The sequence below is a fragment of the Ovis aries genome, chromosome 3, assembly GCF_016772045.2.
Source record: "Ovis aries strain OAR_USU_Benz2616 breed Rambouillet chromosome 3, ARS-UI_Ramb_v3.0, whole genome shotgun sequence".
In the NCBI taxonomy this organism is placed as follows: domain Eukaryota; kingdom Metazoa; phylum Chordata; class Mammalia; order Artiodactyla; family Bovidae; genus Ovis; species Ovis aries.
In genome coordinates, this window is record NC_056056.1 from 212,151,594 (window position 1) to 212,294,229 (window position 142,636).

The 142,636-nt window shown below is 51.7% G+C and overlaps 1 protein-coding gene across 2 annotated transcripts; it reads right to left on the reverse strand.

Moving 5' to 3' along the window:
• Positions 1–2,752: 2,752 nt before the first annotated feature.
• PRMT8 (protein arginine methyltransferase 8) lies at positions 2,753–73,053 on the reverse strand. Of its 2 annotated transcripts, XM_027967994.3 has the most exons (11): positions 72,804–73,053; positions 72,578–72,708; positions 43,070–43,255; positions 34,821–34,976; positions 32,216–32,279; positions 25,874–26,016; positions 25,215–25,302; positions 16,552–16,667; positions 10,458–10,608; positions 4,052–4,173; positions 2,753–3,601 (listed from the first exon to the last, which is right to left on the reverse strand). In XM_027967994.3, exons 2-11 carry the CDS (start codon positions 72,650–72,652, stop codon positions 3,518–3,520), a joined length of 1,185 nt encoding a protein of 394 aa, XP_027823795.1. In that variant the 5' UTR covers positions 72,653–72,708; positions 72,804–73,053; the 3' UTR covers positions 2,753–3,517. The 2 variants fall into 2 exon arrangements, with proteins under 2 accessions (XP_027823795.1, XP_027823796.1); XM_027967995.3 differs by having other exon boundaries at positions 10,458–10,545; positions 72,578–73,053.
• Positions 73,054–142,636: the final 69,583 nt, after the last annotated feature.

The window sequence follows — 142,636 nt, forward strand, 5'->3', positions numbered from 1 at the left end:
CAGGACCACAGGCGACTGTCTGGGCCCAACACACCAAGGGTCTAAGGTGAGGTAGGAGGCTTCACAGGTGGGGCTGCACTCAGAAACCAAAGCATGTGGGCAGGTGCCATTCAAGATGCCAGGTGGGGAGCAGGGATTCAGAAAAAAACAGTCTTTAGGAAGGAAATTCAAGAAACCAGGCTGGGGACCCTCCATGTCGTAGAGAAGGTGGAGAGAAAAAGATAGAGCCCCAACCCTGTGTGGGACCTGAGACTTAAAGATAGGAGATAGGGCTTCCCTGGTGGTGCAGTGGTTAAGAATCTGCCTGCCAATGCAAGGGACACAGGTTCCATCCTTGGTCCAGGAAGATCCCACATGCTGAGGGGCAATTAAGCCCGTGAGCCACTACTACTGAGCCTGTGTGACTGCAGCAAGAGGAACCACTGCAATGAGAAGCCCGTGCACCTGACTAGAGTAGTCCTGGCTCCCCAGCTAGAGGAAGCCCGTGAGGGGCCATGAAGACCCAGCGCAGTCAACAGGAAATAAATGATATATATTTTTTAAAAAGATAGGAGATAAAGCAGAACAGAAACCCAAGGATCTGAGTTGGTCAGAAGGCCAGGGACAGACTCCTGACCGGGGGACCGCCCAGAGGCACGGCGATGGGCTGGAGCCAGCTATCGGTTGGTTGGGTGCTAAGTGTGGTGCCCAGAGGAGAGAAAGGCTGCAGAGACAGGATGAAGGGGAAATGGGCATCTCCTGAGGGGCACAGATAGAAGGGACAGGAGCCTGGAGCCCTTGAGTCGCGCTCAGAGTCAAGCCGATTTGCAGTCACCGTGTGGACTCCATGTGCAACCCCACTCTGTCCAGGGGAAATATGGGCAGAAAGAGAAAAGTCTCTGCCCTTGGAGCTTGTGGTCCAGCGGGGAACCTGGACCTCAGTGGACCTCAGAGCAAGCAGCGAGGGGCCCATGTACAAGCAAGCCCAAACCAGACCAGAAAAGGGGCATCGCAGCTGCAGGCCTGGGGAGAAGTGGGGTGGGGATGGAATGGGGAAGTTCCCCAGAGAGGGAGGAGAGAGACACGGAGAAAGTCACTACTGGGTTTTGTAGTCTCAAAAGAATGGAAGGAAAAAGGAAGGTAGGAATGAAGGAAGGGAAGGCGGGAGAGAGAAAGGAAGGAAGGAAAACAAGGAAGAAGGAAAGAGAGAGGAAGGCAGAGTTGGGGAAAACAGGTTTGACAAGTGAAGCGGTCTCCACACAATCCCCAAAGTCAAGCTGAGACTTCATCCCCTACAGAATGCACTCAGAACGGACACTGCTTGTTTCCCACTGAGTCAGGGGAGATGGCAGTCCCACTGCAGGGCTCCCACGGGCAGGAGGGAGGGGGCTGCTCTGGACGTGCTCCTCCATGTCCCCCAGGCTTCCCTCTTGGAGCCCCAGGAGCTGAGGCAGCAGGCGCTGAAGACCCAGGGCCCAGGGAGGCCTCTGGGGTGCCCACTTCTCGGCTGGTACCTGGAGAGGCCGGAAAGACTGCCGGTTCTTTGCCCAGTGTGGGCCTCCTTTCCAGGACCCCAGGGATGTCAGGGATGCCTGCAGCCCCCAGAGGCCTGGAGCTCCTGGAAGCGCATCCTCCTTGCTGGCTCTCGGCAGCCATGGAGCATTTGACCCCATGGACCATGGATGGAATTCTCCAAAGCTGGATGGACAGGATTGTCTACTCCCATACTCCCACTACAGTGGGTTCCTCTCGAGTGCCCTCTGGGGGACCCCACCCCTGGTCCCTCCTCGACCCCCTTCCTTCTAACACTCTTACTGTTGCCCTTGAGTTAAGTTTCTCTAATTTTCTTGTCCAAAACAGATGATGGAAACATCCCATGACTTGCATGCATGGTATCTGCCTCTAGTTATAATGAGAGGCCTCCCCAGCTGGAAGGGCAGAGGATTGAGCACAGGGTGGGTGTGGGGGGGCCGGGGGGTGCAGAGGGCACCTGAGCAGATCTGGAGATGGGGTGGCTCCTCCATGACCCCTCTCTTCCCCCCTCCCCTGCCCTGGAGCCCAGAGGCTCAGCTACCAAAGTGGAGGGGTGAGGGGGGCTTTGTGCCCTGTGCCCCAGGGCTTTGGGGAAGCCAACATGTACGCAGAAGCCCTAGTGGTAAAGAACCTGCCTGTCAATGCAGGAGACATAAGAGACCAGGTTCGGTCCCTGGGTCGGGAAGATCCCGGAAATAGGAAATGGCAACTCACTCCAGTATTCTTGTCTGGAGAATCCCATGGACAGAGGAGCCTGGCAGGCTACAGTCCATGGAGTCACAAAAGAGTCAGACATGACTGAAAGACTTAGCACACACACAGTGAAAGGGCAGGCCCACTGCCTCTGGAATCAGTGGTCATTTCCCCCGGCACAGCCATCCAGAAACCCCAGCCCAGAATCAAGAGCTCAGCCAGCACCTCCTGACTCCTCTGGACCCTCCCAACCTATCTTGCCCCTGACCTTGGTCCCTCTCCAGGCTACATCTGGCCTCCCATTCGAGAGCACCCGATGTTAGCCCATGTCCACTGACCCCCACTCCAGAACTCTCCTCCCATCCCCGAGGGTCACAGGGGAGATGCCTTCAGACAGGTCCTAGCTTCATGGCTCCCTCCCCAAGCAGCCGCCTTCCTTTTGAGAGCAGCACCATCGGATCTTCTGTCCCACTGTGGCCTCTGACCTCCTCCCACACCACCTCCCCCCACGCCCCCAAGAGCCGGAGGAATGCAGCCGCCCCATCCCTTCACTCTCATGTGCATTTATTGAGCGCCCACGGAGTGCGTGGTCCTATGCCCAGGGTTCGGAGCCACAGTCTAGTCAAAAGGAGACCGGAGCTAATACAGAGAACGTTTCATAGCTGGGAAGGGCTGGGGACGGGAAAGAACTAATCACAAAACAAATTTCTATTGGAAAGCAACAGAATCTCCTCTGAGAGTAATATATGTTCTACGCACGCACACACACACACACACACACACACACACACACACTCCTGTGATGAACACGGACGTCACCCGCTTGACTGTATCTGCACACACATACAGGTGCGCGGGGTTAAGTAACTAACCGGGATGCTGTCCGCGCACGCGCACCGCCGCACGCACGTAGAGTCTGGCTTATGCTATCAAAGACACTAGTCTCCAGGTTCTAGAGAAGCAATCTGACCTAGATGCCTGCAGCATGCAAAACTTGAGGATCCGAGAGTCACGGTTAAGGAGGACGATGGGGACACGTGTGGACTCCTCCATTGGGGCCCGGCTGCCGCGCTGGCCGTGGCTCAAGGTCGGGAAAACAGAGCCTCTGAGAAGGGCCCCCGGAGCAGAGCCGAGGGGCTGGGGGCCCTTGGTCCAGGGGCAGGGCCCTCGGGAGGCCGGCGGAGTTCACCAGTCTCGAGGGCACTCCAGGATGGATCGTGTCGTCCTGCAAACAGGGTCCCTGGTGGCCGAGCTGCAGATGGAGGCGAGTTTCCGGGCTGGCTCGCTCGCTCTCTGCAGCCTCCCACGTGTGCTAACGCATTTTGTAGTAATTAGATACAGATGTTTCGCACAGCTGTCCCTTAAAATCCAAGTCTACTGTGAAATCGAGGTCTCGCTGCAAAGGAGGAGGAGTCAGGGCGTCAGCACCAAGGAGCCCTGGGACCACGCCCCTCCCCGCCGGCGGAAGGCCGCGCGCATCTGAGCTGCTAACGGTTTCCAGCTCAGGACACCCCACAGACAGCCCTTACGAGCCTTTTCCGGAGCCTCATTATCATCTTGGGAAAGTCGTTGGTTTCTAACCTAAATCCTTCCTGTGAGAATATAGAGATGTCCCCTCCAGTTTCAACTCGGGAGGAGTGGAGCGGTTGCTTCTCAGAGGAAGAGGCCCCAGACGCCCCCACCCCACCCCCAACCTGGCCAGCTGGAGGAATGCGAACTTGTCTTCCAGGCCACCAGACACGGTGGTTTCCTGGCTCAGCTCATCCCAAACGAGATGAAACCCATGGCCACAGTCTGCCACCTCCCCCTCCAAACCCCCAACTCCCCCGTCTCCCCTAGCACTCACCACGTTTTTGGCATTTGGCTTCATGGATATAGTCCCGTAGATCTCCTCCCCTCTCCGGACAGTGAGGTAATCTTCCAGGTAGAAGACTGTCTGCTTCCAGTGGGTGTAGGGGGCATCAGGGGCTGAGGGAGAGAAGGGAGAGTCAGGAGATGCCTCCAGGGACTTTCCTGGTGGTCCACTGGCTAAGACCTCTGCGCTCCCAGTGCAGGGGAAAGTGAAAGTCACTCAGCTCGGTCCGACTCTTGACGACCCCATGGACTATACAGTCCATGGAATTCTCCAGGCTAGAATACTGGAGTCGGTAGCCTATCCCTTCTCCAGCAGATCTTCCCGACCCAGAAATCAAAACGGGGTTTCCTGTATTGCAGGTGGACTCTTTACTAGCTGGGCTCCCAGGAAAGCCCCCAGTGCAGGGGGCCAGGGTTCAATTCCTAGTCAGGGAACTAGATCCTCCATGCTGCAACTAAAGATCCCACGTGCTGAACTAAGACCTGGTACAGTCAAATAAATAAGTATTTTTTAAAAAGTGAGAGAGAGATGTCTCCAGAAGGGCTGGGACCCCACCCGGAAGCTGCTGGGTTTCTTCTGGGACATGCTGAACACCCTGCCCAGCCCTCTCACTGGGTCAAGGCGCCCAAGTTGCGGCAGGCCTCCCCACTCAGTCCAGGGGTTCAACTTGTCATCGACTTCCCACACCCTCCAGACTGAGGATCTTAGTGGAGAACCAGAGGAGAAACAAACTGACATTACAAGGTCATACCAAGGGTGATATTAACACAAATGAATCTCAGAATGCTGCTGTTTCATTGGTTCAACAGAGTGAAGACTTGCAGGCAAGTGTAGGGGAGAGATACGGAGGGCAGTCCACCCATTCTCCTGTTTAATGACACCAATCACGCCAACTCCACGGCTAACCCAGTTTCCCCAATTTCACGGATATCCCAGCCCTACAAACAGTTTCCTCTGCCTGCCTCTCTGCCCTAGATCAGTGGTTCCTAACCTTTTTGGCATCAGGGACCGGTTTTGTAAAGGTAATTTGTCCACAAACCGGGGGTGGGGGGTGGCTTCAGGGATGACTCCAGTGTACCGCATTCATTAGACACTTTATTTCTATTATTATTACATCGGCTCACCTCAGATCATCAGGCATTACATCCCGGAGGCTGGGCACCCCCACCATAACCCATCCTGCTACCCTTGGCTCAGGCCTGCCGTGAGGTTTTGGCTGAGCCTTCCTACCTAGATAGAGTATAAATTCAGAATGATTCTCCTTCTATGGACCCAACGCTGGTCCACAGCTCACACCTCATGCATGAGCCAAAGTCACACTGACTCTCGCACTTCCCATGAAATCCCATCCATCCTCTGGGCTCATGACAAACTCTACGACTAGATGAGGGGTCCTGTCCCAGCAGCTGCTGTCCCTCGGACACTCTTCCCTCCTTAACCACCAGCCTCTCCCTTCCTCATCCTCCAAGGTCAATTCTCGGGAGAGCCTCACCTGACCACCCAGCTGGATTAAGGGCGTCCTGAGCCTGTGTGGTTACTGCAGCGGTCACACCACTGCATAACCATCTCTGTCTCTTTTTACTTTCTGTAGTCTCCACAAGACTGCAGCCTCCATCAGGACAGGGGTCTGATGGACTATTACTATTACACCCTTGGAGCCCATCACCACCCTTGCTAGGTCTGTGAGCACCGAATACACGGCTGAAAGTAAAAAGCCAGAGGGGGTCTGGTGTGAGGCTTCAAGGTACCCAGGTATGTTCAGCAACATTGAGACTTTGGAACCAAAGGATTGTAGAAGAATACATCTTACAGCCAGTTCCTCTTGCCCTGCAGGCTCTTACCTTCCTCCACCAGGAGGCGTGACTCATGAACACTGATTCACTCTCTTTGCTTACAACCAGAGCTGAAGGTGGGCAGCCTTGGGGAGGACTTTCAAATACTTCAAAGGCTGTTGCATGAAGAGTCTGTGGCCTTATGGGTGGCTTCTGATGGCCTGGACACCATCAGAAGGCAGAGTTTTAATTCGCAGGAAGAACTGGGGCTGCCCCTCAGTCATACTGGCCACTGGTGGTCCAGCCTGAAGGAATTCACACACAGCCTGCCTGGAGATTTATTGCACCCCCAGTGGGACCAAGATCATTCAACCCTCAGGATCTATTTTAATGGTGGTGAAGAGTCTGTCTGTGTCCTTCGTAATAGACTAGCTTGATCAAATGTCAGTGCTTTGAATACAGATTTGAGTAGCCTTCAATGTGTGTGTTTGGGAAATCGATGCAAAGTCAAGGTCATGGGGAGGGGAAGCAGCCTGAGCATTTGGAAGGGCTGGAAGGAGGATCATGAACATGGAGTTTGTGCTGCTCAGATTGTGAATCTCCAAACATGTCCAGCCTTCCTGGCCTCCAAGGCATACTGCAGTCCATGGGCAAAGTCCAACTGTTCCCAGTAACTTCTCTGTCAAGGGCACCTAAACGAATTGTCAAAAGATAGTTTCTGGGGTGTGCAGAGAATGGCAGTGAGTGACCGATAGCACCCTCGCCCCCACCGCCACCCACATCAGCCCAGACAGGTGCCTCTCCTGTTCTTAAAGACCTTCAGGCAAGGAGATTCCAGCAGCTTCCTTCAGTCTCCTAATCAGATGCCCTGGAAGATTCCCAGAGACTTCACTGACTCAGATCTGCCAGCCAGTGAGCCCAGACCACCCGCCTCTGATGCTGGCCCCCCAAAACGTGCCAGCCTTGAGTTGGAGGAAAGGGATTTTTTTTTTCCCCTCAACATCAACATCAAAAAGTTAACAACTTCCCCAAACATCTCATTTCTGTGATGGGTCCACAGACTCATTGTCTAAAGCAGTTTTTTCAATCTGGAGTCTCCATCAGGGTCTCCAGGAGAAGCTGATTGCAATATAGATGTTTTGACTCTGGTCCTAGGCATTTGAAATCAGTAATTCTAGGGTGTGAGAAGGGAGCAGATCTGCTGAGACATAAAAATCTTGTGTAGATACACAACCAAGGCCACAAAGGCTGTGCAGACCCAGTCCTTCACACGCTATACATCTCTTGGGTGGCTATCAGTGGAAAGGACATTTAATGAGGCAACAAGAGGCCCAGTGTCCAGCCTCCTCCTCCACTGTGACTCTGGAACTCATGTTCTACATCTGCAGAAGGTTTATCTCCTGAGGGACTGTGAGGATTAGATGATGGGAAGGTGGGGAGGACACACCGAGCGTGACCATCTCCTGTTGCGCCCATGTCCATGTTCCCAGCGTAATTATCAAGAGCTCTCCTCTTTACTCTCAAACTGTCCTCAGTTGAAAGATGAATTGCACGGTCACCTTATATTTATATAACATATCAGGCCCAGATCAGGGTATTGTTAAGCCATCGCATTAGGTGGTTATTGACTCTTTGTGGAAAGCGGTATGTCATGTCATTTATCCATCAACTACGGCTCTGGTTGGTAAAGCAGGGCTGCCACACTGTCTTGGCCTGGAATGTTCTAGGATTAACTCCCCAGAGAGTTGCTGTGCACAAAGGTGAGCCCTCAGCATCACTGTGGACCAGGACATCTGGAGATGTGGTCAGTGAACGGGCCTTTCCCTCCCTCCCAGCCCCAGCTACAACTGTCAAGGTCATATGAGCGGCTTTTAAATTCCCATTATGATGATACTGTCATTCGCTCCCTCATGCATGCATTCGCTCATTCATTCAGCAGACATCCACTCAGGATGCCCGTCACACACTTGACATGGTCCTGAAAGTGGGGAATAGCAGCCAGCACAGCCTTGCCCCGTGAGATCCGACAGCCTACGTGAGAAGACACTCGGGTAGCTGGCCATAGCATCCAGTGGGAGTTGTGACTGGCTGTGACAGAGGCTGGGAGTGGGGCACACAGGGGCCGGTGGGTACGAACAGAGGGCCCTCTCACAGGAAGATTTTTCCTGGTGCTTTTGGAGACAGAGTGGAATCCTGCCTTCTGGTCTCTTCCCAGTGATTAAGGGGATGGTAGTTCTTTCTGGAATTTAATACTTCTTCAGCTGTAAATTTGTAATTCTATTCCCTAGGGTTTTCAGAAGCTTTTCAGAGAATTCAAGACTGTGCATGAAGAAGCTTCTCTGACCTGAGAAGCTGACTCAGTGTCACAGGGTAGCCAAGCTGGGAAAGGGGCTGCTAGGCCACTGAAGTCCATCCGTGCCATTTCACTCATAATGAGCCCAAGGCCCAGAAAGGGACCCACTCAGATTTATCTCCACTGCCCACCGCCCTCCCTTGCTGATTCCTGGAAAAACTAGTACTTAACCCCAGGCCTGCTTCTACTCAGCACCGCCCGTCCACCCACACAGTCTCCCCAAAGGGCCCAGTTCACATTTCCTACCCCACCCAAAGAGGATATGTCCAAGGGGCGGGGCCGCTGGGCCCTCCGGCTGGTTGGCACAGCCCAGAGCCCTGCGTGGCTGTGCCCATTTGCAACAGCTTCTGCCCAGAGCTTCGGGGGGAAGACACAGGCAGAGCCATCAGCAGGGATGATTTCCAAGCTGCACAACCTGAGGTGCTTTCCAGCGTGTCTCCTGGAGCAGCTCCAGCCCCTGGGGGCCCATGGGGAGGAACCACTTAGAACAACCTGCATTTCAACTCAAATTCAAAGCTAGCTGAGACCAAACAATACCTTATTTAGGCCTATGCATACACGTGAAACAGCTTTTTAAAAATAGCAGGGGATAATTAACCCAAAATTCAGGATAATGTTCATCTGGAGGCGATGTGGGGAATGGGATAAGGGGACCATCCAGGTATATGCAAAGATGTTGGTAGCACTGACATCCTTGAGTTAGGTAGTAAGCTGCAGGGATTTATTTTGTGACTCTGAATTAATTTAATCTCCTGTGTTATCAGTCATGTCTGACTCTGTGACCTCGTGGACTGTAGCCCACCAGGTTCCTCTGTCCATGAAATTTTCCAGGCAAGAATACTGGAGCAGGTCACTTCCTACTCCAGGGGCTCTTCTCGACCCAGGGAGCGAATCCATGTCTCCTGCTTGGCAGGCAGATTCTTTACCACTGAGCCACCTGGGAAGCCCCCTGAATTAATTGACTTACATTTATTCATTATAAACCTTATTGTATTATGCTTGTTAATAATGTATTTCAGTTTAATATTTATATTCTAATTAACAATAGTTATCTCTTGATATTAACTAATACATTTACATTCTACTACTAATAAACTTATTTCTAGTCACTATTTCATTCGAATTAATAATACTTTATTTACAATCTAGTTACTGAGCTAGGTGGCAAGTTCACGAGTGTTTGTTGTATTAATTAAAATATAAGCAAAAAGTGAACGGCGCGTGGCAGTATATCATGAGCCACGAGTTAGGATTAATCTATTTCTGCGCATCTGGGGTCCTTAAACACAAAGAAGAAATACTCTTTCCTTGGTGGTCAGAGTGCAGAGGGTCTGAGTAAACCTGACCGCCAAACCCATGCCAGCTGGTAAAGATGGTAAGAAACATCTGTTACACGCTGGACCAAAGCCCTATGCTGACATCCACCAGAAACAGACCATCTCAGGGAGAGAAAGACCCCAGCTGGGAGCTAGCTACAAGGCTGGAGTCCAGGCGTTAGAGATACAGAACTCTTTCCAGAGAACCCTTGCCTCCTGACTTTCTCATTTCCGGCAGCAGAGTGGGTGGGCCCTGCGGGAGGCACATCCCAGGGATGGAAGAGGGAGAAACAGCCATATGGCTCCACCCTTGGCCTCTAGTCACAGCCGTGAGCCTCCAGCGGGCTCCTCCTCAGCCCCACTGTCCCACCCCTCACCACTGAAAGGCTGAGTCTCACCCATCTTTCAAGGTCCAGGTGAAATAGCCCACTCCCTGCAGGCTGAAGGAAGGGGAGCGGCTGATAATGACCAGGACCAGGGTCCTCTGGTTTTCACCAGGGCTGGTCTGGCTGATGGAGACCAGAGGACCCTGGTCTTGGTGGTCAGGAGACATCACCTCTGGAAGAAGCCCTCCTGTGAGGAATTAAGGTAAGTCTCTTGTCTGCTCTTTGCCACAAGAAAGCCTCACACCCCTCCGTACCCTCTCCCGCACACAGGAGGTGCTCAGGAAACACTAAATGAATACGCATGCATTCAGAAAGGCAGCCCCAACACCTGCCCCTGCCCACCCGATGCTGGCTCTCAGCGCTGGCCATGGCTGCTACAGTTTTTTACCTTCTCCTCTAGCAGCCAGAACTGTGGCATTCCTCCAGGACTGGAGAGGCTTGCAAGGTGCCAAGTGAGGATCCCTGGCTGATGCCCCCTGGCCCTTGCCCCACGTCCAGGCTGGGGAGGTCACATCCTACAGAGCCTGGGCACCAGGCCGGGTGGGTCTGGAAGGCCAGCAGGAGGCTCACCTGTGGAAAACCCCATTTTCTTGTGGCACTTGGTAAACTCGATATTGAAATAGGTGACCAGGGCGTGGACGTAGTCGTTGCGCTGTACCTGCAGGCAGAAGGCAGACGTGAAGGACAGCTCCTCCGTCTTCACCGTGTAAATGTCCACCTCCTGCAGTCCAGAGGAGAGAGAGTGTGGGTCAGCACCTCTGCCGGGTCTGGGTCCCGCCTGAGGCTTCATCCTTCAGGGAGACTACAGACCGCAGACTCCCCTGAATGTCACATTTCTTGGGACCACGTCCCAGGCGCACCTGCCACCCTCCCATAAGCTCCCCCACCCTTTCTAGGGTGGAGTCTGCTCAGTGCGTGCGTGTGTGCATGCTCAGTCGCTCGGTCCTCTCCGACTCTTTGCAATCGCATGGACTGTCGCCCGCCAGGCTCCTCTGTCTATGGGATTCTCCAGGCAAGAATACTGGAGTGAGCTGCCATTCCCTTCTCCAGGGCGATCTTCCCGACCCAAGGATCCGACTCATGTCTCGTGTCTTCTGCACTGCCAGGAGGGTTCTTAACCACTGGCGCCACCTGGGAAGCCTCGTACCGGGGGGCAAATTCCAAGGGGTGGGGTAGGGAGGTTGGGCGCCCCAGACCCACTGCATTAAAGCAGCCACCTGCTCCATCAAGCCCTCCTGGATTCCAGCAGAGCTGACTGCTCACCTCCCTTCGACAGGAGGCACTGAGAACCGAGCCCACACCATCACAGGCTGAGCCAAGGGAAGTCCGCTGACCATTTATCACCAGCCGGACACTTAAATACATAAAAAGGGGAAATAAGAGGCAAGAATTTTCCAGTTCTAGCTGGGAATGGAGAACACAAGGAACTGACAGCTCTAACAGTTTCAGCCGGGAAGTGACTGGAAATCAATCTTGGGCGGCAGCGGGAGTCATGAATGATGGTTTGCAGTGTGGTGTTCTCTCTGTGCAGAGGATGCTGACTGGCGTGGGCCAGCTCCAGTGAGACAGGGCAAAGCTCCCCAGGCACCCAGACCACTTTCAGCGAGGTCTAACTGCCGGGTTGCACAGTAGGGACCTCTGTCCCGAAAGCTCTGTGTGAACCAGACAGACACCTGTGTGCCTGGAAATGGTTCCCAAGAGTGTGCCTGAGACCCGGATGATGGAAGACGCTGGGAAAGTAGGAGAGAGGGGTCTCAGGGGATGGGGGAGGAAAGACAAAGAGGCTTTTATCTCTACAGGTTTGTAGGATGAAGAAAGGAGTCCCAGGACCTTCAAAACCAAGTCTTGCCTCCACAGGGTGGACAGAGGCAGGAGCGAGGCCAAGTCAGTGGCCAACCCAGAGCCTTATTACGGTGCAGGGTGGCAGCTACAATACCCGACGACCTGTTGGTTGGGAAGGAGGAGTGACTGCAGGTGTCGGGGACTGTGGGAGCCCCTGATGTCGGTGACATCACTTCAGATAAGCCACGCTATGCTTCTAGAGCCCAAGGATGGGGAACAAGGACTAAAGGTCCTTGTGAGGCCAGGTCAGGCATCCAGAATCCAGCGGAGTCAGAAAGCTGGTCCCCTGTTACCCTGGGAATGCATGAGCCTTAAGAGCATCCCCAGGAAGTTAGTGGCCCTGGACACCTGACCACCCCCAGGCAGGATTCGCTCACTGCCTACCAGGCGGCCCGTCCTCCCCGACGACTCTAGTCAGTAGGTCCTAAACCAGCCTCTGTAACTTCCACCCGCAGAACAAGCCAATGCCCGCTCCTGCTCACGTGGATCCCCCAACTTTCTCTGCTCCGGTGGAAATGGCCTCTCCTAAGTCATGATTTCATCTCCTTCTCCCTCCTCGCTGGGGCTTCCCAGGTGGAGCTGGTGGTAAAGAACCCGCCTGCCAATGCAGGAGATGTAAGAGACATGGGTGCGACCCCTGGGTCGGGAAGATCTCCTGGAGGAGGAAGTGGCAACCCGCTCCAGTATTCTTGCCTGGGAAAGTCCCTGGACAGAGGAGCCTGGTGGGCTACAGTCCACAGGGCTGGAAAGAGTTGGACACAACCAGGGACCCATTTCTAGCAGCTATGTGCTGTGTGTGCGCTCATTTGCCTCCTGACCCAGGGATCGAGCGGGCATCTCCTACACTGGCAGGCGGACTTTTTCACCATTGTGATGCCTGGGAAGCCCCACTTCTAGCAGCCTCTGACCTCCAGGACACCCTGCTGGCTCCTACTGCCTTTAGGCAGGCAAACCCTTCCCCCACTGAGTCCCTCTCAGAATCTTTGTCCTTTCCACCTGGGACCAGAGTGCAGGCGCCGGGGGCGTGGTGGCGGGGGGTGTCCTTCATTCTATGTCACCCTGTTAGCTTGGGCCATTGCCCCATCGGGGGGCCTGTCTAGCTCCAGCACCTGTCAGCTCATTGGTTATCCCTCCTGTGCACGTGTCTGGAGGTCCCTCCAACCCAACAACTCTCAGAGCACCGGAGCTTAACTGGGTCTTTGCTGGGGGCTTCAGCTCAGTCTCCAGGGCTGGGCTCATGGTGTCTACACTCACTAGCTTCTCCATCTCTTTCTCCACTGGGGCCAGCCCACCTGTCTCCAGGCTCCTCCCAAGGTCCCTGACCCTGTTCCTGTGCCCTTGGCCACCAGCCCAGCCTGGTCTTTGTACACTGCTTCTGGCTCAGCTCAGCGGTCGCAGCACCTCTGCCCCCATCCCCACCATTAGTCCAGAGCTCGTTAGACACGGGGACTGGCCGTGATGGTCTGTGCACCTCGGTGTGTGACCTGCCCCTAAACTCATCATTTTCCTCCTAACACTGTCTTCCCGCCTGACGACTCTCCCTCCCATCCACCCCAGGCCTCCCCTTCAGTGTGCATTTGTGTGAGCTCAGTTATGTCCGACTCTGTGTGACCCCACGGACTGTAGCCTGCTGCCCCTCTGTCCACGAGATGCTCCAAGCAAGAATACTGAAGTGGGTTCAGACCAACCCACCAACCTCTCTAAGATGGATTCAGACTATGCCGCTCCCTGGATCTAAAGCCTTCCAGAACTTCCTAGGACTCACCTATAAATATCCCAGGCTCTGGGCCTGGACACAGAGAGCAACCTGGGAAGGACGCTGTTTGACTCACCTGGGCTTGGTTCCTTCCTCCTCTGGCCTCCCCTCACTTCCTCACCACTCTCAGCGTGCATAACAGCACACACACACACACACACACACACCACCCCATCTATCAGGGATTTTGTCTCTATGGGGGTCTCAGATGTCCATCAACAAAATGTCAGCCACCAGTGCTCTGACAGCACTCTCTAGGTCCTCTGGATATTTGCCTCTAAACAGGGGCCTCTGCAGGAACAAAAGCTGTCCAGACTGAAAGTCTGATATACATTAAAATGGGCGAGACAGAGGGGCAGCTGCTCTTTTGGATTGCCCGCCCCTGCCCTGCCATCTGTGCCTCAGAGACACAAGGCCCTCTGGGTCAGATGCCCCCTCCTCTTAGGCTCAAAGTCTCCAGAGTCAGAGCCATCACCTGCCCCTCAGAGCCCTGATCCCTCTGCCGGAAAGCTTCCTCTTTCTGCAGCAGCAACAGCAGTAGCTCTGAGATCCCCGGGGGGACCCGTGACCAGGCCTCAGGCCACCCCACCAGGCGCAGGGCTCCGCAGGCATCGGTGACTCTGAGGAGCTGGGCCGCTGCTGTCCCCACTAAGTCATGTTACAAATGGACGTCTCCGAGCAGAAGGCTGGTCAAAACAGAGTCTTAATTATCATCAAGTGTCACAAGCCGCAACGTTAATAGCGATGAAAATAGCAATTAAGTGTGTGAAGAAGGGCAAGTGTTTTCCCAACAGACCCGGGAAGACAGTGCTGAGCGCATTAGCAAGAGCTGATGGACGGCTCCCCTGGTGGCGGAAGCAAACACAGCCGACCTTGCCCTTCTCAGAGAGCGCAGGAAGGAAGGTGACTGGCCGAGGAGGGCCCAGAGCTCCAGTTTCTGCCATGCCCCCAGCCCCAGGCTGCACTCAGGAGAGACCCTGGCCTGTTCCTGGCTGGGAGGGGGAGAGGAAGGAGGGGAGACAGAGCAGGCCGGTCTAGGACCAGCAGTGGGTGTGCACAAGGGCTGTGGCCACCCTGCCAGGTAGGGGCAGAGAGTGACCTGGGAAGGAATTTCATCCCCTATGGGAAAATGCTTAATGGCTCCATGCAGCTGCCCTATGCCACTTGGGCAAATTCAACAGCACCAGGCGATTTCCACTCATACTACAATATTAGCATGAATGTTTAGCACCATGGGTGAATCATTCGGGGGTGCATTTTGCTGGACCTGGGCTTCCCTGGTGGCGCAGATGGTAAAGAATCCACCTGCAGTGCAGGAGACCCAGGTCCAGTCCCTAGGTCGGGAAGGTCCTCTGGAGAAGGGAATGCCTACCCATTCCAGTATTCTTGCCTGGAGAATCCCATGGACAGAGGAGCCTGTCCTGTAAACCCCCATGGCTACACAGTTCATGGGGTCGCAAAAAGTCCGACAGGACAGAGCAACTAAGCACATGATAGTTTGCTGGACCTTGTTTGGAGCACCAGAAGGAAGAAGCTTCATGGACAGAGGGGCTGGTGGGAAGAAATAAAAGGATGTTTGCTCATCATTAGTCCTGCCTGGACTCGGAACCGGCCGAGGTAATAGGTGGCAAAACCCTCCAGCATGAGGCCAAGGCTCTCAGGCAGGATAAGAGGGAAGCATCCTTCGTCTGATGGGACTTGTATGAGGTTCGCCTAGTTTCATTTGTCCTCAGGGACCCCTCTAAATCCAAGAAGACAAGGGTTCCTTATCAAGAACACAGTGACCAGGGACCGAGGACGGACTGCTCTCGCCTGGACAAAGCAGCGGTGTGCATTTATCCTGCAGGAACCTCCCCTTCCCCCAGCGGCCCTGGGCTCTTCCCTGTCCCATCCACCAGAGCTCCTGGAACTGCAGTGATGCTCACTGGACTGGAGCAGGCAGGTGTGTTTCAGCACAATGAAGGCTGAGGGGAGGGCTGAAGACAACTGACACAATGAACCCAGATCCTTTGATTAAAAAGTGAACTTGAACCCTGTGAAATGGATGGCTTTCTGGACTTTAAGAAAGCAGTCAAGTACCAGGAGTTTTCCTTGGGTCAGGAGGATAGGTCAGCATATGTAAATACAGATACTTAGACAAAGGGCTGGAAAGGTTAACCCATTGTGTGGACAGTGGTTACCTCCAGGGGGAATGTGGGGCTGGAAGGGTGAGGAGGTCAAGAGGGGCCTTTATCTGTACTCCAGCAAAAGGGGCTTCCCAGGTAGCACTAGCGGTAAAGAATCCACCTGCCAATGTAGGAGACACAAGAGATGCCGGTTCGATCCCTGGGTCCGGAAGATCCCCTGGAGGAGGCAATGGCAACCCACTCCAGTGTTCTTGCCTGGAGAATCCCGTGAACCGGGGAGCCTGGCGGGCTACAGTCTATGGGGTCACAGAGTCGGACAGGACTGAGCGCACAGGCACACAGCAAAGCTGGCGTGTTTGGAAAGTTAGTAATCGGAGTGCCCTGGGGGAGGACCCTGGTGAGCAGTTCTTCATCTGCACTGAAGACAGAAAGCCGTGGAGGACAAGATATGAAGCCGTGTACAAACCAGGGAGCCCAGGACGCGGTGAGCCCTGCCCGGCCACTCACAGGTACGCTTGGAAGCAGGGGAGTGTGACTCTGACTGCATACCTGATTGAGGTTAGGGATTTCTTCTCTAAAGCTGCTGTCTTGCTCCGAATGGAGGGGCTTCCCCCGACCTGAGCCGCCAGGACTTCTCTCTCTGATGCTCCCATTCCCCCAACACACACCCCCGCTCACATCACCAGCAGACATGCACCGACCACCCCCCAGCTGTGCCACCGTGGAGTCCACTGGCCCTCTTTCGACAGCTCTGCTAAGGGCCAGCGCCCATTCTGACTGGTCACCCTGGGCTGCCAGAGGCTCCGGCCGGCCGAGGTGGCCTTGCCTCACAGCCGGGGGCCCTGCAGGAGCCTGGGTGGCCTTGGGCACAGGCCCAAGCATCCAGGTGGCACAGTCGGCTTCCCGCACCCCCAGGCCCATGCAGGATGCACCCACAGACCTTTATTAAACAGGCGTTGGTCACCACTTGCTTTGGATCCACGATGTCCACCAGGGGCTCCTTCATGGCAACATCCCGAATACAAGTCATGTCAAAGCCATAGACGTTCTCCCACCCTGTGGGGACAAAGCAAAACGTGAGGGCCAGCAGCGGGACCCCCAGAAGTCCCTGGGCCCCCCTGAGTCCAAGAGGGTGGGCGGCAGCTCGTGTTCCCTGGTCTGACGACAGGAGAGGTGCTTGCCTGGTGGAGAGTTTCACCAGGTGCCAAATGTCCTTCACATCATCTAATGTGCACAGGTCCCAATTTAGGGATAGGAGAAGTAAAGCTCAGAGAGGGTAAGAAACTTCTCCGAAGTCACACAGCTAGACTCCTGTCAGGCCAGGACTAGAACCCAGATTCCTGACTCTTCTGTATCTGCTCTCCTCCCTTCTCTCTGAGCCTCAGTATCTCCTAAGAACACTCTCCTCCACCGTCCCCATTTCTACCCCACTGCCCCAGCTCCATCCCGCCCCACCGCTATAAAGCTCTCTCTCTCCCTCCTCCCTTTCCCACCTACTGAAGCTCTCATGAAGCAGAAAGAAACATGGGATTTCCTGGTTCATGAAACAGGCTGCCGTCAGAATCCCTGGTTCATGAAAAGGTGCCGTCAGTGCCGCCTTTTACTAGCCAGCTGCCGCTGCTGCTGCTAAATCGCTTCAGTCGTATCTGACTCTGTGCGACCCCATAGACGGCAGCCCACCAGGCTCCCTTGTCCCTGGGATTCTCCAGGCAAGAACACTGGAGTGGGTTGCCATTTCCTTCTGCATGCCCTCATGCAAATGTCCTAGCCTCTCTGATCCTCCGTTTTCTCAACTGCAAAATGTGAGGTGGGGAGCCGGGGTGTCCAGCAGAGGTCTTGCTTTTCTCACACACCACAATGTCCTCATTAGGACCCACCCCATGAGACATATCCCCCAGGTGGGGCACAGAGCACCCCAGCAGTGCCTCTTTGCCCCTCAGGGGCTGTTCATAAGATGCATTAATCAGGGAATGGATTCAGGGTGCAGGGTTGGAAGTCAATGAATGCAAGTCTGATGGTCCAAGTGTTGGTCACTCAGTCATGTCAGACTCTTTGCAATCCCATGGACTATAGCCCACCAGGCTCCTCTGTCCATGGGAGTCTCTAGGCAAGAATACTGGAGTGGGTAGCTATGCCCTTCTCCAGGGGTTCTTCCCAACCCAGGGACTGAACCTGGGTCTTATGCATTGCAGGCAGGCTCTCTACCATCTGAGCCACGAGGAAGTCCATGATGGTGCCAGATCACCGATAAATGATGGTCATCACTGCTACCACTGATTGATCACCCAGTCCTGGCCAGACCCATCACTGACTCTCACCAGCAACCCCACGAGGATGCCTCGATACAGCAGATGAGAAAATGGGGCCGGCAGCAGCTGGCGCTTGGCTTACGTGCATGTGAGATACTGGGCTGGTATCCCACAGCAGGGAAACCGTGGCGCTGGGGCACAAACCCTGTGTCCTTACCCTTGAGCTGCACCGACACAGTCGTGACAGCAATGCCAGTTGCTCTCCACACAGTGCAGAGCCATCCCCAATCTTTTTGGCACCAGGGACCAGTTTAGTAGCTCAGCTGGTAAAGAATACGCCTGCGGTGCAGGAGACCTGGGTTTGATCCCTGGGTTGGGAAGATTCCCTGGAGAAGGGAACAGCTACCCACTCCAATATTCTGGCCTGGAGAATTCCACAGACTGTATAGTCCATGAGGTTGCAAAGAATCAGACATGACTGAGTGACTTTCACTGGTTTCATATAAGACAATCTTTCCCCAGACAAGGTTGGAGAGGAGGTTTCAGGATGATTCAAGTGCATTACACGTGTTGGGTGCTTCATTTTTGGTATTTTATGTGAGCCCCACCTCAGATCATCAGCATTAGATCTGGAGGTTGAGGACCCCTGCTTTAGCGGAGTCTCGTTACTGGGTGGCTGAATCTCACTTGTTCGTTTACTCAGAGGAGTTTAGAAATACATTGAAATAGACTTGCTTTTCTCTTAAATCTTACAGGATTAAATTATTTTTAAATGTTCACCAAACAAATGGAACCATAGGAAACTTATGTCCCTCTGTGTGTTTCGGAGATGGGGGTGAAATGGGGGAGGCGCGAACAGTCAGGGAATGCTGTGTTCCTTTCACTCAGGATCTTTTCAAGGGCACACAAAGGCTTTCCTAGAAGAGAAGAGGCTGAGAAAATAATCATCTCCTAGAGGGCAAGCACTTGTGCAATTCTGGCTTGAGGATTAAATGCCAGTCATATCCCATTTTATACCCGAGGCTGGAGCCAAACTCCCAGCTGAGCCTACCTATGTTTGCGGCTTCCCTGTTGGCTCAGATAGTAAAGAATCTGCCTGAAATGTGAGAGATCTGGGTTCGATTCTGGGTCAGGAAGATCCCCCAGAGAAGGGAATGGCAACCCACTCCAGTATTCTTGCCTGGAGAATCCCATGGACAGAGAACCCTGGTGGGCTAGAGTCGATGGGTTGCAAAGAGTCAGACACAGTTGAGCAACTAACACTTAATGTTTGGGGAAGCGTGGCGACAGCTCCAGAGAAGATCCCCTGCTAGAGTCTGGAAAGAGCTGTCCATGCTTACCCAGTCAGAACATGCACACCCACACGCACTGTCTGCTTTTAAAACCCTTTCTCAAGACACCTACCGCTACACTTTGGTTCTTGCCCTCCGCCCTCCTTTAAGTTTAGGCTCTGTGAAAGTGTATCTGAGAGTCTATGTTAAATGGTTAAAATCCTGGGTTTGGGCTTCAAACCTTGGCTCTGTTTATTTGCTGTGCGACTTCAGGCGAGAATTTAACCTCTCAAAGAGCTGATTTCTTCTTTAAAACAGAGACAATGAACTTATAGTTACCAGGGGATGGGGTCGGGGGCAGGATTGGGAGAAGGGATAATTAAGGGATTTGGGGATGGACATACATGCATTGCTATATTTAGAATGGATCACCAATACAGCATTCAGTGACATGCGGCGGGCTGGATGGGACCGGGTGTGGGGAGAATGGATACATGTCTGTGTGCGGCTGAGTGCCCCTACTGCGCACCTGGAGCTATCACCACATTGTTACGCTCCAATATAAAATAACAAGTTTTTAAAAATGGAGATGATGATGATGACGATGATAGTTGCTCTATAGGGTTGTTATGAGGATCAAATGCGATGATATGTATAAAGTTCACAGCAGGGTCTGGCACATAGAAAGCCCTTGAGATGTGATAGTTACTGTGGTTACGTGGTTGAGCTCTGGCTTTGCCATCATCCAAGCTTGCGACCCTGGCAGCTTGGCCCCCTTCTTTCCGAATTGTTTGTAAAGTGAGGAGTTTGGTCCACTGGTTCTGTGTTCCAGAATCATCTGGGACACTTCTTAAAATACAGATTCCTGGACCATAACCAGACCTACTGAATCAGAACCTCCAGATTTGGGCCCCAGGGAGATGGGATTTCCAAGTCAACATAAGCAGTTCCAACCAGTTGGTAATCCTTGGGCTCCATGATCTTTGAGGTCCCTTCCAGTCCAATTTTCAGATGGACTTAAAGTCTCAAATGGCCACTGTGACATCTCCAACCACTCCCACCTGTGGAACTCCTCTCCTTCTGTATCCTCAGCACCCTCAACAGAGCATCTGACACAGTACAGGTCCACCAATAATGCTGGGGATTTTTAGTGAATTTATTAAGTTTAATTCATTCATTAAATTTAATGAATTTATTCCCAAATATTTAATGCCTGCACTGCTTCACAACACCTGGTTAATTCATGTCTGATCTTCCCGGCCAGAGGGCCCTACCTCCAGTTATTCAGTGGCAGGTGGTCTAGGACATTAGGGCTTTTCCTCTCCTTTCCACTGACCATGCATTTCCCACTAGCTTCTCCACCACACGTGCAGCAGGGATGGGCGAGGATACACACCAAGCATGTTAATGTTTCACTGCAATCGTCTTATCTATTAAATGAGTGAATATGGAGTGAGGGTCATCAGCCACCAGGAAAGTGTTAGCTAACTTTCTAGGGATTCAAAAATAATAACAAAAGACCTGCGAAATTTAGTTTATGGATTGAAACAAACTCTTGAAAAGGACCACACCACGGTGCACTGAATGTAACTAAAACAACAGTGAAGTCCAGACCTGCCAGCTAGTCTAGACTAGGTGGGCTAAATTCCCATTTGAATGGACTGGTAGCGGAAGAGGCATGCTCTTCTCTGGGCATACATTATTCATCTGTCTCTACTGTCCAGCACTACTCACAATGTCCAGCATTAATCAAAAATTACAAGACACATGGAAAAGAAAGAAAAATATGACCCATTACCAAAAGGAAAAATAGTCAATAGAACCAGACTCAGAGCTCAGGTAGTGGGAATATGGAACAAGGATGTTCAAGTACTTTAATAAATATTTTAAAGAATCTAATGCAGAAAAAAACATGCATGAACAGATGCAGAATTTCATCAGTGACGTAGAAATGCTGGAAATGAAAAAAGTCACAATATCAAAGATGTAGAATTCTTCCAATGAGCTTATGGGCAGAATGGATATATATTAGAGGAAATAATAACCTGAAAACAAAGACAGGAATATGAAGAACTGGAAAACAAGCTTCACTTTTCAGTGGAGAGATCTGTAGGTACATTCCCCCTCCCTGTCCTGGCCCCAATAATTTGGGCTTCTCTGCTAGAAATAGCGGGAGAGCCTCAGGGAAAAATAGAGCAGGTGGCACCAGGCGCCACTGACAACTCCTCCTCTAGATAGAAAGGAAGGTATGTATAATAGTTTAATACATTTTAGGCTCTCAGATCAAAGTCAACTCCTTGTGTAAAATAGGCTAGAGCCAGGCAATAGAGCTCTGGATGTCAGGGTGGTGGAGAAACTCATGGAGAGCACCTGAACCCTCCAAGAGGTCCTGCCCACCAAGCCTCCAGCTACAGGCACCACCATCTCCACGCGAGAGGTCCCTTGTCATCTTCTCATCAGCCAGGAAGCCGGTGCCCATCCTCCGACCCTCAGCAGGTTCTAGAGTCAACTACTGGGTGAGAAAATCACATGGAATATCTACCCAAATTCCTTCCAGTTTTGAGATTCTAGAAATCTTCAGAGTAAACAAAAAAAATTAGTGATTGCACCTCTGTCTGGGAATCCTCACTGGATCACTGGTAAAGAATCTTCCTGCAATGCAGGAGACCCTGGTTCAATCCCTGGGTGGGGAAGATCCCCTGGAGGAGGAAATGGCAACCCACTCCAGTATTCTTGCTGGGAAATCCCACGGACAGAGGAACCTGGTGGGCTACAGTCCATGGGGTCACAAGAGTCGAACATGACTTAGCTCACTAAATCACTGTCAACCACACATTGGCACTCTCCGTGGGTGCTTGCCTTCTACCTCCACAAGGATTAAATCACGCACTGCTGCAGCGGGTGCCCTCCAACACCCCCTGAAGAAGTCCAGGGTGGAGAGCAGAAACGAGGCACTCTGTGCTCCAGAAAGCTGGCAGGACAGGTCTTCAGATACATGTTCTCAGGAGTTGATTTTAAGAGCCCAATTCTAGTACCTCTTCTATCTAGAAAAACACTTAAGTCCTTCATTGCGACGACTGTTTCTCGTGACTAGCAGAAGCTTCACAAGACCAGCAGAAACTTTCTAAAAAAATAAACGTGCCTGACCACATGTACTTCCCCTTTACCAAAATCACATATATACTGTTTTCCCCCGACGTCTTTGGAGCAGTTTCTCAGAGCCGTCTGAGGTGCTGTCTCCCAGGCTGCAGTCCTCATATTGCCCCAGATAAAACTTAACTCGTAGCTCTCACATTATGCTTATTTTCCTAAGTCGACAACACCGCCGCCGCCCTCACCACCATCACTTTGTACTTTCCTTTGCTGGTTTACTTCTATTCCTTCATTAATATTAATTTTCTCATTCATTCACTCAACAAACTGTGCGTTGTGAGCCTGGTACATGCCAATGATCTGTGTGTGTGTGTGTGTGTGTGTGTGTGTGTGTGTGTGTGTGTGTTCTCTAGCAGTTGGTGAGCAAACTGAGGGCAATTTCTGAGTTTCACTCCTGCTTGTGTTCCCATGTTGCGTGTGGTTGAGAAAAGAGGGGAGGAGAAGGGCAAGAAGGGGGCGGGGAGGGGACAAACTGTTTTCCTAACAATTTTCTTTCTGAAAGGGATTGGGCACAACTCCTTCTCCTGCCCTATTTAAGATTTTTCTTTTCTAGCCGGTTCTTGAGCCATCAGAAATTTGCTTACAATTGTTCCCTTAGCAACCAGCAACCTTTATGCTTTCACTTTAGATTTAGAACTCTGAGTAACCAAAATCTCTGTTTATTTAAAACAGATTTCTAAATGCGCTTGCTTCCTTTCCTAAAAACAGAAACAGGTCATTTTTTAAAAGAAATGTTTAAATAGAAAACTTGGAAACTATGTTAAATAAAATGTAAAGGTGCATTTGATTCTGAGTTTGCGGGGAATGCTGTTGACAGACTCCAGAGATTCCACAAGAGAAAAACGGGGCTACCTTTCAGTCTTTTTTTTTTTTCCCTTTTTCAGATGATGTGAAAACTGCAGTAAGCAGGAGGAGACTCAACCCCATGGCCTCCAGTCCTGGGCTGGCACCTGAGTAGCAGCCAGTGCCCCAGGGCCTGTCAGGGCTGATCCAGTCCTCATGGCAAGGTGCGTGAGGTCAAGGTCCCGAACAGAGTCCAGGCAAGGAGGAGGGTGAGATCTGTTTGCCTTTAAACCACGAGGAAGCTCCTTAAAGCGCCAAGCTGAGGGTCAGAGTTCAATCAGTTTAGAGCACGTGAGAACAAAGAATGTGCCTGTAGGTTCTCCTCCAAACACAATTTATACAGTTACAGCAAGAACTCCAAAGGCAGCATAACCATACAGCTCCAGGGCAAAATATGTCCTATTTATTCATGCATTTGATCAACATTCGCCGTTGAGCTGTTTCTGAAACCTATCACGAGAGCGCATCTGGCCTAGATTCTGAGCCTCTGGAGGCCAGGAGCTCGGCAGTCAGGCTCAGGGCCAGGCCCACAGGCAGGAAGGGGCTTAATGACACAACTGGGGACCAGGTCCAGGCTGCCACGTGCGGCATCAACTGTCACGCCCCTTATATACATCATCTCACTTCATCCTCCCGACACGTCTATAGGTTGGGGGAGTTTTATTTCAGACCAAGGCTCAGAGATGTTAGGTGACTCGTTCACGGTCACCCAGAGGATATGAAGCCAGAGCTGGCCACCTTCAAAGCACCATCATCTAACCTCCTACTTCTCATTGCTCACTGAACGTTAGAAATGATGCCAGATGGGCGGGAGGGCTCAGACAAATGTCCCATTTCCGTCTTGTCCTGACCTGGCTCTGAACATGCTCTGAGTTTATATTTCCAGAAAGGTGCAGAGGCAGGTGGATGCACACACTCCGTGGCACAGCCCAGCAGCACAGACAACGACTAGACGTTGTTGGACTCTGGAGTCCTAGCCTCTGGGGGCCAGGAGCTAGTCTGTTCTATCTGGGAACCCCTCCGTCACAGGGAGTCTAGACGAGAGGTGTTTAGCGCTGTGCTGGCAGGAACCCAGATCTGCGGAGACTGCTGGACTGTTTGGAGTTTCTGCTCATGCTTGGGGTTGGATCATGTGTGTGCTCACTTGTATGTGTGTGGGGGTGGGGGGGGGGGGGGGGGCTGGATCGTGTGCATACTCACTTGTAAGTGTGTGTGGAGGAGGGGAGGTGGTCTTTGCACTTTGTCGCTTTAGTTAGTTCCGGCTAAGGATCCAAGTCTGTCTTTAAACCTTGTGTGTGTGTTCAGATGCTAAGTCATGTCTGACTCTTTGTGACCACTTGGACTGCAGCACGCTAGGCTTCCCTGTCCTTCTAAACCTTGTGGAAGCATAATCCGTTTAATCACATGAAGGACCAGTCTTGTATCCCTTGAGAACGGTCACTCTTTAAATGAAACAGAATCAAACGACTCTTTGGGGACCAGATCAAATGTTGGAGAGTTGTGCGGGGGTGGGGGATGTTTTTTCTAAGAGAGCACCTTTTCAACTGATTAAGCACAAAGAGCACAGATTGGGATAAGCCCCCACCCCCACCCCATTGCTCCCCCACCCACATGCTCAGCCTCCATCTCCCTCTGTATCTTACTTATATGAAGGAGAATCAATGTTATGCTGACAAATTTCAGGCATGCAAAGGCAGAGTTCAAACGACTGGCCTGGCTGGAGACCCTCCCTGCCCTTATGTGGATGTTAGGGAGAAATGACCTTTAGTAGCTTGCAGCCACCTGCCAGCTCTGCAAAAATACCTCAGCTTCTGCTGCTTCATTCATTTTCCATCCACACTGCGCTCATTCTCTCCTCGCTTTACCTCCCACCAGCCACATTCTTATTTCCTCTCTGTAGAACCCCCACCCTTGGAACCAGCAGAAAACATCCAGAGAGCAGAATCCGGAAAAGGTCACAGGCATAAACTCCTCAGAGGCACAGTAGCTGTGTCCACGAGACTGACCACTCATGCCCAGCCCTCTGAAGTGCTTCCTGCCCCCCAACCCCCCCTAAAAGCCCAGCAGAGAATGCGAAGGTGACTTACAGTGGATTTTGAAGTCCTTGTACTGTCTGTCCTCAATTGCTACCACGTACAAAGCTGCCCGGTCTGGAAACATAAGCCCTCCAGGTTTCTGTTGATGAATTGTGGGGAAATGGGTCTCGTAATCTATTCACCTGACAAAGACATACATTTTTGAACTGCACATAGAGTCACCAGACAAGCACCCCCTCGCCAGCATTCCTCATGCAGCAGACTGTCACCTCGGCCGGGGAGAGGGCTGGGTGGGGAGGCACCAGGAAACACCCAAGGGGCCGAGGTGGGGCCCATAGGACAAATGTGGACGGGCAGAGATGTGTCCAGTGAGGGCGGTGGAAGATGTTTTGACTTCTCAGTCTGGAGAAGCTAAGGTCAAAAGCACATTGGCTTACTGGCAGCCATGCAAACCCTTAGTACTTCTTGACCAGCATAGACTTTGGACAGCAAACAATGGGTCTATTATAGCAAAAAAGGCCAAGGTTAGACCTACGAATGCTCATTCTGTCCCCCAGAGGCAGGTCTAGTCTAAAGAGAGGGGTCTGGGAGCGGTAACCCGGTAGCCCAGGTCCTCTCTGAAGTCCTCGTAGTCTCCCTCGGCTACAGGCGGGGGCTGAACAGCCAGGCAGCCGGCGGGGCAACCAGGGGACAGCATGCAGCAGGCTCACCAGCCACTTGTCCCTGGCGAAGATGACGGTGGCGAGCATCGACTCATAGAACAGGCAGTAGCCCATCCACTCGCTGATGATGATGTCCACCTTCTCCACAGGCAGCTCCACCTCCTCCACCTTCCCCTTGAATATGGTGATGACTGCAAAATAAGAACCCCACGCCCGCACTTTGCAGGGACCCAGGCCGGGAAGCACCCCGCATCAGGACGAGATCAATCTGCAGGGGTCAGCGCGGTTCTGATTCTTCTCTCCCTTCACCATGCCAGTTTATACTAGGGACTGCAGACTCCTTGTGTGATTCCTCCTGAAGTGTATTGGGCAGTTAAGATCAAACCAGTCCATCCTAAAGGAAATCAATCCTGAAAAGTCACTGGAAGGACTGATGCTGAAGCTGAAGCTCCAGTACTTTGGCTACCTGATATGAAGAGCCAGCTCATTGGAAAAGACCCCAATGCTGGGAAAAATTGAAGGCAGGAGGAGAAGAGGGCAACAGAGGTGGAGATGGTTGGATGGCATCACTGACTCAATGGACATGGGTTTCATCAAGCTCCTGGAGATGGTGAAAGATAGGGAAGTGTGGCATGCAGCAGTCCACAGGGTCGCAAAGACACGACTGAGCAACTGAACAACTAAGGGCCCGTGCTGTGCTAAGCCCAGGATGGACACTATGTCCCAACAAGTCCTTGAAGCAGACACAGCATTCTCATTCTCATTTTTAAGGAAAGTGAGGCTTAGAGGGGTTCAATGATCACCATGGAAACAGAGCCCAGGTCTGATAACCAATGACCCATACCCTTGCCAGGGCCCCCACCCCACGTCAGGCTACCGTGACAACTCAAACCCACAGGAGGCTGAGAGACTGCCGCCACTGCATCTGTTCACAGCCCGGGCTCAGCCCCAAGGATGCCTGGCTAGTGTTGGAGAAGAGGGGACTTGGTGTTTTGACAAGAGTATGGGCTTTGCACTCAAGAAAACTGGCTTTAAGTGCTGGGTCTTCTCATGATTAGCTGTACGACTTTCCACAAGTTACTTGACTGAACTCCAGTTATCCAGAGAACAGTCAGGAGAAGTGACATCTACTTGGCAAGAGGCTGTACTGATGAAATGAAATGACACAGGTGAAGGGCAAGCTCGCAACAAACACTGACATTGTTTCTTGGTGACCGGATGACTGAGACGTAAGGTGCATAGGATTTAGGCAAAGCCCCTGCTCTAAACATCTTCTGCCCCTGAGTCCCTTCCCAGACCTGTCCCTCCCTCTACAGCAGACTGAGAAACTTCTCAGTTGAGTTTTTGATCATTCAAGACAGACGTACGCTTCATCTGGGGGCTCATTCTGCATTCATTGCTGTGAAGATCCCAGCAAAAGCTATCCTGGATGCTGCTGTGCAATTGACAGGGTGATGGATGAGTTGGCTGGTTCCATCAGAACCTTTCCTCTAGAAGGAAACTCATCCTTCACCATCCTCTGAAAGACCACCCGGTGCCTGAGCTTTTCTGGGGAAACTAAACGATGACCTGCGTGTGTTCAGTTTTGTTCAGACTCTGCAACCCCTGGACCGTAGCCCACCAGGCTAATCTGTCCCTGGGATTCTCCAGGCAAGAGCACTAGAGCAGGTTGCCATTTCCTTCTCTAGGGCATCTTCTTGGCTCAGGGATCGAACCTGCATCTTCTGCACTGGCAGGCAGATTCTTTACCACTCTGCCACCAGGAATTCCCCCAGGATGTCAAAAGAGGATGCCAGAATCTAGGCCTGAGCCTGGATGGGAGGGGAGTTCGGGGGAGAACGTATATGTACAGCTGAGTCACTCTGCTGAAACTATCACAACATTGTCAATTTGATTCCCTGGTGGCTCAGTTGGTCAAAAATGTGCCTGAAATGTGGGAGACCCAGGTTCGATGCCTGGGTTGGGAAAATCCCCTGGAGAAGGAAATGGCAACCCACTCCAGTTTTCTTGCCTGGAGAGTCCCATGGATAGAGGAGCCTGGTGGACTATAGTCCATGGGGTTGCAGAGTCAGACACGACTGAGCGACAAACACTTTCACTCTCAATATAAAATAAGGCTTCCCAGATGGCAGAGTCATAAAGAATCTGCCTGCCAATGCAGAAGTGGCAGGTTCAATCCCTGAGATGGGAAGATCCCCTGGAGAAGGAAATGGCAACCCACTCCAGTATTCTTGCCTGGAGAATTCGTGGACGGAGGAGCCTGGTGGGCCACAGTCCACGGGGTCACAAAGAGACAAACACGACTGAGCACACGCACACTAATATAAAACAAAAAGTTGAAGAAAAATCCAGGCCTGCTGTTCAACCTGGTAAAAGCCACTTGAGACCCCCGTCTTGCATCTGCACACAGACAGGATCACGACCTGATCACACACTGCTGTTTGGGGTGTAGACACTCCCACCCTTGCCCTGTTCTGGCTCAGCCATGATGTCACGGGCAGCAGGGCTGGGAGTGAGGCCCTCACCCATGATATGAGCAGAGTCAGACACGCCTGGGCGGCCACCCCATCCAAAGCGGACCCCAGCTTTCTCAACTGCTCCATCCTGTCCTCCAGAGCGCTGCACCATTTGTGATTCTATTGGGATGCTGTGTGTCCACTTCTGTTGTGTCTGTGCCCTCCCTGAGACTGTAAGCATCATCTGTGCTCTTCTCCCCAGCTCCCCTGCATCTGGCCTGGGGCCCAGACTGTGGGTGACATCCCTCCCCCAGGGGTGGGTGCATGAACCCAGTCCTGGGATTATGCATGGGCTGCCTCTGAGGGAAGCAGCCATTGCCAAGAGCCACTACAGGTTCATTAACAGCCATTATGTCTGATTAACCTCATCCCGTCTTTGGACCAGCCTATTAGTCAAGTTAATGAATGAAATAATCATGACAATAGCTAACATGTATTGGGGGCTAACGGCACATGTACACTGTCGTGCTTTACACAGAGCTGTGCTGGGAGACACTTAACAGGGGGTTCTCCAGGAAGGAAGGATACCCTGACTTGCAGCATCTGCCTGTTTCTCCACATAAATACTCCCACTGAGGCCAATTTCAAGCCACCAAATGCCCTGCATCCATTCTGCAAATTCACTGAAAATATAGTAGCGCTGTGAAACCCTCTGTGGTCTGTCTCACTGTCGTTCCCATTTCCCAGAGCAGGAATGGAGGCACAGAAGGTCAGGTGCCCAAGATCACAAGCTGATCTTTTGGAACTGAGTGTGAACCTGCCAGAGTTCTCAACTACCATGCCAGGCCCCACGTGCGGATCTGGCAAGGCACCTTCTCCACGGCCTCTCTGGAGTGGAAGCTGACCGATTATTGTGCAGATTCACAGCTGTTCCCTGACTGTGTTCAAAGGTGCTGGCTCAGAGCTGAACTGGATTAGACCAGCCTACGGGGGCCGCCCCACTGCCTCCACCCCAGCTCCTCCCTATGAAGATGGCGCCTCACAGAGAACAGTGATCCCCAAAGAGCAAGGCTCTGGGGACTCCTGTATACGTGCTCAGTCCTATTGGACTCCTTGCAACCCCAGGGGCTGTAGCTTGTCAGGTTCCTCTGTCCATGGGATTTCCCAGGCAAGAATGCTGGAGTGGGTTGCCATTTCCTCCTCCAAGGGATCTTCCCTACCCAGGGATTGAACCCGCATCTCTTGCATCTCCTGCATTGGCAAGCAGGTTCTTAGCCACTGAGCCCCCAGGGAAGCCCCCGTCTCTGCCTAGGGACTCCGAGTAGATTATAGTGAAAGTGCCAAAGTGAAACTCACTCAGTTGTGCCTGATTCTTTGTGACCTCATGGCCTATAGAGTCCATGGAATTCTCTAGGCCAGAATACTACAGTGGGTAGCCTTTCCCTTCTCCAAAGGATTTTCCCAACCCAGGGATCGAACCCAGGTCACCTGCATTGCAGGCAGATTCTTTCCCAGCTGAGGCACAAGGGAAGTCCAGCAGATTGTAAGGAAAAACCAAACATGAGGCTTGATATGTAGATAAGGTGTGATTCTCAGTTTGGATTCAAAGTATCCACAGACTGGACAGAGGTGAGGAATTGCAGCTAGGCAGTCACATGTGGGTAGACGGCAGATCATGGCTGATGCCAGCTGACCGCCAGTGTGGCCTGAGGTCCCCACAGCTGCTAAGGGAGCCAGAGCATCCTCTGCCAGGGTGAGAGGGATGCTGGCGCATGGCCCGAGGAGAAGGGGGCTGAAACCAAAGCCACAGGTGAAGGAACGGGGGCTGTGTCCCTGCATCTGTGAGAGTAGGGCTGCCAGGTGAAGGGGAGCCCCCTTATTCTGTGTGGTCCCAAAGTGATGACCCAGAGCATTGTGGTCAGGCTGCAGAGAGGCAGACTCCAGCGGAAGGAAGTTCTTCAAACCATCACAGCCCCAGGTGGCTGCTGGTGGGACCCTCATCAGGGGAATCGTCCCAGGACTGGATGGCCACAAGCATGGAGGGATGCTACAGGGCAGAGAATTCAAGTATCGTCTACAAAAGGCTTAGGATGCGTGACCAGGAATGAGCAAAGTGCAGAACATAAAGCCGGAAAGATCTACAGTTAAGGCTTGCTGTACAGGCCCCTCGCGTGTATTCTCTCTAATCCCCCAGTAATCCTGTGAGTTGAGTGTGGCGGCGTCTCCTGCACCAGGAGCTGGGACTCAGAAGGGGAGCCACCTGATGAAGCCCTTCCTGCGGCCTCTCTGTGCCTCACACTCTCCTCGGGCTTCTGCGTCCGTGACCTTCATGCTCCAGGGCAGAAGAAGAGAAAGGAGGGCCCGACTATTCCCTTTAGTGTTCTGAAAAGTCAACGGATTAGCATTTGTCTTCTAGAACTATGGGTCTCCTGGGCGGGCAAAGAGAGGAAGTGGCGGCTGTCAGCCCTGGTGTCCGAGACGACACTCTGATCTGAGCACGTGTGTGGGCCACGTGGGTGGCAGGAGCCACGTGAAGGCCACACGCACGCCTGCAGGTGGCCGTGTGGAGGTGCGCGTCTGCCTGGGAACAAACCCATCCTGGGAGCCGTACGGAGGTGGAGAGGGAGGGAGATTGATTGATTCTGGGTAGCAGGTATTTTATGTCCTGGGTTGTTATTTATGTCTCTACACCTACGCTCCCGAGACCCACACAATTGGCTGTTGCCACGTTTCAGAAGCATTTCCATGGAAGCCAAGCTGTCCTCTTTCTAGTATACATGCCAAGGCAGAACACGCTTTGCCTTGAAAAGACCCCCCGCCCCCGGACCTGTGTGAAGAGGCTAAGCATGGGCCATGGGGGTGGCCATCCACCTGGGGACAACTGTTTGTCCCTCCCAGGTCTTTGCCTCCATAGCACAGAATCAAATGTGAGCCATTGAAACACAGAGCAGGGAATGATTCTCTCCTGGAGCCACGAGGTGGGCTGAGAAGATGCCACCAGCAAAAGACAAGCCAGATGAGGTCTGAGGCCATGTGATGAGCAGGGGCTCACCCTTGGAGGGGTGTGGTCAGCAGGGGCAGCCAGGCTCCGCCCACCTGAGCCTGAGCCCAGAGATCGGGCATCCACGCAGGGGCCTGCCCAGCCAGGGGTGGGAGCCCAGCACTGCATGGCAGGTGGGAGAGCAGGAGGTGGTGACCACACACAGGAAACTGATCCAATGTGTGCACGCACACTAAGTCGCTCCAGTCGTGTCCGACTCTTTGCGACTTCAAGGACTGTAGCCCACCAGGCTCCTCTGTTCACGGAGATTCTCCGGGCAAGAATACTGGGGGATGGGAGATACAGGAGTTATTCTGATTAGGGGTCCTCATGAGGGTGAGCATATTCAAGATGAGTCCCAGGGGGAGGGGCCGAGGAGATCACAAACACCTGGGAAAGGAATGAGGAGAAGAAGGGAAGGAAACACAGCTCCTTGTGCTCAGACTAGCTGTAAGAGGGTCTCATTTCCAGGGGCAAGCTACTTGCCAAGACAGTCCGTCAGCAGCGGGGCCTGTGGGCATGAGAAGATGACCTTTCTCCAGATACAGAGCCTGGGATCTGCTGGGATGTTGCTCAGTGGACATAGGGCTGGAGGCATTGAGAGGGAACGGGAGGAGGAGGGACAGCTGGGGCCAAGCAGAGGGCTTGGAAATGAAGGTTTTAGCCTCAGGCTGGGCTCAGCGCAGGCTGAGCTGGGACAGACGTGCCCTTGGCTGACCTGGCAGGGACTGGGAAACTCTGAGCCCTGTGGACACAGTCCTGCTAATAAGGCAGCGGCTGGCCTCCACCTTTCCAAGGCCAAGTGGTCTTACATCAGTCTCTGCCACCCAAACAAGGAAGTACAAACCCCTCGCCCCCTCCCTCCACAGGAAAGCAGGCAGAGGTGAGTCTTACTGTTGTCCAAGTGGTTGGCCTTAATGATCTTCTCTGAGTAGTCAGAAATACTGGAGCATTCAATCTGGAGGGGATACAGAGCAAAGGAGCCAGGCATTAAAAGAATCACAGCACGCAATTTAGGGCCAGTAGAACAGACGGAGGTGCTGAGGCCTGGGGGTGCGATGACCTACCCAAGGCCACGTGGCTACTTCGTGGCAGATGGAAACCTAACCCGCAACCCTTCCGAAGCACAGGCCAGTGGCTCTCCCACTAAACTGGCTGCTTTTGCCCCTCAGTGGAGAGCTTGGCCTCTGACTTGGGAGATCTGGTAGGAACAACCAGGCCTGGCAACTCCCCTGGCACGGCCACTGTCTTGGGGGTGGTGGGGTGAAGGAGGTGGGAAGGCAGAGCCCCCAGAGCCACTATGAGCCTTCCTGGTGTCATTCTCCTTCCCCTGGCCCTCCCTGGCTAAACGGGTACCGTCCACAAGAAAGGCCATCGGAAAAGGGCAGGTCAGGGACTCAGGACGTCTTGAGACCCTTCCCCGCCCCAGGGGCAGACTTGTGTTAACCCTAACTCCTCCTGCCATCTCCACCTTTGAAAGAATTGATTCTTCTTAATCTAGAAGTCTTGCCAGGCTCTCCACATCCCCTAAGTAAAGTGCGAGAGTGTTAGTTGCTCAGTCAAGTCCAGCTCTTTGTGACCCCGCGGACTGTAGCCTGCCAGGCCTCTCTGTCCATGGAACTTCCTAGGCAAGAATACTGGAGTGGGTTGCCATTTCCTCCTCCAGGGGATCTTCCCAACCTGGGGATCGAACCCCAGTTCCCTGCATTGCAGGCAGATTCTTTACCATCTGAGTCACCAGGGAAGCCCCTCCTAAGCAAAGGGCTAAGATGCTCAAGAAATTCATTGACTTTCAGCTGAGAGTAAGACCTTGTGGGAACAGCAGGAGAACAAGCCCCACTCTGACGGTAGAAAACCTGTTTCCTGGGTGCTGGAAACAGAGGGGCAGCCATCAAAACCTGCAGCTGAAGCCCCCTGACTTGGAAGCGAATGATGGCTGCCCTGCCTTGTTTGGCTCTGCCCTGGGCTCCTGTGAGACTCTGGAGCTGAGCTGGGACCTCAGAGAGCCCCTGAAGGGAGGACGGAGGGAGTCACAGGGGGTGTACACCAAGCCCTGAGGCTCTGTGAGCACCTTGGAAGGGAATCAGTCCCTCGACCAGACGCCCCATCCTGAGGAAGAGGCCCCATGAAGGTACGAAGGTTAGAGGGTGGGGAGAGGCAGTGCCGTGGAGACAGCAGGACTTGGCCGTGTGCAGCCGGGCTGGCTCTGCACCCTCTACATGGACCTTGGCAAGTATATCACGGCTCTGCTGGTCAAGGCTACACCAGAGGGGCCTTGAGACCGCCCTGAGACCCCTTCCAACCAGGACCTGGGTATCTTTCAAGTCAGGCATGTAAAGTGAAAGTGTCAGTTGCTCAGTTGTGTCTGATTCTTTGCAACCCCATGGACTGTAGCTTGCCAGGCTCCTCTGTCCATTGAATTCTCCAGGCAAGAATACTGGAATGGGTTGCCATTTCCTTCTCCAGGGTATCTTCCCAACCCAGGGATTGAACTCCAGTCTCCTGAATTGCCGGCAGTTTCTTTACCATCTGAGCCATTAAGGAAGGCATGGAGGGGGATGTTGTTCAGGCAGGGGGCTGTGGGGTGCAGGGGAGTTTGAGGGGCTCTAGTCAACCAGGAGCCTGGCAGGGGGCGGGGTCTTGAGACAAGCTGCAGGATGGTTCAGCTAATGAAGCCCCACCAAAAGCTTCCCGCCGGCCTCTGAATTGGGCCGTCCTGTGCACACGCTGTGTGTTTAACTGCAGCGTGCCTTGTATTTTGATCAAGATGAATTCCCGTTTCCCAGCCCTAGACCCACTATGTCAGCCAGCAGCTCAGAGCTCTGCTTTCTCAGTTTCTCCCCAGTTCTGGACCCTCCCAGCCCCACGTCCTGGGGCTGCGCCCAGCTGCATTGCGGGAGCTCTCCCAGTGCGTCCCCCATCACCACCTCTAGCTGGAGAGGCTGCAGGAGTCAGAAGAGCAGGATCAAAGCTATCAGCTTGCCTTTAAAGAACAGAGGAAGGAGACGGTCTCATTAGCGCTGAGGCCCCCTCCCAACTCTGCTAATAAAGACTGGGCATTTGACTTGCACCAAGCACTGTGCTACGCACTTGATTTGTGTATTAAACTCATCCCCTCCTTGTAGTCACCCTGAGGTACAGAAGAGAAGTGAATAGTCTGGGTCATACCTATTGGGAGTGGAAGAGCGGAGATTCCCACCAGAGCTCACAGGTGTAGCCACCCTGCCCTGCCTCTCAAGCCCACATAGGACTAAGGACTCGGAGGCAATGATGAGCCCAAAATGGTTTCAGAAAAGTCAAAATCCTGTATACACATCAGCAGCTCCAGGGCAAGGCCAGGAGCAATGCCCAGGTGACAGGGAGCTAAGGAGCTTGCTTGCCTCCTGAGAGCCATGCCTGACTGCCTCCTGCAGGGTGTGTGTGACCCCAGCAAGGACGGGAACTGGGAAGGGCCAGAAGGACCAGGAAGGGCCAGTGTCCCCGCAGAGGCCATGCTCACCCCGAACACCTTCTTGGCCCCTGCCTTGGCAGCAAACATGGAGAGGATCCCAGTGCCGCTCCCCACGTCCAGCACCACCTTGTCCTTGAACACATGTTTGTTGTGGTACATGGAGTTCCGGTAAGTGAGCGTCCTCACCTCATCCTTCAGCATCTCCTGTGTGGAAGGAAAGGCAGAGTCAATGTGTTTAGGGCACCTGGCCACACACCTACAGGGTCACACGGCCCCGGGGCTGTCCCGCCAAATTCTTCAGGGACCTCAGCTCTGTCATGAGGACGAGCCACGGAAAAGCATGGCTAGGCCAGGGCACCCGCATAGGACACACAGGGCCCTAAAAGTCTGCCCCGGGAAGGTCGCTTTGTACCCTCAAAGGAGGTTAAACTCCCGTCCAGACCTGGGAAGGCTCCGATTTCTCAAAAACCAAAATAAGGGGGAAGTATGAGCACAGCATGAGGGATTTAAGTTAGACCCAAAGCAGAACTTTCTGTTGTGGTGAGAGAACTGTCATTCTTGCTCCTTTCCTGATTACGTGCCCTGGACTTCAGCTCCACCATGAGACATGGAGACAATGACCTTACACAATTGCCTGAGGTACCAAGAACAGCTCCTAAGGAACAGAGTTTAAGGATGGGTTCTCTGAATAAGTTCTGAGTTTTCTGGGATTGGTTCTCTGATCTGATTAGATTTAAAGGCATTAATGAATCTGTTGCCATTGGTGAAGAGGGCTCTGGTGAAATGGCAAAAGAGTTACCCAGATTTTAGCCTTAGATATCTGCGATAAAGTTCCTACAAAAGACAGGACTCTGAGTGACCAAGTATTTGCAAACTTAGAGCATTTTAATGGGGTGGATTGATTGGTTGGTTGGTCGTTGCTAATTGTACTAGAAAACTTAAAGGAAGAAAATGATGAGCTCAGGGACTTAAATTCCCAGCTCATTTAGCACCTGAAAACTTCTATGACTTCTAGGAGGAAAAAAAAAAAAGGAAGAAAAGAATAAAAGCGGGGCGTGAAACTCTTATTTTCTTGCAAGGTCAAGATTTCTGAAAAGCAAAGCCAAAGTCTAATCTCGTCTGAATGACAACATGGATTGAATCCCCTATCCTTGCAGGGTCTCTTTGTTAAAGTTGAGTCATCGACTGGGAAAGAACGAGGTCCTGAGAACTGGAATGGGAACATACAGGCAGATTCGGGTGAAGCTGGGACCTCACGTTCCTAAATGGCACAGTCTTGTCTGCCAGCAAAAGCACCTTCTACCCTTGCCCAAGAAAGCTTGTTTCCCTTTTCCTGAAGAGTCTTACCCGTATGCACTGTGCTGTGCTAAGTCGCCTTATTCGTGTCGGACTCTTTGCAATCCCGTGGACTGTGGCCCATTCTCCAGGCAAGAATACTGGAGTGGGTTGCAATTTCCTCCTCCAGGGGATCTTCCTGACCTGGGGATAGAACTCGTGTTTCTTACGTCTCCTGCGTTGGCAGGTGGGTTGTTTTCACCCCTAGTGCCACCTGGGATAGGGTTGGTGAGGGTGGTCCTGAGGAGTATTTGTGTTACTTTGCAAGCAACTGGACCAGCATGGGGCTTCCCAGGTGGCGCTAGAGACAAAGAACCATCCCCACCCCCGCCGATATAGGAGACGCAAGAGACATGGGTTTGAGCCCTGGGTCAGAAAAATCCCCTGGAGGAGAGCATGGCAACCCAGTCCAGTATTCTTGCCTGGAGAATCCCACGGACAAAAGAGTGTGGCAAGCTACAGTCCATGAGGTCGTGAAGAGTCAGACACAGCTTAGTGACTAAACAACAACAAAATAGCAAGGCACAAAGAGTGACGCAGGAGGAGGGGTGAGGCACACCAAAATAACTACACGGTGCTTCTAACTTATGCAGATGGGAATCTGGGGAATAGTGGGGGGGGTGCTGTATAGGAAGGGTGAGAGAACAGTTGGAAGGGAACATAAAGTTGGGTTAAGCCCAGTCCACTGACATGGGTCCACGAGCAAAGATTGTGGCTTCACTGTTTTACCTCCAGGGGCTTGGAGTGCCTCTAATGGTTGTGGTTGGTCAAAGGAAACATGGTCAAAGTCAGTTGACGCTGAATGAATTGGAAGTGCCAGCACATCCCTGATAAGCAGAAAAGGAAGGTATCCAAAAAGAGTCAGGGAGATTGGAAAGTTGAAATGCACCTGTCATGCGAGACCCACACACCGATGCCAGAGAACAGACCCACCGCTGCGAGGCAGAAGTTTATGGGGGAAGTCCAGCATCCTTGACCAGCTCTGTGTGCCCTTCTCTCTAGGTCAGAAATTACGCTGGGAACTGAGATCCAAGTTACCATGGGATCAACATCCAGCTGGGATCCTGGGGTAGCAGGGGCCAATTTGTAGCATGTAATCGCCAAAGATGAGGAGAGTGTGAAGGACAGGAGAGCCAGAGCAGTATTTGTAAGAGCTTGGCTCACCAAACCCTAGGGGGCGACCGGTTAATTAAAATACTTCTAGAAAATAAGTCGTGAGAAGCATACTAAATTCTTACTTGTTCTGTTTCAGCAGAAAAGCTATAGGTCTAGTGAATGGAAGTCTGGCTTGAATCACCAAAACAGGGTCATCGCTCCTCAATGGATTCCCAGACCTAAGCCAGTTTACAGACTCAGAATTCCTCGAATGAAAGGGAGGCTGCATTATAGGAGAAGAAGCCTTGTCACGCTGCCTAAAGTGTCTACTGTCCATCTTTCTCCACGTCTTCCTCCTAGAAAACCTGTAGGCATTTAGTAGTGTGTCTTCCTTGGAAAAGGAAAATAAACAGGTTTTTGAGGATTACTGGGCACTGGCTCTGAACTATTGGATCACTAGTTTCATGAGATCCATGAGACCACGAGACCATTTCCAGGAAACCCACATCTGCATTCAGTTTGTCCATTTGGCCTGTGCAGAAGAGAGGCGGAACTTCGAGAGTAACCAGGGATCCTCATGGTCAGGTGAGGACTGCAACTGCAGGGCTGTCTCTGATGTGGTTTCATTGTTTGAGCAAATCAATCCAGAAGGTTACTGGCCTTTTTAAAAATCAATTTTAGATATTTATCCATCCATATTTTTTTCAAACGTTTTTTTTTTCCTGTCCCATTCTTTCTCTTCTCCTCTTGAATTCCAATTACTCACGTGCTTTACCCCTTAATTCTGTCTTACAGTTCATCGAGACTCTGTTTCACTTGTCAATTTTTTTCTCTGTTCTTCAGTTTCAATGATTTCTTTCTTTCCTGTCCTCATATTCATACATATTTTCCTCTGTGTATCCTTTTTGTTATTAATTCCACCCAGCAAATATTTGGTTTAGATACTGTATTTTTCAGTTGGAAGATTTCAGTTTCGCCTATTACATCCATTGCCTCTCCCTAGGAATTTTTAAGAATCATTTTCATTATACTGATAGCTCTTTACAAATCTCTATCTGATCAGCCCAACACCTGGCCTGCTTGTAGATCTGTTTCTATTGGCTGGTTTTTCTCTTGACTATGAACAAAATTCTCTTGTTTCTTCCCCAGTCTTGCCACTCATTCTTTATGCCACGGATGGTGTCTAAGGAACAATAGTAGCTGAAGTCAGTTGTTTCTCTGAGTGGGAATGGCCTTTCTTTCTAGACTGCTAGAATGGTGAGTTGGTCAGTTCAGTCCAATCAGGGGTCGAGCAGGTTAGGAGTCGAGTAGGATTCATTCAGATGGGGGAATTTAATTCATCTATCAGGGCCTTGGCATTCAACTACAGGAGCTAAAAGTCTTTGCACTTGCATTTCAGTCCAGCCACTGCTTCCTGCGCCGCCCCAAGGCTCATATCTTTGGTTATCTTAGAAGCTGCATAAGGGGATGGTTTGGTTAGACTGAACTCATGTCTCAGTCTAAATACTTTGAAAGTGAGTTTGTGCCTTTCCTTCCAGAAGCTCTCTGAGACCAAACACTGCAAGATCGCTTGACATCAGAAAAAAACAAGGCCGCAAAACTGAGAGCCTACAAGACTGCAAGATGGCATCCCCAGAACCAGGCACGGGGCATACTGTGTAATCCGTGCTCTGTAAGGAAGGGGCCAGGGCACCTGCATGCAAATCGTAGCTCCAGTGAGCTCTCCGGCAGGCCCAGAGCATCATTCATCCTTCTGCGTCTTAGTCTCATTTGAAAAATGGGATAATGAGAGCAGCTACTTCATGGAGTTGCTGTCACGACCAAATGAGTGAAGGAAGTGTCACAGAAGTGCTTAGCTCTGGGTCTTTGTGAGAATGAGGACCCTTTCGACCTCTGGGAGGAGACTGTTGAGGGTGAGTAGGGAATGGAGGCAAAAATATGACAAAGATTCAGAATTCTCCCAGACATACTCATAATTCAAACTCCTCACTGCCTTTCCCAATGGAATTAGATCAGCCCAGCATCTCTGCAGATCCTGCTATTGCTAAAAGGGATCTCCCCAGGGTCCCCTTCAATCCGTCATCTTTTGTCATTTCTTTGGCCCCCTTTGCCCTTCTTTAAGGCTCCAGGCCACAGGAGTTCGGTCCAAAGGCACTAGTTCTGGGGGAAGAGAAGTTCTGACATAGCAAGGGCTATCTCCCTGCCTCCCCACCTCTCCCCACACGCCCTTGCTTTAATCCCTCCTGAAAGAGAACAGCCCAGAGACATCTCCAGACACTCAGACAGGGGCATGCCTCTCTTCGGTGGCAGCAGTTCCCACCCCCAGCTGTGGGTGACTTTGTCTCCTGCCCACTGAACACATGGCAGGACATTGACAAATGGCTGGGAAATGCAGCCCTGAGGAATCTATTTCAAAAAGAACCTGCAGCAAGACTGTCAAAAGAAGAGAGCTGGCTGGGAGCGGGTGGGGGACCCAGGGCTGGGGGGGAGCTGGGAACACGGCCCTGCTGGGCTTGGTTCTTCTGGCAGCTGAGGCGGGATCTCAGAGGTCGTGGGGCCAGATCGTGGGGCCGGGGCCCTCTCCTCTGCACACAAGGACATCTGTCGCTTCTGCTTCTTCCTTCTCGCAGAGGCCGTGGGACAGGATTCACGGTCCTCCTCTCCCTGTCTCTTGCCTTCCCAAGGCCAAGCATGGAGTCAGCTCTGGGGGGACCATAGGACGCAAGGCCAGAAGTGTTCCGAATCACCTCCCACTGTGCCCTCCAACCTCCGACGGTGTCCCCCACCCACCCCACCCCCAGCCAACACACAGCACACTGGGCACTTGTCGTTTGTATTTCCAGACTAATCAACCCCAACCCTGTCCGCACCGTATTTCCTAAACACGTGCTGGTCACTATGAATCAGCGAGCTGGCGGTACCGCTGCCGGCCCACGTGAGAGGCTTGTTGATGATGGGAGAAGCCTGCTGAGTGGCCAGCTCGGTTCCAGGTGGGCTGTGAGATGTGGGTCTTGTACAGACTGGGGAAGTAAAGGCATCCCCATGAGCCATCTGGCATAGAGAGGGGATCTCTGGTGTTTGATAACAGAGAAATGAACAGGTGCTCTCTGCAAAGGATCACGGGAGGAGGGCATCCACATGACCCAACCTCCTTTCACAGCGGACAATCACAGAAATGAAAGGGCTGGAGGGGAGTTTAGGGGTGAAGGGAAGCTAGTTAGCCCCCACCACTATTAAAGACTCCTACGTTTCCCCAGGGGCCAGGATCTAGGGATGGCCCCCCGTGATGACCTGAAGGATTTTAGCTGGGTCATCAGAAGTACTTCCTGATGCAAAGGTCTGGTAAACTATTCTAGGACAGGTTACTAAGGAGAGATGTGAACTGCATGACCTGAATGTAGATCCTCTGTCTACTCCAGGTTCACAAGCTCATTCAGTCCGCACTCCACTCACATGTGTTCACGAGCAGGTGTGAGTTTTCCAGGGACACATGAAATGGAGGGAACCTGGTCATACTGTCTGTAGGAGGTGAGCCTGGGTGGCTCCCCCCAGGGGACATCAGACGCTCCAGATGCCTGGCCATGGAGGGACCAGCAGTGCCCAAGTGAGGAGACGACCCTCTAGTTCAACAAATCTGTACGAATCAGACAGTGTGCTAAGAGCCTGAGTCAGAGGCGGGAACCCTGACCTGAAGGAATCGTAGAGGTGTAACAGCTCAGAGAAAACATCCTGCCCACATGTGTTGTGGTGGGTGGAGGGGTCAAAGGGAGTGGGGCAGCCGGGAGGGGCACACCACAGTCAGCTGGTCCCTAACAGGGGGCCCAGGGGGGCATTTGGGGACCCCCAGAACTATTGGCCCAGTGGTTCAGGCAGTAAAGAATCTGCCTTCAATGCAGAAGGAAATGGCAACCCACTCCAGTATTCTTGCCTGGAGAATCCCATGGACAGAGGAGCTTGGTGGGCTACAGTTCACGGGGTCACTAAGAGTCTGACATGACTGAAGCCTGACTCAGAACTGTTGCCTCTTCCTAAGATCCTGCTCTGAGACAGGTACCCAGAGTCCCAGGCCTGTCCTTTAATTAGAGGCAGGGTCCTGAGGAGGGAAGCTCTTGAGAGCACCCTTCCTGCCTCCCTAGGACAGGGCTCCATCCACCATCCCCACCCAGATAGAAAAGAAAGAAGAAAATGTTAGTCGCTCAGTTGTGTTCAACTCTTTGCAACCCCATGGACTGTAGCCTGCCAGGCTCCTCTGTCCATAGGATTCTCCAGGCAAGAATACTGGAGCAGGTTGCCATTCCCTTCTCCAGGGGATCTTCCTGACCCAGGGATCAAACCCAGGTCTCCTCATTGCAGGCAGGTTCTTTACCGTCTGAGCCACCAAAGAAGGTGAGCTTCCCAGCCCCAGTGGGAACTGCCAAATGTTGCAGGCTCAGCTGCCCAGGGCTCCCTTGCCAGGAACCCTGGAACTAAACACAAGGCCCAGCCCCTTCCCTGCAGGCCCCATGCTCTGATGTGGAGAGCCATCTTCAGAGGGGGTCAAACCCCTTCACCCTCTACCTCCATGGGAAACTGCAAAGGGACCAGCAGGAACACAGCCAAAGTTTCCAGAAAGAAAGAAAGAAAGACCCATTTAAAACGTTATATAGCCTAGAAGTTAGGAGTGAAGCCTCTGGGGCCACAAACGTGAAGGTTTCATTTCTAGCTCTGCCAAGTATCAGCTTGAGCACCAAGGAACTAGCAAAGATGAATGGAAGTTGATAAGATTCTTAAGGTCATATAACCTCATCTGTGAAATGGGGACAAATAATAATACCAACCTCGTAGTGTTGGCCTGAGGAATAAATGAGTCAGTAACATAAAACTCCCCCTGAGCAACACCCAGCATGAATGGAGTAGGCACTCAGAAAAAGAAAAAGCTGCCTATGACTTATTAAACACGCTTTTGGCAATGCAGCGTCACTGTTTGGATACAGGAAGGGTTTACAGAAGCATCTAATTGAAAGGGGAGCTCGGAGACTTCTTTTGAAAAAGCATTTGCATAGCAAGCGAGCCTTTGTTCCTTTTTCAAAACGTTTTCGTACTGTAGGGGGATCACAGAAACACTTCCCTCATAGAGTGCTTGGGGCTTCGACACGGATAGCTTGCTGAGAAGAGCGGCCAGCCCTGAGTACGCGCTTGGCTCATCTCATGTCCATTGTTTGTTTGGAGTGAGGAGGTGCTGGAGATGGTGGGGGAGGGAGGTAAGAAATACTGCCTGTGCCCCCCCACTGCAGCCAGGAAGCGCTCATTAGGAGGCTCTGTTCTGTTCCGCAGCTATCATCAATCTCCCCTGCTATGGAAGAAGACAGCCTTTAGACATAAGAACTTCCTGAGAATCAATCAGGGTGTCAGACAGACCCAGGTTCCCAAGGAAGCCTGCTGACCCTCCCTGGAGATGCTCGCTGGTCCAGGGAGAACTTGCGGACCCGTCAATGCCTGAAGCCAGCACATCAGGATGCCAGAAGGACCCCAGCTGCAAAGCATCTGGTAGCAAGGACCAAGGATGTCTGGTCTTCTTGGACCTTCAGGCTCAGGCTCAGAAAGAGGCGAGGATGCTGGACCATAAAACAAGGACCCCAGAAGCGTCTCTTCCTCTCCGACTGAGAAACACCCAGACACATGCTTTCCCTTGCTCACCGGCTCCAGGCCTGGCCCTGATCTCTTACCTGGGGAGCCCCCAGGATGGAGACAGGCCCTTGGCCTTGAGCCTCGGGGAGACCTCTCTTAACGACAGCAGAGAACTGCATGCAGGATGCTGCCCTAGGAAAACGTGCGGTCGCCGCAGGACCCAGCTCGCCTCGCTTGGCCACCAGCTCAGGACGCCGTACCTCGTGGATCCCAAAGTGGGCGTAGGAGTCAAAGTAGTAATCCCTCGAGGTCATCTCCTCCGGGTTCAGCAGCTTGGACATCTTACCCCGTCCTGGGCAGCTGGGCTGAGTGGACACGTGGTGGACACACTGCACAGGCTTGGCTGGGACGACCGGCTGTGGGGGCTGAGAGGGGGGGCTGCTCACCTGCGGGAAAGAGGAGGGGCAGGCATGAACAGTGGCCACCTCCTGCCCTCTGAGACTCTGCCCTCCCTCTTCCTCTCCCTCCCCTCCCCTAGTCCAGCTTCCATCAGCCCCACCAGCCAAGGTGACAAAGGGATGGTGTCCCCAAGCTGATGGTCGTGCTGTGTGGGTGGCAGGGTGCTTACCTGGGAGCCAAACCTACCTGTTGTTTAGTCGCTAAGTCGTATCTGACTCTTTGCAACCCCACGGGCTAACAGCTCCCAGGCTCCTCTATCCATGGGATTCTCCAGGCAAGAATACTGGAGTGGGTTGCCATTTCCTTCTCTAGAAGATCTTCCCAACCCAGGGATCAAACCTGTGTCTCCTGTACTGGCCACTGAGCCATCAGGGAAGCCCCCTGAATTTAACCCAGTTCTGTCTCCTACTAGTTGGTGACCTGGGCCCATGTATGCCTCAGTTTGCATATCTGTCAAATGGGGACAATAACCTTTCCTTAGAGGAGAATGAAGGGAAAGAGGTAATAGCGTCACATAGCGCTCCATAGCAGAATGGCTGGAGTATGGATCCCAAGGGCCAGCCCCCTTAAACATGAATCCCTGCCACTCACCAGCTGCACAACCTTGGCCAGAGGTAGTCACCTCTTGGCGCCTCAGTTTCCCCAGCTCTAAAATGGGAATATAAAGGTCCCCACTTCGTAGAGCCGTCCTGAAGACTAGGGACGGTGGTATCTGGAAAGGGCTCAGAGAAGGGCCCAGGGCACCATGAATGTGTTTGAAGAAAACAACCCCCACCTGTGTTCTTAGGCAGTTCAAGCCCCTGGACTTCTCTCCAGCACACAGGCAGCCCCCAGCCCCCGAAATGAAGGTCTCTTGGGTTCTGGTTTCTCATGCCTGTTGTCTGCCCTCCCTCAGCTTCTGGTTCACTGTTTGACTCTGAACTTCAGCAGAAGTTGCTCTGAGTTGCGAGTGCCCTCACTGATAGACAACCTCCTGTGAGTGCATGGCCCATCCCTGGTTCCCTGACCCGACAGCCAGCTCAGTTCCACCCCCCTCAGCTGCTGCCCAGCACTGACCAGTCCCTCCTCCTCCACCAGCTAAGGGGAGGGCAGAGGAGGAGATGGGAGCCCAGAAGTTCAGGTTTCGCTACAGAAGCATGGTTCTGCCTGGAGAAGATTGCCTTTCCCAAAGTGTAGGAAATCCAGGTGTCCCGAATTTATAAAAGTCTACTTTAAGTGATGAGTTAATATGTATAAAGAGTTTAGAACACTTTCTGCATATAGTAAGCGCTTTATTATATGAACTACCATTGGTTAGTTAATGCTGAAGCTGAAGCTCCAATATTTTGGCCACCTGATGCGAAGGGCCAACTCATTGGAAAAGACCCTGATGCTGGGAAAGATTGCAGACAGGAGGAGAAGGGGATGACAGAGGACGAGATGGTGGGATGGCATCACCGACTCAATGGACATGAGTTTGAGCAAACGCCAGGAGATGATGAAGGACAGGGAAGCCTGCCGTGATGCAGTCCATGGGGTCACTAAAAGTCGGACATGACTTAGCCACTGAACAACAACAACAATCAGTAGTAGTAGTAACAATATTCCGAGTACACTAACATCTCCTTATTTATGCCTCAGTTTTCTCATCTGTGTGCCAGGTCAACACAGACTTACTCCTCTCCAGCAAGGGAAACAGGGAGGTCCTAGGACAGAGCAAGATCAAGAAATCCGAGTGCATCCCCTCCGCTGTCCTGCAGACATAGCCCCAAGACTTCCCATAGCCCTGGGCTGGAGGGGAGCGAGCTCGGTGGGTGGTGATGGTCCCATTTTCCTGGTGTATCTAGGCTACAGCCTCTGGGAAATAAGCAGACTTCCCAGTTTAGCAACATCAGATTCCAGGCCGGTGCTATCCCGGGCTGTCTGGCAGGGGAGGCAATGGGCTGCCTCATTAGAATGCAGCAGGTGCACCCACCCTCCGCTTGGGATGTTGGTCACGGTCTCTGGGAGGCTAAAAATAGACTGTGTCAATTGCACACTCCCGTGCTGGCTGCAGAGTCACCTCTAACGCTGGAGAGGGCTCTGTGCATGAAGCTGACCCCAATCTTGACTCCGTTTAAATATATTAAGGAGATAGAAAGTCCCAGCTGGACTGGGCTCTCCCACGGTCAAGGTCACAGGGGCCTCCTGCACCCCTGAGCTCCAGGCAGCTCTGAGTCCAAGGTCCTTGCCACAGGCTCCATGAGATTCTTTCCCTGGTGCCAACTTACAAAGTGCCACATGTGCCTCCCATTGCATCGCGAGGCAAATGATGGATGGATTCAGAGCCGTTCATCTCAATAATCACAGGTCCAGAGGATAAGGAGTTGACTGTGACCCAAGCCTTGGTGCCAAGGCTGTCAGCCTAGCTCAGCCTCCTCCAGAGAGAGGGGACTTGCAATCTGCCTATTGGTGGCCAGGGTGCCCTGTCCCAGGGCGCTGGGGTGGGGAACAGCAGCGGTATGATACCTCTAGGCATCACTGCCTGTTTCATTTCACAAACACCCGCTGAACTTTGGCAGCCGTGAGCACTGTGCGTCCCGTGGAAGAAACAGACCTGCAAGTACTGTGCCCTCAAAGGACTCGATCTAGTGGGAGCCGGAGACCCTTGAGGCTCCACTGGATGGTGGAGGAAGATTTGTTTTACAGGAAAAACTCAAGCAAACTGCTCTGGGCCGGGGCAGGGGGGTGGCGGAAGGTGGGAATGGGGGAGGGTGTAGGTTCAAAGTACAGAGAAGTCACTTCAACTTGAATATTCAGAGAGACCTGAGATGGTGGGGCTTTCTCCATGGATTTTGGTGGCTGAGGATGACGGGAGGGAGTTTTAGAAGGACATGAGAGTTCAGATGACTGCAGAACTTGGAAAAGCTGTTGCTGCTATTGATGCATAACATACTGCTATTGGTCTTTTTATATAAATAAATAAATATATATACATATATATATAATTTGAATTTTTGGAAACTTTAGCTGTGCTGTCAACTTTGGAAAAAGTATCCCAGTTGTACCGTGTTGGGTTGGCATTGTACAGAAATTAACAGCCATATTGGTCTAGAAACGTTAAACATAATTTTTTCCATTTGTACAGGGGTAACACACTGTATTAAATATGTAAGGTCTTATCTACATGGGTTTGATTACAGAAACTAATAAAGTATTCTCTAAATAAAATAAAAAAAAGAAGGACATGAGAGTTCCAGGAAGACGTGGCTTCAGCAAATAGGCAAAGGGTGGAGAAGCAGTGGAGCTTCTTTGGGGAACAAGGCCGGGATACTGGGAGATCGGACTGGAAGAAATTACAGCCAGACTAAGAGGCTGTAAATAAATATGAGATTGAGAGGGAGCTGTTGGTGGTTTGCAACAGGGGACCTCTAGGTTTGAGCTCTACTTGAGGAAGAGTGATGTGCTGGCAGCCTGCGGGGGGCGGGCGGGGGCGCGGAGAACGGGCAAGGAGGAAGGATGTGGGGGAAAGTGGGGCTGGGAGGCAAAGTACGAGCCTCCGAGCCCAGTTCCAAAGTCCAGATAATGAGCCACTGAGCCACTGTGGTGTCAGAGGGGCTGCCTGCCAGAGAAATCGCAGAAATAGAATCCACAGGAGCTGGCAACTGTCAGAAGGCAGGGGAGAAGAGAGATGCTGCAATCAAAGATGACTCCAACATTTCAAGCCTGGCTGACTAGGAAAGAGAAATAAGCAAGTCAGCACAGTTGGACACGTCACTGCACCGTATGAGGAAAGATGTCCGGCAGGCAGGCGGTGACATCGTCCCAGCTGGGAAATGCCATAAACACAGCCGAAAGGTCAATGGGGAAGTGAGAAGCACGCCTCTGACACACGTGGCAGCGAAGGTTAATATCCTTCACACGGCGGAAGTGTCAGCTGCTCAGCCGTGCCTGGTGCTTGGCGATCGCATGGACTGCAGCCCACCAGGCTCCTCTGTCCGTGTTATTCTCCAGGCAAGAACCCTGGAATGGGTAGCCTCTCCCTTCTCCAGGGGAATCTTCTCGACCAATTTAGGGATCGAACTTGTGTCTCCTGCATTGCAGACAGGTTCTTTACCCCTTCAAATGGAGGGAGCCGTTACAAGCCAGCCAGAACAAGAAGAACCTCTCCAACGTAACACTGAACAGAGGATCTTACGGTCAACTCCCATGAGGATCACCACAAATGGCAAATTAACATGCTGCCAGGACTTCAGTCTCTCTGGAAACCAGATAACTTCCAGTGAACACGAAAAAGTTATAACTTTTAAATTCCAAATAAGCACAACTCTCTCCCAACCCACTCCAAAAAAAGAAAAAAAACCCTAAAACTGCATTTGTAATGATTGCAGAAAAATAAGTGCTTTTGGATACTTCCAGTGCTAGTGAGACTTTCTGGGAAAAATAGTTTGACAAAATGCATTAAAAGTGGTAAAAAGCACAAATCCTTTAGCACAGCCATTCCATTTTTTTGGAATATATCCTAAGGAAAGAATCGTGGATAATCATAAGCACGTCGCTGTAAGAATTTGGTGATGACTCTATTCATCACGGCAGAAAATGATTCAGGGGCTTCCCTGGTGGTCCAGCGGTTAAGACTTTGCCTTCCAGTACAAGGGGTACAGGTTTGATCCCTGGTCAGAGAGCTAAGATTCCACATGCCTTTTGGCCAAAAACACAAAACATAACACAGAAGCAATATTGCAACAAAATTCAATAAAGACAAAAAAGGAAGAAAGAATATGAGCCAACCTGGGGTTTTCACAAAACAGAACTGATTGTACAAACCACGGAGCATCTACACAGCCGTTTCAAATGTGGCGGAAGAGTGTTTAATAACAGAAATGTGATCGTGACGAACTGTGGGTTGAAGAGCGCCAGTGGGAGAAGAGAGAGCATTTTTAGAACTGAAGCCTCTTCATGCCTGTGAGTGCGGAGGGGAGGCCTGGGGAAGGGTCTAGAGTCGGCGGCAACTGTCGCAGCGTGTTGGGTTGTGGACAGTTCATTCTTTCCATCCTTGTGCTGGTTCACGTATATTTAAATGTACGCCACGAACCAGTACAAGTTTTGTGAAGAGCCGAAAGTAGAAACACTGGAACCGTGATCCCAGACCTCAGATGGAAGCTTAGGCTGGCTCTCTGGATTTGGAGGCCGTCTGCAGAGAAGGGGGCCTGAGAGGTTCACTTGGGAGAGACCTCAGGGAAGAGGGTAGAGGGGGTGAGGATGGGGCAGCGAGAGAAGCAGCCTCCTCTGGGGACCATGGAGGCACCAGGGGGCACGGAGGAGAGGCTCAGGAGGACGTGTCCTCACGCCTTTGGTTCTGTGACGGCCCCTGCTCTGAGGACATGTAACCCAAGCGCCGCACTCCAGCAACCAGACAAGGGCACCGGAACAAAGCCATCCTCGCTCCACCTCTCGTGTCCAGAGGATGCTGTGCTCAGGAAGCTGCGTCGTCAACTCTAATGCAGGAGCGGGCTCCATGCATGAAGCTGCCCCAATCTTGACTCCACTTAAATACATTAAGAGAAAAAAGTTCCAGCTGAACCAGGCTGCTGCGTGGTCAAGGTCACAGGGGCCTCCTGCACTCCTGAGCTCCATTCTACTCTGAGTCCAAGGTCCCTTCCACGGGGCCCCCTGAGGCTCTGTCTGGTTCTGGTAACCATTTCCATGTGGCTGTCTCCAGTCATGCCCTGCCCTGCCCTGCCCTCCCCGCTCCTCCGCAGGGCCTGGGCTCAGGGCACTGCTCTTGTGGAAAATCTCCCACTGCTGCCTGCTCCCCAGTCTGCTCAGGGTCACCTTCCACTGAGAGGATTTGCGACTTTGTCTTCTATTCTTAGTGCCCACTGCGGATCAGGACTCCTCGGATGCTGTGACCTGCCCCCAGGTCTGGCCTCTCCCAGGGCGTCTTCAGCACAGCTTCTCACCAGTACCCGTCGTCTCCCTGGCCCACCGCATTCCACTGCAGTCAACAGGCCCAGGCTCCTAAATGCTGAGATATTAGATAAAGGGCTGTGGAAACACCGAAGCTGGAGACTGGAGAAGGGCTCCCTGCAAAAGTGGTGTCCAGCTGGTCCTCAAAGGGTGGGTGGGAATTCCACGGGCAGGGCTGGGGATTCAGAGACAGAATTTTTTACCTAGCCCCACTTCCACCTGAAAATGAGGGTAGATGATAATGGTGTTGCTGGCGGTGATGGTGGTGATGGTGGTGATGATGATGGTAATGACGGTGGTGATGGTGCTGGTGGTGATGGTGGTGATCCTTAACAGTGACTGAGAGCCCACTGTGTGCCAGGCACTATGCTAAGCACTTCACAGATATCCCATAAACGCCTCGTAATAACTCAATGAGGTAATGAAATTTACAGGTGAGGAAGCTGAAGCTCAAAAAATTCAATCACTTCCTAAGCCCAGAGTTAGTGTGTAACAGCGCCAACACATGAACCAGTTATTGTCTGTCTGACAGCAAAGCCGTGCTCTTGACCCCAATACTGTGGTTGCATCACTTCTGTCCCACCAAGCTTGACAGCTTCTGCTGGGAGCCAGACTCTGCACTCAGAAGTAGGTAGCAAAGCCAGCCCAGGCAGGAAGCCCAACCTGGGGTTTGGTGGGGAGGGTCAAAGGCCGTGTGGAAGCAGAGGACAAGCCCTCGGTGGAGGCTGGCACAGGTAGGCACCTCGCCAAGGTGACTAAGTTCCAAAATGAGTGGACAGCGAACTCCAGGAGAAGTTGGGGTCTACGTGAGGAAGGGGATGTGTTTAAGGTCACGTGGGCAAATCTAGAACTGGGACCTCTAGGAAACAGGGGAGGGGTGGAGAGAGGAGGGAGAAGATAAGGAGGGTGAAGAGCAGGGAGGCCGAGAGCCTGCAGGCGGTGGGGGGGCAGGGGGCAGCCAGCCTTTCTGCACCAGGCAGCTGAAGCCACCTAAGCCCGCTGGACTATAAATGGCTGTCACTGGCGCTGGCCCAAGCCGAACGAACGATTTTCCTGAGAACAAAAGGCGCCACTGGAGGTGCCAAATCCTGCTCTGTCTCTAAATGTCAGGAGAGCTTTTTCTAACCTGAGCCTGTCCTCCGCAGCCGCCTGCCCAGCCTGAGGCCCCGCGGAGGGACAGAAAAGGACCTGCAGGGGTGGGGCACCGGAGGGGGAGCAGAGGAGGGCGTGGGAGGAGGAGGGTTCCTGGCCCAGGTCTCACAGCCTCTTCCTTCCCAGCTGTCTTCATCTTCTCCCTAACCAGCCTTGGGTCACCCTTTTCTCCCCCTCATCCGTACTGACTCCCAAGACTGTGATCTTGACTGTGGTCCATGCAGCTGGTTAGTGACCCAGAGCAAGATCTTCTAGCACCATCTGTCTGCCTCTAGGAAGGGGATTAGAGCTCCGCTGCAGGGGGACCATCCTAAGGGTGTGTGTCGGGCAGCACCCAGGCAGGCGTGGCTGTGTCGGGAACCGGGGCCTCCCCTGTCCCCCACCACTGCCATGACCACACCACAGACACACAGCTTTCTTGCCTGCCTTGGGTCAAAGACAGGCCTGGTTCCACTGCTGCACCCATGGTTCCTATCACCTGGGCTGGAAGAGGAGGTATCAGCAGAGGAATATTGACGTCAGCCCCCATCACTCTGGAAGGAAACACGGTGCAGTGGAAGCCAGGACCCAGCTCCCTGCTCCTCACCCTGCGATGAGAAGCCTGACAACCCAGGGATGGGTGGGGAGAGGGGTCCAGAAGCTGCTGGTCCCACAAGGCAGAGTTGTCTCCCCAGGCATGGCCCCTGTGCTTGTTCATTTGTCAACAGTCACTTTCACGCACCTCCCTTGAGTTGGCTTTTTGAAGGCACAGAGACCCCTGGGGCAAGGCCAGACGCTGATCCTGTCACAGACTGGTATCTCTCCAGTGCATGGTGTGAAAGCGCTAGTCACTAAGTCGTGTCTGACTCTTTGCTATCCCGTGGACTGTAGCTCACCAGGCTCCTCTGTCCATGGAATTTTCCAGGCACGAATACTGGAGTGGGTTGTCATTTCCTTCTCCAGGGGATCTTTCAGACCCAGGGATTAAACCCAGGTCTCCTGCATTGCAGGCAGATTCTTTACCATCTGAGCCACCAGGGAAGCCCATTGCATGCTGTCCCTGACTGCAACTCTGGCATCTCAGCAAAGCCCACCCCTACATGCTTTTTTCTAACTTCAGACTCACGCCCCTTGCAAGGCTATGCTCCCAAGAATGCCCTACCCCCGGGTCTTGCTGCCCACCCTTCTCAGTTCCCACCCTCCCTCTCTCCCAGTGGCTCACAGAGGGGCCTCAGGGTGGCTCTCGCTGGATGGTCCCCAGACCACTAGCAGCAGCAGCCACCACTTGGCGGGTTGTAAGAAACACAAGTACCCGGACCTCACAGGAAACACTGAGTCTCTGGGGTGGGTGGGGCCCCGCAGTCTATCCCAACAAACTTCCTACCTCCACCCCAGACTCTACTGCGTCCAGAGACTGAGAACCGCTTGTCTGCAGCTGAATTATTTTCACTTTGTTTTCCACAGAAGATATACTCCTGGAATCAAGGGTTCTGTGGTTGAGTGTGGGCAAAAAAAAAAAAAAAGAAAGCCAAAGAAATTTCTTTTCTTTCCTCGCTTTCTTGAAATCAAATTGATATATATCATTGTGGAAGTTGAAGGCATATACAATGTAACAATTTGCTGTATGTATAGACTACAAAGTATAAAGAGATTTCTTAATTGCAATCCTCTTAAGCCTTTAATTAGCTAAAAACGAATCCTGAATCTCTAAGAGGCAACAAGGGTGTCTGCATGCGTGTGTGTGTGTATGCTCAGCCATGTCCAACTCTTTGAGACCCCATAGACTTGTAGCTCGCCAGGAGAAGGAAATGGCAACTCATTCCAGTACTCATGCCTGGGAAATCCCATGGACAGAGAAGGGTGTCTAGTACTACCAGTTTAATAGCTGGGGCATCCCTTTTTCCTGAGAGAGCTATAGTTGTCTCTAGAAAGCAGCGTTCTGAGGGGAATCACCTGGGGACTGACTGACTGAGGACCATCTACATCAGTCACCTTAGGGTGGGGCTCAGGCCCCTCCCCAGACTGACAGAATCTGATCCTCCAAGGGTCAGGACAGCCAGCCTGCACTTTAACCAGCTCCTCCAGGGCTACCCACAAAGCCTGGTCCAGGCAGGACTGGGGGCAGCTGCCCACCTTCTTCATCCCTCGGTGACCCCCTGCTGCAGCCCTCGGAGGCCAGCCCGGCCCTGTCTCAGGGCCACTGCGATCCCCAGACAATGCCAGAGCCAGCCAAGGTCATCTGAAGGAGAGGCAGCCACGGCTTACAGAAAGCACGTTGGCTCTCACAGCCAAAGGCCTGGGGTTCGGTGAGGGTTCAGCCACCTGCAGGCTGGGTGGCCTGGGCCAGCCCCTAACTTATGGCCACGGCCAGGGTCACAGTGCAGCTCAACTCCAAGGGCGTGCATGGCATCCCGTCGCTTCCTGGCGGCACCAGGCCATCTTTTTGCGGCACAATAGCCACACCTGCCCCATGTCAGGGCGGGCATTGCCCCCATGCGTTCCCGCCTCCATCTCCCAGATCTGGAACTGCTGGGAAGGAGTCTTTTGGAGCTGTTGGGTCTGACCTATTTTTTTTTTTAAATAAACTGGGGCTGTTTTCCAGCTATTAGTCACTTTTCTCCCAAGCCTCCACATATTAAATTTTCTTCTTATATCCTCAGATATTTTGGCTGCAAGAGATGTCAGGTTAATTGGCTGGTTCTTCCTCCTTAATGGGCTCAAACAGCAGACCTGCCATGTGCCCCAACCCCTCCCTCCCTTTCCCCACTCCCCTTCCCCTCCCCAAGCCGACAGGGGCCTGTCTCTCCTTTGACTGGAAGGACACCACCAAGCTCCTCTCTGCTTCCTTTACGGACAGATGTGCAGAAAGACCATCTCCTCCCCTGACCCTCATCTTGCCCAGAGTTGGATTAAGCCCTTATCCCGGATTTGGATCGCAGCATCCACGTGGGATCTGAGCCAGGCAGGTGACTCTACGCTCAGCCGGGGTCGCCATGGAGACAGAGGGTAGCAGGCACAAGTCACACACACACACAGGGCACCTGTGGGTTCTGGTCTTCATCCTCTCTTTCCCTATTCAGGTTATGATGCAAGCTCCATTTAACCTTTCTGACCTCCAGCTTCCTTCCCTGTCAAACGGCAATAATTATGTGTCCAGACTTTTACAGGGTTTCAGTGATGACTGAAGACATCTTGTGTATAAACATTCAGAGGAAATTCTGAAGCGCGGTGCAGGAGGACACGGCGTCCATCTCCGGCCATCTGACTCTCTACCCTGGTGCTATTTTGGGATGCTCCCTGGGCTCTTCTCTGGCACCGGGCATGGTGGCTTTGGCTGCTCTTAGAGCTCTGTTCCTCTGCCTACTGGACTCCGGTCCTCACCCTCCACGCTGTCTGTTCCCTGGCCACCGTTCTGCCCCTCCTCCCCAGAGCTTTCTGAGAACTATGCAGTTGCTGTCTTCAGGAACATGCCCATCACAGAAAGTCCGTCATTTTCTCCAGCCTCGACACCTGGTCTCTCCTGCTGCTTCTCAGTTCCCATGGCATCTGCTGGTCTGAAGCTACTGGTTACGTACTGTTCCGTCTTGTTGGCAAAGGGTCTCATGCAAACTGTCTCACAGCTGTGGGCACTGGGAGTTTCCCTGGCGGCTTAGTGGTGAGGAATTTGCCTGCAATATAGGGGATGCGGGGCATGCGGTTCAATCGCTGGGTTGGAAGATCCCCCTGGAGGAAGGCATGGCAACCCACTCCAGTATTCTTGTCAGGAAAATCCTGTGGACAGAGGAGCCTGGGGGGCTTTAGTCTGTGGGGTCGCAAAGAGTCAGGCATGACTGAGCACGCACGCATGTAGGTATTGAGTCTACAACCAAGAAGCAGATTCCTTCAGACCAGTAAGCCGACCTTCCGTGTCGCTGTTTCTCTCTTCATACTTGGCACAGTGCTGGGGCTCAGTAAAGACATGTTGATTACAGCATCCTTGCATTCATCTGGGTCAATGCTGCCCTTCATAAATATATTATGCAAGGTTCCTTCGTGCAATCAGAGACCTTTCTTTCCCTTTGACAGGGCAGAGAGGTGGCAGGAAGAAAGACAAAACCAAGACAAATAACCACCAGACTCTGAACAATATTCCACATTCTTTGGAGGGTTCGGTAGTGCTCCAAATATCTTTACTGAGAAGTGTCCTATCTCCCAGGATTTCTAGAAGGAAATATCTTGCAAGTACAGAATGCATTTCCTAAGCCCCATCGTTTCATCTGTAGAGTCTACAAGTGGCTTCAAGTACAGATTCAAGTGTGTTCATAGACGCTTTTCCAATAATCTCTTCACACCCAAGTGGTGCAGAGAGAGAGCTGCAGATAACAGTGCCAAGATTCAGAGAAGCTGACTCTGCCCCCATGGCAGGACAGGCCAGGATCCCAGAGCCGGTCCCTCACAGAGACTCTGGCCGCATGATCTGTCTGATACACCAATGGCTGGAGAAAAACAAGCTACAGAGTCTTAAGTCACAGAGAAAATCACAGGTTGCTGTTGTTGCTGTTCAGTTGCTAAGCCACGTTCGACTCTTTGAGACCCCAGGGACTGCAGCACGCCAGGCTCCCCTGTCCTTCACCATCTCCCGGAGTTTGCTCACACTCATGTCCGTGGAGTTGGTAATGCCATCCAACCATCTTATCCTCATCCGCGAGTTGTTGGCCAAAACCAAAGCCACATCTGCTTAATCCAGATTTTTGTCTGGTTTCCATGGACTCCTCCAGACACTTTCCACTCAGTTCCCGGAAACTCATTTGCTTTTAATATTAGTAAATATCTCTCCACTCGGATTCTTAGCAGAAGTGACTGACTCCTTTAATCAGAGGCTCCCAATGTGAGCACTGACTGAAAACACAGATGCTCCAGCTAGAAAGGGAACACTGTTAGCCACCCAGTAATACCCAGATCTACTCCAGAGTGGCCTCGAATTAGCCAACGGCAGATCCCAGGAATCTGGGTGTTTCAAAGCACTCCCAGGCAATTCCGAAGATCAGTTTAAAAGCTGGAGAAAACATGCGAAATAACAGTTTTTGAGACACTGAACACCAGGCAGTGAAAAACTGGATCTCTGAAAGATGACAAACAAGGCGGGCCTACGATGACCCAGCCTGCTGCCCGGTGTGTCTGAGCTGCGCTGTGGGGAACGGGAAAACTCAGAGGCAGAGTGGCACATCTCTCCTTGGTGGAAGAGACAAAGATGCGAGTCAGGACAGCGAGGCAGCTAGAGGCTGCAAGGCAGAGCGCTGGAGGGCAGACGGCTCTCCTCTCACAGTCCAGTGGGTGAGAGTCTGCCTTTCAATGCAAGGGTCGCAGGTTCGATCCCCGGTCAGGGAACTAAGACCACGTGTGCTTTGGGGCAACTGAGCCAGGGCGCTTCAACTAGGACGCAACATAGCCATAATTAATTAATTATTTTAAAACTTCTAAAAAAAGAAAAAGATAAAGGGACTACTTTATGGTACTCACATAGAGCCAGGAAGAATTCTTGTCCTTCTGGACCAGAGTGGAAAACCTCATAAATCCTGAATAGTCTGAAGAGTTGTTGGTTGTTTTTTTTTTTTCCCTTCAGTGATAAAAAGTTAGCCCTGGATTAAAGACTGCTTGCGAGTCCCTTGGACAACAAGGAGATAAAATCAGTCAATCTTGAAGAAAATCAACCCTGAATACTCATTGTAAGGACTGATGATGAAGCTGAAACTTCAATACTTTGGCCGCCTGGTGAGAAGAGCTGACTCATTAGAAAAGACCCCAACACTGGGAGAGATTGCGGGCAGGAGGAGAAGGGGTAACAGAGGATGAGATGGTTGGATGGCATCACCAGCTCGATGAACGTGAGTCTGAGCAAGCTCCAGGAGATGGTGAAGGACAGGGAAGCCTCGAGTGCTGCAGTCCATGGGATCTCAAGGAGTCGGACATGACTTCAGTTCAGCTCAGTCTCTCAGTCATGTCCGACTGTTTGCGACCCCACGAACTGTAGCACACCAGGCTTCCCTGTCCATCATTAACTCCTGGAGCTTGCTCAAGCTCATGTCCATCAAGTCAGTGATGGCATCCAACCATTTCATCCTCTGTTGTCCCCTTCTTCCCTGGTGTCATCCATCAGGGAATCCCAAGAAAGCTGGAGTGGGTAGCCTATCCCTTCTCCAGTGGATCTTCCCAACCCAAGAACTGAGCTGTGGTCTCCTGCATTGCAGGCGGATTCTTTACCAGTCGAGCCACCGGGGAAGCCCAGACACAACTTAGAGGCTAAACAACAACAACAGTCTCCACCGAGGCCAGACGAGAATGGTGAGCCCCGACGTTAACTCACAACGCCCAGCAGCTGCCGGATGGGCACCCTCGTTGCTCCTCTGAGCCAGCATCTCCACCCGGAACTCATGCATTCGTCCCCCCAGCATCCACTGTGGCCTTCTGGAGCACAGGCATCCGGCTGCCCTGATGAGGGTGGCCTGGCCAGGGCAGGGGCAGAAGCGGGGCAGCGGGCCCAGACAGAGGACAGCGAGGGTCTGACCAGAGGCAGCGAGAGAAGGAGGAGGAGATGCAAGCCAACCATGTGAACAGGGCAGGCTCGGCAGGACTCTGTGACAGATTCTCTTGGGTTGGGGCCGGGGAGGTGAGTGTAGGGAGGCTGCTAGTGTGACTCCTGACTTCTGGCCTGAGTGGAGGGGAGATGCACTTGGGGTGGGAACAGATGTGCAAGCTCAGAGGTAACCGTAGGGAGCATAGTTTGGGTTGTGTAGGACTTGAAGGGCCTGCCGAACACTGAGGAAGAGCAACATAGCCAGGAGTGCAGGTCTGGATGTTTCAAGACATGGAGGAGGAAAAGGTCACCCAGGGATGGGGAGCAGGGGTCAGCGTCACTCATGGGGGAAGCAAGAAGGATCCAGGAAGTCAGAGCTGTAGGAGTGGTGGGAGGAAGGACACGGGAGCCCGAAGAGCAGAGAGCATCAGGGAAAACAAAACACCAGCAGCATCTGATGAAGCTGCCATCGATCGGTCAGGTGAGACAGAGGCCATTGCAGTTGGTAACAAGGGGGTCTCCAAGGCCCGTGGTAAGATGTCAGAAGAGGATGATGGCAGGGCTGGCTGTGGCATTCTCCCTCCTCCAGGCCCCCGGCCTGGCACTCGGCCGCTGGCATCAGCCAGGGTACCAAAGAAACACAACATCCTGGCTCAGCCTGGATCCTGGGAGATAAGCCAGGTCCCAGCACTTCAGAAATAATGGTCCAGCAGTGCACACTGGGGAAGACAAAGAAGCACGGCACTAACAGACTTGAGACTCAAACCTTCTCTTTCTTCTCCTCCATCCCATACTCGTTCACAACAGGCTAGACCTATGGCGTATCAAGTGGCTGGGGGTTAAGGCGCAGCTGCTCGAGACTGGAATCGCTCCAAGACCCAGGCCTGCAGAGTCCAGAACCAAGAAGCTGAGGCTGCCTCCCCCAGAGCCACCTGAACTGTGAGCCCTTCATCTCTCTAGGACTTTATTTTCTTGGGCTCCAAAATCACTGTGGATGGTGACTGCAGCCATGAAATTAAATGACAGTTGCTCCTTGGAAGAAAAGCTATGACAAACCTAGACAGTGTATTCAAAAGCAGAGACATCACTTTGCTGACAAAGGTCTGTATAGTCAAAGCTATGATTTTTCTAGCAGTCATGTATGGATGTGAGAGTTGGACCATAAAGAAGGCTGAGCTCCTAAGAACTGATGCTTTTGAACTGTGGTGCTGGAGAAGATTCTTGAGAGTCCCTTGGATTGCAAGGAGATCAAACTAGTCAATCCTAAAGAAAATTAACCCCGAAAATTCACTGGAAGGACTGATGCTGAAGCTCCAATACTTTGGCCACCTGATGCAAAGAGCTGACTCATTGGTAAAGACCCCAGTGTTGGGAAAGATTGAGGGCAAGAGGAGAAGGAGGCAAGAGAGGAGGAGATGGTTGGATGGCATCCCTGACTCAATGGATATGAGTTTGAGAAAACTCTGTGCTGCAGTCTATTGGGTCACAAAAAATCGGACATGACTGAGCTACTGAACAACAACGACATGTCTCTCCTGCCTGAAAAAGAAAGAGCCCTGGCTCTCAGCAGTGCAGAAGCCCCAGCCTGGGGAAGGGAGGCGGCTAAGCCAGCAGGCGGGGAGCAGAAGAGGAGGCGGAGGTTTCCAGAAGGTTTGCTCCCCAGCCTGGATAAACACCTCCCTATCACCCTTTGTTCAAGTCAGGACCCTAGGAGAGGTCAGCTCCCCACCAAGCCCAGACGGGCGGCTCCTTTTCCCTTCCTCCCAAACTTCCACTTTCTGCGCCACCTGCCACCGAGAGGGGAAAACATCTCTCGTGTTCAGCAGCATGAGTCCAGCACACGTGGGCATGTCTGGAAGGGGAGCCACGTGGAGCATGGCGATGAGCTGTCTCCATCTCCGCTGACAACCTAGTCAAGGCGAAATGAACACAAAGTTGCCCGGGGTGGCGCCTGGGGCAGCTGGGGAGCCACAGCAAGGTTTACAGCTTGCATAAAACACCCCCTTTCCAAAGGTGCTCAAGATCTGGTCTCCATCTAGTTCAGGGGTTCCCCGAAACTCACGGACAGAGGAGCCTGGTGGGCTACAGTCCACAGGGTAGCAGAGAGTCAGACACGACTGAAGAGACCTAGCACGCACACATCAGGTGGGATAGACGAGGACCAACTCAGGCATTTTTCACACGGGTGACTGAGAGGCAGAGGGCAGATGGCACCAGAGTCAGGGCCTCGGGCTTCTGAGCTCTTTCCATGCTACCTGGTAACCACCTAGGGCCCGGGGAAACAGAGCAAAACATACAGGAAGGCCAGGGCCGAGACTCCTTGGGGCTTAGGATGGAGCCCGACTGCCTGGACTAGGGCACACGTAGCACCTTCCAAAGGCGGGGGCAGGGCCAGAGCTCTGGGTTCTGATGCTGAAGCAGAGCCACAAGAAGCAAGGGGGGATGAGCACAGGTTTGGCCGAGCATCAGGGAAGCCTCCAGTAAAACCACCAGAGCTGCCCTTGTGGACAGAACCTGAGGGCCTGGCTGTATCGGCAGCCCAGTCCGCTGGTTTGACTTTCTTTCCCCCCTGGAATAGGGAGCATCTTATTGTGAACTTTATAAATAGAAGAGGGAATGAGAGTGCCGCCTAAGACAACTGTGAATAAAGGAGGCTCAGGAGAAGCTGGGCGAGAAGTCACATCCCCCTGCAGAGCGCTGGCCCCTGAGCCAGAGCCTGGGGCTCCCGAGAGCCTGGGGCTGCGAGCCAGAGCCTCAGGGTGGTTCAGATCGCTGGTCTGGGCACAACCACACACCCCCTGCCCAGCTCCTGCTCACATCAGCCAATGATGAGCATCAGGCCCAGTGGGAAAAAAATATACTAGCTGATGCAAACCAACATCTGATGCAAACTGTGGTGTTGGAGAAGACTCTTGAGAGTCCCTTGGACTGCAAGGAGATCCATCCAGTCCATCAAAAGAAATCAGTTCTGAATTTTCACTGGAAGGACTGAAGCTGAAACTCCAATAGTTTGACTACCTGATGCTAAAGCTGAAACTCCAATATTTTGGCCACCTGATGCGAAGAACTGACTCATTTGAAAAGACCCTGGTGCTGGGAAAGATTGAAGGCAGGAGAAGGGGATGACAGAGGATGAGATGGCTCAATGGCATCACCGACTCAATGGACATGAGTTTGAGTAAACTCTGGGAGTTGGCGATGGATAGGGAAGTTCGTGGGGTTGCAAAGAGTCGGACATGACTGAGCAACTGAACTAAACCAAATTGAACTGATGCAAACCTCCAACTCTTGTGCTTCAAGTGAGGTTTTTCAGGGGAGACTTCACGGTTTCTCTGCCTCCTCCTCCCACCACAGAGGTGCACAGAATTCCCACAGCCCAGGCACAGCCCTGACCTCCCCCAGCCCTTTCTGAAACTTAAGGCTTGCCTGTTCAGAAGGGTATTAAACGTATGCCCTCCCAGGTGGCTCAATGGTAAAGAATCCACCTGCAATGCAGGATAGGCATAAGATGCAGGTTCGATCCCTAGGTCAGGAACATGCCCTGGCGGAGGGGCCTGGCAACAAACTCCAGTTCTCTTGCGTAGAGAATTCCACAGACAGAGGAGTCTGCTGGGTTACAGTCCATGGGGTTGCAAAGAATCAGACAAGACAAGCGACTGAGTATGCACACACTTGTTTATCTGAAAATCGCTTCCCCAGTTTGCACAACTGTCCTTGTCTCTCTGCAGTCCTGCCTTTGCTGCTTGGCGGTGAATATCTTTCTAGGGCAGCTTACCTGCAACCTTTCTTTGGGTTGGGGGATGGTGACTATAGCCTCGGAGACTTCCTTTTTAGGGGATCCTGTGTGACTGACAGTCCCAACCAGTGTAAAAGGAAGGGCGCCATAATGATTTAACACCAGCATCCATAGAACCAGCTTCCCTGGTGACTTAGTCAGTAAAGAATCTGCCTGCAATGCAGGAGATCTGAGTTTGATCCCTGCGTCTGGAAGATCTCCTGGAGAAGAAAATGGCAACCCACTCCAGTATTCTTGCCTGGAGAATTCCATGGACAGAAAAGCCTGGAAGCCTGCAGTCCATGGTGTTGCAAGAGTCAGATGCAACTTATCAATTGAACCACTGCCACCATCCATATAACACTGTCCATGCAGGAAAAGTACGTGTCACAGTGATCATTCATAGGACAAAGGGTTTCTAACCTCTAACAGGTATCAGCTCCTATGCTAGGTGCTGGGATCCAATGGTGAACAGCACAGACGGAGCCCCTGCCTTCACAAAGTTTATGGTGGACTTGCCAACGAGGAAGTCAGCCAGTGAGTACAGAGTGCTACACACTGCGACTGGTGTAGGATCTGCGACATGGATAGGATCATATGGTGGAGAGTGGGGAGAGCTAAGTCTGACTTAAGTGAGGGAGTGCAGTCAGGGAAGGCTTCCTGGAAGAGGTGGCATCTAAGGTGAGATCTGAAGGAACAGTGATGAAGGAAGGTGATGAGGGGAGGGAGGCAGGTGAGCGTAGCTAGAGTGGAGGGGAAGGACATCAGAGAACAGCGCTCTGGGGTGTGAGCTTGCAGAGCCATCTAAGTCCTGGCAAGGAGGTGGGACCTTCCGCAGTGATAATGGGAAAGCCACTGAAGGCGTTTGGGGAGGGGAATAGCACAGTCAGGCCGCCACTTCAGAATGCGGGTTCGTGCTGCTGTGAGGACAGACCAAAGCCGGGGCGGCTGGTGGGGGGAGGAGGGGTGGGGTGCGGAGCAGATGCAGAGTCAGGCAAGAGATGGGCAATGTGCCCAGGATGGCCAAAGGGGGACCCGAAAGAGGAGGACAAAGTCAGGGCAGAGGACAAGCCAAGAAGAGGCAGAATCACCAGAGTCGCCAAGGAGACGGGACTGGGGCTTGTTCCTTGGGTGACCTCACACCCCAAGATGAGGACCAGGAAGAGAGGGCCGACGTAGGAGGAGGTGATGCTCCCGAGGGGCCCTGTGAATCTGAGGTCCCTGAGAGGCACCGGAGGGGGTTGTGACCGGGGGGCAGCCAGACAGAACGGTCCAAGCTTGGGGCCCAGCTTGGGGTGCAGCTGAGAAGCACCAGCATGTTGGAGAGAGGGCGTGAGAGGGTCTGGAGATGGCGTGTAGAGCAAGATGGGAAGGCCACCCACCCCCCACCTGAGGAAAGCAGCATCCGGGCTCCGTAACAAAGGTTGTGCATCGGCTGCGAAGCTGGGGCTCCGGACCTCCCTGACCCTGACATCCAGATCCATCTCTACAATGTCTCCTCCCTGGAATCTTGTGCCCCACGTACTACACTCCCCACCACACTGAGTCACCATTCCCTGACTCCATCTCGGAGCTCCAGGCCAGTGGTGAAGTGTGTACCTCGTGTGTGCTACCTGCAATGAACTACGGGCTGCAAGTGGTAAGTTCATGAGCACGGGAACACGTGCTTCTACAGATGCCGTCCACACCCCCTCGCATGAACACGCCCGCCGCCCTGCTACCTGGATGAGGTGGTTCACACCCATTCTGCACTGGAATCTGAAAGGACACTTCATGCTTTGAACTGTAAACCGTCCCCTAAAAGCCAAACAAAAGCTGAGCAAGTAAACTCAGAGCTACAACAGGGGGGAAGAAGGAGAAAACGTGTGTTGAGTTTCTTTTTCTCTGTCTTCTCTCGCGATCGTATTTAATCCTTGTTTGTGGACCGTGAAGTGGGTTTTAATCCCACAGGGATGAAGATGAGATGATCAAAGTCAAGGCTGCCTCCAAAACCTTCCCCATCTGCATCCTGGGACCGTAGCTTTCATTCTGGAAAGCAGGAGCAGAGAGACTTTCCAAGAGAAGGAAGTTGGCTGGTGTACATGCTATGCGCAGGTTTATCTCCTTTATTCACTCAATAAATATTCATCAGTTCCCCACTCGGTACCTGAAGGCGAAAGTTGAACTAATGTGTATTAATAGAGAACATCCCTTAATTAGGAGCCAATTTACGCTGGCGATGGGCTGCAATCATTTTCTGGGGATCCTCCAATTGCACCTCCTCAGAGAGCGGCTGTCATAACTGCCTGTCAGGGAGTGATGAAACCCCTGGATGTCACATGCCTGTGAGAACTGCAGCCTTTCATTTCCTGGCAGCCCCAGCCGTGAAGGGCCACCCCTTTCCCTCCCTCCAGCTAACAAAAGAGGATCCTTCACAACAGAGCGGCAGGTCAGGCCCTGATGGAGGCGTTTGCTAATCGCTGCTTCCTTTAGAGTGGTCTGCTCTCTACAGTACCACCCTCCAGTCAAGCCTCACCCCCGGTGAATACGCTCTCCTGGGTCCACTCCCCAAGAGCGCAGTGTGTTTAACTTGGTATTTAACACCTGACATGCGGAGGGAGACTGGGCCACATCTCTGTCCTCCCTCCCCTTCTGCCATGCCAGGCCTCAGTTTCCCTCTCAGGAATGTGGGGAGGGGAGCTCGATCCAGCCACTGACCAGTAGGAGTCACTCTCATCCCAGGAGCAGGGCTTGAGGGGGGCCCAGAGGAGGCTGAGAGGTCTGCAGTGGGTGCTCATCGCTCCCCGCTTCTCTCCGCCTCTAGGGGCTCCATGAGATTTTGTTTTCATGCTCTGGGTCTTGCAGATACCAGAACCCTGGACCCCAGCGTTGAGTGTGCATGTGGAAAGGGGTAGGTAGGGCAGCCCGCGGGGCTTGGAGGACCCCGTCCGTCCTGAGAATGTTTGAATCGGTGAGTCCATCACAGAAGCAGGGGACACCTTTTATTCATCTGTGTGCCACCCTGCTCCTTTGAGACATTTCCAGAGAAGCCCAGATGATAAATCAGAGCTTGTCTTCAGCATCTCCCTGTGTGCCAACGTGAGCTTTATGTGAAGTCACTTGTTTAATCCTCGTAACAGCTTCATGGGAAAAAAGTGCTACCACCACATTATAGATGATTAAACTGGGACAGGTGATAGTGTAACATGTGCACGCCTGAGGCCCAACCGGGCTGAGGTCTGCACCCGGGCATGAGCCCCAGGACCTGTGCCCCGAACCTCTGCACAAAACTGCCTTGGGCCCAGAAGCCAGTGACCCATGTGGCCTAATTGTTTGGAAGGTGCCTACAAAGTCTTCACCCCTCCTGTCCTCCAGAACAGCCCTTCATGGAAGCTGGCAGTGGGCTCACGATGCTGCCACCACAGTAAGTCTCTGGCTACAGGAGAAGAGGATGACAGAGAATGAGATGCTTGGATGGCATCACCAACTCTATGGACATGAGTTTGAGCAGGCTCCAGAAATTGGTGATGGACAGGGAAGGCTGGCGTGCTGCAGTCCATGGGGTTGCAAAGAGTCAGGCATGACTGAGCGACTGAACTACTGCCAAGCCAGTCTCCTCGGAGGACCAGTGGATTGAACACACGGAGCCAGGTACAGGCTGGCAGGCTCCACCCTCTTTCACCCATGGATGTCTATGAGTTCCTTCCAGCCCTCCGGCGGTGAGAGCTAGTGTGGAGCAAAAGTGAGGACAAGCTTCCTGCTGGGAAGGGGATAAAAGAGCGGAGAGAGGCCCCCATCAGTAGCAGAGCCCCCAGCTCCGGAGCACCTCCACTCTGCTACTTGGGGGCCTACGAGGTTTGTCAAGATACCCAACCACTGCATTTCCATTTCTTCAATTATAACACAGGAATGAGAAGAGTTGCTTTGCAATTTGTGTCAACTGAGCAAGGCAATACATACGGAGCACTGAACAGCGTGTCCAGCACAAAATAAAGACGTGCCCACGGCAGCTCTTGCTATAATTCTGCTGCTACTCAAGGAAAGGGGACTCAGCCAAGGTGCTGGGGAGGTGCTGGGGAGGTGGACAGTGGGTGGGCAGGAGAAGAGAGACTACCTCCACTGATTTTGCAAGTATTTTGAGCCCTGCTCACGGTCATCTGCAAGTCACTCTCTTCTCAGGCCTGTGACGTGTTGGCTGAGGTCATGGGTTGAGTCGTCCCCAAAAGATGTACTGAAGCCCTAGCCGCTGTCACGGCTTCCCAGGTGGCTCCGCGGTAAAGAGGCGAGCAGGAGACTCGGGTTTGATCCCTGGGTCAGGAAGATGGACAATCCGCAGGAGAAGGAAATGACAGCCCACTCCAGTGGGAAATCCCATGGACAGAGGAGCCTGGTGGGGCTACAGTCCACAGGGTCACAGAGACTGAGCGATGAAACAGCAACCCCTGTGACCTGAGAATCTGACCTCGTTTGTAAACAAGATCTCGCCAATGCACACGGGGGGCGGGGGGCAGGTGGAGATGGACGCAGAGAGGTAGTGCTGTACCTACGAACCACAGCATGGCTGACAGCCACCAGAAGTGAAGAACAAGTCAGCAAACACAATCCCCTAAGAATCTCCGGCAGGCAGCCCACCCTGCCGACGCCTGGATTTCAGAACATCTGGCCTCTGGAGCCGGGAGACAACAAATTCCTGTTGCTGAAGCCACCAGTTTGTGGTGTTTTGTTGCAACAGCCCGAACAATGAAATAAAACTACAAAGATAAAGTAAAACACAAAGTTCCTGTCCTGAAGTCTCTGCTATTCACTTCATCCCAAGAAAGAAGCTGGATGAACGATCAGATTTAACGATGATCAGACAATGGCCTTGGGTCCAACTTTCAAAAACGTATACTTTGTTACTCAAGAGTTTTTCCTGGCCCACTGATGAGGATTTGGGGCTCGGGGGCATCGTGGAACAAGGACTGTCCTGGCCATAGGTCCCCGCCACCCTGGGGCATAGCAGTGATGAAAGCAGGAGAGGAAAGCCAGGGCTGGTGTCTTTTCTTCGACTTCTTCCCAATCCACCATTTGTGGTTTCTCCAGTTAATTTCTGCTTTCTTTCTCTTCGTATTTATTTTGAGTATCTGCTCTGGCCCTCCTGCTGCCGTCACAGCCCCATAGAGTGGAGAAGCCACAGGTCTCAGTGGCTAGAAAACCAGAGCGTGGGTTCCATCACTCACTCTCTGTGGCATCTTGGGCAAGCCACACCAACTTTCTGTGCTTTGGTTTCTTCATCTGTCCCATGAGAATAGGAGGTAACTCGTCGTGTTGTGTATGATGTATAGGACGGAGCCTATGTATGCAATATAGGACAGCATCTCTTACATGAGACGATAGATGCCAAAGCATTTAAAGTGTCGTATGAAAGGGAGAGATATCTTGTTATGCACAATTCCTAGATCTTATATAGGGTAACAACTAGTTTTTAGTATTCTGTATCAGCATACACCAGAAAATTAGTGCCAAATATCAAAAGCAATCAATTAGAGTCTAAAGAAGGTAGAAATGGCATTGACTTAGGAGGAAACGTGGTATTAACACCAACACTGAGGAACTCTGGTGTTGGAAAAATTTTCCTGCCTCTTAAATAACTTAAAGTTCCCATCCGGCTCTAAGAGTCTACAACTTTATGAAAATGTATACATTGAGCTATTTGCTTACATAAAATTACATTTTAAAAAGAGATCCTTACAGACTTCTCTGGCAGTCCAGTGGTTAAGAATCCACCTGCCAACATAGCGGACATGGGTTCAATCCCTGGTCCGAGAAAATGCCATATGCTGCGGGGCCACTAAGCCCCTGCTCTACAACTACTGAGCCTGCTCTCCAGAGCCCAGGAGCCACAGCTACTGAAGCCTGCACGCTCTGGAGCCCGCGCCCACATCTGCCACTGCAATGAGAAGCCCACACACTGCAAAGAGTAGCCCTCTCCCCCTGCAACCAGAGAAAGCCCTCATGGAGCAACAAAGACCCAGTGCAGTCAAGAATAAAAATGAGTTTAAAAAAAAATCGTTACTTATGGGTCATCCGTTACAGAGCTGGGGAAAGTTGGGATGCTTGAGCGACTTCTAATAACAAAATAGAAAAGCCTTTCGGTGTGTGAAACATCCAACCGTCTGGGTACCCCTGGAGGGGTATATCTTCTCAACCCCACCTCTCCTGGCTAGTCCAGAATTTCAGAGGAAGGGGTTGGTCTCACTCAGAACAGAGTTTAGTAGAGAGGGTGACACCCCTCGTGCAGTCCCAAATGCAAAAGCAACCAGGCAGTCTTTAATCTCTTTTTAGAACAGAACAAACCAAAGTGACTCCCATGGCAATGAAGAGGTGGAGCTCAGACCTGCGAACTTCCTGACTGAAAATGCACGAGGAATTTGGTGAAGCTGCCTTCTCTGAAGCTCTGTAACTAACAACCAGGGGACCAACTGCATCGTGGGTACAGGAAGTGGGCTCGGGATGGTCCCTGCTGCCCGAGCTTCCTCTCCTCTGGCCAAGCCCGTGCACGACTGACAGCAATGCCTGCCCATCACACACCACCACCATCCGCGTTCAGTTACCTTGGCAGCTCACATGTCGCCACGCTGCCCGTCCTTCCCCTGCTGGCACAGGAGAAGCCAAGGTGTAAATGCTGTTTTTACAGATTTTTCGCATGTTCCACGCTGGAATGTGATAATCACTTCACATCGCAGTTAGCACAGAGGAAATGAAAACCACTCCGAATCAGAGACAGGAGTGCGGTTTCACCCTCTCTGACAGCCAAAAGCCAATGGAGGACTCTCCCAGGAGCCAAATTTTCCAGGAGGAAAAAAACAAAACAAAACAAAACAAACGTGGGTAGCTTCTTAATTCTCCTGAGCTCAGTTCAGGACGGAAATCCGTGTTTGCTGAGGGAGAAGAAATGTGTGCAGACCATGGTTTTGGGGACCATTTCAGCTGGAGAAACAAGGGCAGGGTGAGTCCATCCTGTTGGCACTTCCCCGGTGAGGCTCCTAAAAGCTGATGGCTTGATGGTGATTGAGAAGGCCTCTGGAGCTCACAAGGCTCTAAAGCCTTTGCACGAATTAATTCATTTAATCATCGCAACAGCTTTACGAGGCCCAGAGAGGTTAGGGGTGCCATGTCCATCATAACAACACATCTACTGAGTTCAGAGTAAAAGCCAGGCGGTCTGGCTCCAGAGCCCCACGCTTGTTAGAAAGAGACACGATGCGGACCCCAGAGAAGGGGGCCTGGGTCTTGCCAACTCTTGTCCCCTTCCTCCTCCTCGTCCTCTCTCACTTTTGTGCTATAGGACCACACACTTAAGTGAGAAACCCTGAGAAGAGGGATCCATCAGCCAAAACCACCAACAGGCACCACATCAGAATTCAGCCCCAGTCTCCCTGTAACTCACAGCAGCAGCGCCCGCTGGCGCCCCAACCCCAATATCCTATTGTAGTTTTCCCAACCCATAAATATTCTCTCTCTCCTTGGGCCAGTAAGTCAAGATGACATTCAAAAGCCAGTCTCCAAAATGACTCCTTTGCTAAAACTGTGTTCACACCCATGGAGGCTTCCCTTTGAGGTGCTGAAACCCCAGTCAGGGAAGTCGGCACCATAAATAAAGCATCAGGCTCTCACTGAGCGCCCGTAAAGCAAGCGGCAGCTCCGAAGCCCTCCATCACCCACAGCTCCTAATTGGGCATTGTGATTAATCTGTTTATTTGCTATTCAGACAAACACCCCATAGGAAGAATGTCATTACCAACTATTAAGTAGGAACATGGGTAACCAAAATGTACCCGGGTTTGGAGCTTTGCAGCACTGAATTCCCAGAATCTCCTCTCATTTTGTGTTTTCCAGGTCCACAAGAACCTAAGCACAAAAGTGAGAGATAGGAGGCCCAGTTTGCAGGAAGTGATTAAGACCCAGAAGGCTCGAGAATTTGTTCATAATCCTATGAATCAGGCAATATTTGTCAATGATTTTAATTTACTCTGCATCAGGCCCAGTGTCAGAACAGGGTAGACCTGCTCCCCCCTACCTCGTAAGTTCTTTTTCCAACCGGAGAAACAGATATATAAAAATGCAATTATCTTGTAACAGGGAAAGTGAGAGATAGGTGTCAGGAGCACAGAAGAAGGAGAGGAACACTCCATCTCCATAGGGATGGAGGATACATGGAAGAGCTATTTAAATGGAAGGCTGCTCAGAGGAAGTGACCTTTGTATTGAGTCCTGCAGGTTGAGGAAGATTCCCCTCCCCGCCCCCCAGAGAGAAAGAGGGGGAAAGAGCAGCCCAGGTAGAGGAATCAGGATGTGCAAAGGCATTCAGGCATGAAGTCAGTGTTTGCAGAGAACTGCATGGGGCAGATATGGAAGGGTTAAGGACATCAAGTTTTATTCTGTGTCCTAAAGGGAACGGGGCAACGTGGTAAGTTTTGACAGCGACGTCTGCTCTTGAGCAGGTCTGTGCTTCTGAAAGCCCAGTGAGCAGTGATGACGAAGCTAGGCTAGAGAAGAGGGCAACGGGAAAGCGCCTGCTCCCTGAGTGAGGGTGGCAGCCTCACAAGCGTGGCGGGCTGAAAAAGAGACTCTGATGGACCCACTAGGAGGTTCTGAAGGCACGTGTGGAGCAGAGGAGAGGGAGAAGAGGGTGCCAGGAGGGGAGGCGTGGGGGTTGATGCCCTCAGCTGAGGAGGAGAAGCGCACCTGAGGGAGGGAGCTGGAGAAAGTGGCAACAACATTGGTGATCCCCCCCCCGCCCCCCGCCCAGCAAGCTGCACCCAGGATGCCCTCGGCCCCAGCTCCAAACCTGTCCGGTCAAGGGAGGCTTTGCTCACAGATAGTTTTATTCCCTGCTGTCCTTCCTGCATAGCGATTAGAGTATCTCTCCCTACCTTTACTTTGTGAGTGATCACTTGCTCCCTGTTCTCCTTGCCTGTCCCAACACAGCATCTCTTCCTTCCTAAACATCCTGTCTCCCCATCCTCTTGCCTGCTCCCATCCACACATGGCATCGTTTTAGAAGTAGCCATGTAGGGACTTCCCTGGTGGTCCAGTGGTTAAGACTCTGCACTTCCACTGCGGGGGTGGGGGGGAGGCCGCGGGGCGGGTGCAGGTTCAATCCCTGGTTGGGGAACTAAGATCCATATGCTGCATGGTGCAGGAGAAGAAAGAATCAAGGAAGCAGTATAGGGCAAAGGGCAGTGAGTCAGAAGTGGGGGCAGTCTGTGCTCCGAGGCTGTCCTAGCCGGTCAGGTAACATTTAGAACTTGCTGGACCTCTCTGCCTCAACATCCTCATCTGTAAAATGGGGCTATGCAATGAATTCTAACCTTCTCTTATCTCACAGGATTATGGTGAGGATGAAGCGAGATAAAGTGCTTGCAAACCACACCAACAAAAGTCGGGAAAAGGTGCTACCGAATGATCTGGATCAGCCGGCACTCCTGTCCACCAAACTGTGAATTCCTTGAGGGAGCAGCCTAGTGTCTTTATCTTTGGATCTCTAGAACCTAATTATTCCTGGCACAGAATCAGTATTTGATAAAGATATGCTGAATTGAGAACAAGGAGAGCTACCACCATAGATACACACACATACACCCCGAGGCATCCTTGCTTCTCTCTCACCATAAATGCAGACAAACCCACAGCACCCCACTTTTGGAAGCACTGCTCTAGTCCTGGCTCATTCCAAAAACAGGCAGTTACTGGAAGAAAACCAAGCGATTGTCACGCTGCCTGGATGCCTCCACCGGGGCACGTTGGCCCAAGTCTGATTTCCTCCCTTTCTCGGGGAAGCTGCGAGGAACTGAACCCCAGACTCACTCCCCTCCCCGGGAGCCCCAGCTGGATCCGCCCCTCCCCCTGTGTGCCAGGCGTGCGATGTGGGTTGTTTTTTTTTTTTCCCCCTCGCAGGAGCTCGGCCGCCTCTACTGCTGTTTTCATTGATGCCTTGAGCAGAGCTGGCATGTGCAACCGCCGAGAAGGGGGAGCGTTGGAGCTGCGGGGGAAGCAAGTAAAAATAGCCTGGCGCGAGCACACGCGGCGCTCTGCCTGCTCCGGACGCCTTGAACCTTGGCGGAGGTGTGGAGCTCACCACAACGAGCTCACTGCGGACGCTGGCCAGGGGTCTGCGCCCGCACCCCGCGGGCAACAAGGAGAGTGCAGTGTGGGGGCCAGAGACCCGTGAAAACTTTTTTTTTTTTTGGCGGTGGGCCGGGGGAAGCTGTTCTTTGCTGTCCGCGCTCCAGCCACATGGCTGCAGGGACTGCTACGTGCCGCTGGGCCAACGGATTACAGAAGTGTGGCCTTGACTCGGAGCTATTTTTAGAAACCACTTCTGCGGGTGGGCGATCGCAGCGAGGAGGGCGAGGGGTTCCGTACAGACGTGCTCTCTGCCTCGCGCTACACAGCTTCCTAAATGCCCTCTCGCCGGTGGGGGACCGGGAGGGGCCCCGCACGCGCTGGCTTTGCCCTAACTCAAGGAGACACAGTAGCTCCTGGACGCCCCGCTGCTCTCCCCCAGAGCATTTTTTGTTTCGAAATCGACAGGATGTGTGCTGCTTCTAGTTCCTCGGAGAACGGGGATTTTAAAAAGCTTTGCTGCCTCCGCGGTGGGGCAGAGGGTTAGCTGCAGTTCAGACCCGGAGGGAAGACGGTTGGGAAGGGTCTCTGCCGCTTTGGGCATCCCACGGACGGAGGGACAATCCCCGCGCGCCACACCTCCGTCCCCGCCCCACGCTGCATATGGGCAACCATCTGTGAAAGGCACGGCAGCCCCACCAGACACCAGGCTATTAATAGAGTCCGGGAGTTTGTTCTCTGTCTTTTTCCTGCCACCGAGTAAGGGATGATCTTCACACACACACACACACACACACACACACACACACACACACACCACTCCGCCCCCGCCCCGGCGCACCGTTCCTCCAGGAAGGTAAGGGGGCTGCCCACGCGGATCCCCTGCGTGACTACAGGTGCCCGGAGCCTACGGGCTGAGCCGGGGTCATGTCAGCAGAGTCAGAGCGAGGACAGGAAACCCAGCCTCTGGTCGGTCTCGGGACGCTGGGCTCTTGGCAGCTCCGAGCCAACTCGAGAGTCGAGAAAGGGCAGCTGCCGGGCTGCCGGAGGCGGGGGGCCGGAGCGCAATTTGCGGAGCTCCCACTACCTCCTCCTCCAAGCTGCTGCGGCGCGGCGCGCAGCCCCCACAGCGCGCGCGGGCTCGGTTGCGGCAGGCGCGGGCGCTGTCCCCGGTCCTGAAGGTGGCCGCGGCCCGAGCTCCCTCCCCGGGTTAGCACCCTCGAGGCGGCTCGTAGGTCCCGGGTTGCGGACCTCTCCCCTGCCCTGGTCTGGGCGCCAGGGTCTGTCGGCGGTGCCCCTGCCCCACCCCGGCGCGGCTCGGCATCCCCGAGGCCCGAAGCTCTCCGCGGTGCGGCGGGGACCAAGAGCGCGAGCTTGAAGGGTGACGGCCCGGAGGAACGGTCCAGGCCCTGCAGGGAAACGACCTGGCCCCTGGGTCGCCCATCCAGGCTCGGCACAGTCCGCCACTCTGGAGCCCTAACGGAGCCCAGAGGAGAGGGCAGGGGAGCGCGGCAGCCCAGGGCTTGGGACTCGGGGTTGGGGGGGGGGGCGCAGCGGGCGCGAGCGAACAGCGGGTGGAAGGAGAGGAAGCTGGGGTAAGAGCGACTCTTTTGCATTTTTCAAGAGGGAGGGGTCCTGAGACAGGCACCGTCTTTCCCCCACCCAGCACACACACACACCACGCACACACAGAGACGCGCAAGCGGCCGGCAGGAGCAAACGGGATGGAGCTGAGAAAGTTTGGCACCGGGAGCGGCGCGGCGCGCGCTGGGGTCCGAGCGGCCGCGGGGTAGCCCGGCGGCTGCCGGGTGGCCGGGCCGGCCTCTGGCCTCCTTACCTCGGTGCTCTCGGACGCGTTCTCCGCCATCTTCCTCCTTAGGAGCAAGCAGCGGGAGGAATGTTTCATGCCCATAAGAGCCAGCGAGGGTTTGGTGGCACCGTGATGGGAGAAAGAGAGAGCGGGTGTCGCTTTAAAAGAGAGAGAGAAAGAGAGAGAATGGGAGGGAAAAAAAAAAAAAAAAAAAAGCCCAACCCAGCCCCTCTGCCGGAGCGTCGGCCGGTACCATCAACGGCGGTAGGGTCTTCCCTGCCGAGTCCACTTTGTTTTATTCTCCTCGGAGTCCAGTCCTTCGCACAGATCCGAGCGGCTCAGGCGCCCGCGACCCTCTCCCCGCCCCTCTCCGGCCGCGCTGCGGGCCCGGCAGGCGGGAGGCAGCCCCCGAAGGCTCCGCGGCGGCGGCGGCGCCGCCTCGCCGGCTGCTCTGCTCGCAAAGTCCGGCCGGCCGAGGCAGCCGGCAACTCCTCTCAACTTCTGCCGATCGGCGGGCGAAGCCACACGCTCCCTGCGCTTCCCTCCGGGGGCTGAGCCGGTGAGTGGGGGCGGGGAGGAGGCTGGGCCGGGCGGGCGGTGGCTGGGCGCAGACCGAGGGCTCCCGCGCCCCGGGGCCGCCCCCTCGGCCGGGCTCCGGGGGTCTCTGGGCCGCCTCCGCTGCCCGTAGCCGTAGACAACTTGCAGCGGGGTGGGGTGGAGGGGAGCGAGGGCTGCGCGGACGCGGCTGGGCCGCGCTCGAGGCTCGGAGAAGGCAGGCGCGCCAGAGCTGGGCGCTGGCAGGTCCTCAGCCCCGGTGTGCATCCTCCCCGCCCCCCAGGACCGGCGCTGGGCAAGGCTGGGCCACGGTCACCTCCCCCGACCCCACCCCATCCCACCCCCTCTCCTGCTTCGCTGCCAATTCCTGGATGCTTCCTTGGCGTTTGGGGTTTGGGGAGCAAAAGGGTGGCCGTCTGGATGAGGGAGGGTCCTTAACTCCTTCAACTCTAGGGCCAAGTGTGGCATCACCATCCTTTTTTTCTCCCACTCTGCCTCTCCTAGGGCTTGGGGCTCCCAGCATCGCTGGGAAGGTGGGGCGAAGGTTCAGCCAGAAGTGGCTTGGAAAAGAGGGTGGGAGGAAGTCAAGTGGGTGACCTGCAGCCGACCTCCTCCTCCCCCAACCCCAGTCTTCCCTGGCAGTCCCCTGCCCACACATCTCTCTTCTCCCTCCTCACCCCTCCCCCAGCATCACCAGATTTTGAAGTCCCTTTTATGGGAGAGAAGGAGGATGTCACGTACCCATTAGGATTCTCTTGGTCCTTTTTTAAGGGAGTTTGGGCGGTAGCAGGGGGTGTGAATTTTTATACAATGCATTCCTGTCTTCACTTTGAGAGCTTCTTTTTCTCTTAGTGGCCATCTGTCAGGCTGGTGGGAAACAAAGCCAGGCTGGGGGAGGGGGGGCATTCTGTGTCTCCCATTACAACAGGACAACTTGGGTCTGACTCCTTCAAAGACAGCTGCACTTTTAAAGCTTTCACTTCACGAGTCAAAGGCAGGGACCCAAAAGGGGCTCCTTGGTCCTCCTGGTGCTCTGCACTTCACCCCCATGCTGACCCAGGGAGAGCAGTCCTGCATGCATGCCCTGGTTGTTTTTTAACATCACCTTTGACAGCCGGGAGACATGAGCCTGATTGTCCTTAACTAACCCCAGCATCCATTGAAGAAATGGGCCAGAAACCGAAGAGGTTTCCATCACCTGGTCCTGCGGGGAAAGAGGATGCCTGGCAGCAAGTGCAGGAGGGAGAGGATGGAGAGTAAGCAAGACGCTTGAGTTCCCAGTGATTGTGTGTGTGTGTTTAGTTGAGGAAGGAGTAAATTTAAACGAATGACCTTAACCTCCTTAACCCTGTCCTTTCTCAGCCCACAGACCTGGGTGAGTGACCAGAATCTTTGGTATTCTCCTCCCTTTTCACATCCTGCCAATGTGCTGAAGGTTGTGGGTGGGGGGTGGGGTAAAAGCTGAATTTAAAGAATGACCTTTACCCTCTGGAACCCTGTTTTCTCTAAGCATCTTTCTCAGAGACAAAAGATCTCAAGACATATGATCTGCTGGGAGAGGCTCAGCACTTGTAAGATCAACGGAAACCAGAAAGGATCTTCCCACTTCTTCAGTCCTATCCTGTCATTTTTTTCAGGCAAGGACCCTGTGATCCTTCAGTTGGCTGACGGAGCATCTGAGATGAGCTCCCCAGCCCTTGGCTTCCAGTCCGGCATTCTCCCCTCACCCCACCCCATGCCACCCCACACTGCTGCAGCCTGTGCAGGGCATCCATTCTGTGACTAACCGGGGCGGGCGGGGAGGGAGGTTCAGACAAGCTCCCACCAAAATAGGCTGCTGCCTGTGCGTGATTATGTTGCTATGAGAACCTCAGTGGGTGTGTTTCCTCCGTTCTCTGTTGAAATCTCTCGCTTGGCTTCTCCCCAGGCACGGCTCCCCTCAGAATGGGGAGCAGAGAGGCTGAGATGGGAGAGCTGTATTCTCATGGCAAAGAGTGTCCTAGTCCAACACATCCAACCCTGAGCCAGCCTGGGGTGGTACCTCAGTTGCCAAGGCCCCAAGGTGGCTCCAGAGTGGTTGGGGACCACACTGGGCTGTCTGAAAGTGGATGCTCCTATCCCCTGCTGAGCCACTTTGGAGCAGAGAGCAGTGGCCCCTTCTACTCTCCCACCTCATTAATCACTGCTTTAGAAGACTAAATTTGGGGGTAAATTGCTACACAGCAAAAGATGACCTGAAGACTCATCTCCTGGAGTTGTGGAAAGTCATAATGTATTTAAAGTGCCCAGCACACAGTAGGCATTTTGTGGTACCATTTTGCTCACCATCCCCACTGTTCACAAGGATTTCGGTCTTTCTCCGTATCTTTTGCACAAGTATGTCGGCATACTCGTTTGCAGGATTAATGTAGTCATTCCATCAAGAGCTTACTGGGCACCACTTTTATACCTAGCTCAGGAGTGGGCACTGGGCTTTAGCAATAGGCAAAGACACTGGAATGACCACAGAGGAGGTCTAATCACCTTGGATGCGTGTACATGTGTTCAGTGGCTAAGTTGTATCTGACTCTTTGCAACTCCAACGACTGTAGCCCTAAAGGATCCTCTGTCCTTGGGGTTTCCCAGGCAAGAATGCTGAATGGGTTGCCATTTCCTCTTCCAGAGGATCTTCTCAACCCAGGGATCAAACCCGCATCTCCTGCGGATTCTTTACCACTGAGCCAACTGAGAAGCCCTTGATCACCTTGGATGTTTGGAAATATACAGAACTTTTGTAGAAGAGCTTTCTTTGGAAAGGACCCTGGTGGGAGGCAAGAGGGCCTATGTCCAGGGATCCAGGGGAGCTCTCCAGGGTGTGAGTTAAATGTGTGGTCTGTACACTAAGTCCTACCTGGTAAAGAAATCCTGAAGACTAATTTTGCTGTTGTCATTTTTCTTACACCAGGTCTTCAGTGCAACAAAATGGATTGAATAGTATAAGTAAAATGCTTAGAACATGCCTGGCTCATGGTAGTACATGGACACTGCACTCACATTTTCAAGGCCCTGAGCTGGGGTGCTCTGAGTTTGACTCAATCAAGCCCTTCTCACGTGCTGGAGACTCTCCCAGATGTAATGTGTCCTCATGAAGCTCTTTCAACAACTCTCTGTGAAGCTGATATCCTGTCACTGTCTCCACATCCTAACAGATGACACAAAAACACAGAGAACTGCCCACACGGTGGAGTGGGCCAGCATGATCTTCCAGAGGTCACTTGGGGTTCCAGGGACAGGGGAGTGGGTCCCAACCTTGCTGACAATCATCCAGAGTTTTAGAAACACCATGCTCTGGTTCTACCCCCAGAAACTAAGACTTAGTGAGAAAGAAACTAGTACCTGGATCTTTTTTTTAAGCCACTGGATGAGTCTAACAGGTAGTCATGGTTGAGGACAGTTGGCTATTTAGAGACGAAAAGACCCATTTGAGGAAAAATCCCTAAGTCACAGAGAAGACCCATCCAAAACTGTAAGAAGCCTCACATTATCCAAAGGTCCATCCCTAACAGAGGTCCTTGAGAGAGTACAGCTATGCTGTGGGTTGGCTGAGTATGCAGAGGTTTTTGCGAGACCCTTGGGAAGGACTATGCTGTAATTGGACAAGTTATCCTGCCTAACCCCTTCATGGATCACTGCCTTGTCATGGCAAAGGGGCTTGCATATCTCAATGAAGCTATGAGCTAGGCCAAGCCGGGCCACCCCAGATAGACGGGTTGGGGTGGTTATATCTCCAGGAGATAGTGGGGGACAGGAACCCCTGGCATGCTGCAGTCCGTAGGGTCATAAAGAGACAGACATGATTTAGCAACTGCACAACCACAATCCTTTCTGAGATGCCACAGAAAAACCAAGTCGCTTGTCACTAGAAGGGTTCAGTTGGACTCATTATTTGGCAAAGATGTAGTAGCAGAGCTGCAAACTCTGGATGGCTGAGCAATGCCTCTGATGTTCCATCCACCCCATCATCATCTCCTCCAAGCCCCACCCCCGGAAGATGAAGACTGCGTGTAGTAGATATTCTTCAGAAGCCAGCCAACCCTTTCTCTGCTGCCTCCCAAAATCCAGCAGCTGGGCTCAGGGTGCAGTTTCTCTGGCCTGCACACATACTGTTTAGGGAAACCCAGATGCCAGCTTGTTCAAATGTGGTTGCTGCAATAAGAGGGGATGTATAAGACATGTCACGTGGCTCCCCACCCCCCCCCCCAACTCCACCTCCTCATGGGAGCTCACACGTGGCCAGGGCTCACATATGGCTGAGACACGCTGCAGTGAATCCATGGCGCCTCAAGAATCAGGCCACAATCGCTATCCATCACCACCTCCCAGCAGCAAACCCAGCAGTGTTCTTAGTGTCTTCTGGGAGGTGGGAGCCAAGCCAAGGCTGCAGCAGCCAGCTACCTGGCTGTGCCTTCAGACAGCCCCTCACCTGGGGAATTCTCCTGCACGAAGCCTCCACAGTCCTAATTCTCCCCAATCCAAGCCAAATTATTTCTTAAACTATGTTCCCCAAAACAACTTGAAGAGTGCCACCAATGCCTGCAAAGTAATTTGAGTTTCTTCCCTTTCTTTTCCCTTGCCATAAAAAGCGGAATGTTATTTCTTCTTTGCTCTGATAATGTCTGATTAAATTGATTCATTGTAGTCTTCTGCTGGATATGATCCTGTTTGACTTGACTATTCTAACTTTATTTGGGAGGTGTTTTCTTGGTAGTTCTTCAGAGCTTACTCCTTGGTGTTTTAAGCCCCTAAGAAGCTAAACTCTAGGCTATTGTTACCTACCTTTCTCCCAAGGTGAAAAGTGAAAGTGAAAGTCACTCAGCCATGTCTGACTCTATACAGTCCATGGAATTCTGCAGGCCAGAATACCAGTGTGGATAGCCTTTCCCTTCTCCAGGGGATCTTCCCATCCTAGGGATTGAACCCAGGTCTCCCAAACTGCAGGCGGATTCTTTACCAGCTGAGCCACAAGGGAAGCCCAAGAATACTGGAGGGGATAGCCTATCTCTTCTCCAGTGGATCTTCCTGACCCAGGAACTGAACCAGGGTCTCCTGCATTGCAGGCAGATTCTTTACCAACTGAGCTCTCAGGGGAGCCCTCCCAAGGTGAGAGGGACTCAAAAGACATCCATACATTTTCTCAGTGGCCTGCAATGGAACCCAAACTTCTCTGGAGGAGGCAGAAGAGGAATACGGTAGTGGAGCCCTTAGAGATACTATTTTAGTCTTTCTAAAACACTGTCACAACAAAAATCAGCTTCTTCTCCTTGGTGGAAGCTGAACACTCCATTCCTTTCCTCTTAAGTCATTAAGGTTCACCTTCTTCTGGAAAATCTCTTCTGGGTCCCCCAAGCCAGCTAGAAGTCAATTCCATTTATCTGGTGCCAGAACTCAGCACACGTTTTCTTCCATTAGCCCTTCTATAGCAGATACGTTAAGCCAAGCACTGTGCTGGGTGTTCTGGACCAGAAGATGAAAAGACACAGCCCTACCCTGATGACCTCTCAGGAGGAGATGGTTATGGATTCAGAGGTAGTATCAGAGGTCATATGGATTGGGTCTTATAGGTTCAATACAGCTATAACCAATGGCTTATTATCAGGAGGCCCTGCAAGAACTAACCACTGATATAGACAGGAGACCCTGGAGGCTTTAGGACCTGGACTAGAAGCATAGTAGCCTCCATTCAGGTAAGGCTGGGGACACATTCTTTATCAAAATACTAAAGTTCCTGTGTGCTTCCAAAACTTTTATGGATGGGAAGTTTTGCAGCCTTGCCTCCCTCCCCAAAACATCAAATACTGATATCTCCTTGGGACATAACACACCGTGACCTGCCCCAGTGAAGAGCTCATCTTGAGTTTTAGGGATGGTCCTGTTTGGGGGTGTACAGTAAGCTGAGGTGGCAAAGAAAGCTGTGCTTGGTTCCACCTCTTTTCTTTCTGGGCCAGTTAACTGCCCTGATCTATCTCTTCCCTTCCTAAAGCATTTTTTTCTTTAATATAAACACTGCTAGATTTTTAAAACCTTAAAATGTTACCCCTCTCTGGTGATACTAGCATGTTTCTGTATATCCTGCCTTTGTTTCTCATGCAAATGTATGAACAGATCCTCCTTGACTTACAGTAGCGTTCGTCTCCTGATGAACCCATCCCAGATGGAAAATATCATGAGTCAAAAATGCACTTACCCTCCTGAACATCACAGGCAGGTTAGCCCTGCCTGCCTTAAACATGCTCAGAACACTTACATCAGCCTACAGCTGAGCAAGATCATCTCACACAAAGTCCATTTGGTAACACCCCACCTCCCCACATGTAATATACTGAAAGCAGAGAAACAGAGGACAGAATGGTTCTAAGTGCATCGGTTGTTTTACCACAATTGCAGGGCCGACCAGGAGATGTGGTCACTGCCACTGCCCAGCATCACAAGACTGTATTGGACTGCATGTCACTAGGCCAGGAGAAGATCGAAATTCAACCTTTAGCGTATGGTTCCTGCTGAACACGCATCACTTTCATACCATGGTTAAGTTGTGAAATCATAAATCAAAACTCTACTAAGTCAGGGACCATCCGTGTGTTGTACAGAAGTGGAATAACATACACCACTCAGCAACTTGATCTCTTTAAATAGTATATTATTACCTTAGAGACTCCTTTCCAGGTTATTACATGTAAATCCAAGTTATTATTTTTAAAACATGCAAAGTGTCTCGCTCTGTGGGTAAACCATGCTTTTGTCAACCAGCAAGCACCCTACTGATGGATTTTCAAGTCATTCTGATTTTTCTTGTCACTCTAAGCGATTTTGCAATAAATGGTCTTTTACACACACTCCTATGAACAGGAATTTCATTTATACAGGATAGTTTCTCAAAAGTGGCAGCATTTTAATTGTGTGTTGCCAGATCCTTTCAAAAATTTGATTCCTTGGGGTGTAGCCTGAACCCTTGGAAGGTAAAAGTCCAGCCTTCCTTTCCCACCACTATTCCAATGTTAAGTACAAAAATATTTACTTACTGCATTAAAAGCCCTGGATTGGGTACTTGAGGGGGAGGATCCATGAAATAAAAGACACAGTCCTTGTTTTAAAAGCATTCCTACACCAAGAGCTCGACAGCCTGGCAGAGTGTTCAAGAGACCAGCTGAGACATGGGGCACTTTTCCTGAGAGGAAACCAGGTTGATTCCAGGTCTAGGCAGCCAAGCATGGATTGGATGCTACCAAGAGGTTCTATGGTCTGAAAAATAATAAAAACCAAAAAGTGGCATCAATTACTTGTCACTTAGGTGCGATGTGCACAGGGGACACTCAGGCCTGTGAGGCACATCTCATTTCCCGCTCCTTCTGGAAACTTGTGCCAGGAGAACCTGGCTTGGAGGCCAGATGCCCTTGCTTCTTGTTCAGGGGACCTGATAGAAAACCACCACCTGCAAAACCATACCCTTACTTCCCAGTAAGTCTTGCTTAGTTCCTTTGAAACATCTGCTGTGTCCAGACTTGCTGATAAGATGCAGTCCACCCATGACTCACCTGTAACCCAAGGAAACCTTATACCGCTTAAAACCTCCCATGTTGGGCCATTAGAGCCTGCTTCAGAGTGTGTGAAAGGCTGAGGGAGGAAAAAGCGAAAGGAAGGAGAGACCTTTGGCCAGAGCCTGGGGGAAAGGGTCTGGGCTTTGTGGTCTTACAGACCAGTCAGTTAACCTCTTATTCCTATATCAGTGGCTTCATGGAGACAGCGCTCTGGCAGATGCACTGTGAGAATAAAATGAGCCAAGGTAGACCAAGCATCTAAGACAATTCCTAGGAAATAGTGTTCTCATAAAAGCTGGTTTCCTTCCCAGCATCTCATAGAAGATCATGTCTGTCCACATGAGACGGAGACAGTGTGTGCGGGGGAAGAGGGTCACTGCAGGGGTCAGCAGATCTGGGCTCTGCTCCCAGCTCTGTCAGCTCAGTGGCTGGGTGGCTTGAAGAAGTCCCTTTCCCTCTTCAAGCCCCCTTCTTTTTCTTAAAAAAAAAGGGGGGTTCACATGAGATAAGCCCCATGTCCCCTTTCTGCTTCGTTCTTTCATGCACAATATGAATTATGAATCCAATCACACCCAAATGACAACCAAGACTGGCCACATCTCAGGCCAAAATTCAACTCTGATGGCCAAAACAAAGGCTGAAAAGGGAGACGTGTCAGAGGGATCAAATGGAAAACCCAGTCCTGGCCAGTCAGACATTTATAAAAGGCCTGCAGCTAATGCTCATTGCAGTGGTCACCCCAGCACTGGGCTAGGAGGTCGCACTCCATTTTTTTTAAACAGTCCTCTTTGGCTTTAGCAGCCTCAAAGTCAATGAGCAGACAATCATTATAAATAGTCATCACTTCATTTTTGAGAGGCTTACCAGGGGCAGAGTTCTGTGGAGGAGCCAGCGAGCTTCCCGACAGCCCAGGCTGCATGGTTGTGGCCAGTTACACCCCCGTGAGGTCTCAGTGATCTTTTTTTGACATATGAATCCTTCAAAGCAGCAGATGATCCCCCACTGCTTCTCTGACTCACGTATGTATCCAGGTACATGCAGACAGAACTTCTACATGTCTCAGGACTCTTGGCTTCAAAATACATTCACATTAATGTCTTGTCCCAAATACTCAATGTCCGCCCTGGGTGATAGTCCAGGCAGCAGCCTGCTGGGGTGCTGGCAAGGCCAGTCAGAGTCTTCATCTCATCAGAAGCATTCCCCCTGGAGCTGATTCTCCTGCAGGAAAACAAAAATCAGTTGTCATCATTACACACCTCCCAGGGTTATTCTATGGGAAGAACTGTGTAAAGCTTGGGTGATGTTTAAAAATCATACAACAAGAAAAGAGTGGCTTCAGTTTCATGGACCATCCAGGTATCTATTTAATTCAAATGCAGCTGTGGCTTCCAGAGGGTAGGGCTTCCCTCTCTTGGGCTGGACCAGCCCTGGCAGGGTTCAGGGCCTCTCCTGAGCTTGTGCAGCCTCTCTCCAGGGCCTGGAGGGAAGGGAGGGAGCACGATGACCTCAGAGCAGTGACTGCAGGCCAAGTGCCTGCTCCAGGCCAGGCGCTGAGTTCACACTGACCCCAGAGGTGACCTGCGTTATACCCCTGTTTTGTACATCAGGGAGGGGATGGCTCAGGAAGGTTTCAGAGCTTTCTCAGGTCATGCTCCTAATGGGGGACTAAACACAGCCCTGTCTCCCCAACTCCACCAGCAGAAGAAGAACAAACCTGGTTTTAAATCCAGATTCTGATACTTTCTGTTATGGCTCTGGGCACATCGCTCTGTTTCTCTGAGCCCCGAGAACCCCATTTGCAAAAAGAGGTGGGCCAAATGGGCACATAAAAAGATGCTCAACATCACTAGTTACTAGACAAATGCAAACAAAGCTACTTAACACAATGAGATAGCACCTCATACCGGTTAGAATGGCCACCATTAAAATGTCTACAAATAAATGCTGGAGAAGGTGTGGAGAAAAGGGAACCCTTCTACACTGTTGGTGGGAATATAAGTTGGTACAGCCCCTATGGAGAGCAGATGGAGGTTCCTCAAAAAACTGTACAGAGTTTCCATATGATCCGGCAATCCCACTCCTCCTGGGCATATACCCAGACAAAACTGTAACTCAAAAAGATACATGCACCCCTAGTTCATGACACTGTCCACGATACCCAAGACATGGACATAACAAAGTGTCCATTGACAGAGGAATGGGTAAAGAAGATTCGGGACAGAAACACGGTGGAATACTACTCAGCCGTCAAAAAGAATGAAATAATGCCACCCGCAGCAACGATGATGGACCTAGAGATTGTCATACTTTGTGAAGTTACATGTGGAATCTAAAATATGACACAATGAACATACCTATGAAACCAAAACAGAATCACAGACAGAGAGAACACAGAGCTGTGGTTGCCGACGGGGACAACTGGGGGAGGGATGGAGCTGGAGGTTGGGGTTAGCAGATGCAAGCTATTATGTTGAGGGTGGATAAGCAACAAGGTCCTACTGTATAGCACAGGGGACTATATTCAATATGATAAACCATAATGGAAAAGAACAAAAATATAAAGAATAAAATATAATGTAAAGAATAGAAAAATAGAAATATATATATATGTCACTGTGTTGCACAGCAGAAATTAACACAACATTGTAAATCAACTATACTTCAATTAAAAAATCAAAAGAGGCAGGCCGCGTTGTTGCAACGTACCTGACCCAGAGCCAGGCTCCCTGCAGAGCTCAGTAAAAGGGCGCAACGGTGTGCGGCCGGATGTGACCAACTTCACTCTGCCAAAACTGCATCTCCAGTTCTGTTTGACGCTCCGGGGGAAGAGCACACCCCATCCCCCCGAGGCTGCAGCCTCCGTCAACTGGGCAATGGCTTGAGGCAGGGCCACTCCATCTAAATGGCATCTATCAAGCCGTATTCCTGCTCTAGCTCCTTCTGTCACATCTGCTTAGTACCTGCTCTGAGTGGTGTCACCCTGGGTAGCATACCATATTTGCAGGCCTGGAGGACCTTGCCCTTTTAACTTCTGGAAAACTCGGCTTATGCAAGGGGCCGGATCTGCCCCTGCACAGCCTGGGGACTTAATGAATGCGTCCTGAACCAGCATGGGGTCAATCGCAGGCAGGAAGGAGAAAGCGGGCGCAGGGGCGATGGCAGCGGGACGGCTCTGCTTATCCGCTCTGCCTTCTCTCCAGCCTGCAGAGATGGCCTTCTCTTTCTAAACAAATCTGTCTGTCCCCGTTCCCCGCTGGCCCATAATCTAGGCCCCAGGAGGTGCATTCAGGTCATGGTTTCCAGCCCAGAGCCTCTGAGCACACCTTGTCTTCCTCCTTCAGCCTCACTTTACCCTCAAGTTAATAAATGAGACAAAGTGGGTTAGGCTTCCCCCTTCCTTCTCCAGGTTGGATAATGAGGTCCCTGAAAACTCCGCCCTTTTCCAGACTGAGTTTGGGACAAATTCCAGTCCTGTAGAATCATGGCCTAGACATAGAGGGGAAGAGGAGGCTGCACCCATGAGCTCCGGCACTTTGTCCAAGCAGGGCCGCGGTCTCTATCCCAGGTCCTAGGATCAGAGGCTGTTTTTCAAGCAGCATCTCAGGCAGGGTTCAGATGGTATAGAGAAACTCCAGTTATAACCAGGCCAACTCCACGCTTTGTCCCAACCAAGTAACAACGGCCCAGAGTTCTGCTTTTTAAAATGTCATGTGACAGAGGATCCCTCATAACCCCCTCCACAACCAAAGCCCCTCCTATGAGTTTCCAGGAGACCCTGCAGGACCACCCTTTAGGCACTTACACAAAGTCTCCTTCTTCGTCTCTGCTCCCCTTCGTCAATGTCCGGTAACCTTGAACTTGCTTCCAGGAGCCTTGCCTGTGCCCACGTCGACCATCTCCCTTGGAAGGAGGCTGATGGCTGTGCAGGGCTATCGTCTCCCCGCCCACCTGGCAGTTCTGGATGCTGTGCAGAAGCTGGGGGCAAAACCTGACGCGCCCCCAGGCCCCTCCTCATGTTCTGAGTCCCTCTGAGCCTCCTGGGGAACCGGCCCTTTCTGTTTCTGGCTGGAACCCTCCCACTCTGTGTCTGCCCTGTGTCAGGGTAGCAAGCACACCATCCCCTTGGCCTCTGGGGCCTCTCCTCTGCCTCCCAGTCACAAAACGACAGCTCAAGCACTTCTGTCCCCTCAGCCGGGGACCAATGCACCACGCGGCTCAGTCCATGCAGTGAAGCTCTGGTCGTGTCCTGTTGTGTGTGCTGGGCAGATGGGTGGTAGCCTGTAAGGAACATCTACAACAAGGAGGACCCGTCCTCACGACACCCCCAGCTCGTGGTCCTTCTGCATCCTCGTGCTTGCTCAGTTACGTCCGACTCTGTGCGACTCCACGGTCTGTAGGCTGCCACAGCTCCTCTGTCCGTGGGATTCTCCAGGCAAGAATACTGGAGTGGGTTGCCATGCCCTCCTCCAGGGGATCTTCCCGACCCAGGGATTGAACCTGCGCCTCTTCTGTCTCCCGCATTGGCAGGCAGGTTCTTTACCACTAGCACCACCTGGGAAGCTGTCCTCCTGCTCCAGCGAGTTACAGATATCTCTGTCCTGGCTTCTCCTCCACCCCCACCACCATCAGATGCCAACTGTCCTGCAGGAACAGCCCAAGCAGGTTGCTAGCTATCAGCCACGGGTGGCCTTTCCAGAGTTATGGGCTGGCCTCACTTCCAAATGACAAAGGAATGAATCTCTAATGGTGGAAGGTCAAGCATCAGCTACCTGCCCGGGGGAGCGTCTTTCTGGGGTGGAAGCGCGCCCTGCACTCTTTAAGATCCTGTTTCATTTTCCTGCCTGTGGGTGGGTTATGCCCTGGCTTGCAGGCTGCAGAGAAGGCACAGAGTACTGGGAGGGCGGGGGAGTGGAGAAAAGCACTCAGCTAGAATCAAGAGGCTCAAATTCTAACTCCAGCTGGGTCACGGGCTGCCCAAGACCCTGGAGAGGGAGGTATCAGATAGAGGGAGTGGTGGAGCGCGGATGGCTAGGGTCTGTCCCTGTCCTTAGAGTCCCTTATGCTCCCTGTCATCACTCCTCCTCTGTTGAGTTGGGACTAGCGGAGCCAGGAGGTCACTGGCAACTCTCCATTCTGTCATTGGAAAGCCCACAGTGGTGTCCAGAGGCGAGAGGCTGTCCCCCAGCATGGCAAATGAGGAAAAGAACAAAAAGTGCTGGGGAGCCTTGCGCTCCATCCAAGGGTTCAGGCACATGGACCGCACCAATACCCAGCCCTACTCATCTTCAAAGTGGTTCTACTGTTTAAACACACACACACACACACACACACACACACACACACACACACACACAGAAAAAAAAAAAAGAGAGAGAAAGCTGTAGATGCCACCTCCTGCCCCCAAGGAACTCAGATACTCGTGGTCTCCTGGGAGGAATCATCTGCTCTCAAATACACCATCCAAGGGCAGCTTGCAGAGTTGGGGAAGGGGGTGTCCCTCTAGCTGGGAATTTATGGAGAAATATACCCGATAGCTCAGCTGGTAAAGAATCCGCCTGCAATGCAGGAGACCCTGGTTCAATGCCTGGGTTGGGAAGATCCTCTGGAGAGGGGAACGGCTACCCACTCCAATATTCTGGCCTGGAGAATTCCACAGACTGTGTGGTCCGCGGGGTCACAAGAGTCGGACACAGCTGAGCGACTTTCACTTTCATGCCAGCCAGTGTTCCGCTTTCTCCACACCCACTCGAGGGGCGTGCGGCCCTAGGCACCCATGGACTTGAACTCCTGGGAATCTGTTTGCAAGGCAGCCACGAATGACTTCCTGTTTCTCTCCAATCTCCCCGTTTACTCTCTGCTCCCACTTCTACTGCATCCTCCACTTGTGCTCAGATGCCTTTAAATGAGTGGATAGAGCCTTAAGCGTGAATAACGAAATCTGGAGAGTCAAATCAGCCACTAACAGAAGACGTGTAAAAACATGTAATGTACACGGCAGCTTCAAGAACCAAGGGGCCTCCTCGTTCCAGGGCCAAGATGGAATTAGGCCATCGGTGCCCAGTGCTCCTCAGGGGTGGGGAGAGTCCTCAGGCTGGCCCTTCCTCTGAGCCCAGTGGGCCTGCATACAGCAGTATAACCTCTCTTGGCCAACAGCAAGCAAAGTGCAGGAAAGCCTTTTTAAGAGATGCAGAAGGACCTGCGTCTTCAGAGGTGCTTTTTTGTTTGTTTGTTTTTTTAAGCGAAGAAGGCAGTTATCTAAAGAAAACAGACTGGAGACAAGGGGGCTGGATAAAGGGTCTCAAGGTCCCCCACTAGATTGCACTTTCGAGGATTATAGTAATAGCATGGGCCAAGTCCCCAGGGCCCTTCCAAAGACAGCCGACTGGGCATAGCTGGTTCCTAAATTCAGCCCCACCTGGAGAACCAGCAGAATCCAGGCCAAGGCCCATGAGGGTGAAGGAGGCTCGGGGCCAGATCTGGCCCCCAGGGAATCAGGCAGGGCCAGAGAGAGCAGCCACCAGGGAGGCACAGACTCCTGCAGGGAACATGAACCCAGCATGGTTTTCTCAGACACGGTTATACGGAGGAGAGAAACTGGACGGGAGAGATGACTTTAATAGCATATGAATTTTAAAGAGCTTCCAAACCTCCCCCCCGCCTCAGTGGGTGGAGAGGCCTGCCAGGGGATCCAGACCATTCCCAGCTCTGCCAGCTCGGATCGCTGAGACCCCAGGGCAGCCCTGTAACCCTCCTCTCTCAGCCACCCAGTGTCCTAGAGCAGCACCTTGGGTCTTTGCCTGGATTTCCAGAACCTGTAGCCTGTGACAGCAGTTTTTATCTCCTTCCTTCACTCCTTCCCAAGGCCATCAGGGCTTCTTCCCAGTGGATCGTTCCCCTCCCTCCAGCAGAGCTGGCAGACTCTCAAATTGCCAGGCCACTGGGCAGAGTCCCCAAGGTCCAGGCCATGACCCTCTGCTCAGCCAGGTGTACACCTGATGTTCTGGGCAGTCTAAGACTGTCATGGCACAGCCTCCTGGAGACAAAGTTTGCGCAGTTGTCTACTACAGCCCTGAGCATCAGTCTGGGGGAGAGAGCCTCTCTCAGCCCCATCCCCGCTTTAACACCCACGGGATGGATTTGAGAATAAAGAGAAGCAAACACTCCACGGGGTGGTGGCCACCCCAGCTAGGTAGCCAGGCCTCTTCAGGCTTCAGAGAAAAAAGCAAGTCCTAGGATGAGGGCTGAGAGGAGATGGCCAGTGTCAGGCCCCGCCGCACACTTTACCACGGTGACCGCACAAGGGCAGGCCGAGACCTTCTAGAGCTGTGGACAGTTGCTTCTGTCCAGCCAGCCGGCCTGGGGAAATGCTCAGTCCCCTCTTCTCCAACCAGGAGCAAAGTGACCGTCTCTTTCTGAGACAGAAGTGTGGGGAGTCAGCAAAAATAGGAGGTTATTCATGCCCACTTTTCTTCTGCCTTTTTCAAGAGAGAAAATGGTGAACTCTTTGAGACCTGAACGTCCAGAGTAACTCTTTCCCCTGCACACACGAAGGAGAGTGTTACTGGGGACAGGTTCCTGGCTCGTAGTCTTCCCTACCCCAGAGGGTTCCTGTCTATGGTTCCACTGCCTTCCTGCATCTAGTGTGGCCAATGAGAAGTCTGTTGTCCCTCTCATCCTTCTTCCACTTTAGATCATCTTTTCCCTCTTTCCCTAGAAGTTTTTGTTTTTTTGGGTTTTTTTTAGTGCTTTTCCTCTAACTTTGTTGTTGTGCTGTATCTAGCTGCAGGTGTTTGTCACTCCCCCTTCTTGGCACTTGGTCATCCTGTTTCAGCTTGCAATTCCATCTTCAATCGTTTCTTTTGTGTCTCCTGGAAAGCTTTCTTATTGCGTTTCATCCTTTCCATCCCTCAGAAAAACTTCTTGTGGACAGAATGTGTTGCTATCCGGCTCTCTCTCAAGTGCTTCAGTCTGTCTCTCCATCTCATGGTGCTGTAGACCACACGCTGCAGAGAACACCTCCAGTTCACCAGTTACTCTTCACTCTTGTCCACACTGCCTGTCCAGCCCATTTGTTGATTCTTCTGTGTCCTCGTGCACACTTTCAGTTTCCAAGGTCTCCTGCTGATCATTTTACAGACCTGATAGCGGTGCTTACTATTCCAAAGGCTCCAGAGAAGCCCCATTCTGCTTCTACTCTTAGCACCTGCTTTGGTGTGAACTTTTGCCTCCTACAATCCGTACATCTTTTTCACAGTTGGGTTTTCTCCAGATTTTTGGGGAATCCTGGAGGCATGCCCCTTTCTGTACTGGAAAGTCAGGTTGGCAGTGGGAAGTGGGATGTGCTGCAGGGTAGGTTTGGCTCCAGCCTTTCCAATCTAAGTGAAGGGGAAGTGTCTGCTGTTGGGGGAGTGAGCGAGCAGGGAGGGGAGAAGAGCAATCTTCCTCTTGGGCTTGTGTCAGCCACCCTGGAGCACTGCTCAGCTTCAGTCTCTCTCACCCAAGTATCCAAGCAGTCTCCACTGCTCCCTACCTGCCCTGAAGAGGCTGGATGTGGAGATGGGGAGGGATTCAGTTGCCTACCCGAGCTTCCTGGTGACCTCAAGCCCTCCCCCTGTCACATACCCCCACCTCCCTCCAGCCCATTATCTGCCACTTCTGGGCCCAAAGCACATCTTTTAGTGATCCTTCTGCAGGGACATTGGAGTTGTGGTTTCCCTCATCAGTCTGGTCTTGACTGCTCTCCATCCTTAGGGGAGTCCTCAGTTTCTTCTCTACCAAGGATACCTTTTTTAAAAAATTTCTGGCACTGTTTTACGTTCTTTAATGTAATTTTATATAAGTATTCATTCCATTCTTTCATCTCTGGGACCTTGGGATGGCCACTGTTGCTGAATCCTTCATCTTGAACCAAACATGCTATGCTCTCAGTAAAGAGTGGTTGGATGAATGAATGGATCCTAATGCCCCTAAGTTTAACATCTTCCTCCATTTGAAAAATTGGAGAAGGTAATGGAAACCCACTCCAGTACTCTTGCCTGGAAAATCCCATGGACAGAGGAGTCTGCTGTCCATGGGGTCGCGAAGAGTCGGACATGACTGAGCGACTTCACTTTCACTTTTCACTTTCATGCATTGGAAAAGGAAATGGCAACCCACTCCAGTGTTCTTGCCTGGAGAATCCCAGGGTTGGCGGAGCATGATGGGCTGCCATCTATGGGGTCTCACAGAGTTGGACACGACTGAAGCGACTTAGCAGCAACAGCAGCCATTTGAAAAATAGTTGACTCATTAATAGTGATTGATTTTAGGACACTTTTCACCTTACTCTAAGTGAATACGCAACTGGGCATCACATGGAAGGGTCTTAGGCCCAGTTGCATGTTGTTGTTGTTGTTGTTTCCTTTTCTCTATTGTTCTATATTTCCAAGGAATTCTACAAATTGAAAAAAGAACCTCATGCTTTTTTGCTAATAACAGATACCCACATGAGCTCATACCCATGGGTAGCTCCTGATTTCAAGTGCAACTTTGTCATCCTTCTGAAATATTAGGGCAAGTTGGGTTCCAGAGAAGGGGGTAAGCCTTTGACAGTGCAAAGGGGATGAAACCAGCCCTCTTCCTCCTCTGCCTCTGACAGACACATGCAAGCTCCATGATGCTGTCCCATTTTGAATCATTGGAGTCACAGCTGGTGCACAAGTCTCTGTCCTGTGATTCAGGCCCACAATCTAGGCAGCACCCACAGCCAGCAAATGCACCCATGAGTGCCTATGGAACACAGAGGGGCCCAGAATATGCATAATAAATCCCTTCCTAGGCTGTGGATGGAAGACATGACACCACATAGAACCTCATGAAGAGTTATGTGTACAGATCACAAAGACCCTCTGATTCCATCACCGAGTTCAGCCTACTCCTTCTTGATAAAGGAGCTGCCTCCCCTCAACTCACCAAGACCCTCATCCCCATCACCAAGGCCTAGCTAATGTTCTATTCCATAAAACCTTTCCTGGGGCTTGCCAGCCCCTGGAGAATTTTTTTTTTTTTCTTTAAACTCTCAAAGTGTTATACACCATGTCACTCACTCTGACACTACATCTTATAGAGTTTTGTGCTACTTTAGCCAGAAGTTACATCCAGCCACTGTGAGTCTGCAGAACACAGCTTAAGGCAAGGAAAATGCTCAGAAAAGTAAAAGAACAGTCATCACCCTGTCCCTGCAGCACCCTGGCCACCAAGCCAGAGCTCATTACCCTCGGGTTGAACGCAAGGCTCAACTTGCTCATTAAACAGGATCGGTTCTGTCCTTCCTCCAGTCAGTCTTAAATTTGTAAGGGCAATGGCCAATTGTATGGCAGCAGGGGAGCAAGAATAGATTGGGGGACAGTCAAGGGAAGGGGAGATTAGGATCAAAGCATTGAAAAGAGATGAGGTTGTGTTCTGTGGATAACATTTCCTAAGGCAGAGGGGATGTCCTTTTAAAGATCTCCATAAAAAGTGCTCAAATGACATGTTTCCAAACTTAGACGCTGGAAGAATTTCCAACACAGGGAAATCTGGGCACTCAGCACCCCACGTCCAAACCAAGGTGAACAAGGGCAGCCACCTCCCCGCCTGTGCTAGAGGGGCTCCACCACTTCCTGGCCGTGACTTTCAGTTTCCTCACCGTGAGGTGAGCCCAAGAGAGCAAAGCCTGACCTTCCGTGTGTCCCCCACTCCATGCCTGGACCAGTGCCAGGCACACAAAAGGCACTCACAGGCACTAGTTGAATGAATGAATGAATGGGCACAACCCAGTTCTGATGCCTTCCTGTAACTTTTTATTTCCAGGCTCACTGCCTTTCATTATTTGGGAGCAAGATTAGAAAGCGGATTTTTTTTTTTTTTCTAAATAACTTTTGTACAACCAGGAAACCTTGTGAATGGACCCCAGCAGTGCTACATCTCCGCAGAATTCCCTTCCTTCCACTTCCTCCTCATGTCCAGCACCACCAGAGGAAGATACCTTCCCACCTACGGCCAGTCACACGCCAGGCGGAGCCTACAGCTGTGAGTCCCTGCCAATATACGTATGCACACGGGATGCCAATGTACTTAAAAATGCTGCCTGGTTTCTCTGAGTCCCTGGGCCTTGCCAGCCCAGCTCCTGAGGGACCATCCCCGCCTCCACTGTCCAGTAATGGACAGACTCAATGTCCCATCCCTGTTTGATTCATAGCCCTGCTGCACTTTCAGTTGCTTGTGTCCAGAATCTGTGAACAGCTTCAGGCCTTCTGTCAAGCAGAGAAGAGAATGGGGGCAAGAGGTTGCCATCGGAACTCTAGGGCAAGCATCCTGGTGAACCCAGCCGGGAGGGCTCCTCCAGAGAGGGTTTTTGGTTTTGTTTTTTTTTCTTGCAGGGACTCTTTTTTCCTGACCTGCTTGCACAGCACAAGCCAGATGCCTGGTCCGTGGGAGGGGAGAGGGACAGAAATCTCCTGTGTGCCTGTGTATGGAGAAGCCACCAACGGGGGGCTTCTTGGATGACTCTGCGCCTGTAAATACAGATGCCCAATGTGGGCACTCCTCTGTTTAGGTACTCCACTGTTTAGATACCTGCCAACAGCAGAACCTTCATGCCAAGAGTCGGACTTGCAAGAAGACGTCTGCCTGGGACCGGCTGCCTCAGTTTCCCTCTTCCCCCTCCCCAACAGGCTTGTGTTTCTATCACTGCATGTGGAGGAGGGCTTGTCCCCGAATCCACGGCATCCCTCATGTCCAGACACCCAGCTCCTAAGCAAGGAGGGCTGGGAGCGCCTGGCCTCACTCACCCCCACTGCCAGCTGAAGGGTCGCCCCAGAAGGCAGATAAAGGAATTTTTATTCACATCGGTCTCAGGACCAGTGACCCAAATGAGGTCTTCCCTCTACCAAGACGTGTAGATGTTCATTAGACTGAACATGACTCCTGAAGCTTGGCCGAATACCTGGCCCAACCCCATTTCTCAGCAGATTATCAGAAGACCAACTTTATGAAAGCTCTGATATGGAAAAAGGCGTTCAGAGCTAGGGGCACAAAATTCATGGCCCTCCGGCTCCTGGCCCTCCACGTTCATCACGCACCCACAGGACGGGGAAGAGAGAGAGCATACAAACAAGAGTTATCCCTGAGGTGTCAGGGTCCCCTGGATGGACACCAGCACAGCAGTGGGCTTCCCCTCCCTCCCCAGGATCAGCACCCTCAGACCCCGGTGCTGGGCACCCAGGGTGGGGAGGGGGAGGGTGCCCCTCTTCCCAGAGTGACCGGAGGGGACAGCCCGCAGGCTCTTGCAGGACCGCATTTAGGGGGCCTTGTACATCCTTCTTGCAGTCCACCTCCGCCTCAAAGCAAAATCCCCCAGGAGTGCAACAACTCAGGGGTGGCAGGGGTGTGAAGGGGTTGGTGGCAGGCGGCAGAGAGCCCAGGGCAGCTCTGAGGCAGAGGGCTGGCAGCTCGGCCCGGGTCCTCAGGCAGGAGAAAGCCCCCAGGGATCCACCACATTACAAACAGGCAAGTTCACCCGTTCAACTGATGGGAACTGACATTCCGAGATGCTCTGACCTGGCCTAAAAACTCATTTTAAAACAAACGCTCAAACCAGTTGGGTAAGAAAAGTCAGTCCCTGCCTGACAGTCCCTGGTGCAAATGCCCAGGAAACTTTCCCAGGAAACTGTGTTTCCATCGGGCCTCGGCTCTGCCATCCTGCTCCCAAATGTGCCCTGCCCCCTCCACCACTGCTACCTCTCATGACCCGGTACCTCGGGGACAGCCCAGGACCCTCCACGGCCACCGCGTTTGCTCTGCACACAGTGGAACTAGGTCCCAGCCACCCCATGTGACAGTTCCCTCTTCTCAGAAGCTGGGCGGTCGGCAATACTGATGAGGCTCCCCACAGTGTACTCATGCACAGGGCACCCCTCAACCAGAGACCCGGCCCTCAGAGAGGTTACAATCTGATGGGCCGCCCAGGCTCCTACTCCCCAGAGGAGCAGAAACAAACAAGAATGAGAGTATTATACACCGATAAATGCAGTCAGGATCCCAGTATCACCCTGAGACAATCCCAAGTCTAAATTGATCATTCAACAGAGGTTTATAGACAGCCCAGGGTGCCGTACTCCATACTAGGGATATAAAGATAAGTAAGACATGATCCCTACCCTCTGGGGGGCTGCCATGAGGCTCAGCCAAGAGCCCTCCCGGGAGGCAGGAGGGGAAGGCCTGGAAAGACTCCCCTGGGACATTTGAGAAGTAACCAGTCTAGGTATGTGCACACAGGAGATGCTTCCGCAGGGGGTCTCTGAGAAGACCCCTCAGGAGTGGAGAGGACTCGGGCAAGCACGGTAGGAAGGCGCTGGCCTGGGACGGGGGCTGCAGAGAGTGGCAGCCGAGTGGAAACAAGGATCAGGACCGATCCAGGGGTTTCCTGGGAGAACTGTGGACATTCTGGGGAGGATGCAGGGTGGCAGCGTTAGGGCAGAGGCTGTCTGCTGTCCTGGGGCATAAGCTGTTGTGGGTGAGAGACAGAGTGCCGGGTGCAGGCCCTGGGGTGGGAGACAGTGGCTGTGTGCTTGCTTTGAGATAAAGAGAAACAGACCTGGTACCCGAGCACCCTGGACACACAAGAACACGGAGGCTCATAGAGGTTAAGTAACTTACTCAAAATCACACAGCAGAAGTGCGGCTGAGATTTGAGCTCAAGTCTCGGGGTCCGATGCACCGCTAGACCACGGGACATGGGGTGGGGGTGGGGGGCTTGAACACCCCGCTAAGGAGTTTGGACTTTATCCTGAAGGCATTGGGGAAGCCGTGAAGAAGGTTAAGTGGCCGTTTGCCACGAGCAGAGCTGCACCTGTAGATATTCATCCTGGCAGCTGCACGGAGAATGAACGCGAGGGGACCGCACACAAGGCAGAGACGGCACGCATGGGTGGGGAGGCAGGGGCCCGCTGAACCCCCACGAGAGATGCCAAAAGGGGGGTGGTCTGGAGGACAGCGTGGCTGCAGAGTGAAGGATGAACTCCACCGACAGTAAGAAGGTAGAATCATCTGAGCCAGGTGATGAGCAGAAGGAACCATCGGAGACGAGCAGGAGGCACCAAGCAGACGCCCAGGAGGGACGAGCCAGCATTGGGTCTCAGGCCATGGTTGAGCCGGCCAGCTGGGTGGCCAGAGGCAGCATCTACCCAGAGGATGAACCAAGAGGAACAGGAGCAAGCCGGGGAGTGAGGGGAGAATCTGGAAGAATTGCCAGAAGGAGATGCCCTGTTCTGCAAAGTACCTGTTCCTCCTGGCATTCCCGTCTGTTCACAGGAGATGCCCTCTTGACAGGGGGCGCTCAGGAAAGACCGCTGGTGGGGTGCCCGTGCCAGTGTTGGTGGGGGTGGGTGGGGGAAGTCATCAGCATCGTGATGGCATTTAAACCCAAGCAGAAGTGGACAATTGGGAATGGCAGGCAGAGAATTCTGGGAGACCCATCTTTCAGCAGGATTAACAGAGAAAGAGGAGCTTGGAGGAGAAGGTTGAGAAAGACCGGCTCAAGAGACAGAAGTAAAACCAGGAGACTGGCCAGTCAGGGCTGGAGGAGGTCTCAGAGAAGCCTCAGAGGTGCGTCTGCTGGGCTTTGCAGTCGGAGGCCGGCAGTGGTCTCAGCCGAGTTGTGGCACAGAATCTTCCGAGAACAGGCTGGGTGGCGGTGGGGGGAGGGGCCGCCTATGAAAGCTGGTTCGTGAGATGAATGGGTGGGTGGGTGGGAGGGAAGTGCCAGGAGGAACAGGTACTTTCCAGAACGTCGAACTGTCAGGAGCAGCAGTGACAGGGCCCTGGAGTCAGGGGGACCTGGGGTTGAAAAGAGAGTTTTGCCAGTAAATCGCATTGAATGAGCCAGGAGTGTGTTAAAATGCTAACAGAGAGGAGGGGCTGGCTGGTGAAGAAAAGTTTCCGGTGGGGAGAAAACCACCAGACCCAGAATAAGACCCCCAGGCCACAGGGAGGGGTCTGGACCAGAGGGTCCTCCCACTACTGAGCTTCAAAACCTTTACCTTCAAGTACAAGGTGAGGTGGCAGGGGGCTGGGTGACAGGAGCTTAGGGAGACAGGTGAGGGTTAGGACAGGGACTGGGGGTAGGGGGCCAGCATGGGAGGTTTCCGGGGGAACTCAGGGCCGCATTGAGAACTGAGCACAGCTGGGAAGTCCTTGAGGCCGGGAGAGGGGTGGCCCTCAATCTCCCAAGCCTGGGAGAGGCACCGGGCGGGAGAACCGTGATGGAGGAGCCTCGCTGGGTGGCGGGGTAGGGGGGAGTGGGGAGGAAGAGGAGTCATGAGGCAGTTGTCCCCACCCGCGCATGTGCTCACAGCAGTGGCCACGGTCAGCGAGGGGCCCCTGCTGGAGCTTCTCTGGGCACCTGGTGCCCCTTCCCTCCCCACCTGCCGTCTGCACCCCATCAGAGACTCGGACTTCAAGAGCCTGCTTGGCATCAAGCTGGGTGGACGGAGGACTCTGGGGACGGACAAAGAGGAGGCACTCTCCAACCTCTTAGGTCACACTCACACCCCAGGCAGCAGAGGCGCCCCCAGCTCCAGCCCCGGGGCTTTCCCTGTTCTCTGATCCAGCTGGCTCTTCGCTTGTGGCTCTGCCCTCCCCTTATCCACTGACCGCAGACTTGGTCTCTGACTCTAAGCCTCCGTGGACCCCACGTGGATTTTTGGCCCCTCCAGGGCTGTCACCCCTCTCTGGGGTCTTGCTCTTCCCAACAGCCCAGCTGGGACGTGCCTCCCAGCCCCCTTCTACCCCCACCACCACCACACGTTTAGCCCAGGCCTGGTTGGAACTGGACCACACTCCCTGAGCCCAGTGGGCCCCTCTCTCACTCTCTGGGCATAAAGAGGATGCAAGCAACTTGGGGCTAGCCCTGGCATTTGCACTCCTCCTGACACACATACAGGTGAGTGACTCTTTCCCCAGTGGGCTCATGCCCCCATGCCCACACGTGGTGGGTGTGCAGTCCGCACCCGCCAGCCCCCTGGAGCCAGCCTGGGTCATCACAGCTCTCAGAACCCCAGTGCCCGGTGTCAGGTCCTGTGCTGAGAACTTTCGGTTCATGGGAAGCCCCACAGCCACTTAGCACTGGACATTAACCTCACCTTACAGTTGAGGAGAGGGAGGCTCTGAAACATTAAGTAACTTGTTCTGATGTCACACAGCTTGCAGGGGGCAGAGCCAGGACTCAAAGCGAGGCCTTGCTCCTACCAGAGCCCAGGCACCTCGTCCTCTCCCAGCCAGCCCCAAGTGCCGATGGCTTTCACTCATTTATCTGCTCATTCATTTGCCAAACACTGACTCACTCACTGGGCTCCGAACACTACTTTGAAACTAAGGAACGTTAAGTCTGGCATCCAAAGGAATAGGTTCTGATGGGTCAGAGGGTCAGGTGAACAGGGCCAGAGTGCATCCCATTCCTTAGGACTTAAAATCTGAGAGTTAGTTCCTGCAACCAGAGAAAGCCCTACAAACACTTAGGGTCACCTCTTCTTGTTCTCACTCACAGGACCCAAAAAAGGAAAGCGGGGCGGGGGGGTAATGAGGGAGCCCTTCCCAGTCTCACCTGGGGAGACAAGACTCCAGAGACAGCAGCGCCCAGGCAGGGCTGCATCCCATTGACCTGGCTTCATATATGTACTCTATTTTTTTTGTTTTTCTCTTTGCTGGGGCGAAAGTTAAGACCAAGTCTTAGGAGACCTGCTATTCGCTCATTCAACACAACCCGCGCACACTGGCCCCACCACCAACACAAACAGTCTCCATCCACCTAGGACACCCAACTGTCAGCTGCCACCATTCTGCGGTGCAAGCCACAGCTGAGGGTACCGGTGAGTGTCTGATTTCAGGTGAGCGTCTGACTTCAGGACAGCCATGTACCATTACGGGAGGTGGCTTCGTGTGACAGTGGCCGGGGTGACAATGGTCTAATCGAACTCCTTCCAGAAATTTGAAGGTGAGAGAAAAGGCGCTGGGAGTGTGACCGAAAGCTAAAAGACACAGAGAGAGGTGTGCCACTGAGCCGGGGCAGGTGCTCTTGTGGCCAAGCAGCAGGGCTGGGCGGGCATAGAGTTGGGGGCGGCATGGTCTAGGAGTTCCATCTCACCAGAGGATCCGAGAGAAGCTCGTGCCCAGAGCTGTTGGGATCCAGAATCCTGTTCCAAAGCCCTGGAAGCCAATCTGTCCTCAGTGTTTAGGGAAACCGTCCAGTTTCCAGAGATATCCTTACAATACATCCCCATTACTGAAGCGAAAACACCTCTGTGCCCCTGAGAGGGTCTGACCGACAGACATCCTTGGATCCTCAAACCTGAGGGGGTCGTGGGAGGGGACAGAGGAGGAGGGCTGGGGACAAGGGTGGGTCTCCACACTGGCTGCCTTTCACTTCATCCTGTCCCCCGACTCCTGTCCAGAGCCCAGCAGGTAACAAGAGCCCAGGAGAAGCCCCAGGCCTCGATGCAATCTCTGATGAGCCATCACTGAGACCGCCCCCCCCCCCCGACCCCTACTCAGGCGTCTCTGTCACCCCCACTTGTTTATCCGTGAAGAAGTCACCATTTCCTCTGCCCACCTCCCCCCACCCCCCGCCACCCCGCTCCCACTCAGCTTGGCTCTAGTCTTCCCAAGACATGGGTCCCCATTTCCTGGTGTTCAGCCTCTGGATCCCACCAAGCGTGGCCCCGGTGGAAAGAGGCAGGGTAAGGGGCGGGGAGCCAGGTCTTCTCTTCATACATATCATTTCCAGGAGTGGGTCTGAACCTGTGCCTTTCAAATCTCCCAAATGTTTCTTTGAAAAGCCCTGTGTCCCAAAGCGTGTGGCAAAGTCAGAACCTAGGGTCGCTGGTGGCGGCCTGAGTACTGAAATGGACATTCTGAGCTAAGGACTCATGTGCCCAGGGCTCAAAAGAGGCCTCAGCTCTCCTCTCGTGCATGCCTAAGGCCCCCTCTTAAGCCGCCGCAGACACAGCTGTCCACTGAGGCTGTGATCTAGAGCGGTACATGGTTCTTCCTTTCGAGAGACACCAGTCCCGGGGTGGGAAGCAGGGGCTCATGTGGCCCCTGCCCCACCTGCTCCCTCCAGGACACCCTGCACATGAAGGCATACATAGTCCTCCGCTCGCTGAGGAACACCGAGAATGGAGAGCCTAGGGAAGGAGGGCAGGTTTAATTAGCTCCCGCCTCCAGCAACCCCCAACCTCAGTCCCATCTCCCGGAGACTTTCCCTCCATTTCAGCATTTCAGGCTTTCTGTGTCCTCTGCCCTCTCAGGGAGACGCACGTGGAGCCTCTCGGGAAAACAACACAGGTTAGTACCACTGGGGCGGGGCCCTGAGAACCCAGATGCCCCAGGGGGCTGGAGGAATCGCCCGCCGTCTGGGGTTAGTGAACTGCGTGGGGACATTCGCCTTTCCATGAATGCAGCGAGGACCCCGCCTCTCTGGGAAATGAGTCATTCCACATGCATTATCCTTCTAGCTCCCTGACACTAGCCACCAGCAGCTTCCACATTTCTTTAAAAGGTTGGTGGTTTCGGAAGAAAGTTTATTTTTTTAAACAAATTTATCACCCATGACTCATTCCTCTGCCTTCTTAAACTAAACAGTTTTGGACATCAGTCAGCTGCCTCAAGATGCGGTCACCAGTACGTATGCTGGCACTGCGGTGTGGGGGTGACCTCCCCCACTCCAGGCAGCAGGGGCCGTGTTCTAAGTTGTCTTTCTACCCCCTCAGCACCCAGGCCTGCACGAGGCCAGCAGGGACGCCGTGTGCATTCACGGGGTTATGATGACGAAGCCGGCGGAGGCTCCAGGCAGACCTTGAAGCTCTAGATGGGTCTGATTCCCTGAGTAAAGATGTCTACTGTGCTTGGACCCTCTCTAGCCATCAGATTACCAGGTTGCCAGACAGGCTTTCCTTCATTCTAACTTTTTAAAAAAATCAAAACATAGATCACCTATCACTAAATGTACCCTTTAAGGTGGTTTTTAGTGTATTCTCCAAGTGGCACACCCATCACCACTAATTCCAAATATTTTCGTCCACCCCGCAGAAGAAATTCGCATCAATTGTCACTCCCCCGTCCCTTCCCCCAGCCCTGGAAACCCTTACGGTCCCCCTCCTATGCCCTGGACCTTCTTCTTCTGCACATTTCCTTAGAAACGTGATCTTGGTACCTGGCTTCTTTCATCAGTATAGTGCCCTCAGGGCCTCCCCTCCCCCCGCCACGTCTGAGTGGTCCTGTCCCTCCCCCTTGCGTTTCTAACCTCCTGTGAGCACCCTGACAAAACCAGTTAGAGCGGAAAGTCTTGTGTTAAACCCCGAGATCTTGTAAACACGTGGGGGCATTGGGGGGCTTTTATTTCAGGTGCTCAGAAGCGTGGCCTTCTTGCTTCTAGTCTTTGACTATTTTCTCAATGGCCAAGGCTTGTGGGTAGGCAACTCCCAGATAAGGAAAGTATCAGGGTAGGAATTATTGCCTTCCCTTGTACTCTTCTTTTTTACACATCCTTCCACAGTTCTCCAGCTTGGAGTCTCCCAGTCGCACTGAAGAACTGGTCTATGTGAGACAGAGAAATACAGCCCCAGACCCTCAGGAACAGCCCCATTTACCCACATAGCTTGGCCTCCATCTGCCAGGAGCGGGCATAGGGCCCTGGACCAGGGTGCCCTGGTGGACATCATTTCCCAGGACACCGATGTCAGACATAACCACTGACCACAGGAGAGACGAAAAAAAAAAAATTACTCCTTCATAATCTGGTCTAAGCAGACACACAAACGTCAGGCGTCTCCCCATCTCAGTGACGCACCCGCCGCACTCGAACCGTCCACCAAGCATCTCACCTTCTAGGTGATTAACTGAGATCTGCAGTCAGAGCCTCCCACCTGCTTATCTCTGTTATTCAGAGAGACCCCCCGCCATGCTAAGCTACACCCTCCCCAGAATTGTCCATCACAAGCCCAAGCCCCAAGAGTTCCTTCGAACACCCTCTCCACAGGTAAGCATTCTTCCTTTTGGAAACAAGTCAAGGAAAACCCATTTTTGTTCAACTTCAGGCATGTTCTGGGTGGGTTTCAGCAGGAGGCACGTGGCAGAAACGGAGGTTCCCCTGCGGGGTGAGGTGAGCCACCACCGAGCCCAGCCTCGCTTTCCAGACCCTGAAGACAGCATTCAGCTGTGGCCCTCACGTCAAGCCTCCAGGCCTCCCGCTGGGCGGGCCTGTGGCTGGGGATGAAGCTCGGCCCAAAATAAGTTCCCGGATCACCTGGAGGGCCCTCGGCTCTGAGCCCCTTCTGTTCTCCTAGGAATGAGATGCTGTGGGACTTGTAGATGGTCTGGTCAGACTCGGGCTGCTCCCTGGAGAAAGTGTTTCCAGCCTTCTAACAGCTGCTCCTGTGTCTGTCTCTGTCTGTCTGTCTGTCTAATGTCTTAAGTGCTGTTTGTGGGAAAGCCAACAGGAAGAGCACAGACATGAAGATCGAGAAGTCTGTCCTGGCGTTGGTCCCCAGGACGCAGTTCAGGAGATCTCTTCAGACCAGTGCGCCTTCGGACCCCACTTGACCCTCAGGTCATTGTTTCAAAGCCGTCAAGACCCCTTCCCCAGTCCCGTCTTTCTGTTGTTCTGGGGAACCGCCTTCCTTAAAAAGTTCCACCTGCCTGGATTCTGGAGGATTTGGGGCCAGCCCCTGACCGCTGACGTCCCGCCATCGGCCTCTGACAGTGGTCATGAGACGCAGAGCCGCCTACAGAGCCTCCTTCCAGATTCTTCTGGTTTGCTCAGGGTCTTTCTTCTTAAACCCAAATGACCCTTTGGGGGCATGACACCTGCTATTGTCATTTTCCCTGTCACCTGGTACCCCTGTTTCTCTAATGCAACCGTGAGAGACAAGTTGGAATTGCAGTGGCCCCTTGAGGGAATTTTGACACAACCAAGACGATTTGAGAGGAAACTGCCTGGAGACTGTCTTGTCTAAAACAAGACTATTTACTATATGAGACACAACCCCCACCCCCACCTTGGTTTCCGTACTTTGGGGATAAATAAGTGCTGGCTTTTTGCCATGTAGCTTGATACAACTGTCAAGGGTCCGTGCTATTGTCTAAAACAGTGTAAGGCCATTCGCTTTTGACTGCATATGTCAAATTCTATTTTTCTCTGTCTAACCTTCCTTAGCTCTCTGTGCCGAAGAGACTCCATTAGGCTTGTCATGATAATTTCATATTATTGGAAGCCAGTTTCCTCCATTTTTAAAATTTCTCTCTATCTTTCCGTCTATTAGAGAACTAAAGGTAACCAATCAAAATATCAATCTCTAGTTGTATGTGCCTTCCAGGAATAGCCAGAGTGCAGATAAACTGTCAAAAAAGTCTGAAAAGGAGAGTGGTTCAATTGTGTTTCTTTCAGTAGACACTGAAAAGACACTTACCTACATAATAGTCTTCTCATTTTTACTACATTGTTGAGACAATTATAAAAGGCTTTAGCTCTGAGATAAAGGGCCTTGGGTTTGATTCAGCATCTGTAAAAAAATTAATTTACCCTGTACAAATAACGTCAGCACAGTATTTTGCTTTGAATGAGGCCATGGTTCCAATTCTCGTGATTCAACCTTCCTAGGTTTTCTATATTGGTTTCACGATGTTAGTAAGTTCTGCTGTTTTCATAACTTGTTTAAAAAGAAGAATTATATGTATTTGCACACATAATATTCAGCTAAATAGAATAATGATAATGGCTCATGTAGGGGGTGTGCAAAGCCCTGTAGGTTCTTGTTCATGTGTATGTCATCTTCTGCTTTCTGCGTATCACTGTGCTTTGCTTTTTCTCAACGTGAGCTCCCATCCCTTCCTCCTCTCACTATTTTACTCCCTATGGTCCTCTTAGGAAAACTCAAAACTCTTATTTTTTTTTCAGCCTTAGCCACTGCCCTGAATTTAACTGATTCTTGACAAAATTTAATAATGCTTCTTTAAACATCTAAGAAGGTTGATTTCCTTCTGTGGGCCCCTTCTGGTTCTTAAGTTTCTCTCCCATGACTGATTCCAAATTTGAGTCTTTGAAAATCGAAACTTGCTTTTCCACTTCAGCAAGATGTTTCTGCTGTGGCTATTACAACCCTATCAGCAGAACCTAGTCCACCAGGAATGGGAACTAATATTGGGGCTCTTGGAGCAACAAGAGCCAGACTGTTCTTGCTCTGCGGGAATGAATTGAATCCACTCAAGGGATCTGTCCTGATGTGAGAGACAAAAGCTTAGTTCATGTTTATTGTGCTAAACAATGTCCTCCTAACCCAGTGTGTGTGCCCCACTGCTTCTGCAGACATTAGGCTTTCACCCATCTGCCAACACACTGACTTTCTCTCTTCAGGGGAGCTGTTGGGAGACTTTCAGGGGCGTCCAAAGACCACCCCTCCAGGCTTCCCTGAGGAGTATACTCAGAAACCTCCAAAAGAGGCAAGCATGGAGCACGTCATCCCCTCTGAGAGCCCCAGTTCCCACGGTAGGGATTAACACGACTGAGAAAGATGGTCTAAACTATTCTCTGACCCTAACGGCATCGTAAATGACAGCACCCTCAAACACAGAAGTCCAGCAGGTCGGTTCAAACGTCACTAGCCAGAGTTGGCTCATTGTGAGTAATCACAGACGCCTCAGCCTCTTTGTTGGTAGGGAAAGGGAAACTGACATCACAGCCAACATGTCTTGCCATCCCTGTATGTCCACATTATAGGACAACACAGCATGTGACCAGGCACAAGAGAAAGCCACCAGGCTCTAAAGCAGGCCCAGACGGATCCTGGGACATGTTTTCATCGTCTGAGTTTCATAACGTAGGCCCCCTGGCATCGAGACCAGTCATAAGAGCTAACCAGCCTTTTGTTTTCAGAGGGAGCCTGTGTTGCAGTTGGTCCATATATTCTGCCCAGGGTCTGTGATGCTGCCCTGTAGCCATTAGCAACTCACAGGAGCCAACAGCTCACCTTGTAGCAGAGGAACCAGAAGAAGACTGATCCCTAGACCAACTAATACACTACATTCTCTGAACCACTTTCTTGATCTAGACAGCAAAAATTCAGCAATGGGCAAGATCTGGGTGTCAGAGATGAATGTCCTGCAGCTTGACTCTCTCTTGGTCAAAAGAAGAATGTTTGGCTGGAGGGCATGGCCAATAAAGTTATCCATTGTTTTAAGAAAGGGAAACAGAGACTCATAGAGGTGAAGTGACTTGCCCAAGTTCACACTACTGACCTATAGCTAGGCCAGAACTTGAACTGGGGTTGTAAGACCTGGCTGGGGACCTAGGGGAGAACATCCCCTGTTGAGTTGTCTGCCTTGGCAGCTGTGAGAAGGAAGAGAAGGCACTTGGGGACCATGTATCATGTAGGAGGGACCACAGCCTCGCTTGGTCCCACAACCCACAGGATGTCAGACCTCAAAGAAACAATAGAGACCACCCAGTTTCACCCCTCAGTCTATAGAGGAGGACATTTCAGGCCCAGAGGAGAAAAGTGACTTGTTCAAGGTCACACAGAGGATTAGTTACAACGTTCAGACTTGAGCCGGCATCTCTAGAGCTTGGTGCCCTCAGTGTCCTGCCCCCTGCCCCATCAACATGCATTCACCTTGGCCGGAGAGCCCGTTACCACGCCCTGCATCCACGCCCCTCCCAGCCGCCTTAGGAAGAGACATCTTCAGGCTGGGGAAGCCACGTCTTCCTATCTAGTATTTTTAGACACATCCTCTAGGTTTCTCAGTCGTCTGAGGCCATCTCAGTCAAAAAGGGAATTCCAAGAGAATCTAACTCTGTACACGTGCATCATTCTCCCTGCCAAATAAAGAGAAGCAGCACATACGACATTAGCAGAGAGGCAACTCCACGTTGCTGCTCTCTTTCAAACATCCTCAAGTTACTTTACACCCACCTGTGCAATCATTGTCTGCGTTCATCCTCACAATTAAGATTCCAAATTTCAGGGCTATATAGCCAGACCATCATGCTGCTCCCCTGCTCAAAAACTTCTCTATTACTCCCCACATCTTAAAAATAAAATCATAAATTGTTAACCTGTTATCCAAGGCCACCTGTCACCCTGTTTAATCCTACCTCTAAGGTTAACTCCCACTCTCTCTTCCCATCAGCCACTCAATCTAAATCCTAACGGCTCAGATATATGAAAAATAAACACTCCTCTTTTTTATTCCTAACCTGTTCCCTTTCCCCACAAGTCAGAGATGCTGGGGTGTCTATCTTTTCTTCCCAAAGGACGGGGTCTTTTCAGTTTATTTTTGTTAATCCCCACCTAGGAGACAGTTCAAGAGGTGATGGGTCTTAATAAAGAGTAAACAAATAAGTGTGTGCTTAGGGAAAATTACATTTATCCTCCCCCTGGCACCCCTGGGAAGAATCAGCTACTACTGTAGAGAAAAACAAATAATGTCTTGAGATTTTCTCAACAGAATATAAACATAAAGCTCAAACGAGATAGCAAGTTGGAGAAAACGTGACGCTGCTTTATTTTTAGGAATTTTTTTTTTCTTTCTTAAAGAGGCACACTCAAGAAAACACATTGTGTTAGGAGTGCAGGAGATGGTATAAATCTTTGTGGTTTGTGTGCACTTTTTAACCAGCACTCCTGACTGGGGAAACAAAAGAGCCTCTTTGCCTGTGTGATTGTGCTCTCTTCCTTCATTGCTTTAAATAGGCAAGATGTGGTTTGCATTCTTTTCACCGCTAATGTTTGCTTTGTATTCCTGAACAAAAATAACTCACCCATTTCATACAGCTCTCAAAGGTTGATAATTATCCCATCTCCCTGTGCATTCCACTCATTTGTAACCAGGGTCTCCAGTGTTGCTAACAGAGGCTCCCCCAGTCCCACATCCCCTAGGATAAAGCAGTAGGTGGTGGGTCTAGGTGTGTGAAACCCCAGGCAACAGCAGCATCCTTTAACCTGACTGGAGAATCCTCAAGCTGGACGGATTATCTTGTACATACGATTGCTCTAGACAAGAACGTGCACCAACATCCCGGGGTTTAGTATAAAGCTCCTCTCCGTCACCATTGCAGAGTGAGGACTGCTCTTTACAGTAAACGTATCTTTTTCCTGGTTATGTTCCCCCTTGATCATTAAAGGTCCCCTGTGATATAGGTATTACTCTCTAGATCACAGTCAAAAATGTTAAATGGCTTGTCCTAGAGCACACAGCTTGGCAGGGCCAAGCTTCAAATTTAAATCCAATGCCGTCTCCTTTATGCTGCTGCAAACCTCCTCTAGAGTTTATGAAATTCCAACTGCTTCGCAACGTGGAGAAGAAGCAACTATAACCTTCCTTGATATTGTAACCTAGCTAACAATCTTTGGCCTAGAGAGAATCTTCCAGAAGTCCAAGACAGATAGGTAGACCTGTGTCCTTGCAGATGTGTATTTCCACCTGCTGACCACAACCTTACGTCTCAAGCCAAAAACTAGAAATTCTCAGGGCAACATTGTCTCAGGCGTGCATCCCACTTTCAAAGCCAGTAGATTCAGGTTTCTCTCTCCATCCTTCCAGATATGTCTGATTTTACCATAACCAAACCCTGAATCTTAGATCGAGCCTTTCTTCTGCTAATTTTACTTCTTGTGCCCACATTCCTGTGACCTCCACCATTCCCCAGTAAGTCCTGATCCCCCCACACTTGTGCAGTTATAAAGACTCCCTGATCCCCCCACACTTGTGCAGTTATGAAGACTCCCTGATCCCCCCACACTTGTGCAGTTAGGAAGACTCCCTGATCCCCCCACACTTGTGCAGTTATGAAGACTCCCTGATCCCCCCACACTTGTGCAGTTATGAAGACTCCCTGATCCCCCCACACTTGTGCAGTTAGGAAGACTCCCAGATCCCCCCACACTTGTGCAGTTATGAAGACTCCCTGATCCCCCCACACTTGTGCAGTTAGGAAGACTCTCTGATCCCCCCACACTTGTGCAGTTAGGAAGACTCTCCATGTCTTTTCCATCCACCTGCATTTATGCTACAAGATCTCAGGGAAAAGGACCAGCTCACGCTTCCTAACAGATGCATTTCTGTGACTTCACGGGCTTTGACCAGTTCAGTCCAAAGGGACCATGCTTTTGGATGTCAGTGGTAATCAGGGGACCGCTGACCCCTCTCCAAGCACTTTAATTCCTTGGCACCCCTCTCCTTGGCTTATCTCTGGCCCTGCCAGCAGTTGCTTGTAGGACTAGTCCTGACACCCATATGGGAGCACATTGATGGGTAAGAATAAATAAAACACCCAGTTCCTTCCTCTGTCTGAAACTTGGACTGCACAGGAGAACACTTCACAGGAAGGAGGCAATCTCAGAAGAAAGAGAAACTCATGTCTGCTGAAGACACAATTCTGTCCAATGAGGTTAGGGCAGAGCTGTTGGCAGCTTCCGTTAATTCCGTTGGGGCAAGTGAGTGGCAGCTGGCAGTTAGTTCAGAGGTTGCGCTGAGGATGCTGGGGTGGAGTTTTAAGTAAACAGTTAGTTGGCCCTTATACATCATGAGCAGTTTTAAGTAAACAGTTCAGTTCAGTTCAGTCGCTCAGTCGTGTCTGACTCTTTGTGACCCCACACATCATGAGCCTAGCTTAAGTGCCCAAAGAAATACAATAGCAGAATGAAAGGATATTCACAAATGATGCCAAAACCTCTTGTTAGTCTTTGGCTTCCACATCCTTCCCCCAGACTGGAGCTCAAGTGCTAAACAGGCCAGCTTCTCCATCACTTCCACCTTCCTTCACGTAGAGGGTCCGGTTGTAAAGCAACAGCTGAGAAGTGGGAAAGATAAAGGGTTATTTAAAAAAAAAAAAAAAAAAAACTGCTCTGGAGAATCTACAGAAAGTCCTGCTGGAATCAGGTTATGAATTTCTGAATCTGAGCTAGGTTTGTTGGGTCAGTGACTTTGCCAGTTTATTGGCTCAAAAATTGACAGAACAGGTGGTGTTTAATAAATGCTCTTTGGATGGATAAACAGCTACATGAGTGTTTACCTGAGCCTGAAAAACTGCTTTTATAGGCGCAAACATAAAGCCCCAGCATCCTCAGGCCTGTACCTGCTGGAAAAATTCCTGTCTGTCAGCCCCAGAAAAAAGTGGGAGAGAAGAAATGAGTCCTGAGCATGGGTAATCTAGGGAATGTCTGTTCTCCTTTTCTTGCCCTCACTTCCACTGTGGTCCTAGAAATCCCATCAAGACAGCAGCAACAGACAGTTAAAAAAGAAACATTCTTTGCTGCCGCCTCTTGGAAGTTTCCTAAGATACCTGACTCTCCCTGCAGCGTGGCCCCATGAACACGGTGATGACAAGCTTCGGCTCTGAAGTCAGGGCGCCCTGAGTCTGAGTCACGGCTGCACTTGTTACTTGATGTGAGACTTTGGGCAAATTACTTAATGTCTCTAAACCTCAATTTCCATTTCCTCAGTCTGTAAAATGGGGATAATATTGGGTAAAGCACTAAGCGGAATGCCAGGAATATAGTTAGTGCTCAATAAATGTTTCTCATCCCTCCTGCACCTTATTCGGCCATTCCCTTCTTTCTCTCCCTATCACTTCTAACTGCGTTGCTACCTAGGATCAGCCAGAGAGTAGAGTGGTTAAGGAAAAGTTAGTTCATTTGGGAAAGCCAGGAAATGGCTGGCAAGTCTGAAAGCGAGCATGGCAGCTGTACCAACTGCTTGGTCTTTGGAAGAAAGGCATAATGAGAAACTGGGGATGCCCGCAGCCCATGTAGATTGCTACAAATGACAGAGGTGTGTCTTCATTCATAAACTAACTGGACCCTTAGAAAGAAGACTAGAATTTTTTGCTCCCAGGATATCTCAAATGGCACCTGGGTTGCCAAGAGCCTGCTATTCAGTCATTGAAGTCACCCAGCAAGACGGATGTGAGGCAGATTAACAGTCTAGGTCTGTGAGCTGGGGTAGAGCACTTGGGTCTCAGCTCCGAACCCTTATGGGTAAAATGAAAGGGGCCGAGCCACATATTCACTGAAGTACCTGCATGTTCTAAGACTTACATTTTCAAAGGTTCTCTGGTAGTCAAGAGATTATCCTAGAAAAGTAAAATACACAAAGCTTAACCTCCCAGGGGAGCAGTAGAAATGTTTTCGTTGCATGTTAACTAGAAAGTGATGTGACTATAGTCTACCAGGGTCCTCTGTCCATGGGATTTCCCACGCAAGGGTACTGGAGTGGGTTGCCATTGCCTTCTCCAGGGGATCTTCCTGACCCAGGGATTGAACCCGGGTCTCCTGTACCGCAGGTAGACGCTTCACCGTCTGAGCCACCAGGGAAGTTAGAGATGGATAAGAATTAACCAAAGCTGGAGATCAGAGGACTTGGACCCTCAAACCCTTTCTCAGCACCAGACGTGGCACCTGGAATTTCCCAGGAGACACCTATAGGTTCTATCTTCACCTCTGCTCTGAAGATGCCCCCATTAAGTGAGAAAGTGACAGGGAGCCCCCAGCTGTGTTCACCCCATGACTAGCCATCTTTTTTTCCCAAGTTGCAGCAGAGGAGGAGACCCCAAGGTCTCCCATCGCTGCTGTGGTCCCCAGCCAAGGACCCCCAATCCTGTGCCCCTATCCCCCAACAGAGCCCTGCTAGGTGTTAAGTGTAGCTGCACTCCACATGCCAAAGTGCTTCCTTCTTCCATGTTTGTCACAAACATGCGCAGTGTTGTTTGCACACTTTTGCAGGCAGGGTTCAGGAGACCGTGGGTCAGTCCGCTTATACAAGAGAACACCCAGTGACCACGTCTGAAGTCCAAGAAGGCTTTCCAAAGAGCACAGTTGGTTCTCCATGGGGTGGGAGGTGTGCCTGCCCCTGTGTGAGGCTAGAATGCCCACACAGGATCCCCCACGCCTGCCCTCCCCACACCAGGCCCAGGAAAGGGGCACTCTCTTTGAACGTTGGCTTGAAGTCACACCACTAGGAAAGAAACAAAAGTTTCGCCCAGACATGTGGGCAGATGAGGAGGGGGACGGAGGGAAGCCAAGAGCCCTAGTCCAGAGCTGGTCACCAAGCACTGAACGCTTGGTAACGCTGCCCAGGGTTCTTAGATTTCTAGTCAGTCAAACCTGGCCCCGGTTTCTGAAGTAAATGTTCCCAGAACAGCTGAGGGAGTAAAAGGTTTCTGCCTGAAAGGTGAACGTGGAGTGGCCCCGGCCATCAGGTTCTCGGGCCACCCTGACAAACGCCTGCTACCTCACACCTTCAATCTTTGCACACATCTAGCTGAAGGAAAGAAAAAAAAAAAACCCCAACTAGAAGAGCAAGTGGATGAGGAGCAACCCCATGGGGCCAATCATTTTCGAGTGGACACCCTCCGAGCAAGTTGGCAAATAAACCAGGACTTGACCTTTTCCCAGGAGACTCGGCAAAGTCTCCTGTTGATTACCCATGCAAGGAGAGGGGGTTCGGATGATCACCCCAAGAGGGAGTAACTGGCCACCGACTGCAAGAGCGAGTGGGGTGAGACCCAGAGAATGGGAAAAGTCACAGAGGCCACCAAAGCCATCAAATGCAGAGAAGGCCATTACTCACCAAACAAGGGGAGGGCCCCACTGCATTAAGAAAGGTCAGGGAGGTGGTCCAAATGGAAGGGCCATAGGACATAGAGAGTGTGCACCAGAAGAAGTTTGGTCCCAACTTTGGAGTGGCTCATAAAGCAAATTATAAACTCTGTCTTGGGATACCTTGCTGTTCTGACTTTGTAGCACAGAGGCCTGGGCACAGCTCTGAACAGATTCCAGAGGGATGGACCTGTGGTTCCTGGTCCCAGCTGGAGGATGTGCCTGCTCTCAGGTCGGGGAAGTTTTTCTTTGACACATACTTTTGTGAAGAGCTAGGAGCCCCAAGCTCCTTGGCTCCTGGATAGCTTTGAACGTGCCCATCACTCCAGCTTTCTTTTCCTCACTGCCGACAATGGACAGGCAGGCTTCTCTCCTGGCCAAACAGACGTGATAATCATGGGAAAGTAGCTGGAGAAATTTGTTAGCAAAGCTATGTTTTCCAAACAGGAAAACTAAGGTCCAGAGCCCCAGCCCCGGAAGGTGGGGGGAATAATACATGATTTCAATACCGATGAATTGGGTGGGGTGAGGCCAGCTGGAATGATCTCATCAGAGGTCAACAAGCACTCAAATATGGGTGGTGGGATTACAGGTGATTTTTATTTTCTTCTTTTCTGGATCGGTTTTCTATATTATTCTTTCCCATGCTGGGGTTCTATATTCTCTGAATTTTTCCACTAGCTGTGGTTTTGTGAAATCATATTCTTGAAAAGAAATGTTGATGTAGCAAGGATGAACTCAAGGTCAAGGCGGCTGTGGAGTTGAGGGTGGGGGGGGGGGCTTCCCCTGCCTTCACCCCCAATTCCACCCAGGAGTTGAGAATTCAGAGCCTGCTTCTGAGTCTGGCACCCCCCACCCCATGCTGACCAGAGCTCCCCAGGGTCCATCTAAGCCAGAGGGGCCTGTCTGTGCTCCACCCCCCAAGAAAGGGTGGCCCTGCGGGTCCAGGATCCGGACACTGGCTCTTGCAAAGCTCACTCGGAATCCAGGTGGAGCAGAAACTGCAATGAGTATCTGGCCCTTAGGCGATACCTCTTCTGCAAGATGGACAGAGAGTGCCTGGTGCTCTCCCCAGGTCCCTGGGTCCCCAGGATGCTACTTCTCCAGCCTTAGTGTTTTCATGACAGGGATGGTGAGCAGCCCAGGCTGCCGGGGTCCAGCCCTGGTGGGTCCAGGGTAATTCAAAGGGGAGATGGAATTGGCGTCCTAGGAAAAAACTTATTTAATTACAGATATAAAGAGAGATAAGAAAAGAATAGTGTAGTAGGAAAATTAGTGGAGAAAAAGAGGCTGAATGACTTGGTTTATGTGGAATACCAATAAAACTCCAAGACAAGGAATTTGCACCACCTATGTAGGCCACAGGCGTCTTTCCATTTTCCCGAAGGAGAGGAGGCACTGAGGCCTCCCCGGTCAGATCTTAGAAGCCCAGGCAAAATTAGCAGGCTCGGTGAGTACCCACGCTCCAGATGGGAATCCAGCCAGAAAAATGGAGAACAAGAAAGAAACTACACAGGAGAATCACTCTTTCCAGAAACTGATCTGTTTTCTTTATTTTCAGGTTTGCTTATATACTTTTTGTTATACATAGGGATGAATACAGAGTCACGCGGGGTCAGCAGACCTGACCCTTGTCAAAATCAGGTGCTTCATATAAAATTATACAAAGGTCTTAGGGGTTTTACATCATCTTCTGGCCATGAGGCCTGCTGACATTTTATGGCCCTTTCTGATAATGGTCAATCAACCAGAAAACTTATTGTTTCCAGGGGTGATTTTTTTCTTAAACCAGGCGCCACTCTCCAAATGTACCAGATAAAGTTGCATTCCTACAGGGTGAGGGTGCAGGGGGTTATAATCAAGAAAAGGAATTTACTTAAGCTTAAGGTTTAGCATGATTAATACCAAAGGTTAATACTTATTTCTCCCATATGCTAGTTATATTCATTATAAGGGCAGGGAATATGGAGGTTTAGCAGCAAATATTGGCTCAACAAATGAAAAACCCTTCACCAATATAATTTCTAATCAACCCACTATACTATTCTAATAATTTTCTAGCTTCTCAAAAGAGTCTTATATTTAGAAAGTTTTAAAGCATTTCATGCCTCTCACGGTTGGGAGGCTGTAAACAATAACATGTGGCTGGACGAAACTGCTCAGGCAGGCTAGAGAAACTTCAGAGGAGTTTGTAAGTTGAAACACTCTTGTCACGCCCAGGAGTTTTTATTGACTGGAGCTGCAAGTTAACTCCTTCTCTGAGAGAGGTGGTGGGGGGTCAGCCCCCTGTAAAGTCAGAGGTGTAGGTGGGAGCATAAAACAGTAAAGTAGGCAGACTCTGGTTTTGGATCTCCTGAGGCTCGATCCCGCCTTTGCATAATGCCGAGCCTCCTTCCTCATGACCTTTGCCACGGGCAGAGTTCCTCACGTTGGCTCCCGGCACCAGGCCCCCAGTCCCGGCCACCCAAGAGAAAGCCTCTGAGTTGAGAGAGCCCACAACTTCTGTTCTGTTGTTCACCTACTATTTCCCTGCGGGAGGGTTTCAATTGTCTGTCTGGTAAAACTCCCTTCCCCACACCCACCCACCCCTGGCCTTCTTTCCTCTCTTGTTCAATCCTTAGTCAATAGGGAGGGAGAGGGTGGACACTGCCAGTGTCTCCATCCCTTGTCATCTGATCTTCACTGCGGTGTGTCCTCCAGGCTCAGATGACTCAACCCTGGAACTAGGGTGGGGACCTTCCCCACCACCCACTTCCAGTCCTCCATGTGTGCGTTCCTTGCGCATTGGGTGGATTCGGAAGCACCGCCCTGGCCCTCTCACAAGGGAAAGACCGGGGAACAACTGGCCAACACAGCAAGTCATTCAGTGTCAACACTTACGCTCATGCGTCCTGGCTCTCCATCTGGCAAAAGAGTTTTGCAAGTGGCTTTGGAGACTCTGGGAGTTCCCCTGAAGTGCTACAGAAAATGGTATAGGGTGGATGTGTTGGCACTGGGCTTTTTTTTTTTTTTAACTTGGCAGAGGGATCCATGGTTTTTGTTAGTTTCTGAAAGAAGTCTGTCAACCAGAAGAACATGGAGAATGCTTCATCTAATGGCTCCATTCCCCAGCTTAGACAGAGCCAGCAGCCTTAGGTTGTGGCGGGTACGAGGTGGCCACCTCCTAGGGGGTGGAGTGCACAAGACTGCCATAAAAGACTCTGAGTTGGCCACAGAGCCTTGTGGTTCCAAGAAAGGAGGCAGGTGCCCTTTATGGGGCTTTTGTGCTTATCGGCCGGGAGCCCAGCTCCACAGCTCCGGGGTTCAGTCCTTGCTCGAGCCCCACTTTTCCTCAGCCATGTAGGACTTATTATCCTCATTTTACAGATGAGGAAACAGGCTCAGAGAAGTTAAGGAACTCCCCCTATGTTACACAGCTGGCAAGAGACAGAACCAGACCTGGAACAGGGCTGCGTGAGGGCTTAGGATCCGTGCCAGCTTCACAGCCTTCCTCAGCCTGGCCCCCGCTCCTGGGGCCCCTGCTGAGGTGGTGGAGGCCAGAGACACGTCACCTGACCTCCTGGGCATCCAGGTCTCCGTACCTGCAGAATGGCCTTCCCTCCCTCCGCCCCCGGCTCCCAGCTGCCTGGCTGTTTGCGGAAGGGAGGCAGAAGGACCTAGCCAGCCATCTTCAGTTTAGCGGGTTCAGCTCCACCGCCTCTCCTCCCCCAGCCTCCGCCAACCAGGAGCTGGGCAGGAGGTCAAGGCCACCAGCCGGGGATGTCCTCAGCCTGGGCAGAGCCCAAGACCCGGGCCCTCACCGCCTCCTCTCCGTCACCTGGGGTGGTGGTTCAGATAGGAGTGGGGCGAGAATCCCTAGGTGCCAGGTGGGAGCTGCTCTCCTAAAGCCCACAGCGGGCAGCTCCCACCTGGCACGCTCGGAAGTACCCTAAGTGTATGGCACGTTGTTCACGGGGGAGGGGTCAATTTCAATTTAGCGAGGGGCACAGTCCCCCAGCTCCCCTCAAGCCCCTCGCCCTGTCTGAGGGTCCTAGTCCTCGCCCTGTGCCTCCTCCCCCAGTGTCGGAGGTCCCTGCCCTACCTGCAGCCTCCCTCCCCCCAAAACACCCACAAACAGCTGGTACATCATCGTGGCTAGGTTTTGGGGAGGCACTGGGAGCCAGCGTTCTCGGCCCGGCCCTCCCATCCCCCACCCATGCTCCGCCAGGAACGATGTCCTCTGCGGTCCTTCCCTTCCACTCCAGCCCCCATCACCCCCTCCTCTAAAGAGCTCTCACATAATGTGGTCTTGTCATCAGGATAGGTGATTCACTTCCCATCCAACTTTAAACACTGCCCCCCTCCGCAATGAGTAATCCTGACTCCAAAGGGAGCCTTGCAGTCATCGGCCGCAAGGTTCTCTGGTTCCTGCCGCTCCTGTCTTTCCCATATGAGGCCCTGAGAGGTGGGCAGGGGAGGCCTTGGTGATTGAGTGGGCGCCCAGCCCAGGTAGGGGAGGGGCTGATGCGGGTGGGGATCCAGGGCACTCAGCACGTGGACTAGAGATGGGAGTCCGAGGCTCTAGCCACCCTGATAGTCCTTCCCAGCCCCACCCTTGAAGGGTCTGTGAAGGGCCTTTGTGGACACATATGAGGACCTCAAACAACATGGGGAGATGTCCCTGAGGCTCGTTCCCAGCTCTCTGATCACCTCCCACCCCCAGGCTCTCCTCAAGCACATGCCCAGATCTCAAGAGGGCAGCCACCGGGCACCCCTCACCCGCAGGTCACCATGCTTTGTACCTTGTGACATCACCCCACCCTGGCCACAGATGCCAGATGTGAGGTTAGTGCATGAGCCCACGGAGGCCCCCTGGGGCCAACCAGCAGCCCAGGAGTGACGCTTGCTGGGGCCCCAGTCCCCCCAAGCCCAGTGTGTCCCCCCCCACCTCGTAAGGACTGGGAGGGAACTTAAGGAGATGCTGACAGAAGGACAGAGAAGCCAGGGCCTCCCTGGGGGCAGGCAGGGACCACGGGACATGAGACAGATGGCAAGTGAGATGCCAGAAGCAGGTAGTCCACTGGGAGCAAGGCGGGGGCAAGGACAGAAGGTGCTGGACCTGCTGCGACTGTCCGGTGCTGCCCTCGGCTGAGAGCTGGACGTGGCCCAGCCTGGCCATTCCCCCATATATCCTTACAATACACCCCCGTCACCTGAGGTGACCTGAGCCTGTTACTGTTGCTCATGCTTTCCAGGGCCCATCGTAGACTTTCCACGAGAAACCCAGGCGACCATGTAGTCTCAACCCTGAGGCCCATGCTCCACCAGAAGCCAGAAAGCCTTCTCCCCGCTGGGAGGCCAGGCTGAGGGAGGGGGCTTCCGTGAATAAGAGCATCAGGGTACCACGTGCTGGGCCACCTAGGGACCTGTTCACAGGGGGGCTGATGCAAGCCACCCAGGGCCAGGAGGCCTGGAGCAGTCAGGACCTGGGCACCCCAGGAGGAGAGGCTGGTAGGGCAGGGAGGTCTTTGAAACAAGGGGCTTCTAGGCCACACAGTCAACCCTTCCGGGTACATCCTCAGATATGGGTCCTCGGTCACTGCCAGTGGGAACCACAGGAAGGAACCAGAGAGGCCACCTAGCCCAGCCTCTGGCTCTGGACAGGGGACTCCAGCCTGGGACAGCTTCCAAGGAGATCACTTGGGATACTAGCTCTTGGAACTCCCTGGGGGGGAAAAGGCACAGAAGACAGGGCTGGAAATAATTTTCAAGCTCCAGGTCAGATTTCTGAACTTTGCTGTGCTCTGCAGTTGGCCAGTAAATTATCTTTCTGCAATGCTTAAGTGAAACCAAGGGGGAAGGGGGGCCCTATTTTCTCAGCTCATCCCCCACCAAAGGCAGGCCCTGTGCTTCCTTTCTAAAGAACATTGCAGGAAGAGGTCCTTGTCCTCACCGGCATTAATAACTGTGAGTCCGTGCCAGCAGCCTGTTTATGGGGAGAAGCCATGTCTGTCTGCCATGTCCCACCCCCCAACCCTCCCCCTCGGGACAGAGAAAAATGGCTGCAGTTTTCCTGTGGAACACCATTGCAAGGCACAGGAGCTCATAGTGATGGCTGAGGACAAGGCAGCTCCCTGGAAAACCTTCCAGAAGCTTCTTTTAAGTTTGTCAAAGTACAAGGTCAGTTCAGTTCAGTTCAGTCATTCAGTCATGTCTGACTCTTTGCAACCCCATGAACCGCAGCACGCCAGGCCTCCTTGTCCATCACCAACTCCCGGAGTCCACCCAAACCCATGTCCATTGAGTTGGTGATGCCATCCAAACATCTCATCCTCTGTCATCCCTTTCTCTTGCCCTCAATCTTTCCCAGCATCAGGGTCTTTTCCAATGAGTCAGATCTTCTTATAAGGTGGCCAAAGTATTGGAGTTTCAGCTTCAACATCAGTCCTACCAATGAACACCCAGGACTGATCTCCTTTAGGATGGAGGGGTTGGATCTCCTTGTAATCCAAGGGACTCTCAAGAGTCTTCTCCAACACCACAGTTCAAAAGCATCAATTCTTCGGTGCTCAGCTTTCTTCACAGTCCAACTCTCACATCCATACATGACTGCTGGAAAAACCATAGCCTTGACTAGACGGACCTTTGTTGGCAAAGTAATGTCTCTGCTTTTGAATATGCTATCTAGGTTGGTCATAACTTTCCTTCCAAGGAGTAAGCGTCTTCTAATTTCATGGCTGCAGTCACCATATGCAGTGATTTTGGAGCCCCCCAAAATAAAGTCTGACACTGTTTCCACTGTTTCCCATCTATTTCCCATGATGTGATGGGACCAGATGTCATAATCTTAGTTTTCTGAATGTTGAGCTTTAAGCCAACTTTTTCACTTTCCTCTTTCACTTTCATCAAGAGACTTTTTAGTTCTTCTTCACTTTCTGCCATAAGAGTGGTGTTTTCTGCATATCTGAGGTGATTGATATTTCTCCTGGCAATCTTGATTCCAGCTTTTGCTTCATCCAGTCCAGCGTTTCTCATGATGTACTCTGCATATAAGTTAAATAAGCAGGGTGACAATATACAGCCTTGAAGTACTCCTTTTCCTATCTTAAACCAGTCTGTTGTTCCATGCCCAGTTCTAACTGTTGCTTCCTGACCTGCATACAGATTTCTCAAGAGGCAGCTCAAGTGGTCTGGTATTCCCATCTCTTTCAGAATTTTCCACATTTTATAGTGATCCACACAGTCAAAGGCTTTGGCATAGTCAATAAAGCAGAAATAGATGTTTTTCTGGAACTCTCTTGCTTTTTCCATGATGCAGTGGACGTTGGCAATTTGATCTCTGGTTCCTCTGCCTTTTCTAAAACCAGCTTGAACATCTGAAAGTTCATGGTTCACGTATTGCTGAAGCCTGGCTTGGAGAACTTTGAGCATTACTTTGCTAGTGTGTGAGATGAGTGCAATTGTGCGGTCGTTTGAGCATTCTTTGGCATTGCCTTTCTTTGGGATTGGAATGAAAACTGACCTTTTCCAGTCCTGTGGCCACTGCTGAGTTTTCCAAATTTGCTGGCATACTGAATGCAGCACTTTCACAGCATCATCTTTCAGGATCTGAAATAGCTCAACTGGAATTCCATCACCTCCACTGGCTTTGTTCGGACGTGGTGTAGCTCCTTTCAGCCGCGCTTGTGTGCTGTCGCAGCCACCCATGATGGCTCTATCCAAGAAGTAGACTCTTCTCTGCCCACCCTGCATACTACACCAATAATAACTGTGTTTTCTGAGAGTTTTGATGATCTGATAGACCCGCACAGTGCCTCAGCATCCAGATGTTGGGAATTTCTGTGGACTATGATGATGATGTCATGGTGTTTGTCCAGGAAACAGGCGAGGGCAGTCTGAGCCTCCTTGGTAACTGTACACATGAACCTTGCTTTTTCACATGCCCTGCAGAATCCTTTACACTGGTTATCTTCTTTGATAAATACTAAAAGTACCTGGAGTTGATCTGGATGAAATCTCATGGGGCCAAGTTGCGCATCAGCTACTGCTACCTTGTTGCTGCTGCTGCCTCTGCAAGGCTCGGACTCTGTGCAAGGTGGGGAGTCCTTATAAAGTAATCACACTGTGATATGACCCAGCGAAGCCAAAGAACCACAGAATTCCCTGGCTAATCAGTTCGAAGGAGGGTCTGACTGTTAGAACACACAGGGGCCACCTGGTGCCTCTGCCCACCTGGTGGTCCCAGCACCTGGAGACAATAGCAGCCAGTCCCCTCCCCCAACCCCCTAGAGCTGCTGGGCCAAAGGAAGCTTGCAGACACACGTCTGTATGTAAGTGTAATGACGCACAGTCACCCCACGTGCCCTCAAGCACCATCTTGCGGGTGGATGCCTGTTAGAGGCCCCACGGGTGCTCAAGGACGAATGGGAGAGAGCTAGGAGGAAGAGCACTGGACTGGGAATCAGAAGACCTGGGTTCTAGGCCTAGTTCCTCCGTGAGCAGCTGTGAGACCTTGGGTCTCTCCCCCAGCTGGGTCTCAGTCTGCCAGTCTGCAGTCCAAAGGGGCTGGCTCAGACGGCCTCCTGGGACCCTTCCCTGGCACTTCCCTAGCTCATCATGTAAACAGCTCCTGTTTGCTCAAGACAGACACTTGCAGTGGTCTTACCTCACCATCAAAGGGAGACGAGGCTAGTGGAGACCAGAAGGTGTCCTCGGGTCCCCAAACCCCTTCCAGCTCAGCAAGGTCAAAACTAGCTTCATCGTTAATCGTAGGTGCCATGTGCCTTTGCCGCTGTGTTGATACTTGCACTGATGGTGTTGAGTGTGCAGCGGACGCATCAGACGGGTCTCAGGGCCAGTCGAACAAAGCAGGGCTGGTCATCATGGCTGTCACAGGGGACTGGGTAGGGGGGTGGGGAGTGGAGGGGGGAAAAAGCCAGTTTCCCTTAGGAATGCCCTTGATGAAGCAGTAAACATGAATTTCACTCTACTCCTGATACGCTGTTTATGATATTCTTTGGGCTGCTGAGGGAGGTACCCAGAAAGCACTCGGGCTGTTCATCCGGGCTAGGTGGGGTGCCGGGAAGAAGCCCATGGGGGAGGGGGTTGAGTCGGGGGCTGCAGCAGCCGCTTTAAATACAGAACAGTATCTTCACTTGAAAGAACCATCTGTACTCCAATTGTGTAAACGCTGGTATTCGGTAGCCATGTTTTTCAAACGTCAGCGAGCTGGTCACTTCTAGGAGAACAATTCATAGTGTTTTTGGCCAAAATCAGATCTTTCCAGGCAGAAACAGATTTTTTGATGACTTGGATCTGTTGTTGTGATCTTGACAGTTGCCCAGAATTTTAAAACTTTTGTAGTAAGATGAATACGAACACATATAATTTCTTTTACAGTGAGATGCGTCAAACTTGAAAAGACTTGTGCAAAACTTTTCCAAAAAGTTATGTGTGATGTTTCAAAAATCTCACATGCGTGAAAGGAACCATCCAAAGGTTGAGAGAAATGGATGTATTTGGATGTAACAGAGTATAAAAAGTTCATGAACACACGTCCATGATTCCACGTTACAACTAAGCTTGAAGAAACTGCCACACATTGGGTTTTGGGTAGCACCAAAGAAGACTATACACAATTATTTTGAAAGCTATTAAAATGTGTCTCCCTTTTCCAACCACATGTCTGTGGACAGCTGTAAGTTCAAGACACACTTCAACCAAAAGAAAGTAACCACAGCAGACTAAATGCAGAAGCAGGTGACAGGATTCAGCTGTCTTCTGTAACTGAAGACATTAAAAAAGGTCTGCAGATGTAAAACAGTGGTTTTCAACCAGGATGAGACTGTCCCCTGCCCCACTCCAGGGGACATTAGTTGTCATAGCTGAGAGGTGGTGCTGGGTGGCCCTAGGTGCCCCTAAAACCTAGTGGACATTAACACCAGGGATTTTGCTCAAAGTCCTACAAGTAGGCACAGGAAGGCTCCCCTTGTCCCCTCTCCCCATACATCACCAAGAATAACCTGGCCCAAGATTTCAATAGTGCCACGGTTTAGAAACCCTGATATAAAATAACACAACCTCTCCTCAAGGTTTGTTTTTTTTTTTGTTTCAAAAATACTCGCATGAGTGTGTAACAGATTTATTATTGTTATGATTCAGGTAGTATATATATATATATATATTTTTTTTTTTTTTTTAATTTCAGCTTTCCTTTGTAACACCGGAAGCATCAGTAGACATAATCCACATAAACAAAAGCTCTTCGGCGTCCTTAGCGACTTTCAAGATTACAAAGGGGTCCTGAGACCAAAACGTCTGAGGACTCCCCAGACAGGCAGGAGAAGGGTATAGATGACGAAAGGAAAGTTGCTGAGCAGGTCTACCCACTGGCCACCATAAAAAGAAGAGCCCTTCTCTGCGGTAGATGTGCCCCCAAGCGTATGTAATTTCTTCCCGAGGCCAGCTGAGGGGGCGAGCGCCAGAGTGGGGTGAGAGTATCAGCAGAAGAACGTGCCTGGGCTTGTGGTCACCAAGGCGGACACAGCCAGGACTGACATGCACCCACTGTTCCCCAAAAGCTTACTGTCTAGAAGGGAAGAGAGACACGATAGCTTTGACTGTAATTAACATATGGATGGGAAGCAGGGAAATACATGCACGGGGCTCATGAGATCAGTGGGCAGGAGTCCATGATTAGGGGTTGGTGGGGGGTGGGGGTTGAGGAGTGGAGATAAAGGAGACAGAGACAGCTCCCCAGAGAAAGTGCTGTCTCAGTTGAGTCTTGAAGGATGAGTAGGAGTTTGGTCTCAGGGCTTGGGAGGAGCCCTACGGAGGAGACGGGGTCCCAGACACAGGGAACAACGTAAGTGAAGTTTCAGAGGCCTGGGGGCTTTGGAGAAGGTATGAAAGGGTGTAGAGAAAATAAACACGTTGCTAGATATGCCCCCTCCAAACAAAATGCAATGCCACCAATGAAACTAACATATTTTCAAATCAAGAAAGAACCAACAAAATAGTAAGAAAAGAAAGAACAGCTCTGATAACGTGCAATATCTATTTTTAGAAGAGAACAACATTCCGGTGTTCTGATATCAACTACCTATTTGGGAAAACACGAGTGAGACCTTGGTTTCCTGTCCAGACACAGGGTAAGATGCTCCGTGATTCCTTCACCGCCACCCTCCACACCCAAGCCCCCCATGCCCTTCTCTATCTTTACCTTCTTTCCATCTCTGGTCCACCAGGGCTTTCCAGAACATTCACTGTGGGTCAGCAGATCCTGCCAAGAAAGGGCAAGGGAAGCTCGTTAGCAGAGATGGCCCGGACCTGACTCCCCATCGTTCAGAAAAGGATTCCCATGGCTCACTTGATCAAAGACACCCACACTTGCTTCTCCCACCAAAGAAGACGATTGAGGTGGTTGTGTGTTGATTTCCGAAGCAGTAAGTCAACAGCATCCAGCACACTGGACCAAAGCACCCTGGGTGGAAGGAGGCTTTGCTAGTCATGTAAAATAAAACAGGAATGGGGGGAGAAGAGCCCATCTCTGCTCACCAACAGCCCCCATCAGAGGCTTGAGCTGGTGGGAAGCACACGCCATGCTTGCCCCAGGCCCAGGGGAGAGGCTGCCATTCCCAACAGTCACTGCTTGGCTGCACAAGAAGTCTGTCTGACACGCATCCGTGACTGTGTTTCCAATACAAGTCTGACTGGTCTCCCTTGAATTAAAGAGGCCTAGCTGGTCCCCAGCCTGGGGTCTCAGCCCAGGATCCCTCAGAGCGCTGCCTGCACAGGCTGGTATGGGTGGCCCATGAGGGCTCAACCAAGATGTTTTCCCAGGACAGCAGACAGCCGAGACCATGCAGCCAGAGTGAGGTTGTGCGGGGAAAGGGGGGCTCAGGATGGGGAATGAGGTGCTGGGGAGGAGGGCTGGTGGATGATTCTAGGGATAGGAGAAGGAAACGATCAGGAAGGGCAGAGGCCACAGAGCAGCTGAGGTGGGACCTTTAGGGCAGCCTGGGGGCAGACAGCAAAGGCTCGAGGGTGCAGTGGTGCGTGACGAGCGAGTCCTTACTCAGGAGCAAACAACCAGGAGGGTCTCACCCCCAGAGGCCTTGCTCAGACACTCCTCTGGCCAGTAGTCCAGGGATAGACAATCGCTCCTGGACTTTGTGAACATCTATGGGCCCAGTGGGCTGTGTGTGTGTGCCTGAGTTGGCGAGCTGGGCAGGGAAGAGGGTGCCCTGCATCCCACGACGGCCCAGCCCCTCCCAGCGTCCCAGGCCAGGGCACAGGCCCAGAGAGAAGGCTTATCAGCCAAGTCTCTAAATTCAGGTGGAATCGTACGGGTACCCCCTTTGGTGGTGCCAGGAGGCAGACGGATCAGAAGGGAACACCCATATCACAAGAACCACCAGCAGATGGGCGGCCTGTGCACACCCTATAGCACACGCTGGTCGCTAAAGGGGGCTTCTGGGCTGGCCAGCACTTCACCCACACGAGGTGCCAGTGCCAAAGATCCAGTTCAGTTCAGTCGCTCAGTCATGTCCAACTCTTTGCAACCCCATAGACTGCAGCACGCCAGGCTTCCCTGTCCATCACCAACTCCCGGAGCTTACTCAAACGCATGTCCACTGAGTCAGTGATGCCATCCAACCATCTCATCCTCTATCTGCCCTTCTCCTGTCTTCAATCTTTCCCAGCATCAGGGTCTTTTCTAATGATTTGGTTCTTCGAATCAGGTGGCCAAAATACTGGAGTTTCAACTTCAGCATCAGTCCTTCCAATGAGTATTCAGGACTGATTTCCTTTAGGATGGAGGGGTTGGATCTCCTTGCAGTGCAAGAGACTCTCAAGAGTCTTCTCCAGCACCACAGTTCAAAAGCATCAATTCTTTGGTGCTCAGCTTTCTTTATAGTCCAACTCTCACGTCCATACGTGACTCCTGGAAAAACCAAAGCCAGAGGTTAGGTCTGAACAAACAGCCGTGTGGGCCAGCTGCTTGGGTGCCTTCCTCCTCTCAGCCTGTGAAGCTCATCCAGTGAGCCAAGGGAACCGTGGGTGTTGCTCTGTCACCCGTGAGTAACCCTGTTTACTCGGGTTATCAGAAGTTAGTGGCTGAAACACCATAGCTGCTCTAATGATAACAACAGCTGGAACAGCTAACAGTGCCAAGCACTCTTCTAAGCACTTCACAAACATTGACTCAGCTGATTGGCATGAGTCGATCAAGTGCTGTGTCTGCAACTTAAATCCGCAAAGTAAAGATACCTGCGTCTGGTGACTTAACAAGAAAGCAAGCAGGTTGTGGCAGGGCCTCAGTACGGCTCCCCCACCTCCCAGGTCTGATGCTGTCTGGATGGTCCCAGGCACCAGAGGCAGAGGGTCTCCTTCTTTCTGTGCTTGTCCGGCTGTGATTCAGCAATGGTGACGGTGAGGACACAGGACACCACGTGGATGCACGTGGCTCTGATTTATCAAGTCCACTCCCTGTGAGGTTATAAAAGCAGCACTGGGAGGTCTACCCCAGCCCAGAGGTTCCCTCCAGCCCGCAGCCCCCCAAATCCCCGCCCTGCTCTACTCCGAGTCCATCATTCAATCATCATTAGTTTAGATGGCACAAAAGCCCCCTCCCTCTTCTCCTGACCTCCCCCCAGGGGAGCCAGGGGAGCCCCAGGACCGTGCCCTTGAGGACCATATGTTCTCTGGTCTTTTTTCCCCCCACGGTCACAGCCGGAGGCAGGGGTGTAGGCGGGACCACCGCAGGGAGCCTGTGTGGGCAGCTTCTGTACACTTTCGGCCACCCTGTGGACCCCCTCACCCTCACCTTTGAAGCAGGCCAGCCAACCGCCGCACCTCCTGTCTCCCCACTTCACTCTTGCCCCAGGAGTTCAAGCAGCATCCACAGTCTGCCCCGATCATAGCAGCCGAGCTCCTTCCATCAACATGGTGCTATTAGCCTGACCTGCATGCCAGTCCCTTCCCACTGAGGGAGAGCTGATCTCTGAATTTCCCCTCTGACCACGGCTTCCACTCAACACCCGCTGATCACAAGAAATACCTAGAGGGAGCTGAGACCGTGACTGGAAAGACCAGATTTTGCACAAAGAGCAAAAGTGGACGACTTTGCAGGAAAGGGGCCCACCTCCCCAGGACTTTGCCCTGCAGCAGGGGCACTGCGAGAGACCACGGCCCCAAGGCTCTTGTCTGGAGCAGGCGTCCTCCTCCTGGCCACAATCCCCTTAGGGATCAGCAGGCTAAACCAGCATGAGAAGCAAGGCAGCAGCCCCAGGGGGAGAAACACCAGTGGGGTCGGGGTGTCGATCCCCAGGAGGCAAGGTGAAAGCACCAGGAGGAGAAATGCCGAGGGGGGCAGGGGTGTTACTGTGATCACCAGGAAGGCCAGGAAGGCCCCTCACACAGGAGAAAAGCGTCCCCAGCATCTGGGAACAGCACGCTCCTAGAGTGACAGGGGAAAAGCTTCATAGCATGTCTGATAAGAAAGGAATTAACCCAAATCCTTGTCTGGCTGAGTTCCAGACTCAGGAGGAATAGGACCATGGCCCTCTCATTCCTGGCCACTGCCACAGATGTGTGGCAAAGTACGAGGACTTTGAGATCACCCTATACCTATTAAAAATATCACAGGGAGGTGTGAGCGAGGGAATGGGGGGTGGCGCTCCTTGAGTTGGGTTCAGAGAGAAGACGTTTAAGCTGAAACCAGGCAAATTAAAATGATTCAGTTATGAGATTTGGGGGCATGCATTCTGGGCCAGTCTCTAAGGTAGGAACAAACTTGGGGAAAAGAGACAGAGGCCACTGTGGCCAGGGCGGGCTGGGTGTAGGGGGAAAAGTCAGGGCTGACGCTAACAGGGCTGGAGGGGGCCAGGCTGTGCATATAAGTCAGGAGACTGAAGGCCAGGGAAAGGGGTCTGGATTTTTTCACAAACCAGATAAACATTGGTTAGAAAGTGGCCGGTGATGTAGTCTATTCACAGTTAAAGATAACTCCGTGTGGTCCATGGAGAAACCCAGAGAGGAAAGGAGCAGACACGTGAACACCATGTAAGAGGCTGTGGGCCATGACACTCTGGGCGGGAAATCGGAGTGGGAGACAGACACAGTGCCAGTTTGGGAAACGTCTTAGAGGCTTGAGACTTTACGGTAGATTGCATGTGAGTTGGGGGAGAAGGGGACTGAAGACGGATTCCGAGGGTTTCCCTTGAGCAGCTCTGGCTAGATGGCCGGGCCACTTAGTTAGATGAAGTTGGGGGGAGCGGAGAGCAGATTTGGGAGTCGTTGCTAAGAACTCTTGCTTTTATAACAGAGTCGATCAAAACAGTGGACAACTTTGCCTATCAGAGTGGAGTGTTATTTGCCAGATTAAAATCCAGAACATCCCAAAGGGAGCCTGAGCTTTTGTGTGTGTGTGTGTGTGTGTGTGTGTGTGTGTATTCTCCAAATTATAAAATCATATCACTCAAAAATCTTCACCTTGAATATATTCTGAAATAAAACTTGGTTTCAAATTTAAAAAATACATAAATGAAAAAGAAGGCTGGTTTTGGACATGTCGAATTTGAGAATTAATGGCTTGTAAAATGTAACGCCATCGTAGGACCCAAAACCCTCCCCAGAGCTATGGCTTCTTCCCTGAGGTTTTAAGCTCTATGGTGAGGACCATCTACAGAGCCCACAGGGTTACAGGTCATCCCTAAGGTCATCAAATGATGGCTTTGTCCTTGGGCCACTCATTCATTCATCTGCCCCACAAGTATACACATGGGTTCCAGGGAGGAGGTCTGCACTTACCACGATCTTCATAAGAATCCAAACTGTAAAAGACTTGGGATCCAGAATCTGTCATCTCACTTTTTAAAGATGATCTTTTGTAGCAGATGGAGGCAAGGGAAAGTACAAAAGTCCCAAGCATGGCCACCAGCCCCTCGGAGAGGGTGCCTCTGAGGGGACTCACAGCTGCTCCCAGCCTACCCCGGGATCCCAGCCACAGGGTGGTCCAGATGGGAATGTCTTACGTCCCATCCACCCCAGGAGGGACTGCGCTATTCTCGTGGGGTGGTGGAGGGAACAGGTCAGGGTGGACAGTTGCCCAGGAGCCTCAAACACCACCACCACCAGCTCCCTGTCTTTCCCCCACCAGCAGAGCCTTCTGGAAGGTAGGCTCCGAAAAGTCACTTTCCTCTTTGCCTTTGGTTTTGCATTCTTTTTCATTTTCACTGTTGTATTTCTGCCTTCTCTATTTAAAATAAGAAATAATAGCCACCCTACAATCCGCTCTTCAGTTACTTCATTGACTTCAGATTTTCTGAGTTCTGAAAGAGTTTGTTGCAACATTATTTCCACTGCTCTCCTTTCCTTGTGTTTCTTTTTCTCCCCACTTTTAACTTTTCTAGCCAGATACTCAGCTGTCCAGTTCATCACCACACTCTCATCTTTCGGAATGCTATGAATTTTCCTCTTTGTGTAACACTGGCTCTCTCTCTCTCAGGTATCGATACAGTGCTTTCACTGTCAGTATCCTAAATAATGGTGCAGTTTGGGCTCTTGTGGGTTATTTTTTTTTTCCTGATTCAAAGTTTATTTAGAAGAGTTTTGAGATGTCCAGAGTTGCTTTTTGATTTTTGTGACTTGTTTATTGAATTTACTGAAATGTGATTACAGAAAATGACCATCAGAAAATTTTATTTTTCAAACAACACTGAATTCTTTGTAATTCAAAGGGTGAATTCTGATGAATGGTTTGTGGTCACCCAATGTTGAACATTTGTTAAATGTTTCCAATTATTTCACACAGATGCTTTATGCCCAGGGGAGTTCAAAACCCATGAAACAGAACCATCCACTGAGACAGCAGAGCTTTGTGTGTGAGTCCTCAGAGACTGCCAGCTATGGCTTTCCACTTATTTGGGCTCTTATTCCACAAACATGGGGAGCACAAACGCCCACTGCATGCCAGGCCCTCCACAGGGCCCAGGGACACCAGAATGAGGCCTGATGGTTATGGATAGACACGTGCTCACCACACAGTCCTGAGTTCAAAGACCTTCCCGGTACAGGGGACAGTGGGAGTTTCACCCTGTGATGGAGAAAGACCAATGCCTGGGGTCCCCAGAGGTCTACACACACCAAACTTGAGGTTTGGCCCATCGCAGGCTCTTTAGCAACCCAGCCGGCAAGAGAAGAACCTGGATGGTCAGATCAAGAGGAGGATCAGCTTTCTGTCACTTCAACAAAGATCCACATTCTGAACAAAGAAGCCAAACCCATTGGAACACAAGAGGAAGAAGCTAAAAAACTTGAAAATTATTGCAGGCAACTGAAGGAACACTCAGGACCTGTATACTGACCTCTAGGACCCGTGGAAGGCTGACCAGTCCCTGCAGGAAAGTCCACTGATGGAGGAAGAAAGTGGCAGCTTCCGTGAGAGAAGACACACAGGTGGCAATGTGGGGTCAGGAGGTGGAAACTGGCTGGACCCCGGGCTCCTGCTCCTGGGGCCAGGGGAGAAGGACTGGTATGAGGAAGGAAGGGAGCATCTGAGTGCCCAAGGTGGAAAGAAAAGTCTGTATCAGGGCAGAAGAAGAAGACGGAGATCTGAGAGCAAGCCCCAGTGGACAGTGCAGATCCAAATTTTTCAGGCGAGTCCCCGAAGTGACTGACCTTTGTCAAGAAGTGGAGCTTCTAGGAATATTCCGTCAAAGCAGATGATGACTTGGAGCAAAGGCGGGGACTGTCCCTAAGCAAGAGACAAGGTGAGCCATGCAGATGAAGCTCCAGATATCTACAGGGCCTGGGGTGGGGGGGAGGTAACTACAAGACCTTGAAGAAAAGCAGAGAAGTATTTCTTCTTCTCCAAAGCCTGATGCTGTCCGGTGAGCTGAGAGCTCTCGAAGGTCCTCTGGGAGCTCAGGAGACAGATAGATGCCTCCTTATCTCCACAAGGGGGTTGCAAATCAGAAAAGAGTCTCTGAAACGGATTCAAGTCAAGCTCCTGGAAGTGGACCCTCGTGCGCCTGATAACCCAGGTGGAGCATCTGCCAGAGAACACTGCTCCCGGTCCCTAGGCACAGGTAAAAGCCTTGGCTCCTTCCCTCCAGAGGCCCCTCGTGGGTGCTCCCGCTTCCTCCTTGTCCCCTCTTCTGCTCCTCTTTCCCTCCATTTATCCCCAGATCCCACATTTCCATGGATACTAACAGGGAGCTCAGGACAAGAGGTCATCCCCCTCGCCAGGAGCTGCTCAGGCCCTGCGGTTCACCGCATTCTGTCCCCCTCAGGGCAAGATCATCCGTGGACCCTCTCCCTCAAAACAGAGCGAGTTCCCTCCCGGGGTCCCTGACTCTCACGACCATTCTCGTCAAAACTACAAAAGACCAAGAGGACCTCAGGACACTGTGCTTCTCCAGATATTTTTTTAATTTTCCGCATTTATTTTTAGTTTAAAAAACTTCTAAATGGAATTGTACTTTTACTCAACTTGCATTTGATAGTATTATGAGTTTCAAGACTGTTTTAAAAAATAGAGGTCATTGAAGATGCATTATGTTACCCAGATATCTACAGGGTGGGTGTAATATGTGTTGTATTATGGATTGTATTATCTCTTCTAGAAAATGTAAGCAGTAAATTTTCATTTAATGATTCACTTGTCTGTTCCCCAAAAGTATATGGCGTCTCTGAGCAGTGCAGCAATAAAGGACATTTGAAATAGCAAAGACTGTATCCTTCTGTTAATGTTCCACAGTGATAAAAAAAGTGGAAGCCACTTGTTGGTCTTAACAAATTTTGATTGATCTTTTAAAACTTTAAGTTAGATGTCAGATCCTAATATACCCCCTATAAACGTTTCTTCCTGAAATTATGACTGGCTTCTGAAAGAGACCCCAAGGGAAACATCATAGCTGGAAGATTCGTCCATAATTGCAGAATTCACATCTTTACCCTTCTTTGATGGGATGTCTCTTATCAATAAAAATCCTGGGTCATACCCCCCCAAACAGGTACTTCTTTGTATATAAATTATAACGTATATGTCTCTGTATAAATATATTTATTGCAAAACAAATGTTAAATGCTTTTTGAAAGGATGCCATGAAAAATTTGAAAGGTTCCCAATGTATTTAAATTTACTCATTAATTATGCAAAATGTCTGCTCTCCTTAAAATGCCATCCATACACTTAGTGAGAGCAATGTGGTAGAAGTCAGGCCATTTTTAAAACAGGTTTGGTGGTATGCTTTGACATACATCCGTGTGAATATCTGAAATATCAAACGTTTGAAGTGCCAATTCGTGCTTGCTTTTGATGGTCATCAGAGTTGCGCTCCCAATGGCACAGTGGACACACTACAAGGGTTTCAGCTCTGCCACTCTGACCATCCCCTCAGAAGCCATCTGAGACTTCTGAGAAGTCTCATCGCAGAAGCCAAGCAGGGTTGGGGCTGGTGAATGCTTGGACAGACACACCACAAAGCACACTGTTAACAAGAGGAAGCAAGTCTGTATTTTTAAAGCCTAAAGAACTGGGCAGTTTAAGTCAAGTTCTTATGTGATCCAATTAGGTCTTTCACTGTTTTTCATTCATAATGAGAGTGACAGATTGTTCCAGGCACAAAAGAAAGGTTGATTACACTGTTTTTCTTGCTGTTTTTCTGTCTTTGCAAAATCACTTATCATTCATCCATGCATTTCTTCAAGAAATCTTAGTCACTCATCCTTGTTATGGGGTTAGTTTGGTTCAAACTAGATAATACATTTTAGTGGGGCCTGGGGAAAGGGAAAAATGCTGCATTGGGCTGAAAGCCAACGTCTTTGCATAATGAAGCTCCTCCTTCCCTTCAGCACCATACGGGACATGTCATCCAGGGGGACTGGCACAGGGCTCCAGATTCATGAACCATAGGTGGAGCCTGAGTGCCTGGCACAAGACATCAATCTCTATCCAGATGGATTGTTTTTTAAGATAAAATAAGAACACAAGGTCTAATATCTTCATCCTGTGCCTCGATGGCTTGCATAAGCATCCCGGTAGAGGCCACCTATTTGCTTTCCAGATTTAGAAAGACTCAGCACATGCAAGTGGCAACTTGCCCCAGGTCTCACATCACAGCTGGAGGAAAGAGCAGGCCACGCCAAATGCCCAGGCCAGGGCTCACACTGCAGCACAGGGTACCTGAAGCTTCTGCTGCTTCCACCCTCTCCAGTTCCTAACCCAGTTTGAGACCCCTAGTTTCCGCAGAAAACAATGACTGCTCCAAAATTAAGGCAGCAATTTTATGCACGAGCGCGAATGTGTGGGTCATGGCGAGTTGAGGATGGGCGACACGGGAGACTCTACTTGTTATGACTATAAATGCAAGGGAGCAGAGTCACCCCATCTTTATCCCCATGCGGATTGTTCTGAGTGAGGTGTAACAGTAGCCGTTGTCAGTGAGAAATCAGAAAACACTGAACTGGTGCCTCCTGAGAGGAGTGAGCTGCAGTAGCAGTTTCAGAGGATGCGGCTGAAACCACGAGCTGATAGAGTTTTGGGGCCAACAAGTCAATCAGGAAAGACGCTGGGATGGAAGGTGAGAAAAGGCGAATCCAGCATTTTAGAGAAATAAGGAAATGATCAGAAAAATATCAGATTTTTTTTTTAATTGATCTCAGATGACAACACCTCCAGCTGTGTTGGTGACATCAAGCATAAACGAGGTGTGACGCTGGGCTAAAGAGCCTGTTCCATTGAAACCAGTGGTACCCAGGAGTGGGCAAGGGAGTGGGAGAGGCCACCTGGAACAGTGTCACCAGCCCTCGGGATGTAACAGCTCAGTTAGTCAGTCATGTCTGACTCTTTGTGACCCCAAGGACTGCAGCACGCCAGGCTTCCCTGTCCATCATCAACTCTCGGACCTTACTCAAAGTCAAGCCCATTGAGTCAGTGATGCCATCCAACCATTTCATCCTCTATCATCCCCTTCTCCTCCTGCCTTCAATCTTTCCCAGCATCAGAGTCTTTTCCAATGAGTCAGTTCTTTGCATTAGGTGGCCAAAGTATTGGAGCTTCAGCTTCAGCATCAGTCCTTCCAATGAATATTCAGGACTGTATATATTTGGGATATAACAGATAAGAACAATTTTAAAGTTTGGGACTCCACAAAGGATTTTCTGATCTGTCCAAATATGGACGTAAAAACAGGGGAGAAACTAATAAAATATTGAAGCTTAAGGGGGAAAAATAATACAAATTTGAAATATAAAATAGATTTCTCACAGCTTTATCTAAATTGCAAAAGGAATTGAATATGAATACATAAAAATGCAAACTACACACCAAAAAGTGTGATCCATAAAATCAAGTGACATATGACAAGTTGGGAAGCATTTGCAAATATTTTCCTTAGAGAGGTTGATGTTTGTAAAATCTAGGCTATTTTACAAGTCAACATGAAAAGCATTAACACCCAATGGACATATGGGCCAAGTCCCTGAACAGAAAAAATCACAGAAATTAAAATATCATTGGAAATGCTTCCAACTGTCAAAAAAGAAATGACCACCATTTTCAAAATGACCTGTTAATGCCAAAAAGGCGATCTCTCCACCACAGAGGATTAAGAACAGTCCTCAAAATTGACCATACTCAGCATTAAGAAAACTCACCACTCTGTTCTTATTTTTCTCATTTCACCATGGACCAGTGATGGAAAGCAGTATGGGGGCCACTATTGGCATCTCTGACCTAGAAAATTCTGAGTACATGGACAAGCCTGTGCACACTGATCGAGGGCCCCAAACCACATGGACACCCAAGGGTTTCTGGGCTATTAAGGAGGCCACCAGGGTACACGCGTCTGATGGCCTTGGAGTCTCCAGAGAGAAACAGAATGACTCAGGGATGACCCCAGTGGCCCCTGGACCCTAGACTGGAGAGGATCTACAGAGCAAACCAGTCAACCTCTTGGTTGGCGTGCAGGTGAGGGGCCGGCCCCATGGAGGCAGATGTCAGGCAGTGAACGTCCCGCCTGTGTGCAGAATGCATGGGGCTGACACCCAGACCCCGTGTGTTGTCAGGTTTTCATCACAGGAGGCTGACAGTTCAAGACCAGCTATACGGCACTGGCCAGCTGCGGCCACTGAGAACTGAGATATATCTAGATAAATGATGACAGCCGTTAAGGAGAAGGGCCAGCGACATTGACGCAGGAGGTGGCAGTCACTGCCGCAGCTGAAGGAGCTTATCTGCCGCATGGGTGCCTGGCACAGAGACTGAACCGGGGGATGGGGAGACTCAGAGGGGTTCTACTCACAGAGCAGAGGCAAGAGGCCCAGGTCCTTCCTGGGGCTTCCCAGGGCCCTGCCCCACCCCAACCCGGCCCAGAGGAGGCTGCATCTTTGCCGTTGTTCAGTCTCTCTATCGTTTTCAACTCTTGCGACCCCAAGGACCTGCAGCATGCCAGGCTTCCTTTTCACCATCTCCTGGAGCTGGCTCAAACTCACGTCCCTTGAGTCGGTGATGCCATCCAATCATCTCATCCTTTGTCGTCCCTCTTCTCCTGCCTTCAATCTTTCCCAGCATCAGGGTCTTTTCCAGTGAGTCAGCTCTTCACATCAGGTGGCCAAAGTACTGGTGTTTCAGTTTCAGCATCTGTCTTTCCAATGACTATTAAGGGTTGATATCCTTTGGAATTGACAGGTTTGCTCTCCTTGCTGTCCAAGAGACTCTCAAGAGTATTCTCCAGCAACACAGTTGAAAGCATCCATTCTTCGGCATTCAGCCTTCTTTATGGACCAGCTCTCACATCTGTACATGACTACAGGGATCGAAGGGTCGGCATGGCGGGATCTGCATTCCCCAAACCCTGGAGAGTCCTAGCCTCCGGTTACAGCAGTGAGAAACCTGCCAAGACAGGCAGAGCCTTCCAAACCTGCAGGTACCCCTGATGTCTTTTGAGCACCCACACATATCAGGCCCTTCTCCCAGACACTTGATCTGGACCATCCCCTGCCAGCCTCACCACGTCACTTCAGTCCCCATTTTGCAGCTGATGACGCTGAAGTTAGAAGAGCTCAGAGACTATATGAAAGCTCACAGGATAAATGGCGAAGCTGAGATTCACACCCAGGTCTCTCTACTCCCAAAGCCTCTGTTTTAGGCACAGATACTTCCAGAAGGAGGTTTCTGGGAGCAAAAGCTAGAAACAAAGTGAAAACACATGGGAAGGAGAATGATTAAAGGAACCACGCAGCCCCATAATGTAACCAAGCAGGACTCTCTGAGGTTTTATCTGAACAGATTACTGCCCACCCGACTCCCATGTCCTCCGTCCACCTCTTGTCTGTAGAAAATCTTTAGTCTCCTAGGTCTTCCCCAAGTTCCAAAGAGTAAATCAGGGAAGTGAGAAAATGCAGAAAGGAAAACAGTCAAGTGAGACAAGATAATAGTTTAGTTCATTAAACAGGGTCTAGGGCCTCTAATTCCTCTTCAAGGGCTACAGATAATATTCTGAGCTGTGTCTTTTGAGCTGTTTTACAGATATTGAAATCTCCACCAGGTGGAAGAAGTTAATTGTCCGCTGTCCACAAGCCCGAAGACCCCAGACCAATTGGAAACACAAGGGGGATCCACAAAGTAAACTCCCAATGACCTCACCACCAACCAATCAGAAGGCGGCCCATGAGCTGATGACATACCCCACAAACCTTCTCTCTCACCCTGTCTTTAACAACCTTTCCCTGAAAGTCTTTGGAGAGTTTTAGTCTTTTAAGCAGTAGCTGCCTGGACTCCCTGCTTGGCACCTCCAATAACCACTGTGAGCAGACCCAAGTTTGGTTTGGTAACAATAGCATGTGACTCTATGCAGCTATTGAACAAAAATGAGCTGGATTTATATGTATCAACCTAGAAACCCTGTTTTATGGCTAGGAGCAGGGGTGGAGGGGGCACAAAGAAAGTTGCAGAAAATACATTGTATCATGCATATACTTGTAAATTCCTATACTTGTGAACATGTTCGCAGTGGCATAAAAAACTTATGGAAGCCTATGGTGCAAAGGCGCCTTGGACACCTCACGGAGCTAGGAGTTGAAGGGGAAGAAGATGATCATTGAGCTTGTCATTAGAACAGTTCAGTTCAGTTCAGTCACTCAGTCGGGTCTGACTCTTTGCGACCCCATGAATCGCAGCACGCCAGGCCTCCCTGTCCATCACCATCTCCCGGAGTTCACTCAAACTCACATCCATTGAGTCCGTGATGCCATCCAGCCATCTCATCCTGGGTCGTCCCCTTCTCCTCCTGCCCCCAATCCCTCCCAGCATCAGGAGTCTTTTCCAATGAGTCAACTCTTCGCATGAGGTGGCCAAAGTACTGGAGTTTCAGCTTTAGCATCACTCCTTCCAAAGAAATCCCAGGGTTGATCTCCTTCAGAATGGACTGGTTGGATCTCCTTGGAGTCCAAGGGACTCTCAAGAGTCTTCTCCAACACCACAGTTCAGAAGCATCAATTCTTCGGCGCTCAGCCTTCTTCACAGTCCAACTCTCACATCCATACATGACCACAGGAAAAACCATAGCCTTGACTAGATGGACCTTAGTCAGCAAAGTAATGTCTCTGCTTTTGAATATACTATCTAGGTTGGTCATAACTTTTCTTCCAAGGAGTAATCATCTTTTAATTTCATGGCTGCAGTCACCATCTGCAGTGATTTTGGAGCCCCAAAAAATAAAGTCTGACACTGTTTCTACTGCTTCCCCATCTATTTCCCATGAAGTGATGGGACCGGATGCCATGATCTTCGTTTTCTGAATGGTGGGCTTTAAGCCAACTTTTTCGCTCTCCTCTTTCACTTTCATCAAGAGGCTTTTTAGCTCCTCTTCACTTTCTGCCATAAGGGTGGTGTCATCTGCATATCTGAGGTTATTGATATTTCTCCCGACAATCTTGATTCTAGTTTGTGTTTCTTTCAGTCCAGCGTTTCTCATGATGTACTCTGCGTATAAGTTAAATAAGCAGGGTGACAATATACAGCTTTGATATACTCCTTTTCCTATTCAGAACCAGTCTGTTGTTCCATGTCCAGTTCTAACTGTTGCTTCCTGACCTGCATACAGATTTTAGAATTGTTAGAACAACAATATTTCAAATCCATAATTTTAAATCACAAGACTTGCTTTTGTGTACTCTGGACACACAGTAGGAGCTGAGCGAATGTTGGCTAAAAGAATCAAACTGAACCAATTGAACCCTCCGGTCCACTGGATCCCCCACCAGTGAGGCAGGCTGCCCAGAGCAGGAACAGGGAGTCTGTGCTCCCAGAGACCAAAGTCAGGGAGCCCGGTGATGGCATGGGCAGCCTAGCCTGCCGAATCTGTTCTCCATCACCTGGGCCTCAGTGCTGCCAGAGATCAGCTGGAAATCACCTCACCTTGATGTTTAACTGACTCATGGCTTTCGCATTTCCAGGCAGCACGATCACTTTAGCAGCCCTATAACCCAATTACGGCCACGCACCCAGCCGAAACCTCATGCAAAAGTGGGCGGCCAAGCGGCCAGCTGCATCAGTGCCTCCTCTTAGAAAAACTACCAGAAGCATGAACTCTCTAGTCTATTAATAGAGACCTCCTGCACTCTGACAATAGCAGCGCATGAAAAGAGGACGCGGGTTCTGAGGGATGAGACCAGAATTTTCTCACTGTGGCTCAGCCTCCAGCTTACCTGGGGCTGCCATTGCTGAAAAGATGGAGAACTTTTTGCCTTTCAAAAGCGTGAGCTTGAAAGTTACCCAGCATTCCTGTGGAAACCGTACTAAGGTGTTTCAAAAGCAAGTTGAGTGTCAAAGACAAATGTGATGGAGCCGTGAGATGAGAAAAGCCAAGGATCTCTCAGCACTTTGGGTGAACTCAGTGCACGACTGGGTCCCGCCGATCCTCACTAGGCCATGATCTTTATTCAGGTGAGTGAAGGGGACCCAAGGAGTCCAGTAACCTTGACTCCAAGTCACAGGGCAGTGACCGCCTCATCTTGGGCCAACCTCAGCACAGCGTGGGCTCTGATCCTGGACCTCTCCCATCCCTGCCCCTCCTCCCAACCTCCATCACTCCTTCCTAAGGAGGAATCAGTAGTAGGACTTCCCACTGGTTAAGACTCCAGTGGTCAAGACCCAGCACTTCCACTGCAGGGGGCACGGGGTCCATCCCTGGTCGGGGAACTCAGATCCCAAATACCGTGAGGTGTGGCCAAAATATGCAAATAAAGGATTAAATGGGATCTGGGCTCAGTTGCCATCCTGACATGGAGTGGTGTCTGGGACCAAACCCTGGTTCCCTACAGTTGACATGTAACAGGTGAAACTCCCCCTGCCAGGACACAGAAAGGACCTGTGAGTCTGTGAGGTCCTGAGACGGTTCAAATGAAAACACATGACGTTATCACAAGAAGGAAATAGCATCCTCTACAGCCATGCAGCGCTGCGCGGTTTTGAAAGCATTTTGCAGGCGACTCTTAGGAGCCTCGTGTAACACGCCTCGCCCCTGAGGGCTGGCGGGACTGGCCGATTGGCCTGTTTAATATAGGAGGAAACTGACGCAGCAGGAGCGGGCAGAGCTGAGATCAGGGACTGTGCTGCCTTCCCGCCCGGGCGCCTTCTGCACACCTTATGGAGCAAACAGCAAACAGCACCTCTCCAGAGATGCCTTTCCCTGCACACCTTGGCCCTGGCACAGAGAGAGGGATCCCGCCAGCCATAACAGTCCAGCCCGGAGCTGGGGCTTCCCCAGGGCCTCACCCCCCAGTCAGCACTGCCCTTTCATCACAGCTCATGTAAACCCCCAGACCCTTCAGAGATCGCAGCTGGAAAGTGAGTTATTACACAAAAAATGATGGAGATTCAGCCATGTTCACCATCCCCCTGCCAACACATACACACACTCACACATACAACACACCGCCGTATCATACCTGAACACTTGCTTCTATGCATCAGGGTCTGGAAACTCCTCCCACTGAGTTTTCCTGGAAGCACCTTCTGCAACCTGATACACCAGCCGTGTCCCATGGTGAGAGGGGAGAGCACCCATGAAATTGTAGCAAATCTGGACACAGTGCCACTTTATGGGGTGTGTGTGTGTGTGTGTTTGGGGTGGGGGGCTTTTGCTCAGAGTTATGTAAAAATCAGTATACTCAGGAGACAGCAAGGAGAACGTGGGTCTGCTTTTCATTCCATGCTCGAGATAAACGAGGAAGTGACTGGCCCTTGACAAAAATCTTCGTTTCCCTGAAGTCTTCGCTTGTTGGTGCCGAGTAGCCCTCGGTTCGCGGGGTCGACATGGGGCCTCTCAGGGCACCTCGGATCAGCCTTCTCCACCCTAGGCTACACTGTCCTTGGTTCCACAACTGTCCTGAATGGGTCTGAATGGTGGTGGTTTCCTTTCTACTGTCTGGACCTCTGGCTCACAGAGTGTGCCGTGCTCCAGATCAGGACAGATGATGGCCATGCTCAAGTGCAAAGCCCCTCATTTTTCCTCTCTTGTCTGCCTCCTTGTTCACCCCACAGGCTGTGATGGAAGCTTCGCCTTTCTTTAAACTCCATGATTTGTTCCCAATTGCTCCTCCTCATGGGAAATCCCTGCTCCTCCGGTGTCCCATCTCCCTGCTGGGAGCACCCTCTCTCCATCCTAAGCAGCAGTGCCCACTGCTCACCCCCATGTCTCCTGGGTGATCTCTCAAGTATATCAAAATGCTCAAGCCCCCTGCGCCCACCCAGCCCCCCTCACCTCGAGTGCCCTTTCTCTTGAGAGACAAGCTTCTTGAAAGTGCAGACTGCAAATTCCCTGCTTGCTCATCCCCATCACTCCATAACCCATGGCTCAGACTCCCTAAGGAAACGGTTCCTGCTGGTATCTTGTCCAGTGACCTTGACTGTGCTCGTGTAACTAACATCTTGCAGCCCCAGCCTTGCTTGACTGCAGCCTTGGCTACCATGCATCCTTCCTTCCTGAAGCCTGATCGTTTTCCTTGCTCTCTGGGACTCCATTTCCTAGTGGTTTTGTCCTCTGGGGTCTGCTCCTCTTGGCCAACCTTTGTATTGGAGTATCACCCCACCAATGGCCCAGACTTGGCCCTGCCCTCTCTGATCCTTCGAGCCTGACCTCCGCAGTTTCCCTTTCCCACCTTCAACGACCAGCATCACCACCACCCCTCCACCCCCATGGTGAATGGTATCACCTGACTCAGGGGATGTCGCCTGACTCAGAAGTCTCTGCCTCCTGGAGATCTTGCCTTAAGCCCCCGACTCAAAGGGTCATCAGAGTCAGTGATTCCACCACCACCCCCTCCCTGAAGTTGGCCCCTCCCTCCATGTCCATGAGGCGCTGCTCTGACCAGGGCTCCACCCTTTTCAAGCTGAACGTCTCAACTGGCTTCGATGCCTCCAGTCTGACTTTTACCCAACTCATTCTCTGAACTGCAGGCAAAGGGATGGTTCTAGAACAGAAACGTATGTCAGTCTTCTGTTTAAGGCTACCCATGGGCTTTAAAGGGGCTCCCCAGGTGGCCCTTGTGGTAAAGAATCCACCTGCCAAATCAGGAGACGTAGGAGCTGTGGATTTGATCCCTGGGTCGGGAAGATCCCCTGGATCAGGGCATGGCAGCCCACTCCAGTGTTCTTGCCTGGAGAACCCCATGGACAGAGGAGTCTGGCAGGCTGCAGTCCATGGGGTCCCAAAGAGTTGCACATGACTAAATTGACTTAGCACACACGCACATGGGCTTCAAAGCCAAGTCTAAATTCTTCAGCATGGTGCAGGGCCCTGCAAGGTGTGGACGGCCTGGTCTCCAAGGTCCTGAGTCTGTCTGACTCACCTACCCGCTCAGGGGTCAGCAGCTCACCCAGGGCACTTTCCCTGCACCTGCTCCCCGCTCCCGGCCGGCCCTCTTCCCTGAGCTTCTGCAGTTATCTGGTCCTCCTGACGCCAGTGGACTGTCTCCCCACTAGGCTACAAAGACCTCATCTTGTGCTTCCGTGCTTTCCAGAGCATATCACAGCATCGCTCCATTGGGTGGGTGGACGGATGTGCCAGAATATTCTACTCTCTGTGGGGCAAACCCTGCCTTAAATATATTACAATATGGTTAGTTCTTGGTGCCAGACTGGACAGGCCTAGATAAAGTCAACCAGTGCAATGAAGGGACCTGAAACCATGTCACTGGAAGATTTTAAACAGGGTGGGGAGCAGAGTAACAGAAAGGGCTGCTGCTTATGGCTTCTTAGTCAGCATTTCTTAAAAATGTGATCGCATTCAGTCTCCATAAGAATAACCTGACATCAATGTTGCGCTCATTGTACAGATCCAGAATGAAGGCATGGAAACATCAGCTGGGCTGAGGCTGCATGGCTAAGTGGGAACACCAGATTGAAACACAGGTCTGTGTCTCATCTCAAAACCCATGTTCTGTCCACCGCATTTTGCCCAAGATCCATCCAGACGACAGTGAAGGCTGGAATAGGGATGGGGGAGCTGGAGACCAGGGACGAGACTGCTGTGAGGGTCCTGGTGACGGACGCCAGCAACGTGAACCAGGACAGGAGCGGAGGGAATTCAGAGCCGGACATGGCTTTCAGGCTCTTAAAAGGAGCATCACACAGTGTGGCGTCCAGCTGGACACCTGGAGGAGAGAGGGGAGAGTGGGCGTGGCTTCTGGGGCAACTGGATGCAGATATTCCTGCAAAGAGAGGTTTTCTGTGACCTTTAGAGGGAGGTGACAGGAGTTGGATTCCTGCTCTGTACACGGACATGCTCTCTGGCCAGGATGAAAGGGGACAGAAGTGGAGGGCGACAGACACCAGCTCAGAGCCCCTCAGCAGGGATGGGCAACCGTGGGTGCCAGGGTCAATGAGGTGAGGACTAAATGGAATGCCCTGACTGACCAGCCGGTGGCTCTGATCCACTCCACAGGTGTTGAAGGGGTCGCAGAACAACACCATCTGTTTAGCCTCTCCTACACTTCACAGGAGAAGGCAATGGCACCCCACTCCAGTACTCTTGCCTGGAAAATCCCACGGACGGAGGAGCCTGGAAAGCTGAAGTCCATGGGGTCGCTAAGAGTGGGACACGACTGAGCGACTTCACTTTCCCTTTTCACTTTCACGCATTGGAGAAGGAAATGGCAACCTACTCCAGCGTTCTTGCCTGGAGAATCCCAGGGACAGGGGAACCCTGGTGGGCTGCCATCTCTGGGGTCGCACAGAGTCAGACACGACTGAAGCGACTTAGCAGCAGCAGTGGCAGACACTTCACAGAGGCAGTAAGGATGGGGTTTAATGCAGGTCAAAAGGAAGGACCTAAAAGCTGAACCACCAGCTCACAGGCAAATATGGCCATGATATCCTCCCACCTCACCATCCAGCTCTAACGATGCATTCTATGTTGTCTGGCTTTTGCATAAAAGAAGACATACAAACTTTCACATTAACTTCCTTTAAATTCAGTGGTACTCTGCATGTAATAAAATAAACTAACTTGGTTAAAACAGAACATTTTTGGAATAGCTCCTAGGTTTTCTGTTTCTGCTCCCACTGACTTCTTTTTTTTAAGCCACACAACTGGCCTCATTGGCTATCTCACCCTCCGACAGTCTGACGTCTGGGATACACAGACAGCCCAACTCCGCCAGCCCCTCTCATCCATCTGATCTTAGCTCATAGCAGGTGAAATTCATTTCCAAGTAGGACTCAAGGACATGCTTCCCCAGCTTCCTTTGTTTATCACCAAGATGTGCATGTTGTCTGTTGAGTCACTTTATGACCCTATGGGCTGTAGCCTGCCAGGCTCCTCTGTCCATAGGATTCTCCAGGCAAGAATACTGGAGTGGGTTGCCATGCCCTGCTCCAGGGGATCTTCCTGACCCAGGGATCAAACCTGTGAAGTGAAGTCACTCAGTCATGTCCGACTCTTTGCGACCCCATAGACTGTAGCCTACCAGGCTCCTCTGTCCATGAGATTTCCCAGGCAATAGTACTAGAGTGGATTGCCATTTCCTTCCCCAGGTGATCTTCCCAACCCAGGGCTCGAACCCGGGTCTCCCGCATTGTAGACAGACGCTTTACTGTCTGAGCCACCAGGGAAGTCCTACCTGCTTCTCCTATGTCTCTTGCATTGGCAGGCGGTTCCTTTACCACTAGCGCCACCTGGGAAGCCCCACGTGTGCTTATCACCGAGATAAGCCCAGGCAATTCCAAGGAGAGGGGCCTCTGTCTAGTGTAAGGGGGTGCAGAAAGCACCTTTGGTCCTTTCTAATCGTTGATGATGGAGAGATTGTCCAAACCCCAGAACCACAGCCCAGCAGCCTGACACCTCAGAGGCTCATGGGAAACAGACTGGTCAAAGAAAAGCTTGGCCGTCTTTGCATCTTACCCCATGCCCCATTTTACATATGAGGAAACTGAGGCCCACAGAGCTAAAAGGACAGCTGGTTCTGAGCTGCTATGCCCACCGCCAGCACCCTAGATCAGACCCCACGTCCCCACAGCCTCCCCAATCCTCTGCCCCCAGAGGACCCACAGGCTCCACGCAGACTTTGAGGAAGCGCTGAGGATGCAGCTCTGCCACCCCAGGCAAGCACCACCCTGGGGGGAGGCCAGCAGTGCCCACGGCCCGAGGCAGATGCAGAGACCTGGGCCAGTCCCTCAGTGGCAGCCTTGGCCTGGGCCCCCGGGTTACAGCCCTGCCTCCTCCAAGAGGTTAATGGCTCTGCCTTCACATTTATCAGACTGGCTACTCGCTCTTTCAAAATGGAAAGAAATTAGAAACACTGTGATTAAGTTCTGTGCCTTCAAAGGCCTCTTTCCCTGAGGTGGCAGTTATGAATTCCAGGGGTGGGGCTTGAAGGCGTGTCCTTTGTGTTCCCCAGAGGGCAGGAGTCAGGCTCTTGTGAGAATGCTGTCCAAAGTGGAGGAGACAGTAGCCCAGCTTTCAGGGACCGAAGAGCTGAACAGAGGGAGCTTAGGATGCTTCCCGGCATGGGGAGAGCTGACATCAACTTCACGGGGGGCTGACCCCCCAGGTGAAGCCTGATCCTTGGTGGGCAGCTTCTCAGGCTCCATGCTGGGGGAGACCCGGTCCACGGCCCATAGGGCTATCTTTCCAGCCTGCCCTCAGCTACAGAAAAGTGACCCCCGAGGCTGCTGCACTGAACCCAAACCCACTAGATTCCGAGCAGAAATAAATCCCTGCCTTCTGGGTGTTCACAGTCTATGGAGATGGGTCTGCACCGCTCTCCACTTTTTTTATTTTTTCTGAACAAATACGTTTTTA

What these genes read in the sequence shown, in the direction of transcription:
- PRMT8 (XM_027967994.3), bottom strand. Translation starts at nt 72,652, where the DNA reads ATGGGCATGAAACATTCCTCCCGCTGCTTGCTCCTAAGGAGGAAGATG. An exon ending in ACGCGTCCGAGAGCACCGAG is followed by an intron (nt 43,256 to 72,577) that starts GTAAGGAGGCCA and finishes TCTTTCCCGCAG; the next exon opens with GTGAGCAGCCCCCCCTCTCA. An exon ending in CAAGGACTTCAAAATCCACT is followed by an intron (nt 16,668 to 25,214) that starts GTAAGTCACCTT and finishes TTGTCCCCACAG; the next exon opens with GGTGGGAGAACGTCTATGGC.